This window comes from Macaca thibetana, chromosome 4, assembly GCF_024542745.1.
Source record: "Macaca thibetana thibetana isolate TM-01 chromosome 4, ASM2454274v1, whole genome shotgun sequence".
Lineage (NCBI taxonomy): Eukaryota > Metazoa > Chordata > Mammalia > Primates > Cercopithecidae > Macaca > Macaca thibetana.
Genome location: NC_065581.1, coordinates 166,335,769 through 166,479,947, shown reverse-complemented (window position 1 = coordinate 166,479,947; position 144,179 = coordinate 166,335,769). Strand labels below are relative to the sequence as shown.

The 144,179-nt window shown below is 48.8% G+C and overlaps 1 long non-coding RNA gene across 1 annotated transcript; it reads left to right on the top strand.

Moving 5' to 3' along the window:
- Positions 1 to 57,371: 57,371 nt before the first annotated feature.
- Positions 57,372 to 58,456, top strand: LOC126952005 (uncharacterized). Its single transcript, XR_007724761.1, has 2 exons — positions 57,372 to 57,568; positions 58,219 to 58,456. It is a non-coding gene; the product is annotated as an uncharacterized LOC126952005 (long non-coding RNA).
- The last annotated feature ends 85,723 nt before the right edge of the window (positions 58,457 to 144,179 follow it).

The following is a 144,179-nucleotide window of genomic DNA, read 5'->3' as shown; positions in this document are numbered from 1 at the left end:
GTTCCTCTCTCCATGCATGCTAGGTGCACCTCCACGAGCACCTGCAGAGCCCTGGAGGGCCCCTCACCGCAGCCTTGCAGGAGCCCCCACTCCCGGGGCTGTGTGGGCCTGTCTGTCTTTCAGAACGTGTGTTCCCAGCTGTGTGTCCTGGGCTGCTGCAGAGGACACAACCTGGGGCTTCAAGCAGGAGACTCACTGCCCGCAGCGCTGGAGCTAGAAGCTCAGAACCCAGGTGGCGGCAGAGCTTTCTCTCTCTCTCATCTTCTGGGGTACAATACACTGAGAGTTTGTGTCCCTCCAAATTACTGTGTTGAAATCCTCCCCCCTGACAAGGTGATGGTATTAGGAGGGGCCTTCGGGAGGGGCTGGTTTCTTGAGGGTGGAGCCTCTTGGGCAGGGTGAGTGCCCTTATGTAACGTCCTGCAGGAGGCCAGAGGGCTCCTCACCCCTTCTACCACGTTAGGGCACTGCGGGAAGATGACACCAGGAAGCAGCCCTCGCCACACGCTGAACCTGTCCTGACCTTGGGCTGCCAGCCTCCAGAACCGTGGGGGATCAATGTCTGCTGCTGATCCGCCACGGAGTCTATTCTCAGAGCCGCCTGAGCAGACTGAGACGGGGTGGTCTCTGGCTCTTTGTGGCATTTCTGGCTTCTATGGAGACAGGCCCTGCAGTCTCTGCCCCCATCAGGACCTGGCTGTCCTCCCTCTGCGTGTCCCACAGTGCTCCCCTCTCAGGTCTGTCCTCTTATTATAAGGACACTCTCATATTGCACTAAGAGCCACCTACCTCACTGTGACCTCATCTTACATGGTTTTTTTGTTTGTTTGTTTTGAGACAGAGTCTTGCTCTGTCACCCAGGCTGAAGTTCAGTGGAACAATCTCGGCTCGCTGCAACCTCCACCTCCCGGGTTCAAGCAATCAATTCTCCTGCCTGAGCCTCCTGAGTAGCTGGGATCACAGGTGACCACCACCATGCCTGGCTAAATTTTGGATTTTTTTTTTTTTTTAAGACGGAGTCTCGCTCTGTCGCCCAGGCTGGAGTGCAGTGGCCAGATCTCAGCTCACTGCAAGCTCTGCCTCCCAGGTTTATGCCATTCTCCTGCCTCAGCCTCCCGAGTAGCTGGGACTACAGGCGCCCGCCACCTCGCCCGGCTAGTTTTTTGTATTTTTTAATAGAGACGGGGTTTCACCGGGTTAGCCAGGACGGTCTCGATCTCCTGACCTCGTGACCAACCCGTCTCGGCCTCCCAAAGTGCTGGGATTACAGGCTTGAGCCACCACGCCCGGCCAATTTTTTGGATTTTTAGTAGCGACAGGGTTTCATCATGTTGGCCAGGCTGGTCTCAAACTCCTGACCTCAGGTGATCCACCCACCTTGGCCTCCCAAAGTGCTGGGATTGCAGGTGTGAGCCACCACGCTGGACTTAATTTTCATCTCAATTGTAATTGCAATGACCATATTTACAAATAAGAACACACTGACAGGTCTCAGGGGCTAGGAATTCAGCATATGGATGGTATGAGGAACAATTCATTCCACCGCAACAGGCAAGGTTCTCTGACCCCCTGGGTTGGACAGACCTGCAGTCCTTGCACCTCTGCCCTTCTCATTCCCGATGTCACACCGTCCATGGATAAACCTCCCTGTGGGCCGCAAGCACCTGTCATTTAAGAGTGTACAAATCGGAGGAAGTTCTATGTAGGGCATTGAAGTACTGGGCCTTGTTTCCAGGGGAATGCTAGTGAAGACACGTTCTGGAACTTTCCGAGCACTTAGGATTTGCAGTCAAATGAGCGCCTCATAGTGTTTTCATGTAGAGAAGAGAAAACCAACGCTAAGAAAGTATTTATCTTAAATGCACAGCCACACAAAGAACCCTGCTAGATGCAATGGACTGGTTTCCATGAATGTGCCCTGCGCCCTGTGTGGGCTGACTCATGCCTGGGCACACTGACCTCCACATCCCAACCACAGCACACGCTGACCCACAGAGCCCTTCATCTGAGCCTCACTGAAGCTACCTCCAGAGAAGAGAACACCACACAGTCATGAATTATGTTAGCAGAAGAAAAATAAAGTGCAAAGTTGAGGCCAACACATTAAGTTAAAAAGTAGATTAAAAAACAGATTTTACTGAGCCAGGTGTGCGATGTATTCAGAAAAACGTTGGCGGTGGTGACGATATGATGTGGGAAGATGATTGGTGTCCCACCTGCTTTCACATTTCCCAGCACAGGGAGGTGTTTCTCAGAGAGATGAACGTGCTTTTCCTTTTCAAACTTCCCTTAGGACCAGCTGCAACCTAGCCTGAGGCATTCCCTGAAATTTCCAAAATAGGATTGTAAAACTTACAGAGAAACAATGATATTGCAAGTCAGGCTTTGCTAAGGAAGAAAAGTGACTTCTAAACCCCAGAAGGCCCAGAGGAATGGAAGCCGGGACTCAGGCCCCAGGACACAGCTCTGGCTTGGCAGGGGATGGTTAGGGAGCTCTTGCTGCTAATAGAAAGCTTTGGAATGACTGAGTGAGGGTTGACCAGGCTTTGTAGTGGGAGAGCATCATTTCCCATGAGACCGCCTTCCGTCCACACCTGTAGATGACAGAGAGGCACGGAAGTGGGCACCCATGGAGCGGGTGGAAAGGTGTGGCCGCCGGGCTCAACCTGCTGGGCTGGACAGGACCGTGTGCAGCCAATGGACCCTTCATTGACCCTCCCTGACACCTGTGTTCCTGGTTCGTAAATGAGGGCAACTGTCGTGTTCATGTGACTTGAAGAGGAAACTCGGGGATCTGGCGTTGTGCCTGCTGCTCTGAAAATGAGGCACTGCTGTCGGGAGGCTTGGTCTCCGTGTGCAACCCCTCGAGTTTCCAGCTCTGAATATAGACTTGCTTCGCCTGTTTCTCATGTGTACACCAAATGATGAAATGCTTGCAACTGGTTTACCCTTCAGAAGAAGGATTTTCCCAACGCTGAGTCAACGATATGGATGAGGTTTCTAGAAATTCCACATTGACCGTCGACATCAAACGACAAGGTGGTGCTCATGTTTTCAGTGCCAGGTTCCCCTGTGTGTCTTGTGCTGAGCTTGGTGTCGCTTGTGTGCCAACGTTAAAGGCATCAGTTGGCAGCCGCGAGGCGTCTGTTCCACTTTCACAATCAGTGCTGGGAATCCTGGGAATCTTTGAAGCTGCAGAAGATGCCTCCGACGGCTTCACTGAAAGGCCCAGTTGTATTCAGGGTGGTCATTTTTGGAGCTGGCTGGAAGAAAGGTCTGTATAGATACAGTGCCTAGAAATCTGCGTACATCACGGCTCCCGCTTCTTCATTAATTCCAAATGAATTAATTCACATTTCCATCATCATGAGGTGCTGAGTGAAGGATGATTGACGTTCAGTCCCAGCTCCAGCCCCCACAGGAGCACACAGCAGCTTTGAGGATGCCCTTCCCATCACCTGACCTCTGTGGGAGGGATGTGCACAGGACAGGGCTAGGCCAGGGGCCAAGGACTCTGAGGGGAGGACGGGAGTGACACTGGATGCTGGCAGAGTCTCTACATCCTGGGGCTGCCCCACAGCTGGGCCTCACTCTCTGTGACATCCCCCACCCCAAGCACCCAGCCTGGGAGGAGAGAAGGAGAGAGCCCAGGGATCCTCTGACCCTACCTGAGCCCCTGGTGCCGCTTTTCGCTATTGCCCTGACGAGGGAGCCCAGTTCTCAAGCTTCCTTCTCTGTGGCAGTAGAATAAGGGGCCAAGTGTGGCGGATGGGATTGAGGCTAGGGGAGCCCAGCCTGGGACCTGTGGGGCATGGAGACTCCACCCAGTGCAAACCTCGGCTGTGTGTACAACAGACAGAGCAGCCCAGATTCCCAGGCTCATTCAGCACGATGGGTCAAGGACTGTAGACCCTGCTCAGCCTAGGAGGCAGGAGTCCGGCAGGTGAGTTTGCACAACCCCAGCAGATGGTGAGCGCGTGGGGTGAGAGGCTGCCCCGTGGGGAGGGTCCTGTCCTCGCAAGTGGACACCCGGGGGGCTCACGGCACCATCCTCTCTCTCGTCAGCGGCTGTTGCAACACCACGGGGGCTGCTGAGCTGTTCCTGACACTGCCCGTTCCATCTCCATGGGTGGCACCTGCTTTCGAGGTGGCAGAGGAGATTCGCCACCACACAAACGTAACTTTCCTGACAAGTGATGCTCCCTGCCTTCTGCAAACGTCTTCTGGTCCCTGGGAAAGCCCAAGAAAGGGATTCCACTGTTGGCATTTCTGGGTCCCACTAACAGAGACTCAAAACTTGGACGTTTCTAACTATGCTCTGTGGTGGGCGAGCCAAAACCTATCCACTCACACGAGGAGGCCTCTGAGATGTTGGGAACCTCCCTCTCATTCCATTTCCGGCCCTCACAAGCTCTTACTCCCTGCAGTGAGCTCAGAAGCAGACACGTGCCCTTCTCCTCCTTCCCATTCTCTCTGGGGAGTACACAGCAGGGTGTGGTCTGGACGGCGGTGCCCGTGTGCCACTTGCGGACAGCGGGAACTCACAGGTGACCTCAGCTTGCTAATTAGATGCTCCTCGCCAGGACGGGAGCAAGGGCCCCAAGAGACATGAAATCACATCAATGTTTGTGGTGACTGGAGAGACCGACCCCCTGCAGGAGCGGAGCAGGGCCGCTCAGTGGCTCACCCTGTCCTAGATAAACCATGGTGGTGCCTGGACAGACCCCCGGCAGGAGAGGAGCAGGGCCGCTCAGTGGCTCACCCTGTCCTAGATAAACCATGGTTGCTCTGCCTCCACTTCTGGGCTAATGAATAACAAACAAATAAAACAGACAAGGACACTTGGTCACAATAAGTGTTACTGAGATTTAAAATGAAGTGGGATGACAGCAAGTGACCAGACACCTGGCCCCTCCTGCTGGAGAGGAGTGTGGGGTCCCCCACTCCTGCCTGGTTCACAATGCAGCTGCGGGAGCAGCACCGCCAGAGCTGCCGTCTATCACCTGCACAGCCTCAGTCCTGCACAGCACTGTATCATGCGGTTTTGCAAGATGGTGGTAGGGGTTTGGTTTTATTCTAAGTGTGTCCATCAATCAATGGACAGATTTTGAGCAGAGAGAGGCATCATCTAATTTAATTTTGCTTTTCAGATGCTCCTATTTTCTGTATAGAGGACAGATTATCATTGAGAAGAGTGGAATCAGGGAAACCAAGATGCAGCCGAGGCTATGGCCATGGTCCAGGTGACAGGTGATGGAGACATGGGCCAGAGGGGAAGGAGCAGGGACAAGAGAGCTGGATGGGCATGGTGCACGTGATGCCATAGAATAAGGTGGTGCATACAATGCAGAATAACAGAACATGTGATGATAAAGTAGAATGAGCAGGCCCATGGGTGTTGACAGAGAAGAGCATGGTGCATGTGACATGGGGTGAAAGTGGCCAATGTGATGTTGTAGAATAGTGTGACTCATGTGGTGTAGAATAGCGTGGCTCACGTGGTATAGAATAATGTGGCTCACATGGTGTAGAATAGCATGACTAGCGTGGTATAGAGTGGCTTGGCTCACATGGTGTAGAGTGGCATGGCTCATGTGGTGTAGAATAGTGTGGCTCACGTGGTATAGAATAGCATGGTTCATGTGGTGTAGAATAGCATGGCTCACGTGGCACAGAATGGCTTGGCTCACGTGGTGTAGAGTGGCATGGCTCATGTTGTATAGAATAGTGTGGCTCATACAGTGTAGAGTGGCATGGCTCACGTGGTGTAGAATAGCATGGCTCACGTGGTGTAGAATAGCGTGGCTCACGTGGTGTAGAATAGCGTGGCTCATGTGGTATAGAATAGCGTGGCTCAGGTGGTGTAGAATAATGTGGCTCACGTGTAGAAAAGCATGGCCCATGTGATGTAGAATAACATGTATTTTTTGGAATCGCATTAAGTTTACATTGCCTGTAAGTCTATCCATTGGAAATGCTGAGTAGGCAGTTGGAATTCTTAATTGGAAGCTCCTTGGAGTAGGAAGCACTAGAGAGAAAGTTTGGGGAGTCACTGGCACTTGGGTAGAACTGGCCGAGGTCACCCAGGGAGATGGCATAAAGAGGGGAAACGGGGACCCAGGACTGAGCCCTGAGTCACTGCACTCTCTGTGGGTTTAACAGAGGAGGAAATGCCGCTAAGGAGCGTGAGGAGCTGAGAGTGAAGGGGTGGGAACCCTGGACACTGCTGTCCCAGACAGGAGAAATATGCTGCTCTCAGGAAGGCAGCGGCCGCTGGTGAAATGCTGCTGGAAGGCAGCCCAACTAAGGCGACCCATGGACTCCTGAGGAAGGATGCCTGCTAGACTGGGTGGGGGAGGAAGTGGGACCGTCACTCCTGCCAGCTCTCCCAGGAGCTGCTGCTGCTCAGGGCTGGGGAGAAGGGAACATTGTGTGGCGTGCGGTGTGGAGTCCAGCTACCGTCCTGTTCTTGCAGGTGCGGCTCCTGGGGCCAACACGTGCTGGTGGGTGTCATCATCCAGCCCTACCGGGAACACTGAGGAGAAGATAGACCAGGCCCGCAGAGGAGGGTCTGCTTTGAGGACGCCGGACAGCAGCCGCAGAGCTACCTTGACGGGGCCTCGTCCTCACCCAGCGAGGAAGAGACGAGGAGCTCCCCTCCGGCGGCCCTGCTGGTTGAGACGTGCGGGGTTAGCGCATCAGCTAAAAGTGAGGAGGGGAAAGGTGCGTGTCTGAGGGCAGAGGAGAGCGGTGCATGGATCGTCCTGGGAAGGGGAAGTCGCCCGCGGAGCTGTGCGGCTTTCTGGGCAGCTGCATGGCCAGGACCGAGTGCGAGGCTTGCTCCTCTTGGATGGGTGGAGACTTAGAACCGAATGTCTCCAAAAGGCAACCAGCACACATAGTAGCCAAAATTATGCGATATTAGAAGTCTGAATTCCTATAATGGAAGACAATAAAACGTTCTGCGGATGGTCCTGTGTCAGGCACATGCTAACAGGCCCGGCCTCGAGGGCCCTGGAGCCCCTGCGCTCCGCTGGGATATTGCAAACCGATCCACGGAGGGGGCGAAGGGCCCAGGGCAGACGTGGGCGGTCACAGCGAAGTAACAGTCACGCATCACGGAGCATGAACTGCTGCTTCCTGTGCCCCCAGCACATGTCAACCTTGAGTCCTCCTCGTGGTTTTAAAAGCAAATTTAATAATCATCTTAAAGACTTTGGTGGGATATACGGGAGTCGAGGCGTTGGCAGTTCTTTTGTTCAAAAGCAGAGAAAAATTGGAGCGAATAATTCAAATACAGCAGGAATTCAGTTCTCCACGGGAATTATTTTTCATCCTTTCAGTGAGAATTAATCCTGATTACATAATCTTTCAGAATTAGGATTCAGTCTATTGTGATAAAAGAAGGCTTTGGAATCGCTCCGAGCATCCTGCCACTGGACACGGGAGAGCCAGCCCTCAGCTTGGTCCACCTCCTCCAGCTCACATGCCGCCCAGTCACGTCTCCCTCCTCCTGTCCCCTCAGCCCTGGGCCTCTCTGAGCTAAAGGAAAATGTCCCTCACTGTTTTCCTGTGGTGTGACTCTCAGACCTCGCAGAGAACGAGATGGAGTCCCATTATTTTTCCTCTGGTGTGACTCTCAGACCTCGCAGAGAACAAGACGGAGTCCCGTGCACGATGGAGGAATCTGGGACCTGTAGGGGATCCTGGGGACTGTCATGCACACCAGAAACTTTAGGGGACCCTGTGGGCTGTAGGGGACCCAGTGACTATAGGGGACCGCCAGACTTTAGGGAACCCCAGGGACTGTATGTAGGGAGCCCTGCAGACTACAGGGGGCCCCCAGACTGCAGGGACGTTGGAGACTGGAGCAGCCAGGAGGGGCCCCTTCTCCCTGGGACTCGTGCTGTCACGGAGTTGGTCCTTCCAGGCTTGGGAGCATGGCAACCTGGTCCCAGCACACAGACAAGCTCCCCTGGCTCTCAGAGTAGTCTGGTTAGTACCGTGGTGGCACCTCTAGAAGAAGGAATCAGGCAGGGGTGCAGAGACGAGAGGAAGGACAGTGTTCAGGAAATGCTCTGAAGGAAAGATGCTCTGAACATCAGAGAGAAGCTCTTAACTCTAACAGGAACTGCAGTTACACGGAGAACAGACACTCCTCCGCCCCAAGCTGAAACGCTGTCTGCACTTCCCAGCGCAACCTGGAGAAAGTTACCCATCCCTGGAAACGCAGGTGTCCCCCTGTAAGTCCAACTGAGGCTGCCTTGGCTCACTGAGGGCCAGGCTGAGATGGGAGGACGCTGGCCCAGGTGGCCCTGCAGGCAGCACCTCTGGAGTCTGAAGCCCTGGGTTTAAATCCACACTTCCACCTGCTTGTCTTGGGCAAAGGATGTGAGCCTGTCCGCCCCCAGTTCCTTCTCTGAAACAGGATGTTCACCATGACTCGAAAACAGGCCTTTCGAGAGGAAGGAGGGAATGCCAGCGTCGGTGGGATGCAGAGTTCCTGGCAAGCAGGATGCCCTCAGAAAGCAGTTATAGGACCAGGAGGCCCGGCTGGTAATTCTGATGCAAGTTCCCTTTGCCGTAGTTTCTCTGTGCACAAAGTGGAGGATCTGGACAAGTGGATCCATGCAATCCTCCCCGCTGTGGGGAGGTCCCTAAGCTGTGCAGCTCAGGCCCGGGGCATGTTCTTAACGAGAAAATACAACGGAAGCAACACAACTATGCACAAGACAGAGAAAGAAGAAAGAAAGACAGGGAAGAAGGAAGGGCAGGAGGGAGGGAGGATTAGAAAGAAAAAAAGTTTGTTAATGAAATCAGCAATTGCCATCCTGCAGTGACAGTTTGCAGTGCCTGCCTCTCTGCAAACCATCTGCGGCCTCGGCCTTGCCTGTCCTGTTCCAGCTGCACCGCTCCCTCCTGCTCCCCCGTTGCCTGGGGTGCAAGGGATGTGGGAAGCTGATTCATGCTTTCCCATTGTCTCTGAGGTGCGAATGCTGCTGTGCTCCTGCAGGCCTCAGGCTGGAGAGGCCGTGCAGAGGCCATTGCAGGGAGGGCAGGGGCCTGTGTCCCTGGGAGGGGCCGGTGCAAAGGGCAGCTTCAGCTTCAGGTACCAGAACGTAACTTTCTGCCCCTGTTTGCAGACCTGTCCGATTCAGACCCTTGCTGAGACTGAGATTTCTCAAGTTACACAGTCAATTAAACAGGATTGCATTTAGCCAGTCCTGTGTGTTAAACATTAAACCAGCCCAGAGGAAAAGCAATCCACAATGAGACATTCTTCCCCCGTCAGGACCCACCCCCACTGTACCACGTCCTGTGGGAGCTGTGGACACATTTATAGCAGAAGACGGAGACCTGGTGGCCATCCTGTCCATCCAGACTGGGACAATGGGACGGGGTGTTGCATTGACTTAGGGAGAGCAACCAGGTGCTCTCTGAGGACGGCCACCTCGTTTCCCTGTCTTCCTGTCCTTGTGTCCTGGGGAAAGGCAGCAGCAGAGTTGGGGGCAGGGCAGGGATGGGACCTGTTGTTGTGCCAGGATGGGGGGCTCTTTGATCCACCCCTGGGCATTGTAAATGGTGGGAGGGGAGTCTCTGGGCTTGGGTAAGAATACCCCCGTGGGGAATCTGTGCCGGGGTTTCAGGAGACTGGTGGCAGCTCGGGTGGGGACCAGGGCGCTGTGTGCTGTGAAGGGAACCCGGCCCACCCCCTGTACCCAGCGGCTGTAACTGTGGTACTTCCCATGGTGCTGGGCTAGGGTGGAGCCAAGACCACCAACGGTGTGGAGAGAATGGAGAGGCTCCCTTAGCAAGCCCGGTTTCTCCTTTCCTTAGGCTCTCGGGGGCACTAGGACAGTTGACGTTGAAACACAATGCCAGGGTGTATCTCCCCAGGCAGTCTGATGGCCGCCTGCTCTTCTCAGGGTGGCAAATTCTGCTGAGTCCCGTGTCCCACTCCACACCCCCACCCAGGGCCCTGGCCCGGGGACACAGCCAGTGTGGACAGAGACACGGGTGAGGACCCTGCATGCTGGCCCAGTTACCTCTCATTCTGATGCAGCATTAAAGAAAACTCTTGTTCCTGCTTTTGGATGGGAGAAGCAAAAGCAGTTGTCACCGTCCCTATGAAACGTGAACGGGAAGCATGAACCATGAACCTGAAACATGCAGCAATTGCCACCGTCCCCATGACACATGAACTTGACTCTGAGCTGCAGGAGAGCGCTCGGTGGAGACTTTCCTTCTCCCAGAAGCCGGGGGGTCCCCAATGCCCAGGCCTAGCTCCTCAGGCATCAGCCCAAAGGCAGCTGTGGAGGTGGTGCCTCACACGGAAGTCCAGACCCCCCCTTCTGTGGGCTGCAGAAATCTTTAAACCCATCCCAGTGTAGGACTCAGTCACACAAAGGACCGGGGGCATTGGCTCAGGCGTTTTGGTGGAAGAGGAGAACCGGAGCAAACGCCTTGCAAATCACACCACAGTTCCTCACTTACAGGAAAGTCCTTGAAGAAGAAACGATGTCATTGCAGGAATGTCAAAACTGTTGTTATATAAATAAGAGATTTAGTGGAACTATCTTCCTCCTCTTAAGCCACTGCACAGACTTGCTAATTTGACAGACAAGCCAAGCGTGAGGACTTCCTGGATGCTTAGTAGAGGGTCACAGCTCTCCTGGAAATGGAACAGGAACCTTCTCGGCACCATATTCTATTTTGACGTGTAATATGCCACTTAAATCTCCCGTGCCGTGCTGTGAGACGAATTTCTGTAGGCTTTTTGTGTAAGGAGGGTTTCCTACATCACTTTTCTTTTTAAAAACACATTTACTATATATGTGAGATTTTGATACTAAAGAAAACAGGATTTACTGTGCTTTGTCCATTCCCAAACTAATTTTGCGTGTTTGCTCCAGCAGCCAAGCAGTTAAGTTGCCCCATAAAAGGCAGCGAGATGCACCTGCTGACGTTTATCTCTTATCGGCTTCAACAGGGCGGCACAGACATGAATAAGCTGGTTTCTGTGGCTTTTAAACTGAGACGACTACGAAATATTCTCTAGAATGGCAAAGAGTTGCAGGAGACAATTGGCTGGACTTTCAGTCAAAGGTTTTCCAGCCTCTAAAAGGAAGCAGAGACTAGTTTTCAGCTTGTAGAATAGTGCCTTTGTAGGGCTGCTCCCAGTCAAACCGCATCACACGCCTTCCCGGCACTTCCTGTCAATCAGGGATCGCCTCCAGCAGGAGTGGTGGGTGCCCACAGGCAGAGCCAGGAGCCCTCAGAGCGTCTCTCAGGGGTTTCCTCTAGGGCTTTTCCTGTGGTCGTGTGTTTTGTTTTAGGGGCGAGGCATTTAAATGTTTAAGAATGCTTGGGGAGGGAAGTGCACAGGCTGGGGCTGGAGTGTGCAGTAAAAATGCACATGCAGGCCTCATGTGTGTGAAGTCCAGTATTTTATTCCATTCAGCAAACAATAAAGTAAGAGACCTGCTCTGTCTGCTAGAGCGGTGGCTCCACTGAGAGGCATCGATATGAACAGACATCAATGGCATGTCAATGAAAGGAGCAGAGCCACGTCCTTTTACTGCCTTCGCGTTCAGCCCACCCGAGCCAGCCCAGGCCTGCCTGCATTCGCCGCACCCCTGTGGAGCTGGGTCATGGCCGCTGGGGCTGTTTCTGTGCCGCTTCCGTGTTGCTGCTGTGAGTGTCCAGACACTGCGGGATTCTGAGCGCTGGCGTTGGCCTCTGCTGGGCCTGTGAGTGAAATTCCTCCTGGGCCAGCTGGGACCCCGTCCCGGAGGTGGGGGGCGGACAGTTCTGAGCTTTGTTTAGACGGGTGATAGGACAGCATTTCCACATTATGTGGATGTGCTCGGATTGTCTCTCACTTCTGGCGTCCCAGGGCGAGGTGCCTGAAGGGAGGGTGAATCCCTCGGCAAGACACCGTCCTCCGGGGTTCCCACAGCCTGGCTCCCTCTGCCTGCACCGGAAGCGTGTGGCTGCCCAGGCAGATTTCAGCGGGAATGAGGATTCCAGTGTGTGTGCGTGGCCCTGTGTGCCTACCTGGTCAGGAAGCGTGTGGCCGCCCTGGGATTTCAGAGGCAACGAGGATTCCAGCGTGTGTGCGTGGCCCTGTGTGCATACCTGGTCCTCCAACACCTGAGTCTCACCTGCTTTGTCTGGCTGCTTGGTCAGCCCAACCAGAGCACAGGCCCTCTCAGTAGAAGGACTGGGAAGGTGAGGGCAGACATGGACAAAGCTCTTGCACCTCCCAGAGGGTGTGCAGGGCCTCCTCCCTTTACAAAGTACAGAGAAAATGTCAGCTTTCTACTTAGGAAAGCCCCGCTCGATGGGGACAGGCGACTCTAAATCCCCTCACCCTGGAATCAAGGGCAAGCCCCAGGCGCCTGGCAGGAGGGAGCAGCCTCGTTGGTCTGGGTTCTGTATCCCATGGTGAGCACAGTCCCTTGGGCACGTGGACGGGGTGTGTGGGAGCCTGAGCTCTGGATAGCGAGGTTTGCTTTTTCCTGTAGGGCTAATGGCAGGAACCTCTGTTTGACCAGACCTGTGATGCCGGCTTGCGTTTTGTGTTGTTCGGCAGGATTCCCACCCGTAGCTTGTCAGGCAGGGCTGGCCGGTGGGGGGCTTTGCAACTGCAGTTGATGGGAGTTGTGGGGTGCCCGCTCCTCAGAAGAGCCAGGGAGGCAGGAGGCACCTCCATCGCTCAGATGGGGCCTCCAGAGACAGGACAGCTTCCCCTCCTGGGAGAGCCAGAACCCACTCAGGAGGCTGTGAGATCGGGGACCACTCGCTGGTCCCCCACAGCGGCCATGCCCTGCAACGACGTGTGTGTATGTGAGACAACATGGGGTGTACAGTGTGTATGGTGTGTGCATTGTGTGCATCTGTGGTGTGTGCGTATGGTGTATGTGTGGTGTGGTATACATGCTGTGTGTGGGGTATGTAGTGTGTGTACATGGTGTGCATATTACGTGTATTTACAGTGTGGTGTATATGGTGTGTGTAGTGTGTGTGGTGTAGCTTATATGTTGTGCGAGAGGAGTGTGGCATGTGTGTGGCGTGTGTATTATGTATGTGTGGTGTGATGTATATGATGTGTATGGGGGTGTGTGTGTGTGGTGTGTATATGATGTGTGTGAGGAGTGTGATATGTGTGGAGTTGTGTATTATGTTTGTGGTGTGTGTATATGTTGTGTGTGTGGTTCATGGTGTGTGTGTGGTATGATGTGTATGCTGTGTGTGGTGTGTGTATATGATGTGTGGGGTGTGGTGCATTATGTGTATATGGTGTGTATATGGTGTGCTGTGTGTGGTGTGGTGTGTATGTGTGTGTGTGGTGTGTGTATATGGTGTGTGGGGTGTGGTGTATTTTGTATATATGGTGTGTGTGTGTGTATAGTATGGGGTGTGTGTGTGGTGTGTGTATATGGTGTGTGCCTGGTGTGGTGTATTATGTGTATATGTGTGTGTGTGGTGTACATGTGTGTGGGGTGTGTATATGGTGTGTGCATGGTGTGGTGTGTGTATATGGTGTGTGTGTGGTGTGTATATGGTGTGTGTGGTGTACGTGTGTGTGGTGTGTGTATAATGATGTGTGGGGTGTGGTGTATTATGTATATATGTTGTGTGTGTGTGTATAGTATGGTGTGTGTGTGGTGTGTGTATATAGGGTGTAGGGTGTGTCTATGGTGTGTATGGTGTACATGTGTCTGTGGTGTGTGTATATGGTGTGTGGGGTGTGGTGTATTACATATATACGGGGTGTGTGTGTGTGTATAGTATGATGTGTGTGTGGTGTACGTGTGTGCAGTGTGTGTATATGATGTGTGGAGTGTGGTGTATTATGTATATATGGTGTGTGTGTGTGTATGATATAGTGTGTGTGTGGTGTGTGTATATGGTGTGTGTGGTGTGTATATAGTGTGTGTGGTGTACGTGTGTGTGGTGTGTGTATATGATGTGTGGGGTGTGGTGTATTATGTATATATGGTGTGTGTGTGTGTGTATGGTATGGTGTGTGTGTGGTGTGTGTATATGGTGTGTGTGGTGTGTATATGGTGTGTGTGGTGTACGTGTGTGGTGTGTGTATGTGATGTGTGGGGTGTGGTGTATGTATATACTGTGTGTGTGTGTATATGGTATGTGTGTGGTGTGTGTATATGGTGTGTGTGGTGTACGTGTGTGTGGTGTGTGTATATGGTGTGTGTGTGGTGTGTGTATATGGTGTGTGCGGTGTGCAGGGTGTGTGCACATGGTGTGTGTGGTGTGTGTATATGGTGTGTGTGTGATGTGTATATGGTGTGTGTGGTGTACGTGTGTGTGGTGTGTGTATATGGTGTGTGCGTGGTGTGGTGTGTGTGGTGTGCAGGGTGTGTGCACATGGTGTGTGTGGTGTATGTATGTGTGGTGTGTGTATATGGTGTGTGTGTGTGGTGTGTGTATATGGTGTGTGTGTGATGTGTATATGGTGTGTGTGTGTGGTGTGTGTATATGGTGTGTGTGTGATGTGTATATGGTGTGTGTGTGTGGTGTGTGTATATGGTGTGTGTGGTGTGTATATGGTGAGTGTGGTGTACTTGTGTGTGGTGTGTGTATATGGTGTGTGCGTGGTGTGGTGTGTGTGGTGTGCAGGGTGTGTGCACATGGTGTGTGTGTGTGATCCTGTGGTGTGCTAAGCAGAGCGGCCAGCTCCAGGACGCGGTGACCGCGTCTCTCCGGGTCCAGGAGGGCAGGTCCTGCGACTGCCCCAGTGAAGCTGCCCACGGAGCCAGCCGTGACCCCCAGCACAGTCCCGAGCTCAGCACAGTCACTCCCCTCCTTCCTGAGATGAAAACTAGCATGGCTGCTCTTTTATTTAAAGAACTCCAGGAGGAAATCCCTGGAAATGTCCTTTTTGTTTTGCTGGAAATGCAAATCTTCTCCCTGGAAATAAATCTGTTCTTCAGAGCAGAGGGGATGTGTTAGTTGCCGGGTGAGACACCCCAAGGAGAGACAGACGGGAGGAGCGATGGGATCCCTCGAATCCTCCCCAAATCCTTCTGCTCCTGGTGCCACCCCAACCAAGTACGGGGCACCTGCAGCCCTCTACTCAGCACAGAGTGGCCCAGAGTGGCCTGGCGTTCCCGTGGCGTTGGCTTTCTGCGAATTATTTCTATTGTAGGAATTATCGCCCATTTCCCAACATATTTGCTCTTATGCTGGGGCATGCGTGGGCTCCGCCAGTCACCGATTCTTGCCTACTAAGGTTCCCGGTGGCATCGGTGAGTACCTGGCCCTGGCTAGTCATCGGGGTACCTGGCATCTAAGCACCAAGTGGCTTCACCTCCCATGTGGGTTGAAATGGAACAGATTCTAAAATAACTGAGCCGAGGGTCTAGTCTTCAGAAGATTGACAGCAGAATGCGACCGTGTGCCCCGTTGGTTCTGACACAGTGATGCGTGGGTTCCAGGCTTGGTCTGGCCTTGCAGTGACAAACAGCAGCTTTATGCAGGTTCCTGTTTCACCTCCAGATGGTGGAAGTGGGGTACCTGCTGCTCACGCCCAGAAATTAGAGCGGGGTCCAAAAGCCTACCTCTCATTATGGTGTCAGGGAAACCCAGCAGGCAGTATACGCTTTTCCGAGTAGAAAGACGCCTACGTCTTCCTTTCCCTGTGGGCTCCTGAGTGCTCTGTGGGGCCCGTGTTCTCTCCAAGCCTCCCCAGCATTAGGACTGAGCATCTGTTCCCTGGAACCCAAGCAAAGCTGGGCCATCTTTGGCCCATCTCGGCACAGCTCGGCCTTTGAAGCAACAAGTGACAACAAGTCTGCCGCTCCTGCAGGTGATTTACACCTTGACTCAAGCCCCTTAAAGAAATGCTGCAGAGGGGCTGCCTCCCTAGCACACTGCCTGCCTTTTGGGGTCCACCCCTCTGCTCCTCTTCTGTCTCAGCTCACGTGGCAGCGGCTCCTCAAGTCCCAGACCCTGCACCCTCACCTCCCCAGGGGCTCCTCAAGTCCCAGACCCTGCACCCTGCCTCACCTCCCCAGGGGCTCCTCAAGTCCTAGATCCTGCACCCTCACCTCCCGCCGTGTCCTTCCACACAGTCTGTGCTGGCCCCTCCACCCTTCCTAGTGTCAGTGGATTTAGACTTCCGGGGCTTCCTACAGTCCTCCTCTCACCCCTGTACCCTGATGGATGCTACAGATGGCCCTGGACAGGCCCACACAGACCCGGGCTTAAAAGATGGGGGTGGGGAGTGAGGACTGCACGGTAACTATGTGCACTGACGTTCACATGCTTAAGGCACAAAACAGATGGTCTGAGGAGTTGGCCCCTGAGTTCTTAAGTAAGAGAACAAGGGAACAGATAGGGCAATTTATTAGGACAATGTTTTTCCTAGTGAGGGAAAACAGGACCCAAGGAAAAAGAATCACAGACCGTCACATGTGCTGCCATACGGCTGACAAGGCTCCCTCCAAGAGGCACGGCACAGGTGCCAGTGTGGACACGGCTCTGGCTTCTCAGGACCGCAACCTGCTGCCCGCAGCCTGCCAGGGAGAAGTGGCACTGAGGGAGGCCTGGCACAAAATACCTCGCTGGTGTCGCTGGATCTGTGGTCACGGCTGGTTCTGCGGGTCCTTCCCTACTCTACTGTTAGCTGTAATCGGCTCTGAGCTGCCACTTTCCTGCCCCATGCCAGCAATTCCTCATGTCCCCCTAACCCTCATGTCCCCCTAACCCTCATGTCCCCCTAACCCTCATGTCCCCCTAACCCTCATGTCCCCTAACCCTCATGTCCCCTAACCCTCATGTCCCCCTAACCCTCGTGTCCCCCTAACCCTCGTGTCCCCCTAACCCTCGTGTCCCCCTAACCCTCATGTCCCCCTACCCTCATGTCCCCCTAACCCTCATGTCCCCTAACCCTCATGTCCCCCTAACCCTCATGTCCCCCTAACCCTCATGTCCCCCTAACCCTCATGTCCCCCTAACCCTCATGTCCCCTAACCCTCATGTCCCCTAACCCTCATGTCCCCCTAACCCTCATGTCCCCCTAACCCTCATGTCCCCCTAACCCTCATGTCCCCCTAACCCTCATGTCCCCCTAACCCTCATGTCCCCCTAACCCTCATGTCCCCCTAACCCTCATGTCCCCCTAACCCTCATGTCCCCCTAACCCTCATGTCCCCCTAACCCTCATGTCCCCCTAACCCTCATGTCCCCCTAACCCTCATGTCCCCCTAACCCTCATGTCCCCCTAACCCTCATGTCCCCTAACCCTCATGTCCCCTAACCCTCATGTCCCCCTAACCCTCATGTCCCCTAACCCTCATGTCCCCCTAACCCTCATGTCCCCTAACCCTCATGTCCCCCTAACCCTCATGTCCCCCTAACCCTCATGTCCCCCTAACCCTCATGTCCCCTAACCCTCATGTCCCTAACCCTCATGTCCCCCATGTCCCCCTAACCCTCATGTCCCCCTAACCCTCATGTCCCCCTAACCCTCATGGCCCCCTAACCCTCATGGCCCCCTAACCCTCATGTCCCCCTAACCCTCATGTCCCCCTAACCCTCATGTCCCCTAACCCTCATGTCCCCTAACCCTCATGTCCCCCAAACCCTCATGTCCCCCTCATGTTCCCTAACCCTCATGTCCCCCTAACCCTCATGTCCCCCTAACCCTCATGTCCCCCTAACCCTCATGTCCCCTAACCCTCATGTCCCCCTAACCCTCATGTCCCCTAACCCTCATGTCCCCTAACCCTCATGTTCCCCTAACCCTCATGTCCCCCTAACCCTCGTGTCCCCCTAACCCTCGTGTCCCCCTAACCCTCATGTCCTCCCTAACCCATCACTCTAGTATTCGGCCACATGATTGACAAACCTCTCCTCCTCAAGTGCTTCCTGAGAGCCCAGCACATCCCGGGGACCCAGCACATCCTGGGGACCTTCTCCCAAGGCCCTCCTGGGAGAGCCAGCTCTCCTTTCCTGTATCACAGTCACCAGAGGGGCTGGGGGTCCCTCACCCTCCTGGGGCTTGGGTCCCTCTCACTGTCCCTGGGGCTGGGTTCTCTGTCACCATCTTCAGAACTGGGGTGTCTCTCACCATACTTGGGGCTAGGGTCTCCCTCACTGTCCTTGAAACCTTGAAACCTCCATCAGCTCCACCTCCCCCCTTCTCTTTGTGTGTCCCCAGGCAAACCCCTTAAAAATTGTGTCATTTTCACAGCCACGTTTCCTCCCTCCCATTCACTCTTTGGTTTTTGCCTTTGTTTAATGAGTTTTAACCAAATAAGCTACGCATAAACATCGTGACTCTACCGCTAGAAATGGCTTCAAGTGTGGCAGGAGACCAGGAATCCAGCACCTTGTCATCCCACATAAGAAGTGCTTGGACCCTGTGGGTCCTTCTCCCCACCCCCAGTCCTGGCTGCTGCCCTCAACTTCCCATTGATCTTATTGCTCTTCCCCAGCCCAAGCCCTGCCCTTCTAAGCCTAGGACCGGACACTCCCGTTGGCCACGCACACATCTGTTGATCAGCATTTCTCGCACTTGTAAATTTGGTCTTTTCATGTTCGACATTCTGGTGTCTCCTTTTGGTTTTAACTTGCGTTTCCCTAATGACTGCTGACGTTGAGCTCCTTTTCATATATTTGCAGGCCATGTGACCGCCTCTCTCGTGCTGTGTCTGCTCAGGTTCTCTGCTGAGTTTTTCTTTTGGTTTGTCTTCTTACCAGTTTGCAGGAAATCTTGTTACATTCTCGTGTGCGGGTATTTATTTAATGCATGGATTGCAAGTTGCCTTCACCATATGGAGCTTGCCTTTTTCTCTCCTAATGGTGTATTTTGCTGAACAAAAATTATTAATTTTTCATAAAGTTCCTTTTTTTCAAACTTATTTATGATTAGTGCTTTCTTGGTTCCATTTAAAAAATCTTTGCCGAATACTTTCACACTATTGGTGGGAATGTAAATTAGTTCAATCATTGTGGAAGACAGTGTGGCGATTCCTCAGAGACCTAGAACCAGAAATACCATTTGACCAAAGCAATCCCATTACTAGGTATATACCCAAAAGAATATAAATTATTCTATTATAAAGATGCATGCAAATATACGGTAATTGCAGCACTATTCCCAATAGCAAAGGCATGGAATCAACCCAAATGCCCATCAGTGATAGACTGGATAAAGAAAATGTGGCACATATACACCATGGAATACTATGCAGCCATAAAAAGGATGAGATCATGTCCTTTGCAAGGGCTGGGTGGAGCTAGAAGCCATCATCCTTAGCAAACTAACACAGGAGCAAAAACCAAACACCGCATGTTCTACTTATTAAGTAGGAGCTGAACAGTGAGAACACGTGGACACAAGGAGGGGAACATCCTACACTGAGGCCTGTCAGAGGGGACAGAGGGAGGGAGAGCATCAGGAAAAACAGCTAATGGATGCTGGGCTTAATATCTAGGTGGGGTGATAGGTGCATCAAACCACCGTGGCACACGTTTATTTATGTAACAAACCTCCACATTCAGCACCTGTACCCTGGAACTTAAAATAAAATAAAAAATAATTTTTAAAAATCTTTGCCTGCCCATCTTGAAGACAGGCCTGTGTTTTCTTCCTGATTCTTTAGTGTTTTACCCTCCACATTTAGATCTTCAATCTGCCTGAAATCAACTTTTGGAATGGTGGTTTGAGGCAAAAGAAAATATTTACTTGTCCCCTAAAAATACACAACGGATCCAGCCCTAGTGTTTTTGAAACAGTCTTTCCCTCAATGTGTTGCAGGGATCACTTTGTCTTATATTAGGGGATGTGGGGGGTCTGTTTCTGGAGCCCTGGTTCCCTGCCTCGGATCTGTTTGTCTGTCTTCTAGCCTGCATCATGGAAGAGTCTGACTTCCAACCTTGTTGTCTAAGATCATTTATTGTCTGTAACTAGCCCTGTACATTTCAACATACTTCTTAAAATCTTGGCGTCACAGTGTCAATTTTAACACATGTGTCCCTCTCCCTGCCCCCTCCAAAAAATATCACTTGTGGATTCTTTGGAGGGATTCCATTGAATCTGAAGGTCTGTTTCTGGAGAATTGGCCCTGTCAGGCGGTCGAGGGTCCATTTCTGGAGAGCTGGTCCTGTCAAGTGGGTGAGCATCCCGCAGCAGCAGCAGCTAGGCTGCGCGCACACACTTCCAGAGATGTGCCCGGCCTGGACACGAGAACACACGTGGTTTTAACATTTATTGCACACCCTGTGCACAAGGAAGACGGCGTGCTGCAAGCTCTTTGTCTCTGGCCCCACAAGACAACATTGAACCAGAGGCCCCATTGTGACCAAAACCAGGTGAGTTGCTTGCCGCAAGCAGAGTTCAATCAACAAGAGTGAGCTCTGATACAAAAACAGTGAATTTATTCTGAAGCCATAACTTGGGGAAGGGGCACAACACGTCCTGCCTTTAAATGTGCTGCTTCACCTTTGCAGCAGATAGTGAAATCTTTTTGAAGGCAAGGGCAGGGGCCCTCTGCCAGCCTGGTGCCTTATCTCCCAGACATCTCAGGTGGCACCTTCCTGGTGCCTTGGGCAGAAATAAGTTGTAAAAGTGGCCAAACGGGCATGCTTTCTTGATGCCTTCCTGGTGGAGGAGAATCCGGGGCAGCTTGCTGGAGGATATGCTTTCCTCTGCAAATCCGGAGAGATCTGTCTGGGCGCACAGGGTTAGAAGAACTTGCCCACGGGGAATGTCTGGTGAGGAGGAGGTGAAAGGCTAGATTTGCATTTCTGAAGGGCTTAGTGGGAAGTGAGCAACCAAGGAAAAGAAGAGAGAGGGAAAAAAATAATAAACCATTTCTTAGAAAAAGGGGGATACTCGGTTACCCCACGACTGCATGAGCAGCCAGAGGCTCTGCTGTTGGGAAGTCCCCCCATTCTCCAGCAGCGGGTTGGAAGCCTGTGGCTGTCCCCTGCAGGGGTGAGATGGAGACTCCCACCCTCATTAAAAGCAGGAGGCTGCTCCTCCCACAATCTCCAAGGGTCACAGGCCACTCGCTAAGACCAGCCAGACAGCAGCAAGCCTGACCTGTGGCCGGTGTGGGTTCCTGCAAGGGTGTCAGGTGCCATGGCAGAGCCAATCCCCTACAGAGACCCTTCTGCACTGGTGAGGCTTCCAGCCTCTCCGTCTCACCTGACCCCGACTCACGGCGACCTTCTAAAGTTTGCTGACAGCGGGTCAGTCCCCAGACACAAAACATCTTTAAAGTGCAACTCCTAACCCCATCAAGTCTCCAACAAACCATCACTTCTGATCCGTGGAGAATGTTAAATCCTAGTACGGATTTGAACCCCCTTAGGTCGTGTCTATTCCAGGACAATGGAAAGAAGGGCGGGAAGGAGAGTGAAGAATGAATTCCAGATGTAGTTTTCACGCATCCACAACCACCAGCCCGCATGCTTTTGCCTTTAGATTTGGGGCATTTGGGAAAGAGCCTTGCTCTTCTGCTCTCCATCTCCTCTCAAACCACAGAGAGCAGGTGGGAGCGGAATGCTGGGATGCACTGACCTGGGGTGCCACAGAGGCTCTGGTATATGATGGGGGCAGGGGGGGGCGCCCCAGCATTTCCTTATGTGCCCACATGTTCCTCGCGGTGCCCAGCATTGTCTCGGGTCAACACCTTTCATGATCCACGTGGGACAGTCGCAGCCAGAGCCCCTTTCATAACATGGAGCCTAAGCTCCCATCCCTGAGTTGAGGCGGCCACCTAGCGACGTCTCTAGCCCTGGTCTGCTGATGCCCAGGGAGTCTTCGTGTTAGGAAGGGAGAATTCTTCCAGAATCACAGTTCTCTGCCTTCAGGAAAAAGGGACTGAGAAGGTAACAAAGCATAAAACGCAGTGTCAAAGTGCAGGAAAGCTTCGGGATTTAAAACAGAGGGAGAATTGGAGGACGGATGTGAGCCAGGGTGTCAGATCAGTGCCTCCCAGGAGGACAGTCGCTCAGCCTGGGGCGTGAGCTGGGAACCTCGGGCTCCTCATCTGGGTCAGGTGGGCCCATCCCTAATCCCCTAATCAATCGGTGTTTGGAGAGAAAGACAGTTTTCCTGCATGGTGTCTTCCCAAATGCCTTCCGTTCCACAGCACTTCGGTAAATGTGTTTAGCAATCCTCTCATCCAACCAGTATGTCAGGGCTCGGTGCACGGGGGCAGGGGCTGCCCGGAGTACGAGGAACCTTTTTACATGGCCTGTCATGTAGATTTTAAAAAATCACATGAGGTGGAACGTGCTATATGGTTTCCAAAGACAAGTCCCAACGCCTGACCCTTTCAGGAGCTGGAGGCGGAGCTGTCAGGGCACCGGTGGTTAGGAGGCGAGGAGGGAACGGAGGCCTCTTCTCCGACTTGTCTGCATGTGCCACCAACAGCTGAGTTAGTCAAAATAGACAACAGTCAGGGAAACAAAGGCAGACCCACAGTTTTGCAACTGGCCAGAAGCCAGCGGTGGACTTTGGATAGCGTTATGCGTTCTGGGGCCTGTTGCATCACATTTTTTTCAGTTATCCCTCATGTTTTTAGGATGTTTCCCCTCCTTTACAGTATTCTAAGTGAGGAAGAATATTTGTGTTCTTTCTTGGTGGTGAATGCACACGTCTCAAGTAATTTACAACTTAAAATCCTGGAGGCTGGGGAGGGAAAGAGCTGAGGACAGGTGGGCTGCTGTGGGACAGGTGGGTGAGGGGCGTCTGCTCTCGTGGGAGCCTTTAGGAGAATCCCAACAGCACTAAGCTAAAGTGTCTGCATAATTAAATTAGTGACTTTAAAACCACTGGGGAATATATTGCTTATTACAGGTTTTTTCTCACTTTAACCGTTGTAGAGACTCCAACCCTCTTCTTAAGAAAGTTAGTTTGGCTTCTCTGTAATAATATTTAATATCCAAACCAGATAAATACAGTTTATAAATGTAATGGAAAATTTCACAACTTTGTAAGTCTAAGGAACTTAAAGAATCACAAAGTAAAAAGCACTCGGATAATAAAAATGGAGTAAAACACAAATTTACATTTAATTATGTTCACATCTAAAGAGAAATATTAGAAGGGAACAGGTAGGAAAAATACGTTTTTAAATATATTTTGTTATTTAAAAAAATACACATGCGTATTTAATTACAGCACTGTTCTCAAAGTGTGGCTCCGCAGAGCCTGGTCTTAGATCCTGGGAGGATGCTCAGGTCCCACAGATTGTTTCTAACAGGGAGATGGCGAGTGGGGGACGGAAGAGGAGGTTCAGCTATTCTGAAGCTAAACATACACCCGTTTGGGAATAAGAGACGCAGAAAAACAAGAGCTTGTGTTGGGCTTTCTTTTTCACCTGGCAGTAATCATCTGCAGTAGCCCACAGAAAGGCATCAGGCCGCAGACAGACTTGAGGCTCTATCCCACCCGTCCCAATGCCCCAGGCACCTGCGTCTGTGCTGTTCCACACGGGCTCCTGCTGCCAGCCAAGCCCTGCGGTGGTGTGGCCTCTGCAGGCACCAGGCTAAGGGACTGGAAACCAGTGTCCAGTGCCCACTCTCCGTGCCTCTCCTCAGCTTTTCAGGGGAGACTGTGCCCACAGCCCCACCTAACTGGAAGCATTAGGCAGTTAGAAATCAGCCTTCGGGAAGGCTTCGTGGATTTCCTTCACGGACAGAACCCAGGAGCCTGGCGCGCCTCCCCTCTGAGGCTGCGGGGGGCTTTGCCTCTGAATTCCTTCTCCAGCGTGAGATAAACCGCCCGCTCTGTGCTACTTGAAGGATACTTTTCAAAGTGAGGAACCCAAGGACACGCACCATGGTGTCCTAATCCACCAAACACATTTGTCAGATGATTTTCCTTTTCATCTTACATCTCAAGGAACGCATATTTACAGCTCACGTACAGAGCTGAGCCTGAAATGCAGGCAACACCCGTGTGAGGCTCAGGACTGCTAAAATATTGACACTGCTTTGCACTTTGTTCATTGTAAGAAGTCTCTTTCTAGAAAATAATACACTTTTATTTGCAAATTCAGAGAAAAGGGCACTTTGGGCTTTAAGATGCTGGTAAGTTTTAGCAGCAGAAGATGGATTTGCCCCAGTCTGGTGATTCCAGACTCTGGGGTCAGGAATCAGGAGGCCCTCCCTTCCTGCAAGGTGAGTCCCTCTGGGCCTGGGGGCCAGGACCAGGCAAAGTGACCGAGGACTCTGAGGAGAGCCCAGCAGAGCCCACGGCTGGTCTGAGCCCAGGCTAATTTTTTTTTTTTTTTTTTTTTTTTTTTTTTTTTTTTTTTTTTTTTGAGACAGAGTCTCACTCTGTCGCCCAGGCTGGAGTGCAGTGGCGCGATCTTGGCTCACTGCAACCTCCGACTCCTGAGTTCAAGCAATTCTCCTGCCTCAGCCTCCCGAGTAGCTGGGATTACAGGTGCCTGCCACCACGCCCAGCTAATCTTTTGTATGTTTAGTAGAGACACAGTTTCACCATGTTGGCCAGGCTGGTCTTGAACTCCTGACCTCAGGTGATCAGCCTGCCTCAGCCTCCCAAAGGGCTGGGATTACAGGCTTGAGCCACCATGCCTGGCCTCCGTTTCCTTCTTCTTAATTTAATTATTTATTTTTTTTGGAGACAGTCTCACTCCGTCGCCCAGGCTGGAGGGCAGTGGCATGACATCGGTTCACTTCAAGCTCCACCTCCCGGGTTCAAACAATTCTCCTGCCTCAGCCTCCTGAGTAGCTGGGACTACAGGCGCCCACCACCATGCCTGACTAATTTTTGTATTTTTAGTAGAGACGTGGTTTCACTATGTTGGCCAGGCTGGTCTTGAACTCCTGACCTCAGGTGATCCGGCTGTGCCTGGGCCCCCCAGAATGCTAGGATTACCGGTATGAGCCACCGCACGCCACCGCGCCTGGCCCCAGGTTAATTTTTAAAATGACTGTGAACTCTCGGAGACTCCTGAAGAATAAACAAAAGCCTCTCCTGCTCTCATTGTCCCTGAGGGAAAGAGCCTGGTGCCCTGTGAGGGAGAGGCTGAGGGTCTGGAGGAAGCTGGAGGCTTTCCACAGCCACTGCAAGTGTTTGCTTTAAACAAATATTTCAAAAGTCAAGATCCCGAGAGCAGCCATATGCCTCCTTCTGGGGATCCATGAGTCTCTTTATCCGCAGTTTATTCAGTGGTGCGTTGGCCTGCTCAGACTTCTGAAGGCCAACCAGCCGAAGCCAGCACACCCTCTTCACATTGACTCACAGCGCAGGCCAAGTCCGCCTGAGTGGAACATGCTCCTGAGACTGGATTACCTGGAAGAACATGGGAAAAAGAGAATTTAAAGGGGAAATTTTGATTTTCTCTTCAGTGTTTGAGCCCAAGTAAATATCCACAATTATAGGATAATTTAAGTTTATTGTTATCTTTTCTTACATAAAAATCTACTTTCATAACATAAAAGTTATAATAAATTAACTTCTTATTTGAATGCACTTTGTGTTTTGAGATCTAGTGGTTTTTTAAAAAGGCTTCAAAGCTTGTTCCCGCTCAGCCTCCCTCGCTGTCCCATGGGGACTCTGGTTATTGGGATGCCTGGGGTATTGTGGGACACACGTGGCTCAGCCCACGGGGCCTTCTTAAGTCCAGAAGGGACACGGCCCAAGGCAGCCTCTGTGGTCAGAGGAAGGATCCCACTCTTCTTCTGTGGACGTCCCCTTTTGGGGCGCATGGGAGCAGCTTCGACACAGCGGCCGTTCCTGGCACTCTCCTCCCCTCCCACCTGGCGGTCTCCCCAGAGCTCCGTATCACCTGCCTCCACGGGGCATCACCTCCTCACCTGCCCTGGCAGAATCAGGTGCTCCTGCACAGAAGAGTTTGCTCCCAGTGATGGCAGGTGTCACATGCTGTCCTGAGAGCTGAGATGGTCGATAACAGTGTTTGAACTTCACAGAGCACATCAGACCCACAGGAGTAAAAGGAAGAACTTTATTTTCCAAAGCATCCCCCCTGGAGCTTGACCCTCTGTAAATGAGAACAATTGGCTGTTTCCAGTGTAAATCAAAGTGCGCGTTTACAGATGTCCCTGTGAAAATGAAACTATCTGGGCCCTGCCTTTCATAAGCAGGAAAAAACAAAAGGAAGTGTCTGGTGAAGGCCATTCCCTGGGTTTCATTCAGCACCCACGAGGCTCTGGGAAGAGCCCATCCATGCGAGAGCTATTATTACCAATGGACCCCAACAATAATTGGTGGATGATGGGGTGGATAACATGAAATAGACAAACCAGCACCGGAGGAGTGCCCCTGGCCATGCCCCCTGCCCTGCATACCCTCCCCAATGGCCGTACGAGGTCAGCCTGTGCAACGTTGGCCCCACACAGGTGGCCTCTCCAGGTCGAGGGGTTTCCGTCGCTGCTCAGAGTCATGTAACTATCCTTCCAGAGGTGGACAGGCTCCAGCGGTGCCGGTCAGCCCTACGCAGGCCCGAGAGGGCCATGGAGGCAGGTTCCAATGCATGTTTTTTGGGGCTCTCTAAGCTTTGGAAGGAAACGCCCAGCGATTTAAGCCAAGTGAGGGGAGGGCTGGGGCTTTACAGGCAGTGCTGGGGTTCCCACAGAGACCCAGAGGGAGAACTGGGAGCCAAAAGCCACGGGACCTAAGCCTGAAGCCTCCACCACAGCCCACAGCTTTCCTGTGTTTCCTGGACAGCCGTTCCTGAGAGCATTGTGTGGGTTCTGCTGTGCACGCGGTCAGCTGCGGTGGACACAGGATCAAACGACCTCCCTGATCTCATCTGAGTTGGTCAGGGAGCTGTGCAGGGCACAAGAGGCTCTGGGAAAAACGATACCAACATTAAGATACCAGCCAAGTCCAGGCGCGGTGGCTCATGCCTGCAGTTGCAGCATTTTGGGAGGCCAAGGTGGGCAGATCACCTGCGGTCAGGAGTTCCAGACCAGCCTGGCCAACACGGTGAAATCCCGTCTCTACTATAAATACAAAAATTAGCTGGACGTGGTGGCGGGTGCCTGTAATCCCAGCTACTTGGGAGGCTGAGGCAGGAAAATTGCTTGAACCCGGGAGGCGGAGGTTACAGTGAGCCCAGATTGCGCCACTGCACTCCAGCCTGGGCAACAGAGTGAGACTCTGTCTCAAAAAAAAAAAAAAAAAAAAAAAAATTGCAGCTAAAATGAGATGCACAAGGTGGTAGTCACCGATCTCATGGAGGGTAGAGGAGGAATCTGAAGGTGTCGGACTGCTATTTAATAGAGCTCTAACCTGAAGCTGAACAGGCACTTAAGTACTTAAGGAGCTGAGCCAAGTCCTCACCTTCTCCTAGGGAAGCCAGGACCACAAGGGACAGTGTAAAGAATACAGCAACCTTTTACCCGCACTGGGACGGCGTTCGAGGCCTCGTGACCCACAGACCCGGGCCGCACTCTGCTTCCTCGGCTGGTCTGTAGGGTGGAAATGCTCCTGACAGGCAGGCTTGATGGACTGTGAGTATTTCTTACATGACAATAATATTTGAAGTTCAAAGAGAAATCACAAGTACTGGAAAAAAAAGAAACACTATGAAGTAGAAAAAGAGCTCCATGTTTCCAGAAATATTTATTTATTTATCACTTAATTGTAAGTCCCGGGACACATGTGCAGGATGTGCAGGTTGTTACACAGGTAAACGTGTGCCCTGGTGGTTTTCCGCACAAATCAACCCATCACCTGGGTATTAAGCCCCACATGCATTAGCTCTTTATCCTGATGCTCTCCCTCCCCCATGCCCCTGAAAATACTTATAAAATTAAACAAATAAGTTATCGTATGTTAGGACATTAGGAGTGCTTTTGGGGCAGGCATATTATAATTAAGTGGTTATGTAAAACTTTAAAAAACATGATGAGTTTCCACCGTTTCTGTTCTTGTTTTCATCTCTAGCAGAAAAGCAATTCAGAGTCAGTCTCAGGGAGCAGACAGAAGGCTGGGAATCTCAGCTTTGCTGAAGGTAATTGTGGGGCCTTGAGGAAGTCATTTAATTTCTTGACACGCCGTTTGTGCATGGGACTGACCCCAGTGGGTTCCTCGTACGACTGTCCCGGGTAGCAAAGGCATCCGCACGCATGAGCTGTGGTGGGTATGGCGATGCCTGGTGAGGCTCGTGCTCCATGCACCACAGATGCTATCTTCTTTAGGTACGTTCTGAAAGACTTGACTTCCCTATGTTTTAGGATGCGCTTACTTTCTATTTGAAGGATGGTCAATTGGACACACTGCAATTTTGGGCACCTATTTGCACAGAAATGAGCTCACAGGGCCATAGAGCACACACAGCGAGGCCAGAAGTACTTTAAGTTAAAGACATCCATTTCATTTACTTGTGTTTGCTGTCATCCCCCTGCAGCCTTTGCATTTAGTCAGTTTTATTTTTTCACATTGGCTGCTTCCCACAGCTTTGGGTGACTCGATGGGGGCTGTGTCACGTGGACGTTCTCTCCTTTGTACAGTGTCATGGGGAAGAGGGTCACGTGGACAGGGAGGGGCCGGGGTCGCCACGTACATCTCTTGTCCAGGGAGGGTTCTGGGCAGCTGAAGGTCTCCGATTGTCCTACAGCCTGGGCCACACTGAGAACCACCATCTGATGTCCTAACTACCAAGCGATTTGCCCTGCTATGAGCTCATACCCTTATAAAATGAAAATTCCCTGTAGGGAAAGGTCATTTGTTTACCTAAACAGAACTTAAATTGTGACTGATGTTCTGCACTGAAGGGATAGTCAGAGAACACCAATTCCCTCCGTGGGTCAGCGTCCACGCGCATGCCTGCAGGGCCTCACCATGCGTCTGAGTGACACAAACCGGCTGTGGTGGGTGGACTCTTTTCCTCACCTTTTCCGTCCCCCCCAACAAGCACAGCCCCCTAAAACCACCCCATGTTTAGACCTTGGTCTACCATGGAACAATGTTCCACAACTGTACAGATCACCCCGACAGGTAAGCTTGTGATTCTGGCAGAATTAAGGATTCTTTAAACAGACATTTCTAGATGAAAAAAGAATTGTCTTTTCCTGGGGTTACTAACCTGAGAGCACGCTAATCTGGGTGGGTCATCCAGGGACGTGGAAATTGTCTGAAGAATGAAGCCAGGAAGAAAATGACAGCATGAGAGACAAATGGGGAAGGGGGAGAGGAGAAAGGGAGAGAGACCGAGATAGAGAGAGAGATAGAGACAGAGACAGAGGCAGAGAGAGACAGGTACAGAGGGGGAGAGACAGAGAGAGACAGAGAGAGAGACAGAGACAGAGGCAGAGAGAGACAGGTACAGAGGGGGAGAGACAGAGAGAGACAGAGAGAGAGACAGAGACAGAGGCAGAGAGAGACAGAGAAAGGCGGAGGGAGAGAGAAAGATGGGGGAGAGACTGAGACGGAGGGAGAGAAACAGAGAGAGACAGAGGCAGAAAGAGAGGGGGGCAGAGGGAGAGAGACAGAGAGAGGCGGAGGGAGAGGGAGATGGGAGAGAGATTGAGACAGAGGGAGAGAGAGAAAAACAGGGAGAAAGAGAGAGAGGCAGAGATTGGGAGAAACAAAGAGAGAGGGAGAGATTAATACAAAGAGAGAGAGAGAGACAGAGAGAGTTGGGGGAGAGAGAGAGACAGAGGGAGACAGAGACAGAGAGAGAGACAGAGAGGGAGACAGGGAGAGGGAGCCTGACTCTGCACCATTCATGGTGCTGGCTCAAGACCCTGACTCTGTGCCGCTTCCTCTGGTTCTGTGACCCACCTATGATCCTGTTCAGCTGCAAGCCCATAACACCCCTGGGTGCTTAGCCTGTTTCCAGATGAGCTCCCATCACTCTGAACTGAGAGATTCTGTCCACTGAACCATGACCACATTCATAAGTTTGGAGAGGAAAGCTTTATTTCTCATAAAGGGCTGCAGCCGGCAGGTGGCCATTCTGACCACCTGGGAAAGGTAGCCTCCAGCCAGAAGCCAGAAACAGACATGTAGAAGGTGGGAAGAATAAGACGGATTGATTGAGCAAGGTGGCCAAATATACATATTCAATAAGCTATGGGGGGAGTCATGAATATTCATGAAAGGAGAAATACATCTGTGTGCAATTGAGCTTCATGCCCCTTCACAGGTCCCATGTTCAAAAATGGCCACATTAGCATAAACCAAAGGTGGAGTTTTGTCCCTGTGATGTCAAAAAGTGAAGGAGAGGACATGGAAACTCATTGTGCATCCTCAGTAGGCTGGCCAGAGCCACTCTGAGGTCAGTGGTCTCCATCAGGAAGGAACAGCGGTCTGGGTTTCTACCCAGCCCTTAGGGAAGGAAGCCTAATGGCGGTGAGCCATGTCTGATCTCCCATCCTATCATGGTCTCCCAGGAACTCAGTTTCAAGTTTTCTCTGGGGTCCTCTTGACCAAGAGATGATCTATTCAGTTGGTTGGGGGCTTAAGATTTTATTTTTATTTCTCAATCCTGACTGATACATGGCCCTTGACTTGCACTACAGCCATGCCTCTATTTGTATGTAGAGGGCTGTGACTGAGCTGTCTGACTGTTCAGGAGAAGCAAGATGGGGGTGCAGTGCCAGGACAGCAACTCCAGGGGTCTTTGCATGCACATGGAGCAGGCCAGTGAGACCTTGAACAACAGCTTTCCTCAAGTCTGAGGAAGAAATATGTAGAAAACAAGCCAGATGCCAGAAAAGCACATGAATTAAGAGTATGAGAGCAAACAACCCAAAGTCATCCTTCTGAAGAGGATGGAGCTCATTGTCCTTGGTCACTCAATGCATGAGGATGGGTCAGCTGGCTTGGGTAGACATCAGGGTTCCCCAGAAAAACAGAACCAGTAAGATGTATACATAATGTAAACAGAGAAAGGATTGGCTCATTCATTACAAGGACTATGGGGGCTGGCAAGTCCAAAACCTGCAGTGTGTACTGCAGGCTGGGGATCTGGGAGAGCCCACGGTGCAGATCGGCCTGAAGGCCATTCACTGGAAAATCCCCTCTTGCCTGGGGGGGCCGCCCTCTTGTTCTGTTCAGGCCTTCAGCTGACTGAAGAAGGCCCACCCATATTACAGAGGGCAACCTGATTTACCCAAAGTTCGCAATGTAACATCAATCTCACCAAAATCACCCTCCAAGTTAACACATAAGATTGACTGTCACAAGTCCATCCCACATCAACTTGGCACCAGACACCCTTCCTTACACCATACCCAATCTCCAGGTAAAAACAATAACAAGGCTACACTTTTCCTAAAATGGTACAACCATCCTACATGCAACCAAGTGTGCACAAACTCCCTCCCCAGAAGAGGAGGCAAAGTCCTTTAGTGGTATTTAATCATCTCCCTGATATCCTGTAACTTACATGCTATGACAAAAAGGGGACAAAAGAGGGAAGGAAACAAAGATATTTGATACACCCACATATTCATAGCAAAATAGAGAGGAAATACTCAAGACAGTGGCAGCCCTTGATTTTGTAACTGGTCTGATGGGCAGAGCTGGTACTCACAATGACCTTCTATGTTCCATTTGCTTGCAGCAAGACCTCAGCTGGTCGCAGTTCTGTATTTGCTGGGGTGACCCAAAGCTTCGTATGTGAAGGGTCTGGGCCATTCGCAGTCTGCCTGAATTGGGTTGAGGTGGTTTTCCATTGGCGTTAATCACAGGCGTGGTAATACCAGGAGGCACCCTAAGGGCTCTCCTGTATTCCAGACACGACCTTCCTTACCTTTACTCTAAAGTAGCAGCCCAATTTCCCCCTGGTAGTCAGGGTCAGGCACCCAGCCAGCACCGTAACCCTCTTCTTACTTAGCCTGTTGACTCAGAGACATGAGAATCCTTAAGTGGCAGGGTAGCATCTTAATTTCCAGTTCAGTGGACCATCACTGTGTCTCCTGGTTCCAGCGTGCCTCCCTCTGGAACTCAGTCCTTTTGTAACTAAGTAGTCCTCCCCTTGGCACCTAGGCTCTAGGCCAGCAGATAATAAGTTTGCAGGACAGGAAGCAAACGTGGTGCTCCTGGGTCTCTAGTGGGTGACAGTGAGTGGTGCTACTCCCACTTCCACCCAGCATCAAGCCTTCTGTTAGACAAACCCTCCCTCCACCAAACAGGCTCTGAAAATAAAGGCTGAGCATCTAAGACAGAGATGTCATCCTTCATTCCCCTCCCACTGGGGAAATGTAGGGAACATCTTAGAGCACCGGGGAAATTAACTTTGAGCTTTGATATGGTTTGCTGTGTCCCCACCCAAACTGCATCTTGAATTGTAGTTCCCCTAATCTGCACATGTCACGGGAGGGACCCACTGGGAGACCATTTAATCATGGGGAAGTTACCCTCATGCTGCTCTCGTGATTGTGAGTGAGTTCTCAGGAGATCTGATGGTTTTATAAGGGCCTTTCTCTTCGCTCAGCCCTCACTCTCTCTCCTGCCACCCTGTGAAGAGATGCCTTCTGCCATGATTGTAAGTTTCCTGAGGGCTCCCCAGTCCTGTGGAACCGTAAGTCAACTAAACCTTCTTCCTTTATAAATTATCCAATCTCAAAAAGTTATTTATAGCATCATGAGAACAGACTAATACAAGCTTCTTTGCAGGAAAGTAAGAAGACTTCACTCTTCTAAATTATGTCTGGATTTGGCTGGGCATAGCAGCTCATGCTTGTAATTCCAGAACTTTGGAAGGCTGAGATGGGAGGATCACTTGAGAAAAATAAGTAGGACAATGATTTCCCACTGACTCCAGGCCAGGGTCGTGGGTGGCTGGAGCCTGTCCTGGCAATTCAGCCCATCCCACAAGGCAGGCCCGGTCCTGGGCAGGTCTCACTATGTTAAGCCTGGTCAACATAGTGAGACCCCATCTCATTTAAAAAAAAACTAAAAATTTTTTTAAAAGTCTGTTTTAATTTTATAAACCAAGACCATAAACCTACCCTTAAACACTTCAGACTGAGAGAAGCAATTGGTCCTATTACCTTGGTTTACAGGTGGAGAAACCAGAGAGAACCATCTAGTTGAGCATCACATTGGATTAATATTGGTGCCAGCTTGAACTCAATTTTTCTCATTCCTGGTAAAATGCCCTTTGCATCACACACAGTGAAAAGCATCTAATCACGTTCATCATGCTTGATACTCCTTATTAGTAAGGTTCAAAAGCCCATAAGAAAGCGAGACATGGCTTTCATTTACAATTTGTTTGTTGAGGAGATGTCTCAGAGTCATTGTTCAGAGGTGACAGTGGTTGTGAGACCTGGGGCCCTGATCACACCCTAACTTGTATTATCACAACAGGGGTACACTGCTCCTGATCCATGCTTTCCAAGTTGGCCGATCATGCCCATTCACAGCCCCTGGGGGAGAGGGAGACACAGCTTTTCCTTACATTTGGGAACTTGTGCTTCCTGACACGATGCTAGGAACTGGTCATCACATTGCTTGTGGGAACAGAGATGGACAAGGGAGACCCAGAAGGCCCATCCATGGTCTGCAGTGTAGACGCAGCAGGTCCTCAGATGATGTCATTTTGTTCAACGTCATTTTGGTATAATGTTGATATGAAAAAAATTAAATTACCATCAGGGCCACTCTCTGGGTGGAGCTCAGGGCCCTCCAGGTTCCTCCCACATCCCACAGATGTGCACGTGAGGGTCCTCGGCATTTCCCAGTGAGAGTGAGTGTGGGTGGGTGAGTCACTTGCGATGGGACCACGTCCTGCCCAGGATGGGGCCTGCCTTGTGGGACGGGCTGAGCTGCCGGGACAGACTCCAGCCACCCATGACCCTGGCCTGGAGTCAGTGGGAAATCATCGTCCTACTTGTTTTTCTCAGTCTTTCTTAAATGTCTGTATAGCTCACATTGATTTCCATGTTTCACATGAGGAATGTTTTGGTCTTTGTTTCGAGGTATGGTGATAATGTTTTTGGGCCAGAAACACGTTGTAGGAAGGAACGTAACTCTTGTCTTTATCAGTTAACCGATGGCAAATTGGTTTTGTTTTCTGTCGTTTCTCCTCAAGTTGCCATTTCCGAGTGTCAGAGCATGAGTACCGTCATCTCGGACAAACCCCGCCCCTTTCAGTTCCAGCTCCCTTTTCAGCCTCCTGCATTTCAAGGAAATCACTTCTCTTCTAACTGCAAGCAGTCAGAAAGAGCCGACAGTAAAACACAGATAAAGCAGCTCGGAGAGCCGGAGGGCGGGGGGGAGTGAAGTATCTTGGTTAATGGCCAAACTTCACCCTCATACAATGGGCCCCAGTAAAACAGTGGGCCTTAATAAGCACGTTCCTTTCCCTTCTAAAGGCAGACTCAGGCGTATGCCTGCAGCTGCAGAAAGGCAGAACTCTCCCTCCCAAATAAGTACAACAAAGAAACACAGAAGCAGCCCAAGCCTCTGATAAACTCTCCCACCCTAAATCCTTTAAAACTCTTAGTCTGTAAAGGAGTGCGGCTTGTAACCTAACTTGGTCAGAGGCCCCCCCCCGGGTTTGAAACATTGACTGTTAAGCCACCATTCGTGTTTCTCTCCTCTCTCTTTAATTCTTCCACTGAGAGCCTATCCTCGATGTCCAGTGAGGACCTACTGTCCCGAAGCTCTGTCTCTCCAGCACCTCCTCCAGCAGCGTCCACACTGGCAGAAGGACCCAGAGCCAACTGGTGAGGGGTTGTCCTCTCTGAAGATGACCTCATGTGGCTCTGGAGCCTTGAGTGTGAGACCAAAGGAAGGGCCTAAGGTCATGGCTCCCAAGAGGAAGAAGCTCACGTCCAGCAGCCTGTGGTGTGTGTCCCCAGTCAGGCCACACAGGCAGTGGTTGAGCGGCAAGTGGTTCTCACTGGCACCAGGTGAGGGCACCTTGCACAGAGGCCACTGTGCCAGCTGTGTGGGCACGTCCCCATCTCTACTTCTCTACCCTACACGTCAGCAAGAGTGACTCTGGAAGAAATCAAGACACCGAGGTGAAGGGCTACCCAAGCTTTCCCACAAGCTCGCATTCAAATCCAGTTCTCAATTTAAAGCTAGAAACCTTAATGATCACCCCGTCATACAGCCTCTAAGGTGTGGGTCAGTGAATGACAGCATACACCTATTTCAGGTTTCCTCTATTTGATTCCAGGCTTTCCACTAAAACCAAGAAGTTCTAGGCCTTCTGGAGAAGGAATTTTCATAGTAAGAAGCCCACCTCTAGTCTCTGGACGCTTGTTAGAGCGAAGTGTGGTCCACCGGCCAGCATCGCTCAGGATCTTGTTAGAATGCAGAATCCCAGACCCACTGCAGACCTTCCAAATCAGAGCCTGCATCTTAGCAAGAGCCCAGGTGGCTAAGACACGCATGAGAGTTTGGGAAGTCTTATGTCGGATCATGAAGGGCAAAACCTTTGGTGATATCGGAAGATCGAATGCCTACTATAAAATGTTTGATGGGAAGGCAATGCCCAGAACCCTGAGTGTCCTTTTTAATTTGCTCTCTCAATTTTGTCCACAAAAGATTGAAAGAGAACTCAAAGAATTGAGGTCGTGCTTTGTCACTTCAGGTGCAATCTAGTTTTGTAAGTTTGCTAAGAGATTAAACAATTAAATAGTTACAGCTACAAAACATTAAGATGATGATGATCAACAGAAAGAATGAGAGAAGGTACATGATTAAAAGGAAAGCGCCACTTCCTTCAAGTCCTGGATATTTTGATTCTCTTTATCTGTTTTCCAATTCAGAGTCAACATTCTCTTCAGTTTGATTTTTTATTATTATAGAAGAATATGTAATCATTGTAGAAGATTTAGAAAGTACAGGTAAGCAAAGAAGGAGGGGGAGAAGGGAAGGAGGAGAAGAGAATGGAAAGGGAGAGAAGGGAGGGAAAGGAAAACCTCTGTGGTCTTATTAGCCGGAGAAGACACAGCAGCTCCCCTTTTGCTCTAGGTACTAATCCTCACACACTGAAGTGTGTGCATATTTACAAATGAGGAACTGGATGATGAAACTATTGTTAAATACATTTTTAACTTAATAAATGCATCAAGGACTTCTTCCCAAAGAACTTTTGCTTTTGATCTGATGATACATAATAGAGCTACTGATATAATAGTAATAAAACTATAGCAATGTTTAAGGTATTAAGAGCAGAGAAAACAATTAAGGTCAGAAAGGGTAAGGCATTTTTTGGAAACTTGTCAAAATACACAGTCATTCTGGGAACCCATGTTCAAAACTACTTATTGACAGCAATGAACATTCTTTACGATGATTTCGAGCAGTGAGGTATGGAGGGAAAACTCAAAAACGCACATTTCTCGGCAAAATGCCTTTTCCAAGGGAGGGCACAGTGCAGCCCCCTTCTCTTTTAGGATAACTTGGTTACTGCTCAGGTTGGGAATTCCTGGATTCCAGGATCTGTGTTCTGGCGGGAGCTCCCATCTGCAGGAGGGGTCCAGGACGGGCTGACCGATAAGATGAGCGAAGGCCGGCCTGGCCTTTGGTGCAGAGCTCTGGACCAGTGAGATTTTGAGGTGGATGGGACATGTGCCCGTGTCCCTGTGTCTGGGATCTCCAGGCTACCTCCGAGACAGCCCAAGGTTAGGGCCAGTGATGGCCTGTTTACTGCCCCTCTTTTCTAAATTTGAAAGAAAAAAAAAAACCCTCCAAGATGTGTTATGTTCTGGCCATAAAACCACAAGCTTTTGTCTCCTGGCTGGTGTGTCCGTCCCCTTTAGCAGCGAGTCTGTGCCTTCGTGCTGTGGAAGAGCCAACGCAGATTCTCAGGCTGCGAGCAAAGCCCTCCGTGCAGACAGAGCTCCAGCCGTGGCAGGCGGCTTCTCATCACTGCCCACCGGTTCCTCCTGGGCCTTGCCCAGCCCGGGTGCTGGGAGGTCCTCAGACAGCACTTGCTGAGGGAAGCTGAAGCCTGGGGAGGTTTCAGCAGTGGCCGCCTCCAGACTGCCCAGGCTTCTTGCCCTCACCTCCCAGACCGCGAACCAACCCACAGACCTTGCCAACTGACAGTCCTTCCTAACCCACAGTCCTCCCTAACCGCCGCCCCAGGTGCTTCTCATCTGTCACCCTTGTGTTTGGTCTGGAAAAATTCCGGAGCTGCATGGAAAATTGAAAAATTCAAATTGGTCTGGAAAAATTCCCGAGCAGGTCCTGGGAGGGAAACAAGCCCAGGAGATGTAAGTGACCCAGACGGTGGCTTGCACTGATCTGGGGCCCCGCACACCCCTCCCTCCCTGGGCAAGAGTCCTTGAGTTGGGAAAGGCTCTGAGACGGGAAAGCTGCTGGCGGCTCCTGTCTTCCGGAAGTGCAGGCGTCCCCCACAGGACTGAGCTGTGCCAGAGGAACTGCGCTGTGCAGAGGTGGTTCCCATCACACTGCCACAGCCAACGCCGGCTCCCCTGGATTTCCGTGGGAGCGACTTCCCACCCCTGAACTAAGAGAGCACAGGCCTCATGATGTTTGGATACCTCCTGTTCACAACAAACATACTTCATGGACAGATGCACTGTGGCACCCATGTGGCACCCACATTTTATTCATTCATTTGTTCACGAGAATAGTTTCCCACCTACCAAGCGCCGTGCACTGCACCAGCCTCACACAGTTGGGAGAGGACGTCCTGCCCAGGAGAAGCTTAGGCTTAGAGCAGAAATGGCACTGTGCATCTAGGGCCATTAAAATGGACAGGGGCAGGAATCCAACTGTACGTGGATGATTAGTTACAATGGAGAGTATGACCTGGACCCAGGTCCTGCCCCACCAGAACAGGAGAACCCTCACTGTGTGTTGATCAAATGACTTAATAAAATCATGAAATCATGTATAAATATTTATAGTAATTCAATAAATCATTAGATTGATAGGTTCAGATTCTGTGTGGCAATGAACCAGCTTTATTTTTCAAAGCAATGATCTGTGTATTCTAATCTTGTCTTCATGCTTTATTTCATTAAGTTGATCTTCAATCTCTGATATCCTTTCTTCTGCTTGATCGATTTGGCTATTGAGACTCGTGTATGCTTCATGAAGTTCTCGTGTGGCGTTTTTCAGCTCCATCAGGTCATTCGTGTTCTTCTCCAAGCTGGTTATTCCAGACAGCAATTCCTCTAACCTTTTTCCAAGGTTCTTAGTTTCCTTGCATTGGGTTAGAACATGCTCCTTTAGCTTGGAGGAGTTTGTTATTACCCACCTTCTGAAGCCTAATTCTGTCAGTTCGTCACTCTCATTCTCCGCCCGTTTTGTTCCCTTGCTGACGAGGAGTTGTGATCCTTTGGAGGAGAAAAGGCGTTCTGGTTTTTGAAATTTTCAACCTTTTGCACTGGTTTCTCCCCATCTTCGTGGATTTATCTACCTTTGGTCTTTGCTGTTGCTGGCTTTTGGATGAGTTTCTGAGTGGACCTCCTTTTTGTTGATGTTGATGCTCTTCCTTTCCATTTGTTAGTTTCCCTTCTAACAGTCAGGGCCCTCTGCTGCAGGTCTGCTGGAGTTTGCTGGGGATCCACTCCAGACCCTGTCTGCCTGGGTATCACCAGTCGGGGCTGCAGAACAGCAAAGATTGCTGTATATTCTTTTCCTCATAAAAATGTGGTCCAGGGAAAAAGATCATCCTCCAACTAGTCAGTAATCATCCTTCTAAAAGCCACCACAAAGCCCTGGGAAAAGCCGCCAGTCATCAAAGAGGCCAGTTCAAATCAATGGCCTTTGGGGTCTGCGGGAGTCATAGGGCGCCTGGGCATCAGACCTCCAGACAGTGTCAATAAGAACACAGTCACCCCCGACACAGGCGCCAAGGCAGCCGGTTTCACCACTGCCCAGGACACACAGGCCCCCCAGGAAACACAGTCAGTGGGTCAAAGCCCACCCCAAGGACCTACTTAGCTCCAGGCTGGTGGGACTTCTAAGAATGTTTTTCTTTGTTTGTTGGTTGAATGCGGCAATTATTTCTAGCCTAAAACCACAAACTATGTGAGGTTTGCTTATTCTAACTTAACAACAATGTGAGGTTTCCAGTTTAAACATTGTTATCTAGAAATTTACGATCTAAGCACTGCAATATAAATTTTTATTTCTATTTGTTATCTTATTGATTTCATTACCCAATGGCATTTTCCAAACTTTACGTATTTGACACCGAAGATACTCTATGGACTTTGTAGTATGTATTTACATAGCAATGGCAATGCTAGGTGCAAGCCCCACATCTGCGAGGAGCAAGGGGTTACTTGGCAGCCAGTTTTCTCTGGGACGAGGGCTGTTTGCAGTGACGTGGCAGGGTGGGGTCGGGGGAATCCTGAATTCCCTCTTCCTGGGCGTCAGGTGGCTCTGCTGAAGCCGGCAGCAAGGACTGAAAAGCTCCCTTTCCACAATTGTGCTTCAGGCCTTTATTGCCCTAACATGGCAGCCATCTCTCTGGCATTATCAAAGCCCTTACAACCTCCCTTTGCAATGCAACACTGGCGTGAGGGCGGTGCCCAGAGAGCTGATGTGGATCCCTGGATACAGTCCAGCCCTGGAATTAATTTCCTGAGCTTGCAGAGAAATGGCAGTGTGAGAGCCGCTGACCTCCCTGGCCCTCACCCTCCATCTGTCCCGTGGACACCAGGATTTGTTCTCCTCTGAGAGCCATTAAGGTGGCTAAAAATAATTACAGAGCTCATCGTAAATGCACACTGTTCTGTAAACAGTGCAGGAAATCCCCCATTGAGCAAACGAAACACTAAGATAGTCTTTATGAGCCAGTGATGGGTGAGAAACAGAGGTCAGGTTTTCTAGCATCGGGCCTTTACTTCAAAACTAAGTTGTAATAGCGACAACTCTAATAAAAGTTATTCTTGTTTTGATCATTCTCACCTCATTCATCAGTGGAAAAATAGAGAGTTGGCACGATTCGGTGTATATCACTGGAGCTGTGCTTTTCAGAGCAGCACTGCATTTCACAAGTTAATAACTTTCCCACAGACTCTTAAATGCAATAGAATGTTGGGCTTTTAAGCAACATCTCTCCAGTCTGTGAATTATAGAATCTTAAGATAAAGTAACAGGACTTTCTGTATGGAATGTCTTACTCTGAATACTTATCAAAAATATTTTTACAGCATCAATTACTCCTCACACACCGCCCAGGGCTGAGGACACAAATGTGTGCATATTTTACAGGAGCCTTTTTCACAGATAGAGTGGAGTGCAAATTTACACAAACCCAGTGTATATGCACTGCTTTCCCTATGCATCTCTTGGATGTGTCCCTATAACGATGCAACGTGAAAAACTCTGATGCTTGGACATGAGAATTACCAACTCCCTAGAAGTAATTCTGATTTAATCGGGAAGCAACATGGTCTATTAAAACTTAACACAGACTTTGGAGACATCCATTTCTGGATTCAGTTCTCTGTCACCCTTTGAGCCTGTGTTTTCTCCTCTGTGAAATGGGGCTCGCCCTCCTCCACCTCTGTGTTTCTGGCTGAAGGTTGGATTCAGGGTTGTATTTGAGGTGAAGGCTCAGGGAGCCTGGGAGTCTAAGCCAGTTGCATTTCTGCTTTTATGGTTTACAGATAATAATGGGAACGTTAAGTGTAGTGCTTGTGCTGTGCGTGTCTTAAGTGCTCATAGCTGCCATACGAATAAGGAAGTGGTGTGTTCCTGTGATTTTGGGTATCTGAGAGCTGAGGTGTGATGTCCTCAATCCACACAGCTCCTCAGATTCAAAAGAAATCCACCTTCTTGCCCCAACCCTCCCACACTGCCTTGGTTGTAGGAAAATCACTCAGTGGTCATCCAAGGCTACAAGTGGCATTCAGCTGCTTAAGTGAATATTGGATTACATCTTTGATAAACTGTTTTTCCTACCGCTCAAATACACAGTGTGCTTTAAATAGAAAAACAATGTGTGGCAGATTAGATTCAGCTCATGAAAGGAGTCATAAAAATTCAGTTCACTCCCAACTGTGTATTTTTTAAAAAATCATTCGATAACTGCCACTTTGGGAGTTGCTTCTGATGATTGAAAATTCCTGAAAGTTGCTTTGAACATCCCAAAGAAGGCTGCTCTAACCAGAAATTTCTGGTGCAGGTTAGAACACCCCAAACACAGCTACTCTATCCAGAAATTTTGGGTGCAGGTTAAAACACCCCAAAGACGGCTACTGTATCCAGAAATTTCGGGTGCAGGTTAGTCTGACAGCCAGCTGCCCCTGGGCTTTCTCGTTTTGGGGTGAATTGGCTTCAGGTTCTTTTTTTCTGAGCCATGTACTTTTGCTGAAAGCCTTGCAGCTTTGAAGGGCTCTGAGCTTACCCCACGCTGGAGCCAGCGTTGTTTGAACTGGGTGTGGACATGGTAACAGACAAGGTTTTGTTTTCAAGCTGCACTGAATTTTTCAAGTGGTGTAAACCAACTTCAGTCCATCAGCTGTTATTTCCATTTCGGTAACAGCACATACAGCCAGGCCTACGGACAGCATCCTGTGAACTAAGGTCAAAGCTCAACCATGAAACTGTGAACTGAGTCCACGCTAAGGGGCCTTAAACAGTGAGCGGTTGTACAGTGGCAAGAGTGGGGAGGGGGCCGCATGATGGGATCCGTCCACTTTTGGGGATGGCCCAGAGGGGAGGGGGTAAATAATTGAGAAACCACGAAATATTGGCACTGTCCTGTTTCTATATGGAGGGTATCATCCCCCATAACTCAGGCGTTGTCCTGCTGAAGCAGACACCCTTGGCCCTGTGAGCCCTTCAACCACGAGTGCGTCGGCAGCATTGGCTGCTGCACCTGGCGTCCCGGAGCTGGACGCAGTCTCCTCGAGAATCTTTGGAGAACTACTCAGGGAAAATGGAGTTTCTGTTGAAGGGGTAAAGCATTTGTATTGACTTGCTGGGGGTGTGAGTGTATAAAGCTGTAGCATTTCAACCTCTTCAATATAAAAAATACCACCTGTTCCTTTAAGAACTAATCTTTTCCTCAAAATCAGAAAAACAATAGGCAAATCTGTCTCACCGTGCAGAAAGTCATAGAATCTATTAACACCACCCCGACTCGCTTCTTTTTTCATAAATTCCTCCAACCCTGGGATTAACTAAGGCTTTCTCACAATCTTACAAAGCCAGAGAATGTCATCTTTTGCCCAAAGTGAAGCTCAGCTGAGACAGGACCATCCCAGTAATGGAAGCGTTCGCATGTATGTTCAGAATAGACTGACCATCCCAGTAACGGAAGCGTTCGCATGTGTGTTCAGAATAGACTGACCATCCCAGTAATGGAAGCGTTCGCATGTATGTTCAGAATAGACAGGACCATCCCAGTAATGGAAGCATTTGCATGTGTGTTCAGAATAGACAGGACCATCCCAGTAATGGAAGCGTTCACATGTATGTTCAGAATAGACAGGACCATCCCAGTAACGGAAGCGTTCACATGTATGTTCAGAATAGACAGGACCATCCCAGTAACGGAAGCGTTCACATGTATGTTCAGAATAGACGGGGCCATCCCAGTAATGGAAGCGTTCACATGTATGGTCAGAATAGACGGGACCATCCCAGTAACGGAAGCGTTCGCATGTATGTTCAGAATAGACGGGACCATCCCACGTGTATGGTCGGAATAGAAACGGTAGTTTACAGACACTGAAAAGGTGCCTGTGTTGTGTTCATATGAGTGAGAATGAAAAAGAAAACCTCTGATGGTGCAGCAGGTGCCCCCCCTTCCCCACGACGGCCTGTGCCTCCAGGAACCCCCTTCCCTCTGAGGGTGAGATGAGGGCCTGTGCCTCCAGGAACCCCCTTCCCTCTGAGGGTGAGATGACAAGGGCCCTGTGCTTCCAGGAACCCCCTTCCCTCTGAGGGTGAGATGAGGGCCTGTGCCTCCAGGAACCCCCTTCCCTCTGAGGGTGAAATGAGGGCCTGTGCCTCCAGGAACCCCCTTCCCTCTGAGGGTGAGATGACAAGGGCCCTGTGCTTCCAGGAACCCCCTTCCCTCTGAGGGTGAGATGAGGGCCTGTGCCTCCAGGAACCCCCTTCCCCACGACGGCCTGTGCCTCCAGGAACCCCCTTCCCTCTGAGGGTGAGATGAGGGCCTGTGCCTCCAGGAACCCCCTTCCCTCTGAGGGTGAGATGACAAGGGCCCTGTGCCTCCAGGAACCCCCTTCCCTCTGAGGGTGAGATGAGGGCCTGTGCCTCCAGGAACCCCCTTCCCTCTGAGGGTGAGATGACAAGGGCCCTGTGCTTCCAGGAACCTCACCTTCAGCTACAGAGAAGGGGCCCTGTCCATGACAATGGTTACACTTTCATCTTCACTTGCAAAGGCTCAGGTCAAGGGCTCAGATTCAGGTTAAAAATCTACCCAAAGCATGAATTATTCACAGCAAAACTGGTATAGGAGGTGGGGTGGGGGACAGAGTGAATGTTCTGTGCAATCTTTAACGAGTTTGATTCCTTTCGTTAGTGCCATTGTTTGCTGCTGTGCACTGTTTCTGGTTGGGATGGAGAGGAAGGCTGGGCAGAGAGGGAGAGAGAGAGGATGGAGAGGAAGGCTGGGCAGAGACAGGGAGAGAGAGGATGGAGAGGAAGGCTGGGCAGAGACAGGGAGAGAGAGGATGGAGAGGAAGGCTGGGCAGAGAGGGAGAGAGAGAGGATGGAGAGGAAGGCTGGGCAGAGACAGGGAGAGAGAGAGAATTGTTTCTTGATGAGAACTGATGCACAGGTAGGCAAAGGGGTAAAAGGTGCCCGTGTTGCACATTTTCAGAGGAGCCTGTATCTTTGATCATAAATAAAAGATTTTTTTCCTTCATCTCCTTACCTAAGCTGAACTTGCTCCTCTTCTCCTTTCTATTTTTGTTTATGTATTTGTTTCTCGAGAGCACAGCTTTCTTTGTGATCCTCAGGGTTTCTTTTATGTTTCTTGGGATTCACATTTTCCAGAGCTGGTGTTGCTGGGAGACCTCAGGTTGGGGCGGTGGCCGGGCCACCCAGGTTGCCTCTGGCCTCTGCCCTCTGCCCTCTGCTCTGCCCTGGGCAGCCTCACGGACCTGGATCCTGGGACCCAGCTGTGAGTGCTCGGCGCAGTTCTCGACTCTCACCAGGCCTGAGGAGGCCAGGAAGGCATGAGTGAGAGGCAGACGCCCACCCTTGCAGGCCCCGTCGGGGGGTGGCCCTGAGCTCCACATGGAGGGTATCCTCCAAGTCACTCGCCCTGTGGGAGCCCCGAGGGTGGGACGGCCGTGGCCTCCTGCTTGCTGGTCACGGAGCCAACTACACTCCAAGGCAGGGTTCCTGGAAGCTGAGGCCTGCGCAGGAACCTGGGGGGATGCTGGGGTTGAAGAGGAACGGCCAGGGCTTGGTGGATGAAGGGCGAAGGCCTGAGAGGAGAGGAAAATCTCACCATAATTAGAATAATTAATTAGAATGCTGACTCCAGAGCCCGAGGAAGTGAACTTAGCCCGAGCCCTGTTTTTGAGCAGGCTCTAGGGAATGTCACCAAAAGGCCACGGTTCTTCAGCGGAACATATCTTGGACCTGCTTGTTGAGGAAACCTGGAATCCAAGGAAAGGGAAGCTGGCCTGAGAACGGAGGTATCGATGCAGTAACCACACATGTATACGGTGGATTTGTGTTTGGTTTTTGTCCTCCACAAAACCTCACATCCTCCTCAGGAGGCTGCCTTGGGAACAAGCAGCCATGGCTGTTGCGGGAGAGCCGGGCTTCCTGCAGAACTAGCCCCTTCGAACGTGTGTGCACACTGGAGCTCCACACAGGTCTCCTTTACAGAAGCCGAGCGATGAAAGCCGCCTGCCCAGCTTCATTTTACAGTGGGAGACCCGGGACCCAGCACAAGCAGGGACTTGGTGACCTCCTGAAACCCCCACGGCTATATCACCACACTGAGGGCCTTGCCTGGGTGCTGCACTGTGGGGGCCCAGCCTGGAGCCCTCTGGCTGCTGCCCTCTCCATGGGCACAGGCTCCACAGGGCAGAGGGACTGACCACCCACCCAGCCCCATGCCCACTCTCTAGGCCAAGCCAACACCTGGGACTTGGAATTCCTGCCCCATGTCTTGGGCTGGCAGGGTCTGTGCCAGCCTACCCCTGCTTAGACAGCCAAGGCCCACCCGTGCTGCCAGCGTGCACCCCAAGTCCCAACAGGAGGCTCTGGTGGAGGGGTGCTTGGAAGTGAGAGTGGGGGTGTTGATATGCACGCATGCATTCGAGACCCTCTGCAGCGTCGCTGGAGGGAGGGGGAAACTGAATGCAGAAACGGACAACAGGGCCATGTGCAAAGACAGAACTCCGACCCGCAGCCCAGAAATGGACAACAAGGCCATGTGCAAAGATGGAACCCCAACCCACAGCCCAGGATGCCAAGCAGGAACCCCTGTGACAACTGACCCAAGACGGCCAGGACTGGATGAATAGCTGACAGCTGCCTAGGTTTTGTCCCTGCTTCCAACTCAGGACCAACCAGAGAAAGCCAAGTGTGCACCACACCCTGCAGAGTGCCCTGATGCCAGTTCCCTGCCTCCATCTTCCCCAACCAGCAGCCTCCATAGGGTGCAGCTGGCACCTTCCACTTTTGCACCATGATGCCCCCCCCCTTCTGGCTGCCTTTGAGGCTGTCGAACACGGGTGATGGTGGCCGACTCTCCTGATACTTCAACTCAGACACGTTGCGTGCTCCCATTTCTGCAGGAGGAAAGGAGCAGGCTGCAAGCTGAGGGGCTGCTGTGTGTAATCTGGGTCTGCAGATATTGGGGAAACCCAATTCCTGAGAATTGGGTTTCACTCTGCTGCTTTAGCTGACCTTGTTTCCATCTCTTGGACGCTCCTCTCTCCTACTGCAGATTTGCATAGACATTGGGACATCCTCCCCGACACACCCTCTTTATCCAGCTGATTCTGGTCATTCTCAGGTCTCAGGCAAGACCATATTTCCTCCTGACCCTTCCTTGATCACAGGAGGCTCAGATGGACACGGCCGTGCTGCACCTTCCCCGTTAACACCTGCACACTTATTGGAAGGGCTGCTTTAACCTGTGTCTCCTCCACTAAACAGCAGGCTCCATGGATCACAGACAAGACCCAACCCCAGCACAAAATGGCACAGTTTGTGCCTGGCACAAAATCCACAAACGCTGTGGGTAAGACTTGTTGAGAGTAGCTGGGATCTCATGATTTTACTGTATTCATATTTGAATTGTGCTTGAATGTGACCCTGTGGGAACAGGGAGCCTTTCACTTCACTGAATTTCACATTGCCGGTGATACTTGAGTGAAAATTCACCATCAGCTCCTTTAATGCCAGGAAACCCCCAGACGCAGCCCTCGAGGCTGGAACTCTGTGATCCTCCTTTGCTTTGTCAAAGGAGGCTCTTCTTTTCCTGTTCCAAAGGTTTTCTTTCTGTGTCAGTCCTTGTAAAAGCAAACAGAGAAAGTCTTTTGCAGTATTCATGGAACTTGAAACCGGCATGTACAGAGGGCACAGTTTTTGTATATTCAGGTTCGTCAGAGCTGATTTTGGGATGTGTGTGCAGATTCGGTTCATGAAGGGGTCCTGCCACCAATGCCCCGCCCCCTCCAGAAGATGACTGCCCTTCAAACTGAGCTACACTGTGCCCAGCACCTGCAGGGCAGCTGCAGAGGAAGCTTCACAACGTCTCCACAGAATCCCTGGGCTTCCCACACGGCTGTCCTGCGATGGTGCCTGCCGATGGCTGCCATCGGAACGGGCAGCTGGGGCTAGAACCGTGTTTGCCCTCAGATACTGCGTGCAGCCTGACACGGGGTGTGCTCTGTCTAAATGCCTTATTATCCACATTCTGAAAAGAACCCATCGTGTTACCTATTTTAGAGACAATTGCACCACACACTTATCAGTGACATTATTAAGGGCTTTGATAATTTTTTCAAAAATCCGACCAACGCTGCAAACCTTTGTCAGTGGCCCTGCAGACTTGGTCTCGTTTTCCCTTGGCGATGATGGTTTGACGTATGTTTGCTATGGGAAAAACAGCCCAGGCTCCCGAGGCGTCCGGATGGAGTTGAGGGAGCCATACCCATGCGTTGGCCTCAACACCAACCCTGGCAAAAGGGTGCCCAGAGGCAGCCGGTGCAGCCCCGAGAAGCGTGCCCTTCACAGCCCTCCGCCTCCTACTCAGAAGCAGGGCCTCAGGCTGCGTTCCCTGCTGAGCCTCCTTTGTGGTGAGGACTTTTCCGCATCAAACTCTGCTTCCAGCCGTTCCTTCATCGCTTTGCACCTGGGGAGCCCTTCAAGGTAATGCTTCAGCTGAAGAAACACCAGGAAGACTGGCTTCCTGATTGTGGGCTCCAGGGTGGAGTCCAGGGCCAGCTGGGTGCAAACCCGGCTTTCCTGAGATTTGTTCTAGCGTCGATCACAGGAGACACCCTCCTGACCCCCACCACTGTCATCCTGTCCCAAACCGGCCTCCCCACCTTGCCCACCGCAGCCCCCAGTCCCAAGGCATCTGTTTTATTCCTGAACCAAGGCTGTCGGAGAAGCACCTGTTTCCCAATAGACCCAATGCGAGGTGGAGGGTGCGGGCCACGCCTCACCCACCCTTCAACCCGAATGTCCAAGGAGATGTGAACTGACTTGGGAGGAGGGGTTCTTGGCTGATCATTAGTCCATGGCAATTTAAAAACCAGTCTACCCTGGCCGGGCGCAGTGGCTCACACCTGTAATCCCAGCACTTTGGGAGGCCGAGGGGGACAGATCGTGAGGTCAGGAAATCAAAACTATCCTGGCCAACACGGTGAAACCCCGTCTCTACTGAAAATACAAAACAATTAGCCGGGCGTGGTGGCGGGCGCCTGTCGTCCCAGCTACTCGGGAGGCTGAGGCAGGAGAATGGTGTGAACTCAGGAGGCAGAGCTTGCAGTGAGCCAAGATCGCGCTACTGCACTCTAGCCTGAGCGACAGAGCAAGACTCCATCTTAAAAAAAGAATAAAATAAAATAAATAAATACCCAGGCGACCAGTAATGCAGTCCTCCATTTGGTGGTTCTCAGCCCTTGGGTGGGCTGACCGCAGGCCCCTCTGCTGACCACAGGCCCCTGGCTATTCAGGACCCTGCCTCAGGCCACTCACTCAGTGCTCTCCTTTCCCTGCCACACGGGCTAAGGGCAGGATGACTCACTCTCCCCTCCGCCTTCAGGCCGCTGAGGCCTGGAGAAGGTGGCTGAGAGCCCATGCGGACCCCTTCAAGCCCGCCCAGACTTTGCAGCCTGCTGCCAGCCGGGCCTGCAGGTGGGAGCAGGGCTGCCCTGACCAGCCTTCCTCTCAGCCCCTGCCCCAATGATTTCCTCTCAATGGGGCAGCTGGGCCCTGCCTTCTCCCCCATGTCTCTATCCCTTCCTTTACCGGTGACTCCCTGGAATGCGAAGGTGGCTTCCCTGCCCAGCCCTTCTCTCCCTACTGCCAGCACCTCCACGATAGGGACCTCACAGCCTTTCCACCGAGCTGGCCTCGATGCTAACACAGGCGGTGAAATCATTGTGTGTGAAATCATCCCTGACTAGCATCGTTGCATTTACCTGGTTTGTATGTCTGAAGGGACTGTCCACTCTGACTCTTTGCATTTACCTGGTTTGTATGTCTGAAGGGACTGTCCACTCGGACTCTTTGCATTTACCTGGTTTGTATGTCTGAAGGGACTGTCCACTCGGACTCTTTGCATTTACCTGGTTTGTATGTCTGAAGGGACTGTCCACTCGGACTCTTTGCATTTACCTGGTTTGTATGTCTGAAGGGACTGTCCACTCGGACTCTTTGCATTTACCTGGTTTGTATGTCTGAAGGGACTGTCCACTCGGACTCTTTGCATTTATCTGGTTTGTATGTCTGAAGGGACTGTCCACTCGGACTCTTTGCATTTACCTGGCTAGCGTGTCTGAAGGGACTGTCCACTCCATCACTCTGCATTATTTTGTAATGATCTTCATTCCACCAAGGCTGCTATCTGCTAAGCAGGTTGTATATAGAAAATGCAAAATAGAAATGCTCATTAATATTTCTAAAAAATATCAGCCTTGTCATAAAAAGTAGAGAAGAAATAGGACCTGCCCCCGAGTCTCAAGGCTCCCTATGAAGTAGGTGGAGAGGGTTGTGGGGGTGACCCCTGGGGCTTTGGAAGGGACTTCACCCTCACTCCCTCATCTCAACAGTGCACCCCAAATTTCTTTCTATGGAACAAAGTTTTATTCCAGTAAGAGATAAAACACAAATGCCCCAGGGAGACATAATGCAACATTTAAATACATCCTAAAACGCTTCTTTCTGTCAACCACAAGAGGCAGTTTTGACTCACTCTGGGAAGTCCTCAAACTTGGCATTTCGGAGAGTTTCCCAAAAGATGCTGCATGTGTATAAAAGATACTATTCCCTTTATATACCCTTCACCTCCCGCCAGTGCTTCTGATTCTAATGCTAAGTACATCTTTGCTGTTAAGATTTTAAAGTCTAATTCAGCCTACGGACTCTATGAAAGCAATATTATTTATATGATTCAGTCCTTCAAGCATGGAAATGGTTCCACATTTGTAAGAATCACTAAAATTTCCATCAAAGATCTCCACCCAGTGCCACGCCAAGATGTTAGACACTGATGGTAAATTCTGAGTAAGTCAAGCCCGTCGGCATCTGCCACAGGGTGTCAGGTTGTGACTTGTCCTAGTAAACACACTTGCCTTTCAAAGATTATGCTTGGCTGGATTTTAGTGACATTAACATGCAAGTAAAATAACTGTTTTTGCAGCGGATGATTCTGTAGGCTCAACCCCCAACCAGGTCCAAGGGAAAAAATAAACCAAAGGAGAAAATGAGACTTAAACCCTCTCCATACAGAGAATCCATTGTATAAACTCACTCAGTTCCTCAACTCTCCTGATACTTGAAACCAATACACATTTTGGCATAAAGATACCAGAAATTTGGAAAAGTTAGGTCATTCATCTAGATGCTGCTTGTAAAATCTCCGACTCCTGGAATCGTTGCTCCTCCTCCCCTAGTTGCCTCACTGAAAGCTGGTGTTGGCCGTCAGAGGCCTTTGCATGACAGCACGTACTGGTGGCTGTTCTCAATGGGAAAGAGGAGGAACTGAACTATTTTTCCTCAGGGTACAGTTGGAGACAACTAAGGGGTGGTGGGTGTCCATTCAGTAAGTCCCCCAGGGGAGCCCCCCAGGGCCCCCAGGTCTGGCCCATGCAAGAAGGCACTTATTCCCCAGGGTCCTGCCCCCAGAAGGCCTCAGCCAGCTTAGAGAGATGCCTGTCGTTGGAACTGAGGACCGAATTGATTTCCACGCTGAGCATGTGTGGATGTTTTCTTATTTCTTACATCTGCCTGCAATGACAGTGATGCTTTTTAGGTTCCTGGAAGCTTGGTGAGGGTGAAGCATCAGTGAGAAATAACTTTATCACAACAGAGCTCTCTGCGTGAATTTAACATCTGGAAAAGCAGTTGTTTCTCAACTTACAGTGATCTGTGTCTCAAAAGGAGCGTTGAAAGATGTGGATTTCCACAAAGACGTGATAACACAATGATAGTTATTTCAGGTATGAAGCTGCGACAAAATTCATAGGGAGGATTGTGACTGCACTTGTGCTCAGGTGACAGCGACAGGCTGTGGCACTGTGCCTTGCCGCCTGAAAGTAAAGTCAAAACGAAGATGACCGTGCTGCAGCCCTGTGACAGATGCAGTCGGCGACAAGGGAGGCAAGGGCAGCCCCAGGGAGCCAGTTCTGGTTTCGCCACTTTCTGCATGTGCGTCCAGTGCTCGCCACATCTTCTCCAGCCTCTCCGTTCCAGTGTTCACAATATCCAGCCTCTCCATTCCATTGTTAACAAATAATGGAGTTATTATTGCTGTTTTAAAATATTTAAAATTTTTCTGTTTTAATTCCTAATATGGTAAATCTTGACATACATAATTTACATATATAAATTTTTCTTGGAGAAATCTTTCAAAACCAAACAATTCAATGGGGGTTGGAGCTGAGAGAAGGCTGGGTGCGCTGGCCTCCCTTTGTGCCCTGAAGGTCGGGCTGGACGGGCCCATGCTCTGCTGAGGAAGTGGCTCTGACAGCATCAGGCACTGTGGATTCGTGGATTTGGGGCCTTGGTTTGTCTCCCGGAGCTGCCTTTGTGGCTGGAACAGGACAGCCTCTCCTAAGCAACGCCCCTGCAGGAGCTCCCTCGGGCTGTTTTCCCTGCAGGACTTTTCAGCTCAAGGACAAAAACCGAATTTAAGTAGCAACGCCTAATTTACCCATTTATAGGTTTTATTAGAATGCCAGATGGGCTAAGAATCTCCTCTTGGAACTCAATACATTAATGATAAACCCCTGTATGTTCTGAAATCCGAGATAGCCCGTGAGTATTCTCAAGTAATTCAGAAATTGCAGTTTATTTTTATTTTTATTTTTATTATTATACTTTAAGTTCTAGGGTACATGTGCACAACGTGCAGGTTTAAATGAGGACTCTCAAGAGCGTTAGAAATTCCTCTCTTCGCGGTACTAAATGCAGATGAATTGGCCTTATGTTTGGGTTGCCTGGGAAAGGAGACAAGGAGAGGAAGATAGGACATAGGACTCCCAGAAAGTGCTGGTTGGCCAGAATTTCACTGCAGCCGTGGCTAGTGGCTGACCTTGGAGCCGGTCAGTCCTATTCACACGACAGCTGTCACCCTTTAGTATTTCCGATGCTGTCCCCTAAACTGATGCCTCTTCACTTCTGTTTCTCCTTCATTGATCACAGTTCTCAGATGTCTCAGAGAAATTTTAGTCATTTTGCCTTATGGACCAAACTACCCCCACAAACTGAAACTTGAAGAAAAGCATTTAAAGCTTAAAACTGCATGAGGGCTTTGGGACTCCTTCACATTACGCTCAGGTTGCAACAGAGGGTTAACCCAAACCCTCCTGCCAGGTCCCCGAGTCTGCTATCCACACTGCTGGGATCCCGAGACCCTTCAGGGGGCCCACAAAGGGAAAACTATTTTTATCATAATGCTAAGTCTTTTTTTTAACTGTGTGGATATCCCATTGCTGGTATATAAAGGCAATGGTGGGTAAAACTACCGACTCTTTAACCCGAAGCAAGCTGAGGACCAGCCACACAAACAGCTGGGGTCTTCTTCACCTCCGCCCACCTGCGGGGAAAAGAAAAGCCATTTTCACCCAAGAGTGTCCAGAGTCAAGCAGTGAGGCTCAGTATTAACTATTTAATCTCAACCCGTGCAAGCTTGTCTTTTTAATATTCTGTGCCATGAAGTGGGGATTGGACGAAGCATTTCTCCACGCTGGAGTAACGTGATCACTGTTGTGGGAAAAGCACTGAGGCCGTCGTTCCAGTTACCTGCTGAACTCGCTGTTTTGGTTATGTTTTTTTTTCTTTAAATGGAACACAGTTTTTACTTGAAAGAACAACCAATAGACAAACTGTGGTACTCAGACCTAGCTAATTAACAACATGTTCCCCCAAGGGAAAGAATTAGTAGTATTTGTGGCTCATGATAAAATCTGAGCTTTTGAGAAACATTAGAATTTTGGGTCACTTCTATTTATCACCTTGAGCTTGACAGTTTTACAATATAGAGAGGCTTTTTTGTGAGATGGGTGGCAATATTAACAACTATGGTTTTTTTATAGTGTATAATTTAAGTGTGAAAATAAACAAAGACCAACTCAGCGGGAACACGCAGAGGCTGTGTATTTGGGGCTTGCTGTGGCGGGGGCGTCGGTCACTACTGTGAGTGTCCACCAGAGACTCAAAGGCAGGGGTACGGGGACTTACGATGAGAAAACTGAAGGCCCCAGGTGAGCCCTGCTGGAGGCTGCTGTCTGGGGACACTGGGGGTGAGTAGCCGGAATCGGAGCATCCTATGGGACTTACCAGGGAGTGTATTTGGCTTTCTCTGGCTGGTGCTAAGTAGGAAGCAGGGAAATGGTAAAGAAAGCTGTTAGTCGCTGATCAAGCCCTGCCATATAGGGTCAGCTGTGGTGGGGTCCGTGTCCCACCTCCTGCAGTCCTGACACCCAGATAGCAGGCCAGGCTCTGGGGCTGGCGTTCGCAGGTGCTAGGTCAGGTCAGGTTTCCTGGGCAGGCTGCTGCAGGTGTGGGTCGGAGTTCAGGCCTTTCTGTGGTCTTCCCAGCATCCCTTCATATATATTCGGTCTCTCGGACAGGTCTGCATTTGGAATTTCCACACATCTCAGTAAACCGATATTTTCCAAATGGTGAACACGTGAAGTTACGAAATTAGGCCTGGGTAAAAGGCCCATTCAAAGGGCAAGATAGACACACAAATATCAGCATAGGAGAGAAGGAAATGTTCACCACGTGGCTTCGGATTCTACGTGGACACACGAATATCAGCGCAGGAGACAAGGAAACGTTCACCCACGTGGCTTCGGATAGACACACGAATATCAGCGTAGGAGACAAGGAAACGTTCACCCACGTGGCTTCGGATTCTACGTGGCCATTAATCACTTTAAAAACTATCACTTTGCCACTGCGCTCCAGCCTGGGCAACAGAGCGAGACTCCGTCTCAAAAAACAAACAAACAAAACAAAAAAACAAAACAAAACAAAAAAACTATCACTTTTCAGGTTTTTGTAAAGATTAAAATAAGAATATCCATAATAATCCAAAAAAATTCTTAAAATATTCCTTTCTCCCCCTACATATATATATGTACACACACGCACACACACACACACGCACACACACACACACAGAGGTCTGGATTTTCCTCATATATTCCCCAAAACTCACCATAACAGGTGGAATGCAGCAGCAGCTGTGTGAGTCCAGCTGTCTTCCATTAAAGCAAGACAGATATTGACACACATGTAGATTAATGCCACGCTTCTCACTGATTTTCCCTTTTGAAAAATATAGTTGGTTTTAACAAAAATGTTATGTTAACACATAATGGATTTATTATTGTTATTTTAAGATGAATTAGAATATTTAAAACATTTTCTGTTTTAATTCCTAATATGTTAGATACTGACATATAATTTACATAAATAATTTGGGGTCCTCAATGACTGTTGGACCATGGAGGGCACTGAAACCGAAGTCCAGACCCACTGTGGGCTCCGCACAGCCTGAGGTTCCAACCCAGTCATTTCATTTTTCGTCTTAGACCAGCGTTGCTGAACTGTGGCTGAAAAACCGAGTCATTTAGGAAGATTTTTAGGAAAATGCAAGTACCTAGAGTCTCCTCCCGAAGTTCTTATTCAATTAACCTGTGTTGTGTCCTAGGCACTGATACTTTTTAAAAGCTCCTTGAGTAAATTTTTAGTGGTTAGCCCCGGTTGAGAATCAGTGCCCGAGGCCAGTGTTACTTGAGGTGGGTGCCATGGGCTGGTTGAGACCGGAGTCTCTGGAGGGCCCCAGGAGCCTGCATTGTGAGTCGTGCCCCCAGCAAGCCTCAGGCGCAGGCGGTTTGGGAACCTGTGAGTCTCCTGCGCAGGTGGTTTGGGAACTCTTGGCTCCATATGAATCCACTCATCCGCTCTGTGCCTCTCACCTGTCAAACAAGTTCCTCATCAGACACAAGCAGCTCAGACGCCTTTTCCATCCTGGGAAGAAGCGAGTGAGCTTCCAGGATCCTGCCCAAGATAGGACCCTAGTGCGGGGGCAGGTGAAGAGGAGCCATGAGGGAGGGCCTCTGACTTTGATCCAGGTGCCCAGGACAGACTGAAATTACCAGACGGCAGCTTCTGCAGAGATGCTCAGATGCAGAGATGTCGGCCATTGAGGCTCGCCCAGGTGGCCACTCATGATTTTCCCATTTCACAATCATTGCATCTAAGAGCACTTCATGGAAACACTGAAGCAGGGTGATTACTGTCAATGTCGTTCCTTGACTTGCTCCTCCACTGTCCACTGTCCCCAGGCCCATTTGACAACCGCAACTCCCGGTGCCCAGGCACAGACCACTTAGCACAGTGTGGAAGAGCACGTGCTTCGCAGACAATGAAATGAATCTCTTAAATCTTTGAAAATGTGCACCTCCTAAGGCTTCAGCTGTGGTTTTAACTTCTATATGCCTTAAATTTCCCAATAAACGAATAAAATTATGAATATAAAAATAAATGGAAAAGCGCTAGAAGTGCAGACACTGGTCTTCCTGTCTATGATATTACAGAGGGGCTTTGAGGATTAAGGTTTGTAAGAGATTTTTAAAGTGAAGTGTTGGCAATTACAGGTCTCTGGGGCAAAAGCAAAGCAAGGGACACGTTCATTGCTTTAACCAAGATTCTAGAGAGAATATAGGACCTTGTGATTGGAGCTCTGGTGCTCCTAGATTTAAAAAGTAGCCAAGGCTTATAAGATTAGAAGCATCGCGTTAGAGACCAGAGCTCCGTTAAGAGGCTTGGGCTGGGCTCCCCTCTGCTCATTGCTGGGGCATTTAGGATGCAGCCATGGTCTCAGGACCTTCGTGCACTAATTCTGGCAGTAAATTTGTTCTTAAAAAATCATTAAACAAAGAGGCAGTCTTCATATTGAAATATTTAGGAGGAAATTGTGTCTTGGATGAAGGTAGTATATAAAAAAGGACTTCCTCATCAATTAGATTATTATGAAGCCATCAAGTCAGACTTTTACTGCAGGTGGAAGCAGACAGGTGGAGGTCACCGAGAAAGAATGAAGACAGCCGGTGCCTGCCCTCCTCTGACTTCTGTAATTAAATCCACACTCTGAAGCTAGTTTGGGGTTGTTACTGCTGCTGCCACAATTCAGGTAAGCCAGCTGCTCGGGCCCCGTGCCATCCTGCACTGTGTGTGATGCTGGAGAAGCTCTGCACAGGTACCCAGTGGTCGGCCCCTGTCTGCCAAGTCAGACGGGCACACCCGAATTCACCTGTGATTCATTTAAATGTGTGTTTTAAAACATCCCTGTTACTAATTGTGCTGGGCAATATACAGTAGTCACTACCCGCACGAGGCTATTTAAATGTTAATTAAGTAAAATTACATGGAATTCAACATTCAGCCCCTTGATGTCACTCGTTTCATCTCCAGAGCTCCATAGCCACATGGGAACAGCAGCTTTGGCGTGGGACGGCACCACGAAGGAACGTGGCCTTCAGTGCGGGGCTTCTGTGAGCCTCACTTCTGCAGTGACTCACACAGATTGGGGTTTAATGAATGACTCCAATGATGTAAGGTTGGGGTAGTGGCGGCGTACATATGTGAAGGTGACTACATATGTGAAGGTGAAAAGTAGAAAAAAATAATAAAATATCATCTAGAATCTGCCATCTCCCCCACCTGGTGATCTTTCTATTAATATATGTGTATTTCCTTTATGGAGACTTCCTTTTTGCAAAAAAGAAAATGAGATCACACACACAACCCTGCCTTTTTCCTCTTCACAATATTAGATAATATCTTGCATTTATTAATATCTTGAACTTATCTCCAGCTGCAAGAATCAAGACTTTGTTTCTAAAACTCAGGTGGGGGTGGGGGTGGGGGTGGGGCGTTGTATGGCCTGAGAATGAGACAAGAACCTCTGAGGCAGACAGACCTGCGTTCGAATCCTTCCCCTGCAGCTACCAGCCGTGGGCCTCTGGCCAAATCACTTTGTATCTCCAAGTGCCCCATTGTGAATGGCAACAGTAAATTTAAGTGATATCATGTAGCTGAAGTGGCCCCTGGAAACTCAACAGTTACCATCGTTGGGCAAAGTTGAAAAGGAAAATCAGTGTGCTCGGTTTGGCGGGGAGGATACAATTTCACACCGGGTGGAGAGGCTCTGAATTCCTCCTCCCAGACAATGTGTGCTTTGATGGATTTCTGCCGTGTGTTTTGACGGATTTCTGTGCTGTGTTTTCTTGCTTTCCTTTTAACTGTGCAGGTTGAAACCCGGGTATCCCAATTGACTCAACTGCTGACAGTGTCTTGTCTATGAAAATCTATTGAATTATTCATCTGAACCAAAAACCGATTGTGTGAACAACGGCAGGGACTTGCTGGGCAGATAAATAGAAGTAAAAACATATAAAGACAAGCAAATGGGTTTTGTGACTAAGGAGCTCACAGGTTCCTAGAACTAGGTACTCTGGACCTCCCTGAGCCATCAGAATAACTCAGATGCTTCAGGCAGGGAAAGTGTTGGCCAAACTTTTAATAACTTTTGTTCAGCTTAACTGGGAGAGCTGCCGTGGGGCCATGGGGTGTCTCCTCCCTCCCTCCCCCAGCGCAAGGGGCCATATTCAAGCCCACGCCGGGTAATATGGTGCTAGCACACAGCAAAACCAAGCCGGACTCTGGACATGTCACTGTGACACCAGCGTGCACATCCCCAGGAGTCAGACCCGGGCACAGCCTCGGAGTACAGCGGCTGCTCGCTCCCCTCCCAGGCTGAACCCGCACTGCTCCATCGCCTGCACCATCGCCCTCCTCTCTTCTGAACCTCACACTTTCTTACTTTCCTATGCCTGTCAATGGTTTGCTGTGACCAGGGAAGAAGAAGGAAACACTTTCAAGTCCTTGTCCTGCAAGACCTGAGTCTGGAAAACTGTCTCAGCAAAGCAAGAGCCAGTGGTGAGATCACTTGGCATTTTCCTGGTTCTCCTCACCGATGTCAGAGTGAACGCCGGTGGTCTGAAGCCCCCTGCACATTCTGTGTGTGTGTGTGCATCTGTGATGCTCTACATGCTCAATTGAAAATAACAGAAGAGTATGTTATTTTGTTTGTTTTATATGTAAGGAGTTGTAAACTTTGGAATTTAGAATTCAAATGTATGCCAAAATATGATGGAAATAAATGCATTGGGCCAAAAGTCTTGCAAGAGATGGAATGGTAGGGAGAAGGAGGAAGAGGAGGAGGAGGAGGAGGAGGAAATTCTTTGCTAAGGCTGCTCAGGGAGGAGTAGGAGGGGTGGATGAGGTAAGAAGCCATGAGCAATATAACATCTAATGCTCACACATTTAGTTGTCCAGCCCATTCTGCAGGACAGAGGCTGACAGCTCTTGCACCCGGGCCAGAGTAAGTGCACACAGATGCTGTGATGGGAATGGCAAGCCTCGCTCCCCTTCCTGAGAGAGGTCACGTCCCAGTCCCAGCACCTTCAACAACAGAAGTGGGGCCTGGAGCTGATGCAATGAAAGGGTGTCACGCTGGGCGGAGGCATCTATTTGATAGTTGTGAGTTGCTATAGAAATAACAAACATGTCTCTCTTATTTTTAACAGAAGGGACACATTGTGAAGAGCAGGAATTCTTCCGTCATGATCCACAGTCTGTGTTGGGTTGCAGTAGTCATTGTGATGCTCATAAACTGAGAAAAGATATATATGTCTTTTTCACTTTATTGGCAAATATAACACAAGTCTATAAACTTCACTTTTTACAGCTAAAGGCTGCATAGCCACAACTTCTGAGCAATTTATTAAGGTTAAATAAAATTGATGTAAGGAATCATTTTATAAAATAAAATATTGTGCAAATGTGTATGTTTTTATAAAGTGCATAGTGAGTAAATCTGTATCTGCCCCACACATCGCTCTCTCATTCCTTGTTATTCCAGCATTCAAGCACACACACGCACCAACATGCATGTACACACATGTGCCCAAAGACATACCTATACATATGCATGTTCACACATACACACACGAGTGCACAGCACACAGTGCCTCACTACTGGGCAATGAAGTTAGGTAATTCCAACTCCTGTGAGGTTCTAAATAGACCGCACTGGAGTTTCTGTACCATCTTATGTGTTAGCCCAAAGACCTAGAGGCCACTGAAACAGAGCAAAGTGCAATTGTTTTTATTTCAAGTGAAAGTCTGTTTTTCCAGATGCGAACGCTGCCCCCTTTGATTGGATTATCGTGTTTATTACTCAGCTTCGGCCACATTTGGGCAGTCTCTCACCCTTTTTAAGTTGTATTCTTGATGTAGATATTTGAAAAGATGGAGTCTATGATGATAGGTTTTAGTGAATCCGCTGAAAAATGTTTGATATATCATTAAATAAGAATACAATTCAGGAAACCTAACTTCAAATACACCGATTGCTGAGACCCAAGGAGAGTAGTTACTACGCTGGCTTCAAAGTTGCAGGATGAAAATCGGTCAGGTTAAAATGAAAGGAAATGTCTCAGGAGTTGGAGACAAACAGAATGGTTAGAAGAACAATCTTTGCATTGTGCCGAGTGACCTGGCTGCCGGCTGGGTCACCGTGTGCTTGTCATTCAGGTGAGTCGCATCAAACTGTGGTGCCGGTTATGGAGCTGGACCCAGCTGCCCTCCTCAGACCTCGGGGGACCCAGGGTAAGGAAACTTCCTCGGCACGTGGCGTCTGGGCTTGCTGAGGGGCTCCCACATGCTTGCCCTGCCTTGGTCCTCATATCTGTGGGTGACCATGCCCTTATTTCTGCCCCATGCCATTCCAAGCACACCCTGGGGGCCTCTGTCGGCTGTAATCAGAGCCTTTGTGGACCACCCTGCTCCACTGTGCGTGATTCTAATGGGGCTGCCCATCAATCCCACTGTCCCTGGGTACAGCCTGGCTGTCCGGAGAACACCGTACCCCTGAACACAGCAACTGGGCCAAAATGCAGTGCACGTCCCAAGCAAGCCAACTTCTTTTTTCTAGAATTGATACAAACACCAGAACAAATAGAACCCTTCTGCTTCTGAGATTGTCAGTTGTACACATTACATCAGCCTGGAGTGGTAGGCGGGACATAGAAACAGCCTTCTAAAAAATGAAGCCAATGCAAAGAAGAACAAAGGCAAGAGATAAAAGCAGGGATATGCCTGGGTTGAGCACCTAGATCCAACCATGCCTGAAGTCCATATTCTTAGAATTCTCAGTTACATGAGACAATAAATTAGTATTTTTGCTTGAGCTAGTTTGAATTGAGTTTTTCTCATGTGCACAGGAAGAATTCTTACACTTTTCCTTAATGTTCCCCAGACATCACTTGCAGGAGGCATTATTTACAGGAGAGTTTTACTCCAAGTTCAAGGGCTTATCACACAGCATCAGAACTAAGATCTTAAATTTTAGGAAGACTTATCTTACCAAGCCCTTTGGCTATTTCTACTTCTCTAGCCAGCTCCTCTCTGTCCCCTTTTCATGCCCCCAGAATAGCCAGGCCATAGCCATTCCCATTTTTAATGTGAGGACCTCTTTAACAGAGATTGAAAGCTAAAGTCACATCTCCCATATGACTCTGCAGCTATGATTGCAGGTAGCATTTAGGTTCTTTCCATCAGAGGCACCTGTGCCAGACTTGCAAGGTGGGATGGGATAGAGGCTGCTGCAAGAACCGTTCCAAAGGACACGGAGGAGGTTCTGCGGCCCAGGCATTGACTGCATGAGGCTGTGTAATTCCAAAGTTGAAAGCTGTAGCAACAGCCTCCTGGGGACCTAGTTCTAGGGTGACAGCCCCCAATGCACCAGGCTCCTGAGTAAGGAAGAGGTAGCTGCTTTCTCGGGACCCAGTTCTAGGGCAAGGCTCCGGGAACTGTTTCTAAAAGCTCAATGTGAATTCTACTTATTTAGCTCCTCCAGTGCCTCTGTAAGCCATTGAGTGTCCCAAAATCAATACCCTTCTGCTTAGAAGTGCAGATGCTTATTCTGTCATGTGAGCCTCAACCACAACCGGCAGTTCCCACAACTCAGGTCGCTCAGGGCCCTCTCCGCACTTCAACATCCTCCACTCCCCCATAGCTCCCGCACTAGTCCCTGCTTATTCCTTGTATGGGTTATTTAACCCTCTCTGCCTACCTCGTTGAGGCCCTGGCGGTCACCCTCACAAAGCCTAGCCAGTTTCGGTCCTGGAGAAGTGTTGCTGAATCAAGTTCCTGGAGTCCCAAAGCTGTGCTGCCAGGTCCGGAGCTCCCCACAGCAGAGGTCTCTGGCATCAGTGAGGAAGACCAGATGGAAGAACTGAGGCCCTTTCCCCCACCACCATCTCCCCTATCCCACCCCTTCCTGCCACCACTCACCGACTCTACCCTTTGCTAAGCACTGAGTGGGCATTATTTTCCTTATCCATCAGCCCGAAGAGGCAAATATTCTGTCAGTGTTCCAACAGATGGTGTCTATTCAGGGTCACCCGTAAGAGTTCCCCCTGTCACCTTCATGCCTTCCACCCTCTGTGGCTGCCCAGTGGTGGGGGTCTCTCACCCCACACTCAGAAGCTGGAGCTCTGGGGGAAGCCTGAGCCTGAGGGGGAGTGATGTGAGGAGCCTGGAGAGGACCGGTAGATGCTGGGCCCAGAGAGGCATGAAAGACAAAGTCGGGTGAGCTAAGGGCCGGGAAGGGCACTGATGGTGGGAGGAGCAGGTGCAGCCACCACGGCCACACCTCATCCTGATTCCGGCCGCCTCCGCCAGACAGCCAGATGCTAAACCAGGGCGTCTCTGGCTTCCCTCTTGGCCAGACACTGAATAGTAGTAGGGATGAAGGATTTCAAAGGAAAATAAGGACCTAAGGCCAGCCATATGCTTTGTATTACTTAATTTTCAGAAGGGATACATTGGCAAACAGAGGTACAGAACCCAAGAAGAAAGGAAAAGACTGGTTTAAGGCAACAAATATTGACAGCAGGAGGAAACTTGCCAAGAGCGAGCCAGTGAGCAAAACGCTGAACAAAACCTGGAGCCTCAGAATCCAACATTCACCAAGCACAGGCCCTAGAGGAGGCAGCGTCGGGTCCCTGACCGAATGTGCTCTGTGGGCCTCTGGACAGCACTTCCTTTCTCTTCCCACCCCTCTGGAAACTTCCCATCTCCCACCCATCCCTGGCACCCATGGCCTGTGGCAATGCCAGCTGGGCCCCCTGCCTGGATGCATGCATGCACTGCAGGGCCCTTCAGCCTCCAGGTTCACACTCTTTCCATGGCTCCCGCCAGCTGCCCTCATTAACCTGGGGCTCACACCACAGTGCGTTCTACCCTCAGAAGGAAGATCCACTGAGGGGCTTATGCAGACCCTCAAGGGGCTCAGGGTTCTGTGAGTAGGGAATTCCCGGGCCCAGGATGCCTGGCCAAATCTACAGAGTGGAGCGGACTCCGGAGCTCCCAGGGATGCACCGTGGGGTGGGGCTTGGTGGCCGAGAAAGGCCAGGGTGAGGTCCCCCCAGAAGCAGGCCCAGAGATCTGAGGGCAGAACTAAGAGGCATGTCCTGATGGGGACGTCCTTTGGCAGCCTGTGAATACTGGAGGAGAAATTAGGTTTAAATATAAGGAGCTAGAAACAATCTATAAAGAATTCTTTCAATCCTCAAGAGCATGAAACTGTACACGGTGGACTCAGGTCGCAATACCTACCCAAAATAAAAACGCATTCCTCTAGGATCGCTACTGATAGCAGCATCTACAATGAGGAGCACATCAGGTTTGTTTTTCTTTACTGACATGAACCGTGCCAGATAGAGTTTATCAGAATTCCTGTGTGTGTGGTACAAAACTATAGCTGGGTTACACACAGCAGGTGCCTCTGTGTGTGTGGTTTATGTTCTATGCGTCTCTGCAAATCAGATCATGTCTCAGGATGTGTTATATTTTGTCCTCAGAAAGTCTGCAAGCACCTTGCACTCATACACACTCAGACTATATGTAAGAAAGAACGCATAAAAGAAAGAGGAATTGCCAGTAGAAGAAATCCACGGGCTCCTGAGCTAGCTGGTAATCCAAGTGATACAGAAGAGTTACTCATGGGAACACGACGGACAATGTTGACATCGAGTTTCATACATAATAAAAATGAGGACATTAAAAGCAAATTCATTAATGGATACGGCCAATTCAAAAGGGGTCAGAGCAGAGAAAGACTTGAACAGCTCCGAAATCATATCATTATGGACAAAAGAAACTTGGTAGAGGTTTTCCCAAAAGAAACAAAAAAATTATAAAAAGTTGCATGCTATGACAACGACGTTTTCTATATACAATATTTTCTAAATTCAGTAATAAAAATCAATTTTGGTCATGCATGCTAGATTGCTGAATTAACTTTTAGTTTTCTCTATACAAGTTTTGGCATGTGAAGAGTCAACCAAAGAATACACAGACAACAATTACAGGGGGAAAGTATTTTAGAGGTGTGTCAGCGGTTAATTAGTCAAAATATGTTATTTTTCTGGAAGTTTCATATGATTCACTTTTCATTAATTGGATTATCAAATAGTCCATGAGCCCATTTATTTCTTCTACTTGTAATTATAGGAAGGAGATGGGCTGGAAACATGGCACCACTACCTGTCCTGGGGGCCCAGGCTGTGCACCTGCCTCCAGGGAGCCCCAGAAGCTTCAGATGCTTCCTAGGAGGAGAGGCTGGGAGGAGGAGGTAGCAAAGCTCTTGAGAGTGATTGACAGTGGGGGCACCCCATCTCTACACCAAGTCACATTGATTCCATGAAGGCCTTAACATAAATTGAAAGTCAGAAAACACTAGAATGCGAACATCCTGTTTATTGAACATTATATTTCTTAGGATCTTGGGTCATTTGTGTTTTTTATCACACAGTGGACCATAACAACTATTTCCCCAGATGTGATGCTGTTGATCTTTCTAATCTAAGTGCATTAGATCATAAATAACTGGTATGACTTTCCACAGAACTCCAGCTGTGCTGCTCCTGATATCTGGGTGTCTCTGAAAATCCAGGGTCCCCGGGAACAAGCGTCTTTACATTGGCTCAGAAACCCACAGTGAAAAGCCAGAGTACTTCAGCCCTCTGCTTCATCCGACAACACGCCAAATGGGAACGGATGCAGAGACTGGGGAGAGGCAAAGGGGACTCTGCCTGTGTCCAAAGGTCCCACCGGGCACACTCTGTGTTTTCTGTGGACACCGTGGCTCATGCTGTGGTCAGGGTACATTTTCTGAAATGTGTGGGATGCATCCAGCACAGTGTTGGGCTCTGTGCAGAAACTGTTTCATTTACTCCTCACAAATGAGCAGCTGAGACGCAGAGGCCAGAGCACCCACCAGGCTCACAGTTCAGGTGACTTCTGGTCTTGTCCACTGGAAGCAGGGATGGCTCATGGCGTTCCTTGTACACAGACTTTCTCCCTGACAGGCACCCAGCTCTGTTCCATGTCACCTGGGTCCCTCTTGCCATTGTCTTTCAAAGGGCAGTTGAGATGGGAAATTCTGGCTCTGAGACCACCAATCATGGCCCCACCAAAATCAACATTTCAGGTCCGAGAAGCAGGAGGCCTCTGGGAAAGGGCGTGGGGTGAGGGAGGGACCCAATGGAGGGCCGAGCCCAGCAGTGGAAGGCTTCGATCCAAGAAACCGGAGGCTGTTTCCGGATTCTGCCTCCAGGACTGACCAGGCAGAAAGACTCCAGGTCCCCAGACTGTATTTGGTGAAATTTCTAAAACCCAAGGGGGAATTGCATGAAGCAACTCTGACATTCACTTGTTTTTTTAAGCATTATATCAGAAGACATTCTTACAAGATGAATATGCTGAAATCATTTCCAGAAAAGTTTGATTTCCTTCTGCTAACCACTCCTCATCCCTAGAGAAAGTGAATATTTCTCTTAGGATGAAGAGCAAGCATGTTAATGCTGCCTCAAATAGGAGCTGGTTCGGGCCTCCCAATGCTTCGCATGGAAAAACTCACGTTTAAGTTGAGTTTGGCATTTGAGTAAATCGTTGCCTACGCAAGATATTTCATGAACGTCATACTTACCAGTCCTTTTCCCAGGGGTAGGGTAAGATAGATTAAAAAGTCTGCGGTAACGGTGTCTTATGAGCAAGCTAGTAGATTTATAAGCAGTAAGCTGCACACACTGTTGCATGCCATCTGTGCAGCCTGTGCAGTGAGCTGGTGAAATCTGACAAATCAAACTGGGGCAGGTGAGGGTTGTGCTACCATCATGGTGCTTGGAAAACATCCCAAAATACAAACAGAAATTTCCACAGTTTCTAAAACTATATCATGTTGCATAGACTTCCAGACTCAGGCTTTGGTGTTTCTAGAGAGAAAGAGAAGCAAGAAGCTTGCTTTCTTTGGTCTCTGTACAGGTGATATAACAAGGCACGTCTTTGCCGTGGATTCTGCCTGCACAGAAGACCTGAGATGTGCAATGTCAGGCCAGTCCCTAACAGGAGGAACTCTCTCCATGTAGCCTTCATTTAGGATTTTTTTAACATTATAGTAAGTATAATAAAAAGAAAAACAGCTGATTTGACTCCATCCTCTCCCAAGTGAATTATTTCTGTGTATCTTTTGCTTTGGTGCTTAATTGGAAGTGAAATTGTTCATGGCATTGAAAGGAAAACTAAACCACACCCCACGGAAGGTGCCCTCCAGTGGGCACTGGCTGGTCCACTTTCCCTGAAGAAGGTGGTACTTTTGTTTAGAATCATAAGAGACAAAGGACTCTCAACCGGATTTGCATGGCGCGTCGTGGCAGGTTCCCAGACTTTCTAAGAAGCGGTTTGACGTCAGAATACACCGTGCTGGCTGCCCATGGGTAGCACTGGCATTCTTACTGTCTACTAATTGAAATGACCAACAAAAATGACAAAAAGCGAATGAGAAATCAAGAGTAGTCTGAAAACACATCTCTACTTTGCCAATCTCTTGTGTATCTACAAACGTTGACATCAGAGTGTTGTGTCTGCATGAGGTGTTGTTTCTTCTGCAAGTTGTGATATGCACTTGGCTCCCGGGACTCTTGAGAACCCTGGCCCCTGGCACCATCAGCTCAGGGAGAGGCCTGTATTGTAAATATCTTATGTCGGGTGTTTTGCACAACTTACTTAGTTGTGTATTTTATAAAAGTAAATCTTTCTGAGGCCGAGAATAGTTACAAGTATTGTACTGTACTTCCTAAATAGGCTCATTTCAGAAGAATAAAAATTAAAAAGAGAAGATACGAAGGTCACTAAAACAGGTGATGAGAAAGGCAGCCTGAGGCCCTCGAAGACCTCATCCCCAGGAGACATTTGTAGGTGTCTGGAGCCACTCCGGACCCTCTTCTCCCTACCTTGGGGCCACAGCAGCGCTCTCTGCCTTGCTCCATTGTGACTTGGTGATGTATGAATGAAGGAGGCCACGTGAAGTTACTGACAAAGGGAGCTGGGGAGCCTGGGCATCCCACACCCCACAGTTACCCCATCAGCCTGACGTTTTAAAGCTCTTCTAATCCACTCCCAGGCACCCCGTTTACATCAGGACTTCCTCCCAGTTTTTCAAACAAGCACGAGCGACAGCTTTTATCCACCGAGCTTCCTGGGCACATGTGCTCGTGTTCCGACCAGCAGGAGACCTGGGAAGGAAGCGGCCGTGTCCCGCCCATGATGCGCGGCCTGGCCCGCCCTGTGCCCTCCCTCACCCTCCTTATTCTGCTGAACCTATGAAGAGTCCCCTGCCCCCATCACCCACCCAAATCCCAGGCTCCACGTGAGTTCCGTGTCCACCTTCGACAGGGCAGGTGTGATTTCCATCCTGTGCCACTTCAGATTCTGGAAAGCGAGGGTCATCGGATGAGGGTTCCTGACCCTTCCCCTCCAAAAGCCAATCCACATGCAACCAAACAGCTCACTTCAGAGAATAAGCGGAGATGCAGACACACTGGGAGGAGGCTGGGTGGGCACTCCACGCTGCCCTGAGCTCACCTTCAATTCTATCGGGAAGAGATTTGGGGCAGACATGCTAGAGGTTGTGAACATTGTCCTAGGCGATCATGATAAACTTCCACCAAAGTCAGCACAGTGATGAGGAAGGGGCATTCAGTGCCTCTCCACCTCATCACACAGGCGAGCTTGCGGCAGAGTGCTTCTTGCTGCTAATTGTTCTACCCATTGTCGACAGGAAAAACAGCGGCCTCTTGGAATGAAAAACACATTCCCCAGCCTATCGCAGTAAGTGTGGCCATGTGTGTAATTTCTAGACAAAGGATGGGAAAGAAATGGGGGCATGGTTCTGGGCGCCCTGCCCGAGGCTGTGTCCTGGCCCACAAATTCCCAGAGCAGTCTGGACCCTGTGACCAGCCCCGAAGTCTCTGCACCTGACCTTCGAGAGAGACAGAAATAAACTTCTACACTGTTTAAACTCCTGCCATTTCGAATATCTGCAACCAGAATCGAACGTAATTTTTAACAAGTGCAAACTCCATCTGATGGTGAGATGAGTAAAAAGGAAAATTTATTTATTCAACAAAAATTTGTGTATCAGGCACCTGAACCATTGCTCTTGAGTGTAATTATATACAGCGATAAACTAAGCAGACAAAAGTCCCTGTCCCCATGGTTCTCATGTTCTGGAAGGAAAGAAAGATGATAGGCAAATGAAAGCAGAGAATCGAGTGGTTGCAAATGATGGGGCTGCCGTGGGGAAAGACAGCAGCGCAAGGTGTTTAGGGTCTGGACGCAGACAGCCCCGAGCCAACAAGAGGTTCCCATGCTGCTGCGAAAGAAGGGAGGTCCCTCAGTGACCACATGGGGCCAGGAATTCCTGAAGAATTCTCATTTACTCTGTTACAAATTAGGCAGTTCATTTAAACTGTGCTTGAAGTCACATGTGTTATTATTGAAAAAATGTGATCACAGAGAAAAGACTGGAGGTGGTTAATACAATATGATAATACGACATCTAAGATGCAGAGCATGGAAGGAGAGAGCTTTGTTTCTCTCAAAAACTAAGGTGAATGCTTTGGAAAGATAGAAAATCCATCTGTTTTACAAAAATTGCTGTTGACTTAGGAGCAGATGGAGAAATCCTAAGTCCCAAAGCGTTTGGCAGCCAGCGTTTGTCTCTGCCGGGTTGTGAAGTCCTCACCCTACTTTGCGGAAATGAGCAGAAAATTGTCAGAGAGTCATTTGACGTTGTTCGTGCAGGAAAGACACAAACCCCAGTGAGTTTCTGCCGGAGAAAAAGCCTGAGTCCCCAACAAAATATTGTGTCTAAGTGGCCATTGAAACATTTAGTTTCTCTCGGTATTTCTCGTAAGGATTTCCTATTTAATTGATGATGAGCCATTTGGAAGATACCGAAAGGGAGAGCCCTACGGTGTCAGATGTAGCTTTGTCCAGTGGGCTCCCCGTCCGTGATGGGTGGGGGTGTAACTTCTCCGACACGGGCAGGCTGGGGTGCGACAGTGGCGGGTGGTTGGTGGGGGTCTCACCCCACACAGGGTGTCACGGAAGCTTCCAGAGGAGAGGAAAGGGGAGCTGCATCATGAGGGACACTGGGGTTGTCCGCAGTAATGTGTACACAGATGGAGAACATGAAAGAACTCGGAATCTTCTCAGGACCCTCATGTGTTCTGTGAAATGGAGCCCAGGGCTTCCCTGGAGGGGCAGGAACGGTGAGTGACTGGGCTGGGGAGGTGAACGGGCGGATGTGGTCAGATCAGCAAGGCCCTCGCCTGCCCACACCTCCGACCTTCCCCGCCAGGCCCGGAGGACATTTGGCAAGGTGGGGTCCTGCTCAGTTCTGAGTTTGGTGAGGTCCCTCTGGCACGGTTGGAGAAATGGTCCCCAGGTGGCTTGTGCAGGTCAGGCGCTTTCCAGGGAAGGTCATGTGGTCGAACTTGTGCTTGGGAGTTTCCAGTGCACAGGTGATAACTGGAGCCATGGAAATGAGAGGGAGTGGGAGGGGTCAGATGCAGGAACAGAGCCCAAGGAACACCTGCATTTAAGGGACAGAGGCCCCACGGAGAGGAGGAGAAAGACCAGTTCCACCAACGTCATGAAGCCTAGGAAGCCGGGATTTCCATGGTTAGTAGTATCGAGTGCTGTAGAGACGCTGAGTACGGGTGTGGTTAAGCGACTGGGGAAGGATGAAAGGCACCCCCGGGGACGTCAGTGAGAGCAGTGTCAATGGGAGACAGTGCGGAGACACAGGACCCAGCAGCTTCCAGGCAGGTGCCGGGAAAGGGTCGCCTGGCAGAGTGGCTGCACAGAGCTGCACCCGTGCACATTGCAAACATGCACAAGAGTGTGAACAACTCCTCTGGGGCCTGGCCACATGTGTGTCCGCCACGGCGCCGTCCTGAGTAGACTCGCTGTGAAGGGAAGGCAAGAATTAGAGGAAGAAGGGAACCCAGTGTTGAGGGATAATTTTCTAACCACATACGAGACATGACTATTTCTACACACCCAAGAAAAATCCCATCACAGAAGCACACGTGGAAACTGAGGGAGGAATCACTGGTGGAGAGTGAGCCAGAGCTCAGGCAGAAACATCCTTAAATCAACAAGCATCAATCAAACCTGTGAGTGACCCGTGGAGGCCTAAGGCCACATCTGCTGACCACATCAGACCAACACTCTTTTAGCTCTCATTTGAGCTTGCTGAGCTGAGGCTGGACAAATACAGCTACATTGAAAAGTGTTAGAAGGATGAGGATTTTAAATCTTAGGCATGACTGGCTATTAGAAAGTTTAGCCTTGTGTTTTAGATCTATTTTCAAAACCTGACCTGCATGACTCCTTATTTCTTTTTTGTGACTACGGCTTCAGAAATATTGGGAAATTGCTTATGAAGCGATGTGAGTGCAGTGATGGATGTTGAGTCAAATTGACATCATGGTGTAAATGCCACGGCTGATTTCAGGCAGGGCCACTCATCCTTTTTCTTCAACTTCTATCAAATGGAATAAGTAGTGCAAAATACATCACAGGTTGTACTTGGAGACTTTGCCGCGTGCCTTTTCTTTTTTTCTTTTTTGAGAGGGAATCTCTCTCTGTCGCCCAGGCTGGAGTGCAGTGGCCGGATCTCAGCTCACTGCAAGCTCCGCCTCCCGGGTTTAGGCCATTCTCCTGCCTCAGCCTCCCGAGTAGCTGGGACGACAGGCGCCCGCCACCTCCCCCGGCTAGTTTTTTGTATTTTAAGTAGAGACGGGGTTTCACCATGTTAGCCAGGATGGTCTCGATCTCCTGACCTCGTGATCCGCCCGCCTCGGCCTCCCAAAGTGCTGGGATTACAGGTGTGAGCCACCGCGCCCGGCCTCTATTTTTTTTTTTTTTTAACATTAATGTAAAGTGATGATACAACATGGCTGTGAGAGGGGGCAAAGTTGCAGCTCAAGTGATGGGTGTCCCGTTTTCCAAACCACCGGGGTGGGGACGTCAATGAGGCAGCTCAGCCGGTGCCTTGGGGAGAAGAACTGTCTGGCGTGGCTCCGTCGGGGCTCTTCAGATATTTGGACTTTGCAGTGGCATCTCCCATGGGGGACGCCAACGCGATCCCACTCACAATGGGCCTGAGGCCGCGCTGCCCGTCACGGATTCATCCGTCCTCCAGGGCCCGCGAGGGGCTCTCAGCACTTTCATCCTCAGATCCCGGGATCCAGGCGGTGGCTCTGTCTGGGGAGGGGCTGACTGCAGAGAGAACCCCCCCCCCACCACAGCGTTGACAGACACAATGACTGATGAAATTGCCGGAGCATGAACACTCAGTAGGCGCTCGGCATCGCGTGCACTGCTGTATCTCAGCTTAACTTTGTTTCTTTTTTCCGAAGCTCCACCTTGTCTCCGCCTCCTGCTCCAACTCGCCACTCTGGCCTGTCAATTTCATCTTTGAAACTGCAAATTTCTCAGATCCACTCATCTTTCTCTGTTTAAGCTGCAGCCTCCAAGATCCGGGCCCTCACCCAGCCCAGCCCCAGGCTGATCCTCCATCCTCCTGGGCAAGAGGACCCACATCAAGTCACCGGCCACTCCGGGACCATAAGGATACGGCCAGAATCCCAGCATGAGGGTGGATTCTACCCCTTCAGGATGAAGTCCGGAGAAGCCTCCCTGGGCCTCCAGATGCCCAGGCAAGTGTAGACCCCGCCCCTGCCCTACGCAAGTGTAGACCCCGCCCCTGCCCCACGCAAGTGTGGACCCCGCCCCTGCCCCACACCAGTGTGGACCCTCCTGCTCCCTGCCCCCTGTCCCCCACGCACGCTGTGCTACTTTCCAAAGTGTCTCCAGACTGGGGATCCTGCAGCGCCTCTGCCCCCTCACACCCTCCAGCCCTGCCCGCTGCCCTGCTGCCCCCCTTTCTAGCCAGTGAGCACCAATGTCCTCTGTCTGTTGTTCTGTATTCTCGATGGGATAGGCACCAACACACGTTTACACACTACAACGAGGCACTAACGAATACCCTTGCCCCGCCACCCAGCTTAAGAAAAACAACTTTGGATCCCAGGCGGGGGTCCCAGCCCTGCTCTACCCTCAGAGCTGAGCCCTGCCCTGAATTCATGAGCATGACAGCCTTGCTTTGTTATAGTTTATAGCAATCGGCTGTGCCCCAAATATGTTCATAGTGGGTTTTGTGGAATTAACTCCGCTAATAAAGAGACATTCATTACAGAGTGGCTTGATAATCTAACAGTTCTCATACCAGTGAACAAGGAATAAAAATTACATTGATTTGCTGATTATTCTCCTGTGAAGATTTGGCTGAAGTCAAGGAAAGACGACAAACTTGCAGAGACACCGAGATACGCTTCTGCTTCTCGCTTTGGTTGTGTGGGAAAGGCCTGGCGGATTCCTGGAGACCTGAGGTTTCCGAGGCCACGCCCCGATCTCTGATGAATTCAGGGTGACAGGACTAGGTCACACTTCATTAGAATCGTGAATTCACGTGGCCATGTTATTCTTTGTAAAATAAAGACAGCTTGAATTCTTGATTTAAAATGTGATGTTTTATTTTTGATTTTCTTTTTTTATTTCAAAACTCAATTACATCTAAAGATACAAGCAGCATAAACAATAATCATGGGCCCACTGATCTGAGGTTCCCTGGCGAAGTCAAACCACAGAGACAGGAAGGAGGGTGAAGACTGCAAGGAGCTGGGGAGAGGGAAGGGGAATGAGTGTTTAACGGGGACAGTTTCCATTTGGGAAAATAAAAGGGTTCTGGAGGCCGGGCAAAGTGACTCACACCTGTAATCCCAGTACTTTGGGAGGCAGAGGTGGGTGAATTGCTTGAGTCCAGGACTTGGAAACCAGCCTGGGCAACATAGTGAAACCCTGTCTCTACAAAACATACAAAAATTAGCCAGGTGTGGAGGCGCATGCCTGTCGTCCCAGCTACTTAACAACAGGAATTGTTTTCTCACAGTTCTGGAGGCTGGAGTCCAAGATGAAGACGTGGACGGGGCTGGCTCCTGGAGAGGGCTGCCTCCCGGCTTGCGGAGGGCTGGCTCCCGGCTCGCGGAGGGCTGGCTCCCGGCTCGCGGAGGGCTGGCTCCCGGCTCGCGGAGGGCTGGCTCCGTGCTGTGCCCACACGGGTCTTTCCTTCTTCTGTGCACAGAGAGAGAGAGAAAGAGAGAGCTCTCCGGTGTCCCTTCCTCCAAGGACACTAATCCCATGGGGTCAGGGCCCACCCCCATGACCTCATCTAACCTTAATGACCTGCCTCAAGGTCCTATCTCCAAAGCAGCCACACTGGGGCTTAGGTCAGCCTAGGGGTTCTGGGGCACAGAGTCACTCAGGGCACAAGGAACAACAAGGCAAGCGATCACTGCACCCTCTGCTGGCAGGAAGCACAGTGCCAGGCAGGACCCAGCAACACTGGAAGGTGGGATCCGTGGGGCATCTTTGGGGCTGCAAGTGCACACCCAGCTGGTGGCCAGGGCCCCTTTGAGGAGGAGACCCCAGGCTCAGGCACACCCTCCCATGGCCACAGGTTTTTAGGGCCCCACCCTCACTGGCCTGGTCACCCCCAGGGGCCTGAGAGCAGCACGTGGAGGGGCCTGGCTCCAGTCTCCACCAAGCACCCATTCTGAGAGGATGCTTCCTGCAGGAAAAACACAGCAAGGAGAGGCCCTGCTCCGGGCATGGGATGCAGAGCTCAGCTTCCAACTGTGGGTCCCGGCAGCAGGAAGGCAGCTCAGTGGGAACAGGACTGGAGCAGAGTCCTTGAGCAACAGGACTCTGCAGAGGTGCCTTCCTAGGGAGCTGCCCCACGTGGCACACAAAGCAAAGTCTTACATGCACATATGCGCCTGCATAGACACATACAGCATGTACAGACACACACGCACACACACACATGCACACACACACAGCATGCAGACAAACACAGAGTATACACACATGCACACATGCAGCCTGCATAGACACACACAGCATGTACAGACACACATGCACACACACACACACGCACACACACACATGCACACACACACAGCATGCAGACAAACACAGAGTATACACACATACACACATGCAGCCTGCATAGACACACACAGCATGTACAGACACACATGCACACACACATGCACACACACACACAGCATGCAGACACACACAGAGTATACACACATGCACACATGCAGCCTGCACAGACACACACAGTACAGACACACATGCACAGACACACACATGCACACACACATGCACACACAGCATGCAGACACACACAGAGTATACACACATGCACAGACACATACTTGCACACACACACAGCATACAGACACACATGTACACAGACAAACTGAGCATACACACACAGACGCACACACAGCAGATACAGACATGCACACACACAAGAACATAGAGACACATGCACAAACACACACATGCACAGATACAGAGCGTACAGACCCACACATGAACAGACATACCACAAACACATAAAACACAACATACACATACACACAAACATACAGCACACAAACACACACAGGGACACATAGCACACACACATGTAACAGACACGTGCCCATATCACAGACACTGAAGATGGAGCAGAATGTAACCCCCAGAGGTGAAAGCTGTGACCCAAGCACGGCCTCATCTGTGGGGAGCAGGAAGCCGGGAAGCAACGTGCTCAGCCCCCTGGAAACACGGAAGGATGAACACAAACTCCAAGCTTGCACCAGAGGGTTTTGAGGCCGTGGATGTCAGTGCTGGTTTAGTAAGAGTTGCAGAGCCAGCACATGGTGAGCCAAGGCCTCTCCCCACAGGCCGCCCCTGCTCCCGCTCAGGCCCAGCTGCCCCTAGTCAGGCCCTATGGTGGCAGGGGCCCTCCAGCATCCTGACTGTCACGGCAGAATCTGCAGTGGCCTGTTCCATGGAGCCATCACAGGCACACCCGAGGCTGGTTCTGCAGGAGCAGGGCTGAACAGGACGGCTCTTTCATATGCCAGACCCCTGTCCCGTCTCCACTGGCCGTGGTGAGGACTTGAGGCAGCGTCTCCCATGCCCCCAAGAGCAGTGGGGCCAGGCAGGCAGGGCAGGCTGGGCTCTGTATCCTCTGCTTAGTGATTGGATCCTCCTGACCTCACAGGCCTGGCCCACCATCCCCAGGAGGCCAGGCTGTCTCCAAAGATGTGGATGAGAGAGAGACAGAGACAGAGATGCAGAGAGACAGAGAGAGATCGAGGCTGTTTACTGGTCACTTGGGTCCAGGCCCCTTCAGCCCCTGAGCCACTGGCAGGGGCGGCAGGCCCAGTGCAAAAAGTTTAATAGGCAAGAAAGCAGGACGGAAGAAGAAAGCAGCTCCCCTCCCCCCTAACCCCATACAGAGCAGAGGGGGGGGGATTCGAACAAAGAGAAACCTCCCCTGTGGGGCAGAAAAGGGGCTGCTTCTATTGGGATGCTGGAGGAGGCGGTGTCTGGTTTGCATAAGGCCAGAGGATTGGCTTGACCAGGTGTGTCATTTACATAGCCTGAGAAAAACCTGGCCCTCCCATCTTAGCCCTTTAATATGCAAATGCGGGTCTCCATGATGTTCCCAACACATGGTGTTGTCTGGAGGTGGCCATGAACTTGGTGCCCGTGCTGGCAAGGAGAAGACAGCAGCGGGAACTGCCTTATTGAGTGACCCAGTTTCTAATGGCCGGCATTTGCATCTCAAAGCTTGCCAGTCCGGCCCTTCGAGCTGCCTTTTCTTTTAGAAAAGAGATGGTTCCGGTGTTTTTTATTACAGGGAAACTTACACCGAGAACCTTTACCTTTACTATCTGCCTAAAAATTATTTCTGAATAACTCCTGTATCACAGGGTCTTGGCCTGTGGAGCCAGCAGGGCTGAGGTTCCATGGAGCTGGGAGTGAGGCCTAGCCTGGGACCCCCGCCTGGGCTCTATGCCTGGCCACCGCTCACTTTTCTGGAGCCCTTCGCTGGGGCATTGGGAGTCACAGTCAGCAATCCTTTAAATTCCCATTTTCCCGCGTGTGTCTCTCCTTGGCGGTGGACCCTCACGGGGCAGGAGAAACAATCCCACGTTGGAACCTGGCCCTTTGCCTCCTTGCATGAAATATGAACATTGCTCCGGAATCCACAGTGATCAAAGGTGGGTACCTTGTTTATTTTACTTTAAATGATCTTTTCCGCTAATAAGCAGCATTTCCTTCAAGTTAGTCTGAGTTAACAGAGCTTTACTCTAATGTATTTGTTCAAGCTTATAGAGGTAGATTTATGCTTTCATTTTTCTCTAGAGATGTCTGTTTCCTAGAAAGGGTTTAAATCCTGAATTTAAAAAAACAAAATTCTATCTAGCAGATGAAGAAATGGCGCAGACTACCTCCAGCCTGGAATTGAATAAATGAGATTTTTCTTCAACCTCCAGTGACAGTGCAAACTCATGAGCAAATTGCCCGCAGGGACACAACAGCTGCCACGTGGATTCCGCCCGAAGAGGCGTCCGCTGCCGTGAGTGACATTTACATAAACAACCCTCAGTGCCCAGCAATGAACACAGCATTCTCCTGGGAGCGCTCAGAGCGGCTGAGCGGGGACAGTCGGTAGATGAGGGGAGTCAGGGCTGGGACGTGAGGGAGGGTCCGCCATGCTAGACCTCAGCAGAAGCCAGGCAGAAAGGTCTGGAGCGTGAGGCTCGCTGTGGCCACAGCTCATGGCATGCCAGAGGACACAAGCCAAGGACGGGGAGGCAGCTCCAGGAAGGAGGAAGGGACTGTATTTCTCTCCCACAGACGCCGAGTCAAATGGCACTGACTGGTGGCCTTAACCAACAGATCAACCCGCTCACAGACCTGCAGCCAGGGACCCGTGACCTTGGTTCCAGGTGCAGGCAGAGTGAGCTCCCCTGAAGGTCCAGGAAGGCTCCTCCCAGCCTCCTGATGCTCGGGGTGGGGGGGGCTTTAGGCCTCCCCTGGCTGCAGCCGCACCTCCCGGCTCCATCTCCACACTGCCCGCTCTGTGTCTGTGATCAAACTCCCTCTACCTTGCTCTCACCTGGAGGCCTCTGACTGCATTTAGGGCCCACCAGGCAAATCCAGGATCAGCTCCTCCTCAAGAGCTCCCTCACCTAATCCCATCTCTTACCGTGTAAGATATTTGTCACAGGTTCCGAAGATTAGGAAGTAAAAATACACTGGGAGGGGTCATTGTTCAGGGCTCCACAGTGAGAAAATGAAAGAATTGGGCTTCTGTCCCCTATCCCTTGCTTAGAAAGACCACACAGGAGACCACGGTAAACGGTCCCTGAGCGGGGAGAGTTCTACCCCTCCTGTTCACGAGTGAGCACAGGACTTACGTTGGTTCAGAGCCCGTGCAAATCGCCCGACAGGTAGAGGAAAGGGCTTACTGGTTCCATGTCAGAGCAGCCTTTCCTGATGAGCTCTGCAGGAAAATGGAAGGGCTGTGGCCAGCGGCCCTGGCTCACCCGTCATCCGTCACGCCTGCTTAGCAGGATGCCGCAGAGGGCCCTGGCAACCGTGCGGAATTGAAAGACTTGTTACATAAACGCTGCTTGTGTTTTTTTAACTCAAAGAACCAAAGCGAGTCACTGGACATTATCCCAACTCATTCTAAACGTAAACCCTTGTCATCCTGACCCAGCTCCTGAGGTCCTCCGAGGACGTGGCCTCCTTTGGCCAGAGCCTCTGTCTTTCCTGTGCCATCAGGTTGGTCTTTGCCAGCCAGGCTGTGTGTGCTTTGATGATTTTTCATGCATAACTCACGAGGTGCCTGTGTTGTGATCCTCGGATCAAACGCTTTCTTCCGAGCAGCACTGGGGAAGGGTGATCCTCCCAGGCCTCGATGGGGTCACAGAAGGCAGCTCCTGAGTTACAGGTAAAACCCCCAGAGGCACTAGATTAATTGCTCTGGAAATTGAATCCCTTCATTGCGTTTTTCCAAAAGAAGGCGAGTTCCTCCGCTTCTGGTAATCATCCCCCCTGCTCTCCAAGAAGGAGAGAAACTTAATCATCCTTTCAGTGCCTGGATGCTGCCAAGACACTGGCCACAGCCATCTCCAGCTAGGAACTGACCTTGGCCTTCCCAAGAGCTCTTAAAGCCACGCCACCACCCCAGGCTTCTGGAAGGGCAGCCGGGGTGGGGACGGGGTGTGACCTGCTGGTTGCACTTGGCTTTCAGCAACAGACAACCTGGAAACCCGAAGGCAGCCCCACCCCGTCCCTGCCCAGCCTGACTTCATGCCTGAATCGATGTTTGAGTCACTCAATGCTCAGGCTCAGACACGGAGGCCTTAGGTCACTGACTTGCCAACACCATGATTGAGCTTGTGGAATTAATTATTTAACCGGTGTTAACATCTGCTAGAAACTGTTTGCTCTTCCGATCCAAATCACTTAAATAGAAAGAGCAGGTTGGGAGACACTATCCATTTTTCCTCTCCTGACACGTTCTTCCACCTCCAATGATTTCTTTTGTTGTTACTACCAAAGTATCTTCAGTATTTACACTGAAGACACAATCAAAGAGCTTCAGGGATTAGAAACGGGCTGAACTGGCTTAAAGCAGAAGGAAACACTGATAAATTCTCTCCAAATGCTTTTCTCACCTCACAAGCACCTAGAAGGTGCAGCTCTATGCTGGTTCCAGAGCTGCCAGTCCTCGGCGGGGTCTGATCTTGGCACCATGAGGAGGAACTCACACTTACCGCCAGGGATTTCAACCCACGAACATGCATAGCAACTCTATCTCAAAACATTATTTTTACCCCATTTCGCACATAAGGAACTGGAGACTCAGAAAGGTTATTGCAAGTTCCCCAAGGTCACACAGCAGGTGCGAAGTGGAACTGAGATTTCAACAAGGCGCACCTGACTTGGAACCCGGTTCCTGGACCACACCACACCCATGTGTGTGCATGAGTGTGTGCTTGCACGGGTATGGATGTGGTCTGCGTGTGAAAGTAGATACTAGGAAATGTACCATCCTGGCTTCCTATTGGAGGGAAATAGGCATATTTGAGGCAGTGATAAACCATGTTTAAAAACAATAAATTCATATATCTCAATGTTTTTTGTCTTCACCAAAATCAAAGAAAATAAAGGCAAACACTCTAAATGGTTGTTCAGAATCCAATAGTTTGTATCTCTATGGTCAAGAAGGGTGATTTGTCTGTACCTGTCCTTGTTTCTGAATCATTCCGTGTTTGGACCTGTGTTTTACATATCTCTCTGTCAACATCTCACAGTCATGCTTAGATTAAACAATTCTCGAGGCCTAATCCATGTTGCAAAGAAATCTTTCAAAGAGCTGTACTCTCTGCTGCTGTCTTTGTTCGAGGTATGGATCATGAATAAAAGGAGAAAGTCCATTTATTTGCAGCAGGGGGCCACCATACTGCACCCGGCTGGGGACATAGTTGTCAGAGGTTATCAAGGCTCCCAAGTCCTTCTACCCACAACCTAAACAAAGGAGTTTTCTAAAACACAGAAAAGTTACAGTATGTTGGCTCCTGTGTGTGCATGTGTGTGTGCGTGCACACGTGTGCATGTGGGAGGGGTCCGTGTGTGTGTGTATGCGTGGGGGGGTGCGTGTGTGTGCGTGTGTGTGTGTGTCTGTGTGTGCGCTGGACTGCTTTCTTTATTCTTTGTCCAGGCTGCTCTTTTTAAATCAATACAGAGAAGGAAAGAGAATGGTCACGTCTGTTCCTAATGAAAACACACGTAAGGACCAGGAAACAGCTTCTGATTGAATTCGGATACTTTAATCAATAATCATCCCCACCAGGAAGCACGATCGTCCGCTGCAGAGGCATGGAAAGGAGGCGTCACCGTCCTTCCTCATCAGGGCCCCCCGGCTTCTGCATCAGCCAGGGGCCCAGAGGCCAGGCCAGAACTGAGCTGCCGCCATCCTGCCCCGTCAGGGCCCCCGGCTCGGCTCCTATACCAGCCAGGGCCCAGAGGCCAGGCCAGAACCTCAGGTCCCAGGTAGGGTTCATCTAGAAGGAAAGGCAAGCAGCCCATGGACGACGTCAACCACATTTCACAGGAACGGAAAAACAGTTTGACCTGGAGATGAGCTACCAAGACTCGGACCCTCCTGGAAGCAAACTCCTGAAAAACATTGCTCCAAAACAGACAGAAATGTAAGGAAGGGGGAGAAGATGCAGAACGCTTTGGGCCGTGAGGCTGACTTCTTTCAAGTCACCAGCGTGCCCTGGACCTCGGCATGGCGCTGAGTGGCATCTGGCAGGGCTGTATTTGTTGTTGTTGTTGTTAAATATAATATCCATTAGCACAGGGATATGACAACTGGACACTTTATCCACCCTGAAAAGAAAAGCAGCAAAACCCCATATTTATGACGCTTGTTTCTATAAATATTTTATTGATTTTATTTCGTAATAAAGATAGTGAATATTGGCAAAAAAGTTGTAATATATTAAATGCTATGAGAAAAATTACCTACAATCTCATTACTCAGAATCATAAAATGGTAACATTTTGATGTAAGTTGAGTGCATGCATGTGTGTCATCAGGCACACCCGGGGGTGCTCATGGCCACACACACATAAATTCTCATACATTGATAGCATTCCTAGAGTAAGGTGTACAGCTAACATATCCTGAAAAAGTTATTAAATCGTGACTTTTAATAGCTGTGTAATGAATAGCCCAGCCCACGTATCCCAGGTGCGAGTGTAGACATGCTCCAATCTGTTATGGTCAAACTTCTGCACTGTTTTTAATATTCCAGATAACTCTAAAATAATTATCATTATTATAAAGTAACAATTCTTTATAGGAATTACTATAAAAGAAAATTATATTTTCAATGAAGCCTTGACTGTCCTGCCATTCCTGGCAAAGCAGGTGTGAAAACTCCACCTACTGCAGAAGGCAGGACTCCGTGAGCCCGTCCGACTGCCCCCAGCGCTCTGGATTTTGCTAGCATGGCATTCACCACACAGGACCGTTAGGATCTGGTAGTTACTTTCTTACTAGACTGTGAGCTTCAGGAGGACCGGATCCCATTCATCTTTTCACTGCTCCTAGTGCCCGTCCTGTAGAATCTGAGTAACACACGTTTTGTTTAACTCACAGGTATGTTTGTCAACTATCCACTGAGAGCACAGCATGTTCTGGGCATTGTGCCAGCTGCTGCAGACATGACAGGAGACGAGAGCATCCCTGCATTCTAATAGGGAGAAAGAACATTCACGTGCACAGACATGCACATGTGTATATATGCACATGCATGTGTGTCCACACACTTTTGTATATATGCACACACCTGTGCATGTGTGTGCATGCACTCACATGCACACAGATACATGCACATGTACCCACATACTCGCATGTGACACACATACACGTTTGCCATGCACACTCACATGTGCATGCACATATGTACTCACACACACAACACATACCTACACATGTGCCCATGAACACTCACATGTGCACACATGCACATGTGTACACACTCACACGACACTTGTATACATGTGTGCCATGCACACTCACACGTGCACACACATGTATGTGCATTCATGTGACACACACCTATGCATGTGCCTGTGCACACTCACACGTGCACACATGTGCATGTGTGCACACAAGACACATACATACATGTGTGCCATGCACACTCACACCACGTGCACATGCATGTACACACATTTGTGTGACACACAGCTACACATGTGCCCATGCACACTCACATGTGCACACATGCATGCACACCTGCTGTGCTGGTGCTATGAGGTAAGATGCAGCACAGCAAGGGGACAGGCAGCAGCAGACCAGGGTGCTGCCGTAGTGGGTGCTGAGGGAAGCTTCCCAGGCAGGTGACATTTAAGTGAGACTTGAGGGGAATGAGTGAGTCTGAGGAAGAATGTCCAGGACAGGAGGCTGCACATTGGCATGCTGGAGCAGCAGTGAGAAAATCAGTGTGCACAGAGGGCAGGAGGGGCCAGGGTGAGGAAGCAAGCACAGACAGGCAGGCAGACACCAGGTCATGCTCAGCTTTCTGGGACATGGTGAGGGCTAAGAACTTATTTGGAGTGATAAGAAGCCATTGGAAAGCTTTACATAGATGAACATAACTAGATTTAAAATGTTAAAGGCCGCTTGGCTGTTGTGTTGAGAATAGGCTATCGGGAGTGTATCAGTTATCCACTGCTGTGTAACAAATAACCCCCAAGTGCAGGGCTTAACACAACAGTAAAAACCTGCTATGAACCAAATGTTTGTGTTTCCCTCCAACCTCACAATCATGTTGAAGCCCTAATCTGCCATAGAGGGGTATTCAAAGGAGGGGCCTTTGGGAGGGAATTGGATTTGGATGAGGCCATGAGTGTGGAGCCTCGTGATGGGATCAGGGCCCTTGCCAGCAGAGGAAGAGATCAGCACTCTCTCTTCACCCCGTGAGGACACAGCAAGAAGGGGGCTGTCTCCAAACAAGAAAGAGAACACTCACCACACACAAATCTGCTGGCAACTTGATGTTGGACCTCTCAGCCTCTAGAACTGAGAAAAACAAGTGCTGTGGTTTAGGTCCCCAGCCTGGTATTTTGTTATAGCAACCCCCAGCTGACTGAGGTCCATCTTCACCTTGCACAGCTTCTGTGGACCAAGAACCCAGGAGCAGCCTAGCCAGACTGTGGTGGCTCAGGGTCTCTCATGTGGTTGCAGGAAAGACATCAGTCTCATCTTAAGGCTCAGCTGAGGCTGCAAGATGCCCTTCCAAGGTGATCCACCCACGTGGCTGGTGGGCTGGTCCAGGATCTTGGCGGGAGGCCCCTGTTTCTCCCCCCAAGAGCCTCTCCATGGGACTGCTTGAGCATCCTCACAACATGGCAGCTGACTTCCCTCAGGTACAGCAATCCCAGAGACCAAGTCAGGAACTGCTGTGCCCTGTGACCTGGTCTTGGGAGTCATCTGTCACCTCTGCCAAGCTCCATTCATCACACATGAGCTCCAGTCCCGTGTAGGGCAGGCTGCACGTGAAGGAATACCAGAAGGCAGAGGTACTAAGAGCTGTCCTGGAGGCTGACCCCCACAGAGAGGGAAAGCAGGGGTGGGAGACTGGTGAGCAGGTACATGCAGAGTGTGGGAGCAAGACCCAGGGTGGTGCCAGTGAAGAGGACAGGAGTGGGTAGTCTGAAGGCACCATGTGGAGGTCGAGTTAGCTGTGAAGTGTTGGCTGGGATTGATGTGGTAGTAAGAGATCATCGGGGGTGATGCCAGCGTCTTCAGTGGGAACCCAGTGGAAGGGCTATTTACTGAGAGAGGGAACTCTGGAAGAAAAGCACTTTCTAGAAACCACTTATTTTTTTGAAGCTATATCTGCGTCCAGTGGTACTAGTTTTCCACGCAGATAGTTCATAACCAGGTCGAGTCAGGATAAGTATGCATGCTCCTTCTCTGAACACCTTCATCGTGGAAGAATTTGGCCAGCTCAGCAGCAGGAAGACCAGATTCTCACCCCTGTGCTGTCCCTGCTTTGCACAAGCAGTTCATCCCCTTGCAGGGTCTCAGTTTCCTCACCAATAAAATAAAATAAAATACTGAACCGGATGTAACGTTCTCTGCAAGTTTTTGACAAACACCAAGAAGAATTCATTGCTGATAAGATTGTTATGCTTTGAAGCCTAGACTTAACATTATATGCATCTGTGCACATGGACCAATTAGATTAATAAGGCAGAAAAATGAAATTAAGCTGCTAAGAAGCATTATTTAGATCTTGAAAACATTCTTATCTTTTGCATGGGTCTCTAATTTCAATCAATTGATTATAACAGAAAGATATAGATTGATCCGTGACGGTCACGAAATAAAACTCTGAAGAGAGGAACCAAGCTCTGAGATTTGTAGTTTGGGCCCCAGTTAAAGTAGCATCAGCAAAACACAGGAAGAGGTGGCTCCAAACTGTCCCCCTTCCCCTCCCAGAAACATCAAAAAACAACAGAGGCCTATAGCAGCCAAGCAAATGTTGACAAGAAACAGCAACTTGAAAACAAGAAGAAAGCTCTTTGGCTGCTTTACTCTCCCTGCCCCACCCGCTTGAAGAAGAGGCTGTCCGTGTTCCCAGGGTGGGAACCCAGCCCTCACTGTGGAGGGAGCACGCAGGCCTTCTTCACAAATCACTGCATCTGTGTGTTCTAACCTGGCCAGGGGTTACTGGAAGGATGAACACGGATGTTCTTTGTTTCACGTAAATAGGAACTGAGGCTGGAAAAGCTGCAAGCATGAAGTCTGGAGCTGAAAAGTACAATGACTGAAATTAAAAATTCGCCAGAGGGCCTCAATAGCAGATTCTACCAGCCAGAAGACATAACCAGTGAACTTCAAGACAGGATAATTGAAACTATTGTCTAAAAAACAGGAAAAAAAACCATGAAGAAGAATAATCAGGGCCTCTGGGTCCTGTAGGACACCACCACGTAGGCCAACGTACATCATCTCTGACCACTATGAATTGGAGCTAGGAATCAGTAACAGAAGTAAAACTGGAAAATTTAAAAATATTTGGACAATGTTTTAATTAACACATTTTTAAAGTATATATTTGTGGTATACAACATGATGTTTTATGGGAATCCTAGAAGAGAAAGAGAAAGGGGAGAAAGAATATTTGGAAAAATCAGAGCCCAAAACTACACTGTTTATTCCTACATTGTTTAAAAGACTAACTCATTTAAAAATCATTATAAATCTTTGGAGGCTCACATATATAAATATGTAGTTTGTGACAATAACACAAATAGGGAATGGAGCTGCATGGGGCAGAGTTTTTGTATCCTTCTTAAGTTAATATCAATTCAAATTAGTGTTATAAATTTAGAATATTAAATTTAATCCCAATAATAACACCAAAGAAAATATGCAAATAATGCCTATAGGAAATGAAAAGGGAATCAAATGGTTTACTACCAAAATAATGTCACAAAAGAAGGCGGTAATTAAGGGAATAAAATGAAAATCTGTAACATACACAGAAAACACAGAGCAAAATGGCAGAAGTTCTTACCAGTAAAAATTTTAAAAGTAAATGAATTAAACTGACTAGTAAAAAACCAGTGATTGGCAAGTGGATTTTAAAAATGATTCAAATATATGCTGTCTTCAAGAGGCTCACTTTAGCTCTAATAACACTAATGTCTTGCAAGTGAAAAATAGAAAAAGATAGTTCATCAAAATAATGACCAAAATAGGCTGGTGAGCCTGTGTTACTAACAGACAAAATAGGTTTTAAGCCAAAAACCATTAGAAGAGATAAAGAAGAATATTTATGTATTGATAAAATAGTCAATTCATCAAGAAAATGTAACAATGATAAAAATATATGCACCAAACAAGATCCCCAAAATATATGAAGCAAGCATTGACAAAATTGAAGGGAGAAAGAGAGTTCTACAATATGAGCTGGAGACCTGAATACTCCATTTATAATAATGTGTAGAACACCTAGTCAGAGATCAGTAAAAAGATAGAGGACTTAAAGTGTACTATAAACCAACTAGACCTAACAGACACATAAAGAACATGCCACACAACAACAGCAGAAAACACATTTTTCTCAGGTGCACACGGAACATTCTCCAGGATAAACTATATGTTAGGTCACAAAACAAGTCTTAATACATTTGAAAGGACTGAAATAATACGAAGCATGATCTCTGACCACTATGAAATGAATCCAGAAATCAATAAGAGAAGTAAAGCTGAAACATTTATAAGTATTTGAAAAACTTCTTAATTGACAGATTTTTAAAAGTATATATTTATGCTTTATCACATGATTTTTTCATATATGTATACATTGTAAAATGGCTAAATTGAGCTAATTAACATATGCATTAACTCACATACTTATCATTTACTTGCAGAGAGAACACGTATTGTCTGCTCTCTTAGCAATTTTCAAATATATGATGCATTGCTATTACTATACAGTTAACCCTGGAACAACATGGGTTTGAGCTGCATGGATCCACTTAAATGTGGATTTTTTTCAATAAATACAGTTGACCCTCCATATCCATGGGTTCCACATTTGCAACCAAGTGAGGACAGAAAAGACAGTATTTGCAGGATGCAACACCTGCAGATATAAAGGGCCAACATTTTGGGTATGTAGGTTTTACAGGGCTGACTGCCAGACTTGAGTATGTGTGGATTGTGGTATACAAGGAGGGTCCTGGAAGCAGTCCTCTACATATACTGAGAAACAACTGATATCACCATATTATACAATAAATATCTTGAAATTATTCCTCCTGTATGACTGAAATTTTACATCCTTTGACCAATATCTTCCCAATCCCCCTGTATCCTCTAAGAACCACCATTCTACTCTCTTCTATGCATTTATCTTTTATAAATGTCACATATAAATGAGATCATGCCGTTTTTGTCTTTTTGTGCCTGGCTTATTTCACGTAGTATAATGTTCTCCAATTCCATCCATATTGTCACAAATGACAGAATTTCTTTCTTCTTAAAGGCTGTGTAGCATTCTATTGTGTTTATATAGTAACATTTTCTTTATCCATTTATCTGTTGGTAGACACTTAGGTTGATTTTAGAATCTCGGCTACTGAAAATAATGCTGTAATGAACATGGAGTGCAGATACGTCTTCAACATACTGATTTAATTTCCTTTGGATATATACTCAGAAGTGGAATTGCCAAATCATGTGGTTGTTCTATTAATGTTTTGAGGAAACTTCATGCTGTTTTCCACAATAGCTGTACTAATCTACGTTCCCAGCAACAGTGTACAAGGCTTCCCTTTTCTCTTCATCTTTGCCAACATATAATCTTTTTGATAATAGCTATCCTAACAAAAGTGAGGTGATATTTCATTGTGCATTTTCTTGATGACTAGTGATGTTGAGCATTTTTTCATATACCTTTTGGCCATCCAAATGTCCTTTTGAGAAATGTTTGTCTTCTTTTGAGAAATATCCATTTGGTTTCCTGTTCATTTTCTAATCAGATTATTTGTTTTCTTGCTATTGAGTTGTTGGAATCCCTCATATATTTTTGATATTAACCCATTATTGGATGTATAGTTTGCGAATATTTTCTCCTGGTCCACAGGTTTTCTCTTCACTCTGTTGATTATTTTCTTCACTGTGCAGAAGCTTTTTAGTTTGATGTAATCCCATTTATCTATTTTTGCTTTTGTTGCCAGTGCTTTTAGGATTCATATTTAAAAAATTCATCACCCAGGCCAATGTCATGGAACTTTCTGCTTGTGTTTTCTTATAGGAGCTTTACAGTTTCAGTTCTTATGTTTAAGTCTTTAATCCACTTTTAGTTGATTTTTATATCTGGTGTGAGTAAGGGTCTAATTTCGTTCTTCTGTATGTGGATATCCAGTTTTCCCAACACCTTTTATTGAAGAGACTGTCCTTTCCCCACTGTGCGTTCTTTGTTGAAAGTCAATGGACTGTAAAAGCACGGATTTATTTCTGGGCTGTTTTGTTCCATTGGTCTATATGTGTTTTTGTGCCACTGCCATATTGTTTCGATTACTATAGCTTTAAAAAACTGCTAGAACTAATAAACAGCTTCAGTACAGTTGCAGGATAAAAAATCAACACACTAAAACCAGTAGCATTGTTGTATACTAACAATAATATATTTTAAAAAGAAATTAAGAAAATTCAATTTACAATAGCTAGAGAAATACTCAGGAATAAGTTTAAGGAGGTGAAATATCTGTACACTGAAAACTATAAAACACTGGTGAGAAAAACTGGAGAAGTTTTTATAAAAAGATAAAAAGATATTCCATGTTCATGAATTGGAAGAATTAATATTGTTAAAGTGTCCACACTCCACTCCCCAAAGCGATTAAAGATTCAATGCAATCCCTAACAAAATTCCAATAACATTTTTCACAGTATTAAAAAAAAAAAAAAACCCTTAATTTCTTATGGAAACACAAAAGACCCCAAGTAACCAAAGCAACCTTGAGCAAAAACCACAAAGCTGGAAAAATATCACACTACTTGAATTCAAAATGTGTGGAAATTAAACCATACACTCTTGACCACCATTGGATCAATAAATCCCAAGGGAAATAGCAAATCCCTTAAGGAGGCTCCAACCTGAGCCACAGGGTCCAGGTTACACCTGTACTTCTAGCATCTTGTAACATCTGTACTTCTAACATCGTGTACTTCTAGTCTCCAGGACAGAGACAGGAAGTTTCCATTGTATAAGCTGCCCAGTTCGTGGTACTTTGTTGTGGAGGCCTGAGCCAGCCAGGACAGACCTCAAGTGCTCAGATATGCTCTGGTCTCTCCTCGCCTTCTGTTAGATTATCCCTGTCTGTGTTAGCTCCCTTCTGAGACCACCCCTCTCTTGTCTCTGAAAAACGGCAGGACCACAGCCTGCTGCTTCACTCAGTTCACACCAAAGCCCCAGAATTAAATCCTGATTCTGATTAGTCTGACTTGAGCAAAACATTCACGGCTGAACCAAACCCTTTCTTCAGAGTGTTCCAGGCTCGACCCCTTCCTCCCCTGGAGACGGAACCCAAATCCATTCTACTGAAGCTGCATGACCCGAGAGTGGGAGCAGGACGAATCCCTCAAAAGAAGTCAGGGGCTGCCAGGAGTTGGATTCGTGGAGGCCAGGCACCAAGAGGCCACACGTCCACTGCTGTGCAGGAAGGTACATTCACAAAAAGGCAGGAATCTTGACTGAGGTACCACAACTGCATTCACGTTGCAATTTAAAGACCACTTGGGACATGGAATTCCAGGGAGGCCACCCAGGTCTGCCACCCACATTCCGCTCTTTCTTCCTGGTAACTAAATCAGTATTCAGCTGTCAGCTATGGAAGGAAAACGGTGCCTGATTATTCCTGTTCTCTTCCGTTCCTAGCTTAACCGATTGACCTGAGTTGGGTGGAGGTCTTGGGTTTGGGGCCTCCCCACAGGCCTGTGGAGAAGAGGTTTGGATACCAGCAGGTCCATGTGCATCTCTGAGAGGAGGGCATCCCGCCACCAGACGGGCGAGGCAGCAGGTGGTTACCTGGCCCTGAGCTCTGAAGCCCAGCCTGAGTGCTGAGGTCCTCCTGTGGCCGTCATAAAAACAGGCCGAGGCCAGACGAGGACAACAGTAAAGAAAAATGCATGCAAGACTCCACAGCCAGCAGGGGCTTTTGACCTTTAACCTCACAGACATACATGCACGTGAGTCAATGGCAGCCACCCACTCCCCCTTCCAAGTTCACCCGGAGGGGCTCCACAGATGCTTCTGGAATCAGCTTAGGAACTGAGGAAGCAGCATTTCCGCCGACTCCTTTCATTCTTTTCTCCATTACAGAAACTTTGCTTCTTTATACGCTTCCGAATATTCACTTTGCAACCTCTATTTAAAATGGGGTGACCCAAAAAGGAGTACCTCTAAGTTACACCAAAGTGACCGAGAAAAACAGAGCCAGAGGGAGGAAACTGGTGCTGAGTGCATCGTACCAGGCGTGGATTTTCTAACCAGGCATTTGAGGTGTTCTGTCGGTTGAACCCTCAGGACTTAGAGGGCTGACTCTGCCAGTACCCCAGAAGCACCTTGCTCTCTGGCTTTGGAATTTCAAACGCTGCTTATCCCGGAAATGCACAGAGCAGTGTGTACATTTGAAAAATGTTGTGTTGTGCTTTTCAGCAAATGTAGAAATTGGAGTGCAGAAGGAAAATAAAATCTCGGGACTCCAAACTCACTAAGACAAAGGGGGAAGCCAAGCTTTGGAACTGAGCCGCACAAAACTGCCTGTCATTTTTGTACCTTCAAAGATAAAAGGCCACGTCCCTCCCTAGGGGGCCTCCCTCACAATTTGTTCCCAAGGAAATTCCTTGTGGGCCCCAAGATCTTTACCCTAAAACAGTTCTGTTGAATTTCACTCCGACAATGTAAATTGCCAGCCTATCTTCACAGGTACAGGAGAAAGACGGACCAGGAGCCATCTCTCTGCCCACCTGAGACAAATGCCTATTAGTGCAGATTCACAGGGTGAGACAATGTGTAATTGACTATTCCTCTGCTGCCTCCTTTCATATGTAAAATGCGGATTCAGTGAATGCTGATCAAGGCCTCGAAAGAATACAGCCATTGCCCCTTTCTCCTATCCCCCTAAACTTTTTTTCCCTCTTTCCCCTATTGCCTACTCTTTCCGCATTAAATATCGAAGTCCCCAAACCCTCTTTGGACAAAGCAGAGATCTTAGATGTTCCTGCGGTTTTGTGTTCCTTTTTCCCAGGCACGTCTTCAGTCTCGGCAAAATAAACCTCTACATTGATTGAGACCTATCTCGGATACTTTTTGTTTTTGATAGGTTACAACTGTGCCTTATGAGTTGTGCACCAATGGTTCATTTCTGATGTCATCATACTCACAGCAGGATTGCCCAAGAAGGTGAAAGGGCCTTTGCCCGGGCCTCAAGGGTAACCTGTAATGTTTTGCATTTTTCCAGGAGTTTGGTGCGAATAACTTGGACAGCCCCGTATGGGCCTGGCCTGGCACTGTGCCAGCCGCACCCCTCCCACTGTCTGCCTTAGGAGACATCCCTCCCCCTGCCTGCTTTTGTCCAGGGCTGTCCCTCAGATGCAGAGCTCACAGCAGCTCAGGTGCCACAGCCCTGCCTTAGGAGTGTCAGTGAAAACAGCCAAACTCTGTACAATATTTGGAGATTTATTCCGAGCCAAATGTGAGTGACCAGAGCTCCTGACACAGCCCAGGAGGTCCTGAGAACATGTTCCCAAGGTGGTCGGGGCAAAGCTCTGTTTTTATGCATTTTAGGGAGACAGAAGATATCAATCAGCACATGTGAGGTGAACATTGGTTCAATACAGAAAGGTGGGACAGCTCAAAGGGCAGGGAGGGCTTTTGGGCCATGGGGGGATTCAAAGATTATCTGATTGACAATTGGCTGAAACAGTTTATCCAAAGACCTAGAACCAATAGAAGGCAGGGTCTGGGTCAGGATAAGGGGTTGTGGAGACCAAGGTTCTTATCATGCAGATGCAGCCTCCAAGTAGCAGGTTTTAGAGAGAACAGATGGTTAGTGTTTCCTATCAGACTGAAAAGGTGCCAGACTCTTAAACGATTCTCTCCTGGATCAGGAAAAAGACTTGGAAAGGGAAGGGGGTTCTCTAGAGAATGCAGACGTTCCCCACAAGAGGCAGCTTTGCAGGGACATTTTAAAATATGTCAAAGAGGCTGGGCACAGTGGCTCACGCCTGTAACACCAGCACTTTGGGAGGCCAATGGGGGAGGATCACTTGAGCTCAGGAGTTCAAGAACAGCCTGGGCAACATAGTGAAACCCTGTCCCTACCAAAAATACAAAAACTTAGCCGGCTGTGGTGGCGCACATCTGTGGTCACAACCGCTTGGGAGGCTGAGGTGGGAGAATTGCTTGAGCCCAGGAGGTGGAGGTTGCAGTGAGCCAAGATCGCACCACTGTACTCCAGCCTGGGCGACACAGTGAGACTCCATCTTAAACAATAAATAAATAAACAGATAGATAGATAGATAGATAGATAGATAGATAGATAGATAGTAATAATAAAATCTGTCAAAGAAATATATTTTGGGGTAAAATACTTTGATTTCCTTCCTTTCTCAGGCTGCTTAAGACCCCATCATATGTGTGAACCACAACGTGCTAATCCATCCACCCCCCGCTCACCCACCCGTCCACCCACCCAGGAACACGCGGCTGCTTCCACCTTTGGCTGTTGGACACGGGGCTGCGGTGAACATGGGTGGACAGATACCCTTTGAGTCTCTGCTTTCACTTCTTTTGGGTCTATGCGCAGTAGTGGAATTGCTGAGTCAAGCTGTCATTCTACATTGAAATTTTTGAGGAGCCACCATCTTGTCTTATGCACCATCCCGCAGCCTGTGTAGCCCAACCTCTAGGCTTCCTCTCCGTGGACACTGAGAAGCTTAACACCATCAGGAACGTGCAGTGCTCAGCATGGGTTTTAACTTGCCTCAGTTTAATGAGGATTACCTTAATTCAATGCCAGTTCTGACTGCACAAGGGGGCCTGCCCTCTTCCATTCTCTCTGGCACGGAGACCCAGCAGCTGAGTCCTGGCTTCTCCAGCCCCAAAAGGCCTGAGCACCTGCCCTGGTCCATCCCCTGGTGCGGTGGCTAAGGAGGGCAGGTGGATGAGCTGCATCGCCGGGCCCCGGCCAGGGCCTCCATCCCATAATGTCTCGGGGCGGGGCCTCCACTCTCGGCACAGCCATCTGCACTTTATCGATGCCAAAGAGAAGCCACCAGGTTCAGCAAATGCCCTGCCTGCCTTTCACATGGGATCCCTGAGACACCTGTGCTGGGAGCGAGCCTTCCTCTGAGATGGTGACACCATCAATCCTCAGCCTTTTAGTTCAAGAAAATATGTTCTTAAGGGACCCCCTCCCCAGGTGTCCAAAGGGGACTGCAGAGCAGCACCGAGGCCTGTGTGTCCATGGGCAGTGTGGACAGTAGAAGCATCCTAAACTCCCAAAGGATGCCTGGGGTGAGGCGAGCCCTGGGGGGTGAGGGAGAAGGGAGCACGGTCAGCTTCTCTACCTCTTTTCGGTGCATCCTCTGCAGGCAGCTCTTGAAGGCAGGAGCTGAAGGCTTAGTGCTTTGCAGGACCAGCTGTGACGGTCACTGGCAGACAGCACCAAGGGACCTGGGCACAGGACTGACGGAGGCCACTGGGCAGGGCTGAGGGCATCCCATGAGGACCACCTGCACAAGGGGTCCCTCACAGACCCCTCGGCCCTTAGAGTCCCAGTAGGAGAGTCTTCCAAAGAAGTGAGGGGAGACGCCAGAGGTGACGGTCAGGACATGCACACCACGTGAGCCGCCACCACGGAGTGCACCTGCCATTCTGTGGGAAGGGTGGCCGGTGCCCCAAGTGGGCTCCTCCCTGGCCACGTGTCCCTCTGTTTCCCCATCTGAAAAATGGGCAAGATGACAACGGCCCCTTCCTCACAGGGTTGCGGGGGGATTATCCGGAAAGCACACGCCGCCTCTTGTAACGAGTGAAGGGGCCGACACACCGCAAGCCGGGCGCCTCCAGCCAGCTTCCCTTCTGCAGGAAATTCACAGGACATGAGACAAGGGCATCAACCCCGTCCCTCTCCTGCTTCCCGAGGGCTGCTCTTCCTGAATGCCAGTTATAAGATCGGCGAGTCCCCTCAATCACAGAAAGAGTAAGAGACCGTGGACCCCACGGGGCCGGTTCTCTGCTTTGCAGTCTCGCAGCGGTAGCAGTGCTGAACCTCAAACTGTGGAGCGGCTGAAATCCATGGGCGCTGAGCCAGGAAGAGGCCGATCTGTTCCTGGGATTCCAGGACTGAGCAGGGCTGGGAAGGGACCACAGCAGAAGCCCCTTCCCACCCTCCCCACCCCCATGGGCCCTGCTCGGGAGTGAAGGGGTCACCGAGCTGCTGGGGCCCTGCTGGCCCCCAGGCTGACTGGGTTGTGGCCTCTGCTTGTGAGATCTCAGAGAGTGTGTCATTCACGTCACTGGGGGGTGCAAATCTGCAATGGATCGTGTCGTCCTCGAGGGTCTCCACCCCCGGATCACAGCGAGAAGCATGTTTGTTTGGTCCACTCACTCAGCTCACTGCAGCCAAATCATCTTCACCTGCTCGGGCAGCACGGGGTCCTCAGGCGGATGCTCACCGTGTTCAGTTCCATCTGATGCATGGAAGGGGCTTCCGAAAGGCAGAGGAGTGGCGTGGACTTGCCGGGGTCTGGTGTCTCTGGTCTCCTGGCAACATCTCGCCAGCCCTTAAGCTCACCTGGGCATTCACGGCCAAGCACACCTGGAGACCACGCGGCCCATTCCCTGGTCCAGCCTGGGCCTGAGCCCACGGAGCCGCTGGCTGCAACCCCATGCCGCTCAGACCCTTGCCTCTCCTGCTCCTCCCCTGCGTCCTTTCTTCTCGAAGCAGCTTTTCCTCCCCACGCCACCGCCATGTGGCACCGAACCTGGTGGGAGAGTTCCCAGCATCGCTCTACGCTTGTCTGAAGTCCTCTTAGTTCTGAATCTCGAATTCTGAATCTGGAGTTACTACGTGTTTGGTTGCCAGCTGGCCCAGGGCAGGGGAATGCGTTCACGTGTTCCGGGGAGGAGACGGGGCCACTGCACTCAGCCACCTTATACAGAGTTCATCTGGGGAAGGAGACAACTTTCTCCTCAGTCTGGGAGTTTTCTGGGGAAAAAAACAGTTTTGTGCGTATTGTTCTTTGTATTGTAATACAATAGACAGTCGAATAACTTTTTCACAACGTGAAAACGTCCGTCACGATACTGCAGGTTGATCTCTTGCCCTCTTCCTGCCTTTCGTTTGGGATGGCTCTCAGGAAGTCACGGCCAGCTTCACGTCTTTGCGCTGGGTAAACACACGGGCTATTTATGTTGGCACCAGCAACCGTACCTGCCACAAGTGATCTAAAGCCCTCTGGGTCTTCTGGGCACAATGTACTATTGACTCGAAATTCTACCTAACAGCACATCCTACCTAGGTAGAAAACAAAGCTCTAAAAGCCAAATTCACAAGCACGGATTGCTCAACTTCACGGACTGTTATCTGGCCTGTACATTAAAGAAAAGCTGGTGCCCTTAAGCAATAGCAAGAACTTGATCCGTTTAGAAATCAAGCTGAAGAGTTTCAGTCAATAAATACGCTTTTAAACTAAAAATTTAGTAATAAAGCTTTTATAAGAATGTGCCCGGCCCGGAGCAGTGGCTCAAGCCTGTAATCCCAGCACTTTGGGAGGCCAAGACAGGCGGATCACGAGGTCAGGAGATCGAGACCATCCTGGCTAACACGGTGAAACCCCATCTCTACTAAAAAAAAGCACAAAAAACTAGCCGGGCAAGGTGGCGAGCGCCTGTAGTCCAGCTACTCAGGAGGCTGAGGCAGGAGAATGGCGCGAACCCGGGAGGTGGAGCTTGCAGTGAGCTGAGATCTGGCCACTGCACTCCAGCCTGGGCGACAGAGCGAGACTCCGTCTCACAAAAAAAAAAAAAAAAAAAAAGAACGTGCCCATCACATCACCACACTTTTTTATCTGCCAGCAATTTAACATCTATGGCAGAACAAGGAAAACAATTAAAATAGTCAGGAGACATGGATTAAAATCTCAGCTTTGACTCTACCAAGCATTTGATCCTGGCCTTTCAGTTTCTGTAAAAGGGGGTGATGGTGCCCACTTCCAGGCAGATGTGAGGACTTGAAGAGATGGAAGATGCCAGCTCCCGTCCCAGGGCTCAGAATCTAGAAGGTGCCCAATCTGGTCTCCTTTTTAAGGTCTTAGCAGACAGAAGCTGTGGTCTCTGAGGAATCTGCATAGCCCCAACAGGCATCAGCCTCCAATTCTAACTCACAGAGAAAGACGGGGACTGTGGGGTGACCAGCAGACGTGATCCTGGGCTCGCGGGAGCCACAGAACAGCAGTTCTTATGCTTCTTTGGGAGCCAGAATCCCTTGAGAATTTTATGAAAGTGCCAGGCTCTATTCCCAGAAAACAATAACAATAGTTATGATAATCCACACATACAGATAATCCACACACATAGAATGGGGGGCCTTGAGACCACTCCCCACATGAAGGCTCACCCCTGGAAGAAGCTTCAAGCCCTGCGTTAGGGGGTTCACAGAAAGTTTCCACAGACCACGTGGCCTGCCCCCCCTCATTTACACGGTGCAGCTGGAAGTGTGCTCGGGGCTAGAAAAATATCACGGCAGAGTCAAGACGAGATTCCGGCTTCCTGCGCTTCATCTACGGAGCAGGAGGAGGAGGAGGGAGGAAAACCACAAGAGAATGCTGTCGGCAAAGCCAAAGAGAGCCTGTTTCTGTCACTGGAAGGCGTGAGGGCCACCATGGCAGGGCTGCTGGGAGCACTTGCTGAGCCCAAGGTCCACCCTGAGCCTGGCGCTGCCCTCGCCGGGAGGCAGGAGAACCACTCAGATGCTGCCCAGCCCATGTGGAGCAGAGACTGCAGCAAAGACGGGACACATTGCCATTTACTAAGTAACTCATTACGCAAGCCGTTTAACAAGTGACATCAAGGAAAGGTTGCGGGAGCTATGAGCGTGTCTAACAGGAGATTCCGACCCCAGGGGGGTTTACGGCTGGAATCCCCCTTATGTTAACCAACCCTTGTGAGGTCGCTGAGGACCTGGGGGGAGCAGCTCCAGCGGGCCGCAGGGATACTGCATGGCAGGGTGAGGTCATGGTGGATTTGCAGACACTGCAGGACAGGGCCCGGGGTGAGGCCATCATGGAAGTCGAAAGCCACCAAACATCTCAGGTGCAAACACACTGTGAGGTGTCGGGGGCACAGCCAGGAAGAGGCCCCAGGGTGCCTGGCCCTGTGGTTTACAGGTAGGTGTCAGGGGCAGATGTGCCAGGCAACCAAGGAGGAGGCCCAGGAAGGGGGTAGTGAGGAAGGCAGCATGAGCTGACTGCTTACTCAAGTCGGCTTCCAGGGAAAGGGAGAGGCTGTGCCAGCAAGGGGGACTCATCGGCAGGGACCCTTCCCATCCTGAGGATGCCATGGCAGGTGGGAACTGGGCACCGAGGTGTGCGAAGCTCCTCTGAGGCTCTCGAGCCCCCAGAAGCTGCACCCTTGTTTCTCTGCCTCACATGCTTGTACCTGGCTGCTGCGGTTCGAATGGGTCCTCTCCAAAACCCAGGCATTGTCAACGTGATAGTGTTGGAAGGTGACTTGGCTCCAGGTCTCCTCCCAGTGAATGGGACTAAGGCCGTCACACAAGAGGCTTCCTGCAGCCTCCAGTGCCCTCCAGCCTGCAAGAACACCGACAGCCAGGAGGCCCCGGGGACGCCAGCACCTTGACCTTGCACCCCCAACCTCCAGAAATGCGGGGAGGAAACTTCCGCGCTTCCCCCTCACCCAGGCTCAGGATTCCGCTGCAGCCACACAGCACACTTGGCCACCAGGGCTGCCCCCAGACCCACTCGACCCGAGGTTTCCCAGCTGCAGACTGACCAGGGCTGCTGCAGGGAACCGCGGCCTCTGAGGACACCACTCATGGAAGGGGCGTCCAGCCTGGCAGGTCCTCAGCCTGGCACACACACACAGCAGCACGTCCCCAGCCACCAGGCCTGCCGGCTTCTCACACTCTGAGGAGTCAGCCTCCGATTCTAATTCACAGAGGACACCGGGGACCCCTCCCTGCAGGGCGACTGGAGCTGATGGCGGCAGGGTTTTGGAGTTGTGGGACGCAGGTCACATTCGAACTTGTGGGAACTGCACGGCCTTGGGAAAACGGCCTGTCTAGGAGCCTCGCTCTCCTTACCCGTCAAATCACAACACCCCCTGTGGGGACTGGAAGAAGAAAATGGGCAGCCCCTGGGCAGTGCCTAGGGGAAACAGCGGTCACCGTGGTGGATGCTCCAACTCCGGCCTCTCCTCTCTCCTCTCTCCTCCCTCCAGGGCTCCGGCCCGGCTCCAGGTCCTTCCTTCCTGAACTTTGTTCCTCGTCCTCCTCTCACGGCACGGGCCCTCCCTCTTCCCAGCAGCTCTGCCCCTTGATTCCAGGATGCCCTCCTGCTCACCAGGCCCATATCTTCTGCAGGAGTCCCCCAGTTCCGCCTTTCTCTTCAACACCAGCTCCCTGCACCACAGGGATTCACCTCTTCTCCCACCGCAAACTCTCCCTGGGAAATGCCTGACCATTTACTGCCCGGGTTCCCAAATCCTGTCTCCAGCCCAGTCTGTCTGCCGGGTTCCGTCCCCTGGTTGCAGCCCGGCCCATCTCTCCCACCTGGGGTGCTCGTCTAGGCCACAGCTGAGCTCTCCCTTCCCTTGGCTCTGCTGAGGTCCTTGTCTGGTCCGTGACTTCAGAATCACTGCTCTGTTAAAAGTGGGGTCCCCCCCTCCTTTCTGCTTCATATGGAAGGAGAAGCGGAGCGGGTCTGTGCTTCCTGCCTTTGTGTCCTGAGGGCCACTCACGGAGACCTTCCTCCCGCACTTGCCTGCCCATGTCCTGCCACACGGGACTCGCCAAAGTTGGAGGCTGCCATGCGATTTCCTTATTTTTAAACTTTCAGGGGCTCCCATTTTTCCGACTGAGTGGGGCCTCGCTCTCCGACAGGGCATCTCATCTCAGATGCCTGCAGCCCCACTGCCCACCCCACCCACCCTCTCTCCCACCCCACAGCCAGGCCAGGCACTCATCCCTCCAGCTGTCCTTCCCTTCCCACTCCCGTTGCCTCTAGGAAGCCCCCGTATGACCCCATGCAGCGCCCTCGGGAGCTTTCGTATGGCTCTGGACCCACCACCTGGAGAAAGTGTGTGTGCATCTGTTTTCCCAGTGCTGTGCGAGCACCCAGCATTACACTGTCACAGGGCGGGTGCTCCTTGACATCTTCTATGACGTTTTGTTAACTAGCATATTTCCCGTGACATTATAGAGATTTAAACACGCAACAGGTGTGAGACATCTAACTTTTTAAATTAATGCCAAACTCCTAGATAAACTGCGTTGGAATCCGTCACTGCTGTGGCTTTCCAGGGTTCCCCTTGTTTCCTGGGAGTAAGAAACTGTTTAGGGATGCCTGGACACCACTGGGGCTGCACCCTGGGCTTTCTGGAAACAGGCAGAGGCAGGTGACACCTCCCTCACATAGCACGGGGCAGAGGCTCCCATTGTTTCCATGTGACGTTTCAAGTACAAATCTGCTCTTGTGGCTTAGCCTGAGGAAATTAAGTTTGCTCTTGTTAAGAGGAAAATATACTGTTAGGGTGTTGGTATCTTTTTCCGTGGCCTATAATTAGTCTTAGGCTAATGCAGCACTCCCAGTGAGAGAGAAGCACTGTCTTTAGAGACCTGGGCTCTTAAAAACAAATTTCCGGTGGGATGATCATCTGAGCACTGCTAACAAAAGGCTCATTCTTAGTGGAAGGGAGCGGAGCGGGAAGAGTAAACTGTAATTAACAATGCCCATGGTGGGGAGGGCGGGGTCCCAGGGAACGGCTTCTTCATGCCCACAGCTGCTGAACTCCAGTGGCACCAAGCGAGTAACAGAAACTCTGGAAAATTAAATACACATGTAAATGTTTTAAAGAGAATTTAAAAAAAAAAAAAGTCACATAGCACTTCAGCCTCAGAAGTCCTCCAAGGACCAAAAGGTTGTCTTTAGGAGTCGGAAGAGGTGCAGTGCCCCTGAAGTCACCAGCCCCAGGCACTCTCCCCAGGGGTCACAGCGCTTCCCTCCCAACCTGGGACTGCACAAAACCCCAACTTAGGGTGAGGGTGGGAAGGAGGTGGAGTTTGCTTTTTATTCCCAATGGAGAAGAAAAAGTTAGTATGTATTCTAATTTTTTATAATGAAGGGACTATATCCTTCTGAGCAGTATTTAATCATATGGTGTGCCTGGGAAGCCTCAAAAGGCAGATTTCTCACCAGCCAAATGCTGGTATGGGGGTGTCACTGTGGCCCACACTCAGGAAACGGCCACAGCCTGTCCGCTTTCAGCTCACAGAACACCTGCTGGGCAGAAACCCCAGGAGGATGGCTGCCCACCTTCTCCTCAGGGCTGTGAGTCCTGAGCACCTTATGCCCTCCCCAAGAAGCCTCCCCAGGCACTAAGTCAACCCAATTGAAGGAGGCTATTCATTATGTGAATATATGATTCAAATTTATCCTTATATTGTTCCTATTTTTTTTCTCTCTCTCTCTCATACACGGGCACGCATACACACAGACACACACACACTCACCATAGTTTTGGTAACTGAAGGGGCAGAATGCTTGGACCATGCACAACTTGTAATAACCCTCCAGTTAGGAAAAAAAAAAGTGAACCCTCCCCTTCCTCTCCACAAGCCCAGTGATTTTAAACCAAAAAGAATTCAGGGCTCCTGAGTCCATCTCAGGCAGTTGCTTGAGCCCTGTATGGGGCCCGACCCTGGAGCTCTGCTGAGGACCTGCCCGGAGGTGAAGGGCGGGGCAGAAAAGCCAACTCAGTATGTTTACACGAAGTTTTAAAACCGGCACCTTAAACACAAACCATTTACAATGTGGTGGCTCCTTTCGCTTCATCCTAACAGTTACCCCCCTCAAGCAGGCACAGGGGTAACCACGTGGTTTCTGGAGTCACACAGGTGCCACTGACATCCAGCCCCACCTCCCGCGAGCTGCCTGCGTGCCCCTAAGCCACCATGTCTTCCTCTGTCAGGGGGACTGAGGAGAATCTCTCTCTCCTCCCCAAACCAGCATGAGCCCCCCACGAGAAAGTGACAGTGCCAGGCAAATGCCATGCTCTCACTAAGTGTTGGCAGCCTTACTCTTGGCATTTACTGAGCACCTACAGCTAACAACATACTGAATGTCTCAAGGCCTGCCTCAAATACCACCTCCTCCAGGAAGCCGGCTGTGCCCTGACCTCAAGGTTCGCCTGCCACCTGCCTCCACCCCATCAGTCTCCCTCCCGGATGGTCATGACTGCCAGCCTGCCAGATTCCTGAATTCCAACCCTTCCTGCCTGCACCCGGCCCAGCCCCTGTGCCATGGGACTGGCACTGATTGAACACCTATGATGTGCCTCCCAACACTTGTGGTCAAACGTGCAAAGTTGAACAGAGTTCAGGACGCGTGCGGAGGCAGACCCTTGCAGGCAGGGACATTAGATGCACCGTGCAGGACACGTCGGGCAGCCGACCCTCGCAGGCAGGTCGTCAGGTGCACAGCGCAGGATGTGTGTGGGGGCTAAGCCTCACAGGAGGGACTTCAGGTGCACCGCGCAGGACACGTCAGGTGGCCGACCTTCGCAGGTGGGACGTCAGGTGCACAGCACAGAGGTACGACCACCAGGAGGGAGTGAGGGCTGAGTGAGGTTCTGGAACCAGCTATGTAGTGTAACCACAGCCTCAGGGGCTCAGGGAGAAGGTCTAGAAAAGCCAGCGTGAAGTCTGAGCGGAACGCCAACCCGCAGCACCCTTGCAAAGCTTCTATCATACCCTTGGTCCATGGGAAGGAGCTTCTGCCCTGGTTTCATGAAGTGTGTCCAGCTCCATCCTGAGCCCCTAATGCCAGGACAAATGCACCTGCCCAGTTTCCCGCCTCCCACCTTACCAGCAAGTAGCTGGATTCCATGCCCATCCAGACAGCCATGAAGCACCACACACATACTCACCATGGGTCCCCACTGCCCGAAACTCCTGCCTGTGACAGCACATCCCCTCCAAGGCAGTGCTGGCCCAGGTCAAGGTCAAGCCAAGGTTGCATGACCTTTGGACATGGCTCCCCTCATTCTGGATGGGCACGCTGGGCCCAGGGCCACCTAGCTTCGCTGTCTTGCTGAGGTCCCTGGCCACAAGGCATGGCCTTCAAGGGGGGACCTCTGCTGAGTATCCATGCCTGTGTGTGCTCCACCCTGCCCTGTCCACACCGCACTCTCCAGTTACTTTCTGTCTGCAGCACCCACTTGTGGGTAGCTGAAAGTGGGAAGGATCTGACCTGTCTTTGGTCCCTGATGCCTGGCAAGCAGCAAGTCAAGGGTGCACCCCATCTGTGTGTCAGCAATGTTGTGAGACTGTTAGCCTGACGTCATTATTTACCCCCTAGACTAGGACACCCTGGTGCTCCCACCTGTGAACTCAGGAGGCACCGGTGCCTGGGTAAAGGGAGGGGGTACCGCTCAGCTGGGGAAGTCGGAACTGAACTGTGGTTCTGAGTGCGGGCACAGAACTCCAGGGTAGGCTTCCTGACGAGGGAAAGTGACTTCTCCCCTGGAAATGGCTCCCTTACACCAAAAGGACATCTGGCTACTGGGACAGACAGGGAGCACCAGAAATGCCAGGGAACTCTGTACCCAGCGAGAGGGCAGAGGAGAAGGGACAGAGAGGATGGACTAAGGGGCTGCTTCCCCCAGGGCCGAGGCCTCCTTGGCAGGAGCGAGCTGGCATGGACCTTTCTGAGCCGTCTTTTTCTATCAGATGCTGCTCGCAGGTGTCTGGAAACCTAAACGCCATGCAGGACATTTCCATCTCACACATCTACATCAAAGAAATCACTTTATTTGGGATGACTTCTGGAATTATATAAGCCTGGTGTGTAAACAATTTGGGCTTTTCCAATGATCCTCAAATTACGTTATTTACTCCTTCAATTCATGAGGCCATCCTCCATCCTCCCACTGAGGACACTGCTGACATTTTTCCGGCGGATATTAATTATATCATAGGTGACCCAGTCCTGTGATTTCCACATCAGTGACTGGAAAGTAACAGCCTGGGGTGTCCACTCCATGCCTCTTCCCAGCAGGCTCCGAGTCTGTTCCTGCAGTTTTTAACATAATCTGACCTTCAACTGCTCCCCCACCCATCTCCTCTTGCTGGCCATGCCCCGTGGAGGGCCGGGCGGACTTGAGCACGTCATATCTGTCACCAGCCTGAGGTGCACAGGATTCTTCAGAATTGCACCTGCGTTTCTAGTTCCTTATTAATCTCCCTTCACCTGAAATGGCTTCCCCAGCTTAGCCCCTTCTTCACCAAGAACACCTAACACCGTGAACCTGGACTCATTCTTCAGACCAGCCCAGACATCCCCCCAATGTGCCTGCCCCCACCCCAGCTCTCATGCCCTAACAACAGCGAGCACAGCCACCTGATGGCCCAGGAGCCCTGCCAGGCATGAACCAGAGTCACGGGCTTTTCTCAGGACATTTCTGCAGCTGCAGGGCCCAGGCACAACACCCAGCTCCTAACAGTCAATCAGCAAGAGTTGCTGAATGCATTTTTAAATTTCTAAATGTAACATAACATCTCATAAATCTTGAAAATAGATCATTTACAATAACCAATAACGTGGTCACTTAAACACAGCTAATATTTCTATAGGTTACTTTAGAATCATAATTTTTAATATATTAACTAAGATAATTATATATTATCTTATTACATAATTATTATCCTTTTGCACATGAAGTCTAGGGATAGATAGGTTTTTACGGGAAGTTGAACAAGAAACAAAAGACATTTCTTTAAAGATTTGCATTCAAGAAAGAAAACAAAATAGTGAATGAAATAATGAAACTGCCTCAAAAAGCTAAAAAGAATGACTAATAAAAATTCTTGATTTTATAGGATGACAGATTAAAAAACAAAAACAAAAAAAACTTGAGAAACACAAGCCCTCCCTCCACTCATGAGATGAAGGAGCTGGTGAAAATGGGCTGAGCCCAAATGGCCACTGGAGTCTGAGGAGAATGTGTGTGCTGACATCACAGCCTGAATTTCCGCCACAGGTTTCATGCTCACTCCTGTGAATTTGCACATGTGACCGAGGAGGTAGCATCAAGAGGTAACTGCCTGATATGGCTAGGCTTTGTGTCCCCACCCAAATCCCATCATGAATTCAGTCCCCATAATCCCCAGAACCCCCACATGTCAAGGGAGAGACCAGGTGGAGGTAACTGAATCATGGGGGCAATTTTTCCCAAGCTATTCTCATGACAGTAAGTGAGTTTTCATGAGACCTGATGGTTTTACAAGTGGCTCTTCCCACTTTGCTCAGCACTTCTCCTACTTGCCACCTTGTGAAGAAGGTGCCTGCTTCTTCTTTGACTTTCACCATGATCGTAAGTTTCCTGAGGCCTTCCTAGCCATGCGGAACTGTGAGTCAATTAAGCCTCTTTCCTTTATAAATCACGCAGTCTCAGGAAGTTCTTTATAGCAGTGTGAGAACAGACTAACATAGTAAATTGGTACTGGGAGTGGGGTACTGCTGTTAAGATACCTGAAAATGTGGAAGTGACTTTGAAACTGGGTAACGGGCAGAGGTTGGAACAGTTTGGAGGGCTCAGAAGAAGACAGGAAAACGTGGGAAAGTTTGGAGCTTCCTAGAGACTTCTTGAATGGTTTGACCAAAATGCTGATAGTGATATGGACAATGAAGTCCAGGCTGAGGTGGTCTCAGATAGAGATGAGGAACCTATCAGGAACTGGAATAAAGGTGACTCTTGCTATGCTTTAACAAAGAGATGGGCAGCATTTTGCCCCACCCTAGTGGAACATTGAACTTGACAGAGATGGTTTGGGATTGGAACTTATGTTTAAAAGGTAAGCACAGCATAAAAGTCTAGAAAACTTGCAGCTTGATGATGGGATAGAAAGTAAAAAAAACATTTTTCTGAGAAGAAATTCAAGCCGGCTATGAAATTTACATAAGTAACAAGGAGCCGAAAGTTAATTGCCAAGACAATGGGAAAAATGTCTCCAAGACATGTCAGAGGTCTTCATGGCAACCCTTCCCATCACAGGCTGGGGGGCCTAGGAGGAAAGAATGGTTTTGAGGGTCAGGCCCAGGGCCTTGCTGCTTTGTGCAGTCTTGAGACGTGGTGCCCTGCATCCCAGCTGTGGCTAAAAGGGGCCAACATACAGCTCAGGCCATTACTTCGGAGGGTGCAAGTCTCAAGCCTTGGAGGTGTACATGTGGTATTGGGCCTGTGGGTACACAGAAGTCAAGAACTGAGGTTTGGGAACCTCTACCTAGATTTCAGAGGATGTATGGAAAGGCCTGAATGTCCAGGCAGAACTTTGCTGCAGGGGCGGGGCTTTCATAGAGAACCTCTGCTAGGGCAGTGTGGAAGGGAAATATGGGGTCAGAGCTCTCACACAGACTCCTTACTGAGGCACTGCCGAGTGGAGCTGTGAGAAGGGGGCCACCGTCCTCCAGACCCCAGAATGGTAGGTCCACTGATAGCTGCACCATGTGCCTGGAAAAGCCATAGAAACTCAATGCCATCCCATGAAAGCAGCCAGGAGGAGGACTGTACCATAGACAGCCACAGGGCAGAGCTACTAGCACATCGTGCAATGGGACCCTTTTACTAGATACCAATAGTACGAAATTTATAGAAAGCAAAAGAGCCAATTTCATGGCACAAAATTACAAGAAATAATTTGTCACCTAATTCAGTTTGTTTTGTATACAACAAAATGAAAAGGTCTTTTCCCTCTGACAATCTCACTTGGAAATCCTGTCCTGTACTATATAGGAAACATGGGACTGACATCAAGAAACACAAACCCATCAGGTGATCTCAGGAACGCACCTGCCAGGAGACAGGAGGCCATGTTCACATGCATGAAGGGAGTCAAGGCTCGGCTCACTCTTCCTGCCACGGAGGGTGGAAGTGTGTACAAACTGGCTCTGCAGGAACAGGCCACCTTGAACCAGATGCACTGTAGAACAGCTAGTTAGGGAAATGTTCACTTTAATGCAGCATTAATATTAATAGACAGGCCGGGCACCGTGGCTCACAACTGTAATTCCAGCACTTCAGGAGGCCGAGGTGGGTGGTTCACTTGAGGTTAAGTGTTTGAGACCAGCCTGGCCAACACGGTGAAACCCCCATCTCTACTAAAAATACAAAAATTAGCTGGACGTGGTGGTGCACACCTGTAATCCCTGCTACTTGGGAGGCTGAGGCAGGAGAATCGTTTGAGCCCAGGGGGCAGAGGTTGCAGTGAGCTGAGATTGCGCCACTGCACTCCAGCCTGGGCAACAGAGCGAGACTCCATCTCAAAAAAAAGTAACATATGACAGAAATATTCTCTAGAGAAGTGATTCCTCCCCTGCAGAATGGGAGGGGGGAAGTGGCAGCAGCAGCTTTCACGTTTTATCCTGAATGAGTTCATTAACAACTCCTCAGCACTGACTGATCTAAACACCCACTTCGTTATCCAGGGGTGTGCAGAGACAACTTGGTGAATAGTCACCGCTTCAACCAAGGCGCTAAAACCAGAACATTCTCTCGCATTTTTAGGAGAGGTTGAATGAACTCTGGGCAAGGTGTGGCCCAGCAGCTGGGGTGAGCCCCTTGGGTGGTGAGTTCCCCCAGGTCCAGGGCCAGACCTTCATCCTTCTGGTCCCAGAGCCTGAAAAATGGAGTGGATTTGCCCCTCAAAGGCAGACTGGCATTAGCCCAACACAGAAGCCTGGTGTGGAGAACTGAATTCCAGATGAATCCTTTGCACTTGGAGAAATAAAGCAGCCACTCTTCACGGAAGGCGGCTGTCAGAGCACTTGGGGCTAGGACACTGCTGGCTGTGCAATGAATCAGAGCTATGTGGAAAGTTCCATGATTTAAACATTTAGAAAAAAGAAAAACAATTCTCTCAAACTAAGCAAAAGGCAGTGAGAAGAGAATGTAGTGCTTGATCCAATCCATCTCTCCACACCCAGTGCTGCCGCCTGCTGCCGCCCTGGGCATCCCTGGCAATCGACTGTGGCTGGAAGTTCTTTTTTTTGTGCTTATTCTGACGTCTTCCTGCCGCATCCTCCCCCAAGTCTCTCCCAAAAGACAAAAAGAAATACTCTTCCAAAAAGAAAATCTTTAACCGTTAAAAATTATCAGCAAGTTGGACGTAAAATGTTGGCACGTACTTGCAATTAATTTGCCTGAGGGTTGAGTGACAGTGATGTCAGGCTGGGCAACATCGACACTCACAGAGGGCTGTGCCTGGGTGGAGCCCCTGCCAGGGCAGGCTCAGAAGAGCCCCCTCACCCCCACCCTTTCCATCCTTCCCTGAGTCCTTCCCTCCAGGTGCACCTGCGCTCCGGGGTCACTCACTCCAGGGTCACTCCAGAGCTCTCGGTTAGATGACGGTCTGGCCTGGACCTCACACATCCCAGAGCCCATGTGCCTCTTAGGTTGATGCGGCCTAAAGCTTTTCAGGCCCAGTGTCAGTACGTCCTTGAGTCTGACTTTCAAAAGCCGTCCGTTTGAAACCCTGCCCCCAAAGAGTTAAAGAAACCAACGACTAAAAGGACTTCTTGAGTTGATGGGATGGCAGATAAAAAAACAACTTACCAAAACGCTGCCACTCCCTCCATGTATGCGATGAAAGAAGTAGCCGAAATCAACTAGAACCAAACGGTCCACTGGAAGCCACAGAGAATGCGCTTGCCGATGTCACAGCCTGAATTCCCACCGCAGGCTTCACGCTCACTCCCTCGAGTTTGCACATGCCACCCTTGAGGCAGTGTGAAGAGGCACTGCCCAGGCCCAGGGACTTTCCACCAGTCACCTGCCAATCCCAGGATCCAGCCCCCGAGCCTTTTCTAATAAAATCACTGCCGTGAAGCCAGCACAGGAAGACGGATCTGAGTGGACTCGTGCCTCTCTGGGAGTCGAGTTTCAACAGCAAACTTTTCTTTTCTCAAAACTCAATGTCATAGTATTGGCTTCCAGTACATCAGATAGGGAGTCCCGTTTGCTCTGCAAGGTCCTTGATTTCAGGACTTTCAAAGGAGGCTCATCCTACAGGGATGTGGGGCCGTATTCCCCTGAGTTCCCCCACAGTCTAGGTACTGATGGCAACCACCCGGAGGGGATTTTGGGAGCTGGTGGAAAATGTTTCTGTGTTCAATCTCCACATGAGGATGGAAGCATTATTCTACTAATGAGATGAATTTGCTCTCCTGCTGCTCTTTTGTTCCCTTTTCGTCTGTTTCCCCCAAGCACACAGCGTTGGTGGTTTGGAGAAACACCCCTGCACCAGCCTCACTGCACCTGGTTCCAGTTCCAGCTCCGCCATTCGTGTTAGGGCCTGAGGCAAGCTCCTCCGCCTCTGTAAGCCTCGTTTCCTCAACACAAAGTGAGAAATGACAGGAGTTTGGTTCTAACATGATTCTGAGGAGTAAACAGAAAAATTGCATGTGACCCACTGTGGACTGCCACCCTTGAGGCAACGTGAAGCACTGGCCACTGTGGACTGGAAAAGTCATAGAATCTATACATTTAGAAGACAGAGCTTTACTTCTAAAGGAGGGTAGCTCAGCCTGTGGGCCAGAAGCAAGGCCTCTGACCAAAACCAAAAAGCAAGCACTTCAGGAGAGGGAAGGAGGAGACAGGAATTCGTGCTGAGCAGGCTGGCTGGGTGCACATACTCACCAGGCTGCAGGAAGAGCCATGGATATTCATGAAGGGGGGGTGTTGCAAGCGTGTGCAGTTGGCTAACACGTATGCTACATGAGACCCATGCTCATGTGGGTGTGAAGACTTAACATTTAACTCTATTTCAGTCAGACCCTGTCCATCAAAAGGTGAAGCAGGGACAGGAAGATACTCAGCACACAGCCTCCGTAGAGGGACAGAGCCACTCTGAGGTCGGTGGTCTCTTGTCGGGAAGGGATGTCGGTCAGATGTTTAAGTCCGCAGTCGGGGAGGTTTTCCAAGGGGCCAGTTTCTGTGTAGTCCTTAAGAAGTCTGATGGTGTTAGAGAGCGGGGCAGGGAGGCGGCATCGTGAGGCATTTTTTAGAAGGTTTCTCAGGGATCTCCCTGGCCAAGGGGGGTTCATTTAGTCAGCTGTGGGGCTTAGAACTTTATTTTTATTCCTCACCACCTGTGCAGGCGCTCAGTAAGTGCTGGCTTTACCTGGTGTGAGTTCCTCCAGGTATGAAGGACCAGCCTTGGACTTTAGCAGTTAACAGAAAGGTTTCCGGCTGTAGAAAAGAGGCCCTAGGGGACTGAGGTGGGAGCCCCAGGAGCACAGGCCTGGGGGCACTCCTCTCTCCAGGGGCGGCTGCCCCTGTTGTCCTGAGCCCACACAGCGGCCTTGCTGTTCACTCACTGTGGATCATCTGTGCTGCTGCCCTACAGCCACACGTGTGCCACGTCTTGGACATATGTTCCTTCAGTCCCAGGATTTAAATACCAGGGAAGTGGAGCCAGTGGGGGAATGAGCAGCTAAGGACATCACATCGCTGGGGTCCACAGCACGGGTCCCCATGGCCTGAGGTCTGAGAACCCTGCTCCCATGGGACTTCCCCAGCCCCAGGACATAGAGAGATACAGGGAAAACCCAGGCTTCAAAGTCCAAAAGTCTCTAAGTCATAGCTTGGCCCCTTGTATCTGTGTGATCATAGGCAAGTGAGTCAACCTCTCTGGACCGGTTTCCTTAGCTGTACAATCTGGGTGATACTAGCATCGTAGGCTGGTAATCAGGATTACCAGCCTACGATGGTATTTATCTGTGGATGGTGTTTATCTGTGGATGGTAATCAGGATTACCAGCCTACAATGGCATTTATCTGTGGATAAATACACAGATAAATAAATAAATGGGCACTCAACAAACTGTAGCTGGTCACTGCTATCAGCAAGAGAAAAGTGTGGGGCTCGCAGGAAAGCTGGCCCCGCAGACTGTGAGCACGGAAGCATCTTGGAAGCCGTGACCCCAGCACGCTCTGCACAGCATGACTATGGATCACCTTCCACAAAGGCGCGCCTCTAACCGTCCTGCCACGGCGAGACCCGCTTTGTCCCAGGCACAGGCTCGAGGCCTAAGGCACGTCTCAGTGGAGGGACTTCTCTGGACTTGGGCCGGGGGCATGGGTGGCTCAGGCTCTGATGCCTGTAGGATTTACGTGAAGCCAGCTCGAGTCCAGAAATGTCTCATCTGCTTGCTGAGCAAATTCTGATTCTGTCCATGGGGTCTCAGCCCTGACTGCAAGATACCAGTTTAAATCTGCACCTGCCAGTTGAACGAAGACTAAGCTTCAGCAAGGAGCTATTGTAGGATATTAGCCGGGACCCCCAGCCCACTGAAACCTGGGTCTCTCTGGAGGCGGGAGACAGCCCCGTTTGTAGGAATTCTTTTGTGAATAGTTTCTCAGCAGGCATTCTGACTAAGAAAGAAATCCCTTTAAAAGCAGAAAAATCACACCCTAGAATTTCTAGGTGTTCTCATCAACTCTTCTGGAGCAAAGAGTTACAATAATTTACATATATTTGAATAGATTTAAATTAAATACAGTTTAACAATTTTTAGGATTAGATTGGCCAACTCGGCTTAAAAGGCTGAAGAGACAGAAACTATTAACAGTTGAAAATATTCTTAAATAATCCCTTAGCCGTTGTTGGGACTCAGAAGACAATCCCCCAAAATGCAGGCCTCAGCAGTGGCCTCAGAAGCAAAAGGTTTCCCCCGACCTTCTCCTGCCCTCCCTGCCTCTCAGCCCCATCCTCCCCTGAGGCACCAGGGAAACAAGAATCCCTGTTCCTCCAGGAGAATCATAGGAACCAGGACCCTTCTCCCCAAAGCCAGCCGTAAAACCTGGAAATAGACTCACTTTCCTCCGCCTTTCTCTGTAAAAACTGGAGGTGAGGAAATGATCGGACCTACCTTGTTTGACTGCAGGTCATGGGACCCCCGTTCCAGAGAGGGCCCCGCCCCACAGAGGGAAGGGAGGCTCCCCAGAGAGGCCAGGAGGAACCTGGACAGCTAGGCCCTGCCGCCCCCTCCGCCCATCCGCGTTAGGTCAGGCCCTTTCTGTCCAGGCACATTCCTGCACAGCCGTCCACACTGCCTTGAGCCCAAGCCTAAAGATGGCCAGTTCCCCTCCAGCTCCCCTGTGTCTTTGGGTCTTCAGTCTGAAGGCCTCTGTGTGCGAGTTCATCAATTTGTAGGCCTCTTCTCCAGTTCATCTGCCTTTTGGCAGCTGATTTTCCAGTGAACCTTCAGAGGGTGAAGGGAGAGTTTTCCTTTCACTCCACACCTCAAAAGCTCCTTTTTTCCCCCAGGCCTGTTCTCTAGCCTGATGCTGGGACTCTCAGAAGGCTCTATGTTTGACCCAGCGGGGTACGTTCCTCCCAGAGGAGAGAAGCTTGCACCGCACCATCTCCCTGGCCAGGTGGCCCCGCAGGTGGTCCCCGCCTCGGCTGTGACTCCTATGGAGGGTCCTGCCCCTGTCAGTTCAGTGGCAGTGGAGGGGTGCGTTCTCCCACCGTCAGGGGAAGCCGCTAATAAGAAATTCCCTCTGGCGTCAACCACAGGATATTTACCCACCAGAAGGGAACAGAAGTCAGCCCGGGGAACCAGCTACTGCGGAGGCACAGGACGGCCCGACAGAGCTTCCCCGTGGAGGGAGAGTAGGGCAAAGCCCAGAAAAGTTCATAGGTAGAATTCACATTCGTTGGTGATTAATTGGATGTAAAAGTTAAGAAGAGGAGAAGGTCCAAGCTAATTTTCAAATTGAGACTTTGGGCAAAGGGGAGACTTGTTCTGTGACCAAGGGATAACCTATAGAAAGAAGCGGGTTTAGACGGACAGCAGGCGAGGCAGAGGAGAGAAGGGTGATCTCCATTTGTAGGCAACACTGGTTTTGAGCTGCTTAAGGAACATCTGGATGAAGATGCACTGGAAGCCACAGGAATGCGGCTGACCCGGAAATACTGCAAATCTGCTGCACAAATATTCACTACGCCGCAGGCGGGTATTGCGTTAGAAACACAAGAGCAGGCAAGCGGAAGTTACTCTATGGGTCAGGTGGAAAAGAATAACAACCACAACCACTTCATTTACGGGGCGCTTATAATCTTCCCCAATGGGCTGAGTGCCTCATTATTTCACGGAATCCTCCCACGAACCAGCTGAGGTCCAGGACTGCTTCACAGTCGAGAAACAGAGGATTGGAGTCATCTGCCCAGCACACAGTGAGTTAAGTGGTAGAATGGGAAGCAGATTCCCGACGGTCTGACCCCAGAGATGCCCACAGTGCTTGTGGTCAGCACTGTTGGATGCTCGGGAGGAGTCTAAGGAGACAGAAACCAAAAGTTGCTGAGCTTGGCCACGTGGATCTACTGTGGCCCCCAGGGAGGGTTGGGGGAGAACTACTTACAGTGTGAAACCATCAGCTTCTCCTGGTTTGCGATTTGAATGGGTCCACAGGTCAGGGCACACTTAGAAAAAGTTGGACGGGCACAATGGCTCACACCTGTAATCCCAGCACTTTGGGAGGCCAAGGCGGGCAGATCACTTAAGGTTAGGAGTTCGAGACCAGCCTGGCCAACATGGCGAAACCCCATCTCTACTAAAACAATTAGCCAGGCATGGTGGTGCGCACCTGAAGTCCCAGCTACTTGGGAGGCTGAGGCACAAGAATGACTTGAGCCCTTAAGGCGAAGGTTGTAATGAGCCGAGGTCACGTCACTGCACTCCATCCTGGGCAACAGAGCAAGACTGTCTCAAAAACAAAAAAGAAAAAGAAAGAAAAAGAAAAAGTTTGACTGTAATAAAAGAAGAGTTTGGGGCAGCATAGATCATAACGCTGGGTCCCAGGGAGAAGGTTTCTTTCTTTCTTTTGGAGGAAGAGATGCAAGCAGATGAGAAGAGAAGCAATGGGAAGAGCAAATGTAGAGACACAGGGGACATTTAACGGAGACAGTCTGAGAAACTGGGCTGCAGGTGCAGGAGAGAAGGAGGAGCCTGCCTGGGGAAGGTGGCAGGAGGGTGCAGGTGCACCAAGGACAGCAGCCGGATGGGGCAGCCAGGCAGGGCCCCGGGCAATGAGGTTATCTTGCTGCCCTCAGTGTATCAAATAGCACTCAGGTTCCCCTAATGAAAAGGACAGATCAAGGTGTGTCAACTTAAAAAGCACAAAGAGAGAAGCCCTCTAAAAGCAAATAATATCTATTCGGGGATAGGGCACTGCAATGGGAATAGCATGCCATAGTAAACTATGTGTGTATTCCGAAGGATGAAGGAAGGCAAAGTTATTAAAGGAAAAATGAGAAGGATTATGTCATTGTTTTGAGAGAATTCTCTTTGGCTACTGGGACCAATAAAAAGAGTGGGGCCAGTCCAGGATTAAATAGGCACTTGCTGGGCAGATGTGCCTTTTGTGTAAGGTGCAGTGGGCCTTTGTGCAAGCTTGCATAGTTCTCAGCGTCTATCGTGATTGTTTTCATGCTTAGGAACCCTCCCTTCATGGCCTTTTCTTGTATTATTTGTCAGGTTTTTAAACACAAGTGACTCCATGTTGATTCTGGTAACTTTCACATTCCTCTTTTGATCAAGATCTTTCTCTGATCAACCATCCTGCAGTTAGGTTTTGATTTCCCTCGGTGCCAGGATGGACCTGTCTTGATTTGTTCTGGTGTGCTTCTACATTGGAGGGAGTGACTGGTGACAAGGAGTCAGTGTTCAAATCCATTCAGCCACATTTGAGCAAGAAGGGAGGCCTGGAGGAAGTGGTCCTCAGACTAAGCCTGCTTGGAGTTCAATTTTGTTAACTTGTTATTAAGCTCAATTTCATCTGTTTTGTAGGTGTTTGCTGTCGACTCAAAGTGCTGGGCCAGCATCCTTCTGTTAGAAGGTGTACTTCTGCAGAAATTTGACAAGCAACAGATACAAAATGCAAAAAGGACAATAGAGAGTAAAATTAAGAGTAATCTCTCAAATGCAGGTTATGTCATGGTTTTGAGACACGAACGTAGGCTGAGAGGCCACCAATGAAATACATTAGATGACCACCATTCTGTCAAGTTTAAAAGGTAGGCATTAAGAGAAGTAAGAGTGTCACCGCAACATAGAGTGTTGTTTCCATAACCTTAGGAAAGGCTATCTGTAGTGTGAAAGCATCAGCTTCTGCTGGTTTGCAATTTGAATGTCTCTGGTTATGACATCAGGAGGTTTGGTGAATTTTGTTTGACTTATACATTGGGTATCAGACTTGGTCCTTAAAATTAATCTAGGTTCAGCTTATTGGACTTCAGGAATGGTTTCCATTTTTAGTATCTTTATGGAAAAAAATTGGATTGGAGGAACCTAGAATTTAGGAGTTAGTCTAGTCTTTAGGTAGAAACGAGAACTCTGAAACAATGCACAGAGCTATAATCTAATAACAGGTGTATCGGCAGGTTTTCTCAGAAATGTAACTTCTTCTCTCTACATTAATCACACAGGAATCTCAGATTTTAAGATATCTTGAGCTAGAAAGTCAAACTAATACTGACTATAGATTCCACCTACAGTCTTGAGGTTCCTGGGCGTGCCAGAAAGTGACAATTTTCGTGACTGTAAGATCCTACTAACCCTTACAAACAGGCATCCTATGCACATCCCCAAATGTGATATTTTAGACAAAACCTTGGCAATATAACCAATGTTTTCAATTGTATCCTCTTATCAAGGGAGAGCGAACTCGTATTGAACTTATGCGAATAGCCATATTGCCAAAAGGTAATGAGAATAAGAATACATCCTGACAGTTTCTAATCCTGGCAGAATCAATTAGGGAAAAAAAGGAAATACTTCCACCTTTGTTCACAAAAGTATACCTCACCAAGTTACTATAAACTGTAGATAGCTTAAGAGAGAAAATTCCCTTAAGTCTGGAAAAAAAAAAATCCCAACAATGTCCCAGATGAAAGTAATAGAAATACTATCTCCATCAGTTATTCAGCTTATGTGATTAATTTTTGTTCTGCTTGATCTCCATTAGCAGCTTCATGAACCCATCCATTTCCTCATTAACATTCTAAAAATCTTTAGTCTATTGATCTTAAAGTTATAAGAAAACTGTAATTAAGAGTACTGTTAGAGTCTTTTCATGAATCTGACTGCAAAAGCTTTCAGACAGTAGTCAAAACAGTAACTGTGAATGACAGAGACTTAGAATAGCCGTGTTTATAAATCTGAATGAAAATTTACCGTTATCAGAAATTGACAAGAAAACTTGGTTATTTTGTGGCATACAGCGTAAAAAAACAGAATAAGGACTTGATGATGTACTAGACTTCTCAGAGTTTTGTGCAATTTTGGAATATTCATATCAATAACACACCCATCAATGTAACTGAAGGAGTCTCTAGCATCTCTCACCATCTGACAGTGCTTACCATGCGATTTACCAAAAAAGCCTAATATTTAATATTTCTACAAGATGACAGAGACATGGTTTTAGACTCCCTAAGGGCCTGAATGGAAAATCTATAATTTTAGGTCAAAACTACTTAATTTAGAATTTTGATTATGCCAGATTTTACCATGTAGACATAATGTATAACATCATACACATGCATATGTGTAAGTACACCTAAATACACATATGTACACATGAAGATCTTACAGTTTGCATTTTAGGATTTTAGTCATGAGACAGTAAACATACCAACCCATCAGTATAGAAAAGATAGTTAGACCCAAATTATGTTTCCGACAAATCGGGACACCTTCACGTGGCTAAACTTTTTCCTTCCCTGACAGATAATCTAATGCAGGTGATGGACCAACGTTTTGGGTAAAGCAGTTTCCATAGCAGTTTGATTTTTAAAGAAAACTTTGTTCTTTTTTACCTTTTGTTCAGTTTCAAATGAGTTCAGGGTTAAATTTTCAGTGTTTACATTTCTGCTAGGGCTGGCTGAATTACATACGATAAATTCTCCAAGTGGCCTTGGACTGGCAACAAATCTATCTTGTTTTATCAGTCTGGTTTGGTTGACTAGTCTCTGCGGGCAGGGAACCATTTCAGTAGAGTTTTTTTACTTTTCTGTCCCTTCTTGGCAAGACAAAAGAACTTTTATACCAGACAGAAGTATTTTTATATTTTTTCTGTGAACTCAGGATTTTGACCTGTTTGATCTCAGGGCCTTTTATAAACATTTTCTACTACTTTTTCTTTTGTAATATCGTTCCTTCAATTAACTGTTTCATTACTCTAAGCAATTGTTAGTCAGACAAACCTAAATGTCCATTTCCAGAAGGTGTCTCGGTTGCTGGTTGCCATGGAGCTGTGGTAATTTGTAAAGTCAGTAATTTGAAAGCCCTTTAATACTTTTCTAAAACCTTGTCTGGCATGTCAAGAGCAATGAATTTTATCTCAACATCTGCAGAAAAATTAGCAAATGCAAAGTAGGAAGAAAAAAATGTGTATGTATACATAGAGAGAGAAAAGTTAGAAGACTCTACAAGTTAACTCTGAAGCTGTAGCCTGAAGGAAAAATGAGCTTGGGGAGTTCAAACTATCCCCATGGCCAGCGCAGTAGCTCACGCCTGTAATCTCACCACTTTGGGAGGCCAAGGCAGGCAGATCGCAAGGTCAGGAGTTCAAGACCAGCCTGGCCAACATGGTGAAACTCCGTCTCTACTAAAAATAGAAAAGTGAGCTGGGCATGATGGCACACACCTGTAATCTCAGCTACTCAGGAGGCTGAGGCAGGCAAATCACTTGAATCTCGGGGGTGGAGGTTGCAGTGAGCCAAGATCCTGGGCACTGCACTCCAGCCTAGGCAATAGAGCAAGACTCCATCTCAAAAAAAAAAAAAAAAAAGGAAAGGTCCCCATGATGACCAATGATTTAAACACGTGCACTGGGAAACACTTGTAACCATTTGGAGTCCCAGAAAGCTTGGCGGACCTTAGTATTTGAGAATTCCATTTCGTTTCTTCAAGAGCCAAGAAAAGCCCATAGGTCCTATGGAGCCGTGTGAGGAGCTTGGGTCAGTGTCTTAGACGGTGGCGACTGCCGAGTGGCTTCTAGTTAGCCGTCCCACATGCACCATGAAGAATGTCTGTGTTTGCTCTAGGAAGATTTTTTAGAAACAATCAAGGGGAAAAAGAGCCAAATTATTTAAAGATGCACAAAACTAAACCAAAATGAGCCAACGTCAGAGTGCTCACAAAATTCTAACCAGACACTCCGATCCAACGAAACATTACATTGAGCAGAAAGAGCCCAAGGTCAATCCACCCGAGAAGACAAGAGCCTCGGAGGCAGAAGGTAAAATCCACAGGAAGCATGGCACTCAAACCAGAGGGGCACTGGCCTTTATACCCCAGAGAACTTGCCAAGAAGGCAAAAAGTCCCCCATTATCCCAGAAGGGGTGTGAGCTCTTTTATTTCAGGTGATCCTATAACCCAACCGAATCCCAGACAAAATAAAAAAGCTTCTACCGAAATGAGGGCGGTTTAGCCTGAGAGAGGACTCACCCAGGCAGGAGAGGTGATGGGGCCCCATGGAAGCAGAGAGCTCAATGGGGTCCAGTGAGAAAGGCACACAGGGCCAAGAACCGCCCATCCTTCCAATCGCGATGTTTCTTCAGCTCCTGCGCTGCACACCATCTGTGTCAGTCTAAAGAACAAACAGAGACAGGCTCTGTAAAAGAAAATGACATTGATTTGGGAATAGGCATTGCAATGAGAATACATGTGCCATAGTAAACTATGTGCATATTCAGGGAGGTAAAGGAAGACGGAGGTTTTTAAAGGAAAAATGAGGATAGAGGTCACATCATTGTTTTGAGATAATTATTCTTAGCTACAAGAATCAATAATAACAAGGGTGGTGCCAGTCCTGGGCTGGACAGGCAGTTGCTGGGCAGATGTCTGTACTTTTATGTAAGGTCGAGATGCCTTTGTATGAAGCTGTGGGTTTTGCAGAGTCTTTTGTGACAGTTCCTATTGTCAGGCATTCATACATAAGAACCCTCCCTTTACAGCCTTTCCTGGCTCTATTTTTCAGGGTTTTAATGTAAGTGACTCCATTTTGATTCTGACAACTTTCACAGGTGAACTGTTTCTGAAGACACAACTTAGTGAACAGGTCACTTCCACGTGTCATCTCTGACCTTTGTCTGTTTAAATCTAAGCAGAACCTCGTGGGTGATTGGGAGAAACCTTGGGAGTGAAGCCAGCTCCGGATTGTCACATCAGAGAAGCCCAAGAGTAAACCCTGTCCAAAGAAGGAGGGACCAGGGTGGCCTGGGCCTCCCCTGCCACACCCCAGGGATTCTGCAGAAAAATCGCAGGCCACAAACACCCCCAAAACATGCGAGAATCACCAACACACCACTCAAGCCACGTGGAATTCATTTTCCTGAGACAGAGTGGTTCATGGGGACGGAGGACACACTGGCCCTGCCAAAGCTTTATTTTTAGGTCAGTGAATCTTAACGTTCATCTGAAGAAAACTTTAAATTTACTTCGTTAAAGCAGTTAGGCTTTTCCAAAATGAGGATCTTTTTCTTAGCATACATTTCCTCCACCAAGGCGAATATTTTGTAAGTGCACCACACTGTGCCCTCCTGTTCTTCCTCCCAGGCCGTAATGCGAGCATAGAGCAATCTCACCTGCTCACATTCATGGCTCCGTGTTGAAAGGTCTGCCGAGTCTCTCTGCAGTTAAAGGCATCTGACCAGCTCCTCTCAAGGCCGAGTCTTTCTGTGTATTTCTCAGCATGGAACACACTGTATTTTTTCATTCTTGTACCAGACAAACCTTGAACACCCGCTATACACCGGGTCAGGAGGCTGAGAGACGTCACAGGCCAGCTTCCATCAGGAACTTAGAATTTTGCTAGTGACATCAGACACACCCTCAAATGTGGGCCCGAGACAGGGCGCATTGGCTCACACCTGTAATCCCAGCACTTTGGGAAGTGGAGGCACGTGGATCACCTGAGGTCAGGAGTTCAAGACCAGCCTGACCAACATGGTGAAACCCTGTCTCTACTAAACACAAAAAATTAGCCGGGCGTGGTGGCGGGCACCTGTAATCCCGGCTACTCGGGGGCTGAGGCAGGAGAATTGCTTGAACTGGGGAGGTGGAGGTTGCAGTGAGCTGAGATTGTGCCACTGCACTCCAGCCTGGGCAACAGAGCCACACTCCGTTTTAAAAAAAAAAATATGGACCAGATAAAGCAAAGTGCGACTGCCACCACAGGAGTAACGTGGAGCAGTGTCCTAAGATGCAAGCTACAAAAGGCTACATCGACCTAGGGTGTAGGGAACTCTGCATGGAGAAGCGGTGTCCATGCCAGACTTGGCTCTAGGAAGTCTCTGCTAGAACTCCTTGCTCCATAATGTAACGGATGATGCCCCATGTGGATCGAGTTTCCCATTCCAGTCCTCGCCCTGTGCCATCTGCCTCAGTGGGTGACACAGCCATGCACTAGTGGTGCAGGCTAAAGCCTGAGCATCACCCTTGGTGAACGATTCAGGAAGTCCCTCGCTTAATGACTGTTCAGCACTTCCTATGAGCAACCCTTATACAACCTTTGCAAATACAACAGCTAAAAACATCAACAAAATCATCGTCTTTGTGGAGCTTACATTTTCTCACCCCCATGACTCGTCGGTCCCCAGGTCCTCTGGACTTTCCTTCCTAGGCCTCCCTCAAATCTGCGCCCACTCTCCAGCTCCAGGGCCACCCTGCAGCCTCTGCAGCAGCTCCCCAGGCCTCAAGGTCCCAGCTGCACCCTCTCGAATCCATTTCCCGTGTTGTAGGAAGAGTAAACTTTCTGCCCAGAGGCTTGTTCATGGCCCCCCGATGCCTTCTTGATGAAAAATCAGCCCTTCAGTGAACCCCCCTGGGTCCCCTGAGGCTGGTCTCCTGCCTACAACTCTGGCGGCACGTCCTACCCCTGGCTGTCCCGCCCCTGGCTGCTTCACTGGCCTCGTCTCTGTTCCTCAGTCCCTCTGTCTCTTCTCATCCCAGGATGACCCAGCCCAGCCCAGCCCATCCTCCTGCACCCCCACACAGCAACCTCCTATCCCTCGCGCAGAGTCCCCATCACCCCTGGAGGGAGGCTGCCCCTGCTATTCACCCTCTATGTGCTGAGCTTTGACAATTTGTCTAGAATGTCTCCTCCCATTGGACTGCACGCCCACAGCAGCCAGGATGTCACCATTGCTTCCCTGGGGCTCAGCCTCGGGCTCCCCAGAAGGGCTCCATTAATATGTGGGTTATCGTTCTGTTCCTACAATTGTTGGGATGGTCATCATGCCCCTCATCGCTGCCTTTAGAAGCCGTGCAAGAGAGAATGGATATGCAAACATGACTCCATCTGGGACCTGAATGGTCCATCTGACAGGTGGAGGCTGGGTGGAATGTCCCTGGAAATGCTTTCTAACTTGCTTCCAGAGCACTAACCCCCAGCACATTCACCTCCCCTGCACCTGCCCCCAGCACATCACGTGTATCTCATCCTGACTCTGATTCCCTCTGGCTCAGCTATTCTATGACTCCTCTGTCCTGAGACATCCTAGCTGAGTTTAAGGAGAAAGGTCTCTGTGAGGTGGCCTCTCCCTTCCTCTCTACAAGGCTGGACAATTCATTTGACTGTTTTATTAAAATGGTGATGTGGTGATATGGCTTGGCTCTGTGTCCCCACCCAAATCTCATCTTGAATTGTAATCAGCATGTGTCAAGGGAGGGGCCTGGGGGATGGTGATTGGATTATGTGAGCGGTTTTTCCCTGTCTTTTCTCATGATAGTGAGGGAGTTCTCATGAGATCTGGTTGTTTGATAAGTGTCTGGCATTTCCCCTGTACACTCCCTCTTCTGCCAGCTTGTGAAGATGGGCCTTCTGCCGTGATTGTAAGTTTCCTGAGGCCTCCCCAGCCATTCAGAACTGTGAGTCTTGTGTTTATAAATTACCCAGTCTCAGGTAGTATCTTTATAGCAGTGGCAGGAGGGACTAATACAAATGGTTTTATCAGTTGTTTTCACATTATGAAGACACAACCTTGGGATGAGTCAAGGCAAAGACTCCATTGAGTAAAAAGCAACTTTGTGTCCTCATGTGCAGATTCCCCCCACAGGTTGAGGTCACAGGCAGTGGTGCTCTGGGCCTCTGGCCTCACCTGTGCAGCATGGGGGACAGGGCCACGTACCTCACGTTGGGATTTACAAAGGCATAATCTTTGGGGTTAGGATTGCAACATATGAATTTTGGGGACACAGTTCAACCCATCACAAGGTTGGCTTAATAACAGTAATCATACCTCGGTGCAGGAGGGCTTGGATTTCAGCTCTGAGCTCAGTACCTCTGTCCCAGGTTCTCCTATCTAAAACAGGCCTAAATATATCTATTATACGCGACTGGAAAGACAGAGTCATAAATGTTGCAAAAACGTTCTGAGCTGTTTGAAACCCTGTGCAGCTGTACAATTCACAGCATACCTGGCTGCCTTGTGTGGTCCTGTTGGCAGTCCTGGGTCTGTCTTGGACTTGGAATACAGAAGACACACAGCCACCATAAGCCACAACCTCTGGTTGAAGTAAGACCGCTGCCTGCAGCCACCGAGGCTGAGTGGGTGCCAGCGTCCAAGCAGGGCTGTCCAATCACAGAGCGCCTGCGTGGCGGATGGTCTGCCATGTTTCTTCACTTCTGCTTTTTTAACGAGAATTGAATCACAATGAAAGGAAATTAATTGCATGGTTGAGGCAACAAACCATCAAACAATCTCCAGCAGACTTTCGTTGTTGATTTATTTTTAGATAATTATTGTTATGGGGACAGATTAAAAAGACACATTTATCAGAAGGAGCCAACATTAGGAGCAACACCAAACTCAGGCAAAATGATCACAGTGTAGTGAGAGAGGTGGCTCTTAGAGCACACTTTGTTTTCTGTGCACACTTCACCCCACGTGCCACACCACGCCCTCCATATGGTGACCTCCATATGGTGACCGCATGCTGTGGAGATCTGTGCACCCCACCCAGGGAGTGGGCAGGAAAGTCAAGCATGAGGTCAGTTCTTGGGTCCGGGATGATGACGAGGCCCAGCCCTCCTCACAGGAGTGGCAGGAGGAGTTTCAACATATGATGCTAGCGAGAAAACATCCCTCATAAAATAAAAATGACATAAGAGAATGATGTGGTCCCGGTGGCTGAAGGGAGTTACTCTCTTTCCAAACACTCTTCCATGCTCTCGGGAACCATTAGTCATGGCCCATCATCTCCTGCAATCCACCCTTTAATTAAAGTTGCTCTGCTGATGGCTTTGTTAGCAAACATGACAGCAGGTTAAAAGAGGGAAAATAATTATTAGAGAATCAGTGCTTTCATAGTAACTCAAATAAGAGCTTATATTTGACAGATAACCTTTCACCAAATAGACAAGATCCACCTGGCCACAGGAAGCGATGCGCAATATCGTTTCACCTCCCTGGAGTCTGAAAAAATAAGACCAAATCCACAAAATGCCAAATCCTATTTAGTATTCCAAAAACAAAGGTGCTTAATTGCTACCTCTGCTGTCAAAACATACTCTGCTCTTAGTTTTCCAAGCTGTATTGTCACACACGTCATTTCAAACTCTGGAAATCCTCTATGACATGTACCAAGTGGACCTACCTTCCTTCAGGTAAATCGATGTTCTAATATTTCTGTGTAGCTTCTATGTGCCAGGCCCTGGGATAGACCCTAGAAACACCAGGTCGAGAAGACAACACAGTCCCAGACCTCAGGGTGATACTTGAGTTGCAAACGTCTCATCTTTAATGAGGGAGCTGGGAGTGTAGCGCCGAAGGCTCAAAGCCTGACTTCCACCCCCAGCTCTGCTGCATTCCGGCTCTGCAGCTGTGGGCAAGATTCGGTCTCACTGCCTCAGCTTCTTGGTCTATAAAATGGGGATAATAGTCCCTGCCTCACAGAGTTACTGAGGCAATGAACACATTCATACGTATGAGGCACTTGGAATGATGCCTGACGCTTGCCAAGTAATGAATAAATATCAGTTTTTCATCATCATCATCATCATCATCATCATGATGTTCATCGCCAGTGTTGGCTTTCCAGCATTGTAACTCTTTTCGTGATATGCAGTGGAGTCCTGACGGCAAAGAAAATCTAGAAAGAAAAGCTGTACTAATATGGCCGAAGGGAAATAATTTCAACACTTCATTTTAAAAAGCCAAGTGCTTTTTAAAAAAATCAGGCTTTATTTACCTATCAAATGATTTGTAATTGAATGTGATTACTCCTTTTTCCCATGAATGAGATAAACAATGCTTACGTAGAAAGCAATCTTAAAATTATTTGTTTAAAAATCTAAATTTCATCGAATAACCCTGGAAGTAACTCTCAACATAAAATAAATTTCCAGAAACTTGTTACCATCCATGCAGAACTAAAGAAAGGATTCTCTCAGTTATGCCAATTTACGTGTGATAAGTAAATGGCAAGAAACTCCGTGAAAATGTGCAATGCTTTTCTGACGTCTGCATAAAAAATGATGAAGGGCGCTCTTGGAGTAAATAAATCAGCTTCTAGTTCCCCTGAGTGATAACGACAAGAGGCAGACAACCCTGGAATCAAGAACTTAGAATCACTGACCCCTGAAGAACTCACTGACGAGCCCAGCCCATTTACCATGTTAGTCTCCAAAGCCCGGACGTGACTTCTCCGAGGTCAGGGCAGCAGCCAGCGGACCTCCCTGGGCTGTTCGGAGTTTTGCAGACAGTCCTGCAGGTCTTTCTAAAGCTCAAAATTATTCTACCCTCCTCAGTAGTGAGCCCAGTCACAGTCTCAAAGTTTACAATTGTTTGTTTTGATCATATTTCTGGTGCTTACAGGAAATTAATTTTAAAAGTACTAGAAAGTAACCCACAAATTTAGTTTTCCAAAGAACTGTACAGAAACTATTATATTTCAATCAACAAATCACTGGAAGTTGGAAGGTTTACGAAGCACTTTTTGTTTTCTCGGGGCCAGCCTCTCTCCCGCCTCCCCCCGAGGGCACTGCCACAGGGCAGCTTCCTCAGTGCTTTGACCTCAGCTTGTTTGTGCAGCCCGGCAGCAAGCCTTTATCTGGGGAATCTCCAGCTGTCAGAGGGCCAGCCCTGGACACAGTGAATGTGCGCCACGAGAAGCAGCTGACCTACATATTCTAAAAGCAATGTAAGGGTTCTGATGTGTCAAGCCATTCAAATGCCCTGTTTTCCATAACTTCGCCTTTCCCAGTCCTCACCATGGGCTGTTGAAATCTCTTCTTGCTCCAAACACCAACAGCCACGTTTGCCTCTCCCGTCTCTCCAGGAGAATCTGCTGTGGGCAGTAGGTTGTTAGACATTCTCCTCCCACCGCCAGTCAGCGAGCCCCTCAGTGCAGCAGTGAGATTCTGCTTGCCTCTCGACACCTTTCCGTGTCAAATATGAGACTGTGAGTCAACAAATACCAACTGACTTGAATTTTACTTAAAACAAGCAGGCCGAATGTGGTGGCTCACGTCTATAATCCCAGCACTTTGGGAGGCCTTGGTGGGTGGATCACCTGAGGTCAGGAGTTCAAGACCAGCCTGGCCAATATGGCGAAACCCCGTCTTGAGAATCGCTTGAACCCAGGAGGCGGAGGTTGCAGTGTGCTGAAATGGTGCCATTGCACTCCAGCCTGGGCAACAAGAGTGAAACTCCACCTCAATCAATCAATCAAGCAATCAATAAAAAACAGGCCAACTCTTGACTGACCCAAGGTGAACCCACTCATTCCTTTTCCACTCTCAATATCTTCCCTGACTCCCAACATTCCGTGCTCCTCAGTTCTGAAAAACAGAGACACAAAGAAAAAACTCAACCTTAGGAATAAGCAGAGGTGCCTCTGAGCTTAGAGGTCTAAAAAGAAAGTCACAAAACTTGTGATATATCCAAGTAGAAAAGAATCACTTTCATTCTCTGTATTGGACATACAAACATATAAACACACGCTTGAATTTATCTTGTGTTAGACAATTCGGAAGTGCACACAGATCAGTGTTGGTGAACACGTCAACCTCTCTAGGTCTGAGATTTGAGCCAAGAATTCAGCATCACAGCCGCACCTGAGGGAACCACCAGACTGCTCACCTCCAGTTAAATGTGTGTCCTGCTAACCAGCAGGGATGGAGCCATTTCAACCTGGCTCAGATTTTCAGTTCAATCTGCACCAGCCATACCATCAAATCATCACACTTTCCTCTTGAGAATGTTGAACGGTGGCCAACTAGTCTTACCTGGAGAATATATTTTAATGTCTCTTATGTTTAAGTGATCAGAAGAGGCAAAGAATAGGGTGATTCTAACAGTGAGGGCAAGATGATTGCCTGGGGCATTCAGTGGCTCGTTTCTTCCTTTTATTCTTATTTGAAGGGAGCTTTTTAGATGGAGCAATTAACATATTTCCCATTGCCTTTTCAAGTTTCCATCCCGATTGATGGATTTAAGGTGTTAAAAAAAAAAGTTCTCAGCCAGGAATGGTGGTTCACGCCTGTGATCCCCGCATTTTGGGAGGCCGAGGCAGGCGGATCACCTGAGGTCAGGAGTTCGAGACCAGCCTGACCAACTGGAGAAACCCCGTCTCTACTAAAAATACAAAAATTAGCTGGGCGTGGTGGCGCATGCCTGTAACCCCAGCTACTCAGGAGGCTGAGGAAAGAGAATCACTTGAACCTGGGAGGCGGAAGTTGTAGTGAGCTGAGATTGCGCCAGTGCACTCCAGACTGGGCCACAAGAATGAAACTCCATCAAAAAAAAATTATCTAATGGTTAAAACATCACCAAGATCAGAGCACAAACTACCACTTCTGCCTGAATGGGTTTGCTGCGTTTAACCTGTAAGCCTTCAGTCCTCACCACAAGGTGGGGCGGATAGACCCTCAGAGGGAGGAAAACCGCAGTCATAATTGAGAACATGGCACATACCCATGCGGCAGGAGGATGCCCTGTTCTTGGGATTGGCATTGCCTGAGACACAAAGAACCTCCTCGTTCATATTCTCACGACATTCACGGAAAATCAGAAGCAAAGTTGCCAGGCTGAGGAAGACTCATGGTGCAGGACTCAAAGAGAACTTCGAAACTATCTTGAAAATAAAAATAATTCCTCATCATTGCTCAAATAATTGATATGCCCTACGTTTCGGTTGTCAGTGTTCAACATGGGAAAGCAGCAGGCACCAAAGGCAGTCTTGACAGAGACAAATACCCAGCCCGTGATTCCAAAATGAAGACCTTGACCACAGTGTCAGTGCAGAGCTAAGGTGGGCAAGGGTCACTGGGAAGCCTGGCAGGGACTGCTCCTCCCACCCCACAACCAGAGAAGGGCCTGCCAGGCTGGGGGGCAGGGGGAGCACCAGGGACACTGTGGGGAGGAGCAGCATGGGAAGGGGAGAGGCGCAGCCCACCGAGGAAGCTGCCCCGTCAGGAGATGGGAGGACGGCCAGGGTGACGGTGAGGCTCCTCACAGACCAGGTGGAGTTGCCACGTGTCATTGATTATTAAACACGCTGCATTCCCGACATTCTAGCCTCTCTGGAGTTGGGGTGCTTGTTATGGACGATGGGGAGGCGGTCGTGACTGGACATCCTTGCCTCCTCACGAGTGACCTTGGCCATACTGCCATTACCACCACTGAGCCATGGGCTTCGCCTGGCAGGAGCCTCAGCCCGCAGGGGAAGGGGCCTCTCAGGCACTCAGTGCCTCAAAGATCAAAAAGAAGAGCCACAGGGTGGGGCCCAGCACAGGCCCCTGGGCCGGAGCCTCTGGGATGGAGACTTCTGCCCTCCAGGCACTCCAAGGTCTTGGCCCCAAGTTAGGAACAGGTGACATGGTTGTTACCCCATAACTTCTTCGCCAGACAGCCACGCCCCCCAGTGCTTCCACCCACGAACCACACCAGGCAACTACGCCCCCCAGTGCCTCCACCCGTAAACTGCATAAGGTTCAGGAAACAAAATGTAAGTCCTGGTTGTTGGCTGAAAGCATTTGGTGAACGCCATCAGGTAAGATTGAAGAAAGTGAACATCAACGCCTGCGAAACTGTTGTCAGGGCGGGAAGGAAACCCTGGAGGCCAGGCGGGTGCTCTGTTAAGAAGTGCGTGTTGACCAAGCCTTCAGGGACACGGAGGACGGTGTGCAGAAACTACCCCTCACCCAAGATGATCCAGACTCCTAGCTCCCCAGACTGTCCCTGTGTTAGCACCGAAAGCTCCTCTGTCCCAGGCAATCCAGATGGCTGCTCACTCCGTCATCAGTGACTTTTAAGAAACGAGGACGGGGTCTCCCATCATGCTTCAGGGAACCCTTCCTTTCCCACCACTACGGTTTCCTCTTTATGCATTCACAAGGATGACATCTGACAACCTGGGCCCAAATTAGACCTTAAAATATTTTCTGTAAGAAAAATATTTTAAAAGTCTGAATGGTGAGAAGATTTGACTCAATTTAATTGGCACCGTTTTTGTAATGAAATAGGAAACTCTGGTGTCCGTCTCCCCATCGACGGCTCTTAGACACAGTCATACGTAGGACTCACTCCAATTATCAAAGTAATTAGGGGCTGAGGAAGAAAAGACTCCTCCTTCAGAGCTTTCAAACTACGTCACTTTAATTGAATATTCCCCTTTAGTCTGGGAAAGGGGGCACAATAAAAATAACAGACGTAGAAGAGAGGAAGAAAAGTGAAGAGATTGAACAAAAGAAGGTCGAGGGGAAAAATGCATTGTCCTATAATAACAACTGTGACTAACATTAATACAACCCTCTAAGGAAGGCACTGTTACCCTCCTCATTTTATAGATAGGGAAACTGAGGCACAGAGGAAATAAGCCATTTGCATAAAGTCCTAGGTCTGAACGAGATTGGTGTCACACACAGGCTGCCTAGAGCCAATCCTCCCACCCCAAGAGTTCACTCCAAATGGCCCAGAAGAAAGTGTTCTTCCCCACGCCACTGGCTTTGTCCTGGGGGAGCCCCTGAGCATACCTCAAAAGGGAACCTCCTCCCTGCTAATGGAGTTTCCAAATCAATATTCAACCAATTCAATCAATACTTGTTACAGGAGAAAGCGGAGCGAAGCTTGCAATTGTCTCTCTGTTGTGGACCAGATGCTCTCCTGACACTCCGTGCAGGCCTCACAGCCACTGTGGAGCAGAGGATGTTTGCTCTCTTTATGTATAAACAGACACTGCAGAAGTTAAATGGCCCAAATTTACAGAGGTGCTAAGTGGTGGAGCTGGAATTTAAACTTAAATCCATCTTGGCAAAGCCCAAATCTTTATATCACATCAGTGGTCTTCAGCCAGGGTCTTCAAACATTGCACTCAGAGTGGTGAGTGAGAAGATAATCACGTGGCTTGGCTCGGTGACTCACACCTGTAATCCCAGCACTTTGGGAGGCCGAGGCGGGTGGATCACCTGAGGTCAGGAGTTCAAGACCAGCCTGACCAACATGGTGAAACCCCATCTCTACTAAAAATACAAAATCAGGCATGGTAGCACATGACTCTATTCCCAGCTAATCGGGTGGCTGAGGCAGGAGAATGGCTTGAACCCAGGAGGCGAAGGCTGCAGTGAGCCAAGATTGCACCACCGCACTCCAGCCTGGGCAACACGGACTCTGTCTCAAAAAAAAAGAATGTAATCACGTGTGTGCGTGTCTGCGTGTGTGCATGTGTGTGTGTGCTTGTGTGCCTGTGTATGTGTGTGCACGTGTGTGCATATGGGTGCGTGTGTGGTGTGTGCATGTGCGTGTGTGCCTGTGTGTGCACATGTGCACGCGTGTGTGCTCGTGTTTGTGGGTGCGTGTGTGTGTGTGCGTGTGCATGTGTGTTTGTGCGTGTGTGTGTGCGTGTGTGTGTGTATGCACATGTGTGTTCACTTCACTGGTAGTTTTTTAAAATTAGTGATTATAAAGATGAAACTTTTGATATAAACATTTACAGTTGAAAGACATTTTCATAGACTTTGGCTTTTTAAAGTCAGTGTTAAAATTTTTTTTTGTGGGAAACTGTTCGCTTAATCAAGAACAAAAAAACAACTAGATTACTAAATCACTTCGCGTCTTGCTGGGCGGCAGACTCTATCACGTCAACGCCAATTTATTTTTTCCAGAGGGCAGACATGTCCATTTCAGAAGCGCTGGGATTTGGTTTTGTCGCTTTCTTCTACCCTCAACATGGAGAGCGGCTACTGCCCTGTGGGGGCTGTTGCTTTAGCTGCAGAAGCTGGAAGTGGGTCTAACCCATCCCCGTGGTCACGTAGCAGCCTGCGGAGTCTGGGCTCCATGGGACCCTCTGCTTGGCGACCAGCTCGTCCCCTTCCGGCCGGAGGGAAGATGACCAAATTAGGAGCAGCCGCTTCCACTTCCAATATAAAAACGTAGGAACATGTTCGGCCCACTGTGTTTCACGGGCTTGCAAATGTCTGCCTTTGTTAGCGGAGACAGAGGGGGTCACTCCCCTAGAGAAGTGACGTTACAGTGATGAGCTTTATGAGTTTAACCAAATGGAAGGATGACTGGGTGAGGTGTGTTGACTTAGAAATCAAACAGTTTCTCCAGGTTTACCAAGGCTCCGGAAAATGTGAGTGTTTAGCAACTATAGACATCTATTCTCTAAAAGGCATGCTTCACTGCCTTTAAAGGAGACCTCTCTTTTGCAGTCTCTGCAGCTTTTATTCTAGGTCATCAAGCAACACTGTTGGCAAGTCCTCAGGCAGGTTCAAAGGACTGAGCTCTGGGAGCCCGGGGCAGTGGGGACCCCGAGTCCTTCTCTGGGGGAGTGGAGAGCGGCAGCCCGTGCTGTGCTGGCTACGCACTAGTCAGTACAATCCCATAAATGAGAGATTAGCCATCTGACAGCAAAGCTGAAGAATAAATCTCTGGTGTTTATGAGGTCGTTTTAGAACAGTGAGTAATGCAGAAGTGTCTGCTCTTCTGAGTCAGGAAGACTGATCTGCAGGGAGCCACAGCTTACAGACACGAAAGCGAAGGACCATTAGCAAGCACCGATCAATAATACTGCCGGATGGGCAGCTCGTCGCCAGGTGGGGAATTTTTTTTTTTTTTTTTTTTTTTTGGCAATGCCTGGCAAGAGCTTAAAGCAGTCACAAGAGAAGATGGCCTCATTTCTGTAAGTGCCAGAGAAAGTGCGTCAAGAAAGTCAAGTTTAAAATCACACCTAAGGTATGTTTCAGGAAGTGACTGTTGTACTCTGTAGGATATTAGCCTCTTCTCGGTTTTCTAAACCCTTCCTCATCAGGCCACACCACAGCTGTGTGGGCTGCAGTCAGACCTTGTTTTAGCCTGGGAATGAGAGGGGGCTACCAGACACTCTGATAACTCCACCTGCCAGGGGCCACCGAAACCTGGAATTGTTGCTACTAATTCAGGATGTTTTCAGCAAATTGAGTCTGACTTCTCCTACTGTACAACCATTTTCTCCCGGAACTGCCATTTTACACTGAAGAGGCTGAGGCTTAACAAGGAAATGACTATGGAATTCCTACCTGAAGTGAGTACCGTAATTGAAAGTAAAGCCCAGGACTCTTGGGGGACAACATTTTCCTGGAACTCATCTCATCTGGGCAGACTCTGGGGCACTGAGGCTGTGGGAGGGAGGACGAATCTCCATGGCTGTTCTTCGGGCTTCACAGTGATGTATGTGTTGTTAGGCCCAAGGGCTCTCTGTGCACATGGCTTAGAACATCTGGATGGTAAATGCATCAAGCATCTGGGCTCCTGAGCAAGCCATACCTCCTGGTCACAAGGTGGCTGCAGCTTGCCAACCACCGCGTCCACAGCCACCCTTCCCCATCACCTTTGCCACTGCCCCGCCCTGTGCCTTTGTCCTTGGTTTTCCTCTACCCGGGATGTCCTTTAATGCAATTGCAGGTGCTGAATATAGACTGGAATTGCTCCACGAAATCTCATGACTTCACCTTGCCAAAAGGAGACAGAGGTGGAGATTGTAACATCACTTCTCTAGGGAGGCTGAACCCTCTGCCTCCTCTTATAAGAAAGTCAGACATTTGCAAGCTCATGAAAGCTATTTAATTCATTTTGAGAAGTTGAATTGCTTCCTGAAGTCTCATGACTTTACTTTGCCAAAAGGCAACAGAGGTGGGCAAAAGATAAATCATTTCTGTGTATTCAGCTGGGGCAGGACAGAGGAGGAGTCCCGATTTGAAGCGTTTGTCAACTCTCAGGGTGCAAATTTTTCTCTCATGACCACTTCAAGCTACCTTAACATCAGCCTCTCAAACTTCCTGAATGTTTAGCTGATAGGAGCCTGCTCCAGTGCACCTGACTTTGCACTGACCCAGGAACGTGGTGCTCAAAAGTCAGGCTGCTTCACCGGCCAGCTGTCATGGACAGCTCCTACCAGGCAAGAATTGCGACACAGCGTGTGTGCCGGGGGGATGTGAGATGCAGCCTGGGTGGAGCCCTGGAACCCAGGACAGGTCCAGAGATCGGTCTCCCCACATGAGCATTTGATATACAAAGTCACACTCAGCTTTCCAGTGCACGTGGGCTGTTTGACCAACACAATCAGTGTCTTGTTTTCCTGTGAATTATCATTGAATTCTGATGACATAATTATTTTGCAATCTTTTTTTCTAAAAATGATGTTCATCTTCAAAGAAAGCAAAATGAGATCACGAAAGCATGGAAAACGCCTTCTTTATGTTGAATATCACCAAATAAAAAGTGTGCTTGGCCCTTATTTTAAACCACAAGGAGTACATGTCCAAATACTGATGGATGTTTTCACTCTCCTGTATGAATTCTTCAGGAGCCGACAATGAAATTAGATCACTCCACTTCATTTAAAACATCTTTCACAGACAACAAAGCAAACACACTGATTGGTTTTTTTTCTTAATGGAATGTATTATGCGTTTTGTTAAAAATCAATTGAAAACATCTATGTTTACAACATATGACAAGACGACACGTGTTCAAAACGCGTGGCAAGGTGTCCTTCCTCCTGCAGTGGAGCTTTCTAACCAGGCTTCTCACCAGACACCTGAGTGGGGAAGGACCTTGAGGGTGAGAATGAGTCACTGTGACTCTCCGGTGAACGTGTGAGGCTGGAAGAATGTTTTGGGAGTCCTGGGATCCATCTCTTGCCCAAACACTGAGTCATTGTGAGGCTCTGGAAAAGGGGGCACACATGCCCCTCTGTCTAGTTTCTCCATCTTCCAATGGGGCATGGTCATCTCTGTTCACCCAGGTTAAGGAGCAGAAGGTGATGCGCTACAGAAAATCCCAAAGCTCCCTGAAACTGGAGGCCCCGCTACACATGACGGTTGTCAGGGGCCTGGACAAGGGAAGCTACTAAGGTGAGGACACAACCCACTCTGCACCTGATTCCCAAAGGGGCTTGGCTTCTGTAGGACTTAATCATTGGAGGGAGTAACACAGTGGCAGACATACCCCAGACCTGTGAGAAAGAAAAGAAAATGCTTCTGTCTGTGGCTTCTCCAACTTCCCACAGAGGCTGCAGTCATACAGACGAACAGCTCAGCATGTCAGTACCCACTTTGAAGAAATGGGAAGAGTTCTTGCACCTGAAAATCACCCAGTCCCCCAGTTACTATCGCACTGGCCCGCCATGCAAACCCTGCAGTTACCATCAACCTGGCCGGCTATGAAAAATCCCGTTACCATTGTGCTGACCCTCTGTGCAAATCCCCCAGATAACCATCCAGCTGGCCCACGATGCAAATCCCCCAGATACCATGCCCTGGTCCTCCATGCAAATGCCCCAGATACCATGCACTGGTCCTCCATGCAAATCCCCCCGATACTATGCGCTGGCCCTCCATGCAAATCCCCCAGATACCACGCACTGACCAGCCATGCAAATCCCCCAGATACCATCCCGCTGGCCCACCATGCAAATCCCCCAGATATCACGCACTGGCCCGCCATGCAAATCCCCCGAATACCATGCACTGGCCCGCCATGCAAACCCCCCGGTGACCATGCACTGGCCCGCCATGCTGGCCCATCCTTCTGCCTTGTGCATGCCCATGCTCGCCTGCTGTGACTTTTTCAGCCACAGGTGCTGCGCGCACACACTCACACACTATAACTTCCTCATTCATGGATGCCGCCTACACACTCTGCACTGTGTTGAATTAAGTTTAGCCTAAAGCCGCCTTTACGTTTGTCCTGAAGGTTTCTGTGTACACAGTGAATTGTCACCTAACTGGACGTGGAAACAGACCTAACCCACTCTTGTACCAATCACCGAGTTTCAGCCAATCACAGGCAACAAACTGTTCAAACTGTGTTCAAAAAGGCAAATGCTGAGCTGTAACCAACCAGCTGTTTCTGTCCTTCCTCTCTGTTTTCTGTGCCTCAGTTTCCTTTTTTGTCCATAATTTTTTTTCCACCCCAAGGCAGTGCCAGAGTCTCTCTGAGCCTATTCTTGCTCAGGGGCTGCCTGATTGGAGAAGCATTTTTGTTCAATTACTCCCTTAAATTTAATTTGTCTATGAGTTTTCTTTTCTTTTTTTGTTTTTTTTTGAGACCAAGTCTCACTCCATTGCCCAGGCTGGAGTGCAGTGGTGCTAATCACAGCTCACTGCAGCCTCGACTTCCCTGGCTCAGGCGATTCTCCCACCTCAGCCTCCCAAGTAGCTGGGACTACAGGCGTGTACCACCACACAAGGATAATGTTTTTTGTTGTTTGTTTTCTTGTTTGTTTTTAATTTTTGGAGAGACAGGGTTTTGCCATGTTGCCAAGCTGTGCTCAAACTCCTGGGCTCAAGCAATCCTCCTGCCTCAGCCTCCCAAAGTGCTTGGATTGCAGGCATGACCCTGTGCCTGGCCTTGTCCAAGGTTTTCCTTTTAACAGTTGTGTCACAGACATAACACTCGTAATTAGGAACATCGTTCTGAAGCACAAAATCCAATTATATGAAGTGGAACTTAATTGAAAATAAGACGTTCATTATAATCTCAATGGGATATTTTGGGCTTTTTTACAACGTGGGGTTTATGTGCTTAGAAGGCCAGATTTTTTTTTCTTTTTCTTTTTACACAATCTGCTCATCACTAACAGAAGGGACCAGAACCGCTGTGGTGAGAATCATGTCACGAGAAGAGATGCTTCATTTTTCCACTAGAACGAAGTTCTCCAGAGAAACCATATTCAGTGCTGTCTGATCCACGAGTCCACATGTGTTATTTCATTGTCGTAGGTTCACCTCTGCAGATGATCAGCTTAACACTTTGCTGAAAGGCCCTGTTTTATATACATATCAATGGTGCCTTTATGTAAACAAGTCTACAATATTTGTAAGAATTTAAAATACACTGCATTGCACTAGAAAAACCTCGAGATCATGGCAGTGACTTTTGTTCTGACAAGCAAAGAGACTTAGACATCCAAGTGTAGATTGGATCCTACCTAATACACTCCCTTTAAGTAGTTCTCCCAACTGAGAGCAGGAGCTACACACTGTCCATTCACTAGAATCACTGTCTTCAAGGTCGGCCCTAAAAGCTGGTCACCAGCAGAGGTTCGTAGAGCATCCGTTCCAAAGCCCAAGGTCAGGAACTCACTTCTTCAAAGCTGAAATGCTCTGTCTAGTGCTGTGTGGTCTTCGGGTTATTCATTAGCAAGCTTGCACTGTTCTGTGGGGGTGGGCGTTTCCTCTTCAGTGTCGTTTAACCCTGCTGGGTTTCAAGATCCTCACCTAGAAAATGAAGGAGTCATTTTACCTGGTCTCTAGGATTCCTCCTACCACAATTTGATGAAGTTAAAATTCTGTCTGAGAAAATGCAACTGACGGTACCTGAGACAGGCAGCAGGTCGTGATCATGGAGCTGGGGTGACACATGAACACCAGTGGTGTTTTCCGGCACGGAGCGGGCCTCGGTAAGCAGGCTGAGGACGGGGAAAAGAGAAACAAAACCTCGACAAGCTCCTGTCACTGGCGCTTCTGCCAGCTGAAGAGAGGACATTACCTGTATGTCAGGGATGCTCCTGAAAAAATAACCCCAAGAACCTCATCAAGTAATCCAAGCAACTCTGCCAGGAAAATGGCAAAGAAGAGAAAGCAGCCCACGGGACAGCCGTGGGGCCGAAAGACCCTCCAACATGGGTTAGAAGCCTTTCAGCCTGGGGCCTCCACATAGCTGCGGACTCTCAGCTTGTCGTGCTTCCCCTCTGAGGTCATAAAATCCCAGGATGAAAGCCAGAGCTTTGATTGATTGCCGAGCTGAGATGATGTGGAATTCAGTAAGAGAGCAAACATTCTTTTCCTTGCCCTCAACGTCCAGGGCAGGACAAATATTTATAAGATTTAGCACTTAGCCCATTTCCATGGCTCAAGATGCATTACGTCTGTCCCAGGCAAGACCACACGTGGCTTTGTGACATTAGTAATTCGTGGGAGCCCTATGACTGAAGTTTAAGGAGAGACGATGGCCCCTGTTGTTGGTGTGAAATGAAGTGACGCACTATTGTGTTGTGTGGTCTAAATCCAAGGTCTAACTCACCATCCACCTCCGTTCTGGTTTGCCTGGAAGCTCTCTGCCAAGCACAGAGCGGGAATGAGGCAGCGTTCCCTGCCTCCACTTCCCAGTCTGTAGAGAAGGAGCCACATGTTATAATAGCAAACCTGCCTTTGGGTCTCTACACTTTGTGTTGTTATTTCAAACAAATTCTGCAATAAACATCTCTGTGCAAATGGGCTGAGTTGCTGAGTCAATGGGCAAAAGTGTTCATCATTCTAAAAGGTGTTGCCAATTGAGATCCAAAAATCAGGCCAATTTCCCCTCCCCCAATGGTAAATGAGAGTCCCTGCTTGCACCTCCCCTCGCTAATTATGGGAAGGGTTTACCTCTCTACCGATGGACGCGTGAAGACTGACTTGACATCATTTGAACAAACTATCCTTAATCATGTGAGGTTCAGGATATTTGTAAATATTTAATGGCTCTTGGTCTCTTTCTCTGTAACTCTGGCCATTTTTCAATATTTCGTTCCTTATTAACATATATGTGTATTAGAATCACAAGTCTTTTATTTTTCATATTTGTTAAAATATCTTTTGCTAGTGGAATGTTTGTGTTTGACTTTGTTTACACACTTCTTCCTGTCAGGAATGTTTTTATTTTTACATGGCAAATGTTGTCAATTTCTTTTATGTTTTTTGGGATTTGGGTCATACCTTCTCTACCCCAATATTAATCGTGTATTTTTTGTTTCCCTTCTAGGATTTTATGGTTTCATTGTTAAAAGTTACGCCGTGATCCAGTCGGACTTAGTTTTGGTGCAAGGAATGAAGTATGCTGAGGAGTTATCGAAGCTATAACATTCACTTCCTGCAGTTGTAAGATTGTCAAGAGAACTGTGAATTTTTGAAAGGAAAAAACCAAGAAACTACAGATTTTCTATGATAGATTTTTCCCCCTTTTAACCAACTCGGAGAACTCAATGAACAATACCCTCCTGCTAAGAAAACTCCTATCTACACGATACCCTAGGAGGTGCGGGTCACCCTTGTCACGGGACTCGGGGCTGTGCCTGGGCAGATATCTGCACCCACATGGCACCCAGGACACGACAGAGGCCTCAAGAAGCCCCCTCCTCAGCTCGACGTCCAGCCTCATCTCAGGGTGCCATTTGCAGGCTCAGGCTGCCACCTGCTGTGTGCACAGGCAAAAACAAGCTGAACCAAAACAGGTTTTGCCTAGAACACCTTTGACTATAGACAGCAATCGTCACTACCTCTAAGGTTTTATTCTGCTTTTTTTTTTTTCATTTTTTTGCAGTAAGAACACTTAGCATGAGCCCAGCCCTCTTCACATAACTGTAAGTGCTGACATCACGGTGCTGTTCGCTCTGGGGACAACGTTGCACAACCGATCTCAGAGCGTCTGCACTCGCGCCCCTGACGCTCACTCCCACGGAACAGCAGCCCCGCTCCTCCCTGCCCCTGCCCGGCTCCCCACCGTTCCACGGCTGCCTCTGTGGCTCCAGCGACTCTAGGGGCCTCATGCAAGAGGAATCACACAGGGTTGGTCTGTTTGTGATTGGCGCATTTCACCAAGCAGAATGTCCTCAAGGTTCACCTCTGCAGGTGACATGGGTCAGAACCGCCTTCCCTTTTAAGGTCGAAGCATATTGCATTCTGTGTCTGCACGTTTTCTTTATCTATTCATCTGTTGACACTCACAGGTTGGCCACTGTGAACAGTCCCACATTGCACATGGGAGTGCAGACGTCCTTCTGAGATCCTGATTCCCATTTTTTGGATAAATTGGAACCTTTGCACACTGTTGATGAAGCCACTGTGGGGAGGGCAATATGGAGGTTCCTCAAAAAATTAAAAATATAGCTAACAAATGATCCAGCAACCCCGTTTTTTTTTTTATTTTGAAACCTACAATGTGCCAGGCACTGTGGTAAAAACTCTCCCGGCCCCACAGCAACCTCTGTAGGTAGGTTCAATGGGGACCCAGCTCGGAGCCCTCAGAGACTTTCTGCAATGCCACAAAACCCTGTATTTTAACATTCAACACCATGTCAAAGGACACGGAGATCCCACTCCGAAATGAAATGCTGAGGAGAAAATCGATGTTTGCTTGAATCTCGTCACCAGGGGGATATCGCCCTGAGTCAGAGGAGCATGTGCCCCACCCAAGTGTAAGGACAGATGCACAGGTATGTATTCTCCCAACAATTCCTCATCGCTCAACTCCGTGTCTGATCTGCTGTAAGACTGAGATGTTTTAAATATCCTTAGAGAGAGGCTCACAATCCTGTAATCTGCTAAAGCCCCACAAGCCTTCCCTCCTTACACTGCGATTAAGTGCACGGTGGTGGTGCTGACCATGGAAATGATGATGGTGACGAAGACGGCTTCTGTTCATTGAGTGATCTCACAACCAGCCGACATGTATTGTGTCATTTAAACCTCATCATGTCACTATGCAGGCGGTGGCCCTGTGATTCTCTTCATTTTACCCATGAGGAAACTGCTGTAAAGAATTAAGACCTTTACCGTGAGATACACGCATCTAGGAGTGACCGCAAAAGGCTAGCCATTTTAATCATTCTCTCGCCAAATTTAATCCTGGACATCTTATACTTTCCATAGATGTGTAGCTCAGAGAATAATGAGGCTTCGAATATTAAACCAACGAACACATTATGGAAGATATTTTTTCAAAGCAAGACAAAAATTACAGAATGCACCTCCAAGCCAAATGTGAAAGGCATTTACACTTCTGTTACTTAGGGTGATTCACACATTGCTCTCCTTCAGAAAAGGTGTGTGGAATTTCATTCTAGAATGCTTCCCTAGTCTTCTCCCCATTTCAAAGCACAGCACATAACACGTTTCTTAGTTCCACGTCCCCTTCACTGTGAAAGGCTTGTAGTACTATGTCTCATCTACATCAGCCACTCCATCTGGTCTGGAGAAGCCACTGCGTTTGAGGTGATTTGTTTCAACAGCCATGGGAAATGCATTCAGTAGAGCCACGTCTGGGTGGGACTGGGGCCAGCACCTGCTCCATGCTCCCCCAGTGATTCTGAGATTCCACATGGAGACTCCAGGGGTCTTCTGTCTTAAACTCGTATGATCCATGTGATTTGGAAAGGAACATGATACTCTCGACTTGGAGATGAAAAAAGCACCCATGACAGGAACCTGTTTTTGGAATCTGTATTTCTATCACGTCACTTTTTTTTTTTTTTTTTGAAATGGAGTCTCGTTCTGTCACCCAGGATGGAGTGCAGTGGTGCGATCTTGGCTCACTGAAACCTCCGCCTTCCGGGTTCAAGTGATTCTCCTGACTCAGCCTCCTGAGTAGCTGGGACTATAGGCATGCACCACCACACCCAGCTAATTTTTGTATTTTTCTATTTTTAGTAGAGACGGGGTTTCTCCATGTTGACCAGGCTGGTCTCAAACTCCTGACCTCGCATCACGTCACTTTTGATTTATGTTATTTGTGTTTCTCTCACCTCTTGCTAGACTTTAGGCTCCTGAAGTCTAAAGTTGGCAAGACTTCACATGTAGTCTGTGCATGTACTTCAGATGCAGTCGACACTCACCACACACGTGTTCAACACGACAAATATTAGTTTAATGTCTACCACAGGCTGAGCATCCTGAAAATCCGAAATGTTCAAAATCCAAAAATTGTTAAGCACAGATACGATGCCACAAGCAAAGAATTCTACATTGTCTCCATGTGACAGGTCACAGTCAAAACACAGGTGCGAAATACACCTTTTTTTCAGCAAGGGGGTTCCAGCGTACCGTCACCTTATAACCAAGCCCAGCACCGTTGGTGGGTACTGAAGATGCTGCTGTTTGCTGGCTGATGCTACCGTGCTGCCTACTAACCCTGGACTCGTTACTCATCACTGTTTTAATGGGATGGAGTGTTCCTTACTGTTATGTAGTCTGTGTGAGTGAGCATAAGAAAATGACTGCTTATTGGTAGCAGATAAATTCAGAGCCAGGAGTGATGGTGACGTGAAACATTCCCAGCTTATCCATATGTGGGGCTGAGTTTGACACCTTTGCTTCCTGATGGTTTGATGTACATGAATTTTGTTTTATGTCTCAAATGGTGTAAAATGTTGTATACATTTACTGCTAGGCTATGTGTATAAGGTGTACGTGAAGCATGCATTTGGGCTGTGTTACATGGCATACATGAAGCATGCATGAATTTCATGTTTAGACTTGTGCTGGATCCGCAAGATATTTTACCATGTATACGCAAATATTTCAAAGTCTGAAAAAACTCTGAAATCTGAAACACTTCTCATCCCAAGCATTTTGAATTAGAGGTTCTCAGCCTGTATGAGGCAGGATTGGAAGAATGAGCCCTGGATATCTGCACACCACTTGGGAAACTCGATCTTCCACAATAGAAACCACCTCCCTAAGTTTGTGTGAACCTCTGGTAGAAAATGTATAGAGGAAGAAAAATAGCAGTGCTTTTCGCATGTGGTTATCAAAGCTTCCATCCAGTCCACCCAGAGAAAGTGGGCAGTCCTGCCTAGGAACGCCCATCACATCCACTCCAGAAGAGCTCACTTTCCTACCGCCCACGTGTTCCCGAGGGCCAATGTTCTCCAACCCCAAGAATCTTTAATGAGGCGCTCTGGATTGCCACAGGAAGAGTGATTAGTGGAGCCACCTCCCAAAAGATTCCCAGTTCTCAGGGGGAATCCAGTACTGTATATTTACATTTGGGGTGGGAAGGAGATTAGGTTAACCTCCTTTGATATTTTCACTTAATCTTCAAAGCAATCACAATATTATTAGATGGTTCTCAAGATCACTGCTTTGCTGTTCTATTTAATCCAAGCAATTTGATTAATGGAAGGGTTTAGGATGGTTTAGGGCCTGCTGTGAGCCAGGCTGTTCATTTAGCGAGTGGAGCCATAATGGATATGCCTGCCAGGGCCACGGCACTGGGGACGCTTCCTCTCTTCTCATTTCCAAAGCAGGACTTCTCAATCCTGTTTGGATTATTAACTAGACACGAGTCTTCTATGGAGTTGATATTTTTTGCATATTCAGAAAAAACAGATCACCCTTGGGAGCTGCATTGTGGTCAGGAAGGTGCAGAATGAGGCCACTCAGGTGTCCTCAGGCATCTCTCCTTGGCACCGTGGTGAACCTGCCCATGAATAGACCCACATCTGAGATCAAAGCTGCTCCGGCTCAGCCTGATCATGTTGTGTGAAAGCGCCAGCCCAGTTGGAAACTCCACACGCTCCAGAGCTGTCTCAGCACAAGAGCACTGCCCTGAGGCAGGAGAATTGCTTGAACCTTGGAGGCAGAGGTTGTAGTGAGCCAAGATCAAGCCACTGCACTCCAGCCTGGGTGACAGAGCAAGACCCTGTCTCAGGATAAAAAACAAAAAACAACAACAAAAAAAACAAGTGCCCTGTTGAAGGACATGGTCCAAGTAGGAGCCATTACCTACTGACTGAGGAGCCCTTGGGCCCTGAAGGAGCAGCAGTGATATCCAGTAGTATCCAGTAGCCTTGGGTGAGACTCAGAGACATGCTGGCTTCAGGTGTGAACTGGCACATTCCCAGTTGTGGTGGCTACAGGGCAAGACTCTTTCTGCCTAAGAAAAGCAGAGAAAAAACTAAAGGGGACTTTGTCTTGCACCTTAGGTCCCAGCTCAGCCACAGTGGGACAGAGCACCAAGTGGACCCTTGAGGTCTCAGTTCCAGGCCTTGGCTCTCAGGCAGCGTTTCTGGACCTGTCCTGGTCCAGAGGGGAGCCCCCTGCCAGGAAGGGTGAGTGCCAGGCCAGGCAGCATTCACCACAAGCTGACTGAAGAGCTCCTGGGCTTGAAGGGGGCACTGGCAGTGGCCTGGCAGTATTCCCGTGGGCCTGTGGTGGTGGTGGCCATAGAATGCAGCTTCTCTCCCTGCGGAAAGGAGAGACGAGGAGGGAAGAACTGCATCTTGTGTTCTGAGTGTCAGCTCAGCCACAGCAGAATACAACGCCAAGTAGACTTCTAAGGTTTTCTGTTCCAATCCCTGGCTCCTGGACAGCATCTCTGGATCTGCCTGGGGCCTGGGGGAACTCATTGCCCTGAAGAGAAGGACACAAGCCTGTCTGGCTTCACCATCTGCAGATTGCAGAGCCCTAAGACCTTGAGCAAACATAGGCAATAGCCAGATAGTGGTTATAACAGGCCTTGGGCAAAACCCAGTGCTGTGCTGGCTTAAGGTCTGACCCAGTGCTGTCCCAGTGGTGGTAGCCACAGGGGTGCTTGTGTCACCCCATTCCCAGTTCCAGGCGCCTCAGCACAGAGACAGAGAGACTCCATTTGTTTGGGAGAAAGTAAGAGAATAAGAGTCTTTACCCTGGTAACCAGAAAGTTCTTCCAGATCTTATCCAAGACCACAAAGGCAGTACCTTTGTTGTCTCTAGACAACAAAGTCCATAATAAATACCTATCTCTTCGATGCCCAGACACCAGTGAACATTCACAAGCATCAAGACCATCCAAGAAAACATGACCTCACCAAACAAACTAAATAAGCCACCAGGGACCAATTCTGGAGACACAGATATGTGACCTTTTAGAGAAAGAATTCAAAATAGTTGTTTTGAAGAAACTCAAAGAAATTCGAGATAACACAGAGAAGGAACTCATATTTCTATCAGGTAAATTTAACAAAGATACTGAAATAATTAAAAATTGTTAAAAAGATTCAAGCAGAAATTTTGGAGTTGAAAAATTAAATTGATATACTGAAGAATGTGTCAGTCTCTTAATAGCAGAATCAATCAACCAGAAGAAAGAATTAGTGAGCTTGAAGCCAGGCTATTTGAAAATACACAGTCAGAGGAAACCAGATAAAAGAACAAAGAAGAATGAAGCATACCTACAAGATTTAGAAAATAGCTTCAAAAGAGAAAATCTAAGAGTTTTTGGCCTTAAAGAGGAGGTAAAGAAGGAGACAAGAGTAAAAAGTTTATTCAAAGAGATAACAACAGAGAAGTTCCTAGACCTAGAGGAAGATATCAATGTCCAAGTACAAGAAAGTTATAGAACACTAGCCAGATTTAACCTAAAGACTACCTCAAGGCATTTAAGAAGCAAAATTCCCAAGGTCAAGGATAAAGAAAGGACCCTAAAAGCAGCAGAGAAAAGAAACAAATAACAAACAATAGAGCTCCAATGCATCTGGCAGAAGACTTTTTAGTGGAAACCTTACAAGCCAGGAGAGAGGGGCATGACATATTTAAAATGCTGAAAAAAAAAAAAATTCTACCTTAGAATAGTCTATCCAACAAAAACATCCTTTAAACATGAAGGAGAAATAAAGACTTCTCCAGACAAACAAAAGTTGAGGGATTTCATTAATATCAGACCTGTCCTACAAGAAATACTAAAGAGAATAATTCAGTCAGAAAGAAAAGGATGTTAATGAGCAATAAGAAATCATCTGAAGGTACAAAACTTAGTGGTAATAGTAAGTAAACAGAAAAACACAGAATATTATAACATTGTCACTGTGATGGTAAACTACTCTCATCTTAAGTAGAAAGACTAAAAAATAGATCAACCAAAAATCGTAACTACAACAACTTTCCAAGACATAGATCATACAGTAAGATATAAATAGAAACAATAAAAAGTTAAAATGTGGGGAACAAGGTTAAAGTGTAGAGTTCTTATGAGCTTTCTTTTTTGCTTGTTAGTTTGTTTGTTTGTTAATGCAAGCAGTGCTAAGTTGTTATCAGCTTATAATAATGGATTATAAGGTATCAAGCCTCATGGTAACCACAAATCAAAAAACATACCACAGATACACAAAAAATAAAAAGAAAGAAATTAAATTATACCACCAGAGAAAGTCACCTTCATTAAAAGGAAGACAGGAAGGAAGGAAAGAAGGAAAAGAAAACTACAGAAGAGAAAACAAGAAAGAAATGAAGCAGAAAACAACAAAATGGTAGGAGTAAGCTCTTTCTTATCAATAATAACATTGAATGTAAATGGACTAAACTCTGCAATCAAAAGACAATGACTGAATGGATAACAAAAACAAGACCCAATGATCTGTGGCCTGAAAAAAAAAAAAAACCCCATTTCACCTATAAAGAACACACACAGACTAAAAATAAATGGATGGGAAAAGATATTCCATGCCAATGCAAACCGAAAAAGAGCAAGAGTAGTTATACTTACATGAAATACCAAGTAGATTTTGAGACAAAAACTATCAGAAGAGACAAAGAAGGTCATTACATAATGATAAAGGGGTCGATTCAGCAAGACAGTATAATAATTTTAAATATATAGGCACCCAACACTGGAGCACTCAGATATAGAAAGCCAATACTATTAGAGATGAAGAGAGAGAGAGACTCCAATACAATAATACCTAGAGACTCCAACACCTCGCATCCATCATTGGACAGATCTTCCTGACAGAAAATCAGTAAAGAAAACATTGGACTTAATCTGTACTAAAGACCAAATAGATCTAATAGATATTAACAGAACATTTCATCCAAAGGCTACAGAATACAGATTATTTTCCTCAACAAAGGGATCAGTCTCAAGGATAGATCATATATTAGGTCACAAAACAAGTCTTAAAGCATTAATAAAAAAGGAGATAATATCAAGCATCTTCTCTCTGACAACAATGGAAAACAACAGAAATCAATACAAGAGGAACTTGGGAAACTATACAAACCCATGGAAATTATACAAACACAATATGCTTCTGAATGACCAGGGGGTCAGTAAGGAGGTTAAGAAGGAAATTCAATAATTCATTCCTTGAAACAAATGATAGTGGAAACCCAACATGCCAAAACCTTTGGGAAACAGCAAAAGCAATACTAACAGGGACGTTTATAGCTATAAGTGCCTACATCAAAAAAGAAGAAAACTTTCATATAAATAACCTAATAATGCATCTTAAAAACTAGAAACGCAAGAGCAGACCAAACCCAGAAGTAATAGAAAAGAAATAATGAAGATCAGAGCAGAAATAAATGAAACTCAAATGAAAAAACAATGCAAAAGATCAATGAAACTAAAAGTTGGGTCTTTGAAAAGATAAACAAATTGACAAACCTTTAGCCACACTAAGAAAAAAAGAGAGAAGACCCAAATAAGTAAAATCAAAGATGAAAAATGAGACATTACAATTGATACCACGGAAATTCAAAGTATAATTAACAGCTACTTTGAGCAACTATATGCCAATAAATTGGAAAATCTAGAAGAAATGGATAAACTCCTAGATACATACAACCTACCAATTCTGAACCACGAGGAAATCCAAAAGCTCAACTAACCAATAACAAGTAATGAGACTGAAGCCATATAAAAAGTCTCCCAGAAAAGAAAAGCCCGAGATCTGATTATTTCATTCCTGAATTCTACCAAACATTTAGAGACGAACTAATACCAATCTTACTCAAATTATTTCAAAAAAGCAGAGAAGGAGGAAATACTTCCAAACTCATTATATGAGGCCAATATTACCCTGATATCAAAACCACACAGACAGATTTAAAAAAAAAATCTACAGGCCAATATCACTGATGAATATTGATGCAAAAATCCTCAGCTAAATATTAGCAAGCCAAATTCAACAACACATTAAAAAGATCATTCATCATGACCAATTGGGATTTATCCCAGGGATGCAAGGATGGTTTAGCATTTGCATATCAATCAATGTGATACATCAGATCAATAGAATGAAGGACAAAAACCATATGATCATTTCAATTGATGCTGAAAAAGAATTTGATAAAATTCAACTTCTCATCATGAGAAAAACCCTTAAGAAATTAGGTATAGAAGAAGCATACCTCAACATAGCAAAAACCATATACAACAGATACACAGGTAGTATCATACTGATTGGGAAAAAACTGAAAGCCTTTCCTGTAAGATCCAGGACACAGAAAGGATGCCCACTTTCACCATTGTTATTCCACATAGTACTATGAGTCCTAGCTGAAGCAATCAGACAAGAGAAAAAAATAAAGAACATCAAAACTGGAAAGGAAGAAGTCAAATTATCCTTGTTTGTAGATGATATGACCTTATATTTGTAAAAAAAAAAAAAAAAAAAAAAAAAAACCACTGAAGACTCCACGCAAAAACTATTAGAACTGATCAAACAATTCAGTAAAGTTGCAGGATACAAAATCAACATACAAAAATCAGTAGCATTTCTATATGCTAACAGAG